Source organism: Crotalus tigris, unplaced genomic scaffold, assembly GCF_016545835.1.
Source record: "Crotalus tigris isolate CLP2741 ecotype Arizona unplaced genomic scaffold, ASM1654583v1 scf7180000019014.348434, whole genome shotgun sequence".
In the NCBI taxonomy this organism is placed as follows: domain Eukaryota; kingdom Metazoa; phylum Chordata; class Lepidosauria; order Squamata; family Viperidae; genus Crotalus; species Crotalus tigris.
Genome location: NW_024097328.1, coordinates 13,520 through 135,844, shown reverse-complemented (window position 1 = coordinate 135,844; position 122,325 = coordinate 13,520). Strand labels below are relative to the sequence as shown.

General features: G+C 43.4%; 2 protein-coding genes across 4 annotated transcripts; one reads left to right on the top strand and one right to left on the bottom strand.

Annotated features, from left to right (window-relative positions):
* The first annotated feature begins 876 nt into the window (after positions 1-876).
* Positions 877-40,276, top strand: GLB1L2 (galactosidase beta 1 like 2). The gene is made up of 19 exons (XM_039358372.1): positions 877-1,046; positions 7,612-7,809; positions 8,856-8,924; positions 11,187-11,282; positions 16,096-16,204; positions 16,674-16,766; positions 18,889-18,970; positions 22,071-22,135; positions 23,965-24,049; positions 26,339-26,476; positions 27,943-28,023; positions 29,091-29,194; positions 30,492-30,638; positions 31,441-31,512; positions 32,588-32,666; positions 33,873-33,960; positions 35,943-36,057; positions 37,555-37,671; positions 38,314-40,276. Exons 1-19 carry the CDS (start codon positions 964-966, stop codon positions 38,398-38,400), a joined length of 1,908 nt encoding a protein of 635 aa, XP_039214306.1. The 5' UTR covers positions 877-963; the 3' UTR covers positions 38,401-40,276.
* A 4,436-nt stretch (positions 40,277-44,712) lies between these two features.
* On the bottom strand, positions 44,713-90,569 carry B3GAT1 (beta-1,3-glucuronyltransferase 1). Of its 3 annotated transcripts, none has more exons than XM_039358375.1 (7): positions 90,093-90,569; positions 62,307-62,452; positions 62,058-62,204; positions 56,577-57,085; positions 49,791-50,087; positions 45,923-46,043; positions 44,713-45,154 (listed from the first exon to the last, which is right to left on the bottom strand). In XM_039358375.1, exons 3-6 carry the CDS (start codon positions 62,167-62,169, stop codon positions 45,957-45,959), a joined length of 1,005 nt encoding a protein of 334 aa, XP_039214309.1. In that variant the 5' UTR covers positions 62,170-62,204; positions 62,307-62,452; positions 90,093-90,569; the 3' UTR covers positions 44,713-45,154; positions 45,923-45,956. The 3 variants fall into 3 exon arrangements, with proteins under 3 accessions (XP_039214309.1, XP_039214308.1, XP_039214307.1); XM_039358374.1 differs by having other exon boundaries at positions 62,324-62,452; XM_039358373.1 differs by having other exon boundaries at positions 62,058-62,452.
* Between the last annotated feature and the right edge of the window lie 31,756 nt (positions 90,570-122,325).

Genomic DNA, 122,325 nt, shown 5'->3' with positions numbered 1-122,325 from the left:
CTGGACTGTACAAAAATCTTTTTTTGTGTGTATACCGTAGGTATACCGAATGCGTAGTATGTATGTATAATTGGGTTTTTCCGTATGAATAATTGCTTTTTTAAAGGAATATAAACACTGTCACAAACGAAAATCAATACGAAGTAAAAAGAGCAGGCAAGGAAAGCAAAGAAAAGGGCAAGAAGGAAGTAAATGACAAGGGAAAGAAGATGATTTATGCGCCTGATGACTGGATCGGAAGGATTAAGAGATCTGATGATACGATTAGGGAGATGCGGTGCAATCGGCATGACGGTTAGAACCGTAACCGCCGTCATGAAAATGTGGAGCCAATTCTTGGTATTTCCCCCCCCCTCCTTTTCCATGCCTTTCACGTCTTCGGGATCAGCCGCAGAACCATCTGCGGCTCCAACACGTGTCTGGGCAGGACACGCTTCTCCGGGCCCGCGTTGGCTGCGTTCACACGTTAGCCTTCCTATGGTTTCAACTCTCTTAGTTTTTCTTGGGGGGTGAAATCATTGCGTGTGAATGCAGGCGACGGGCTTACGAGTCGGGGTCAAGGGAGGGCTGCGCAAACCCGGGAAATGTTTTTTCAGATTCCAAGCCAAACCGACCCAGCTTTGAAGGAAGGGCAGCCTCCAACCCGCAGGGACGCCCCTTCGGGGACTTTCAGCGCCACGCAAGAGAGCTCCTGAGCATGTAAGGAGCGCTCCGCCGGGCCACAGGTGAGCCGGCGGGGCGGGGCGCCGGAGCGACGGCCGCGACGGCCAATGGGCGCGAGGGGCCGGGTGCCGCCCCGCGCGGCGGAGCGCCCGCCTCCCCCGCCGTTGACCAATGGCAGCGCGGCGCCGCGGCCGCCCTCCTCCAATGGGAGGCGCCTCCGCCCGTAACCGGGCGCCCGTGCGTGGGAGCCGGAGCGGCGGCCGGGCTGGACGGGCCGGGTCTATCCGGGCGCCCTCGGCCATGTGGAGCTGCGCGGGGCGCCGCCGTCGCCGGCTGCTGGCGGGCCTTCTGGTGCTGCTGCTGGCCGCCGTCGCCGTCCGCAGGTGAGGCAAGAGGGGGCGGGGCCGGGACGCCCCGCCCCCAGGCCGCGCTCCGGCCCCGCCCCCTCGGGGGACCCCTCTCCTCCTCCGGCCGCTGCCAAGCCCATCATCCCAAGGGTTCCCCTACCCATCATCCGCGCACCGGGGCTCCTTCCCTCCCTCTCTCCTCCTTCCCGGCAGCTGCTTTTCCCCTCCTCCCTCTTCTCCTGTGTCCCCTCCCCGCCACGGATGCAGCCCCCATCATCCCCAGCCGCCCCTTGGCCGACCTGCCAACCGCGAAACCCATCATCCACAGCCGGCGGGGCGGGGCAAGAAGATAGGCGGGGGGAGGGGAAGAAAGAACAATCCCCTGCCTCCCCCCATCCCACTCCCACCCCATCCCCTTAGGAGAGCCTCCCCCAGCCCCCTCCCCAGTTGCAAAGGGGACCTTCCATCTCCAACAGCATCTGCTCGGACTTTGCAGGAACATAAACTTACACCCTTACACACACACACACACACACACACACAGGCGCACAGCTATGCTTTATTAAAGCAGACTTCTCCCCACCTTCCAAAAAATGTTGTTTTTCTTCTCTGCAAGCAGCTTTCAAGCTTCCCTTTGCACCCCATCCCACCCACAGTGAGGTGGGCACATCTGCCTGTTGCAAACTTGGCATGGACTTTGGGACGATGCCAGCAGGGTCCAGGTTGAGATACCAGGAGAGGATGTCGGAAAGAGAGTGCACGCTCCGATCCATCCTGGGTCATCTGGCTATTTTGGGTAGACACCCCCCCCTCTTTCCTTGCACCTGCCGTTTTACAGAAAGACCCACAGATCTGCTGGGTAAGCCTGCAGGCCGCCTTGGCCAATGAGGACTTAGTGCCTTAATTGCAGCCCATGTGCGATTTGTTTTCTGTTGACCTTCAGTTGCAAGGGAGATGCGTTTATCAGCACAAATAAGGGATGGTTGCATCGCAGGAGAAATTGGACAAGTTAGTGCACCGCATGCCTCTTTCAGAGGTCTTATTATTAATAGCAATAATAGATTTTCATCCTGTCTTTATTCATTGATTAGATCTTAATCCTTCCTGTATTACTTTATAGGTAACTCAAAGCTGCAAAAGTTCCTCATACTCCTCCTTCCTCTTATTTTTCCCACAAAACAACCCTGTGAGGAAGGTTAGGCTGAGAGAGAGTGATTGGTCCAAAGTCACCCAGCTGGCATTCATATCTATGGCGGAACTAGCATTCACCACCTCCTGGTGATTGGCCCAAAGTCACCCAGCCTACTTTCATGCCTAAGACAGCACTTGAACTCATAACCTCCTGGTTTCTAAACTATAGCATCTTCACCGAACTGGCTTTCATGCAGAAAACCTAACACTAATACACTTGCCTCCTGTTTTCCCCACAACAACAGCCATGTGAGGTAGGCTGAGATGAGAAAGAATGACTGGCTAAAGTTGGTATGTGCATTTCCCCTGCTTCTTCGTGTCTATTGGATGGGCAGCGCTGCATGCTTCCTCTCCTGCTTACTTAGATAAATCTGGTGTTTGTTTCTAAATCAGTTCATGCAATTTGCTGAGAATGAAAACAAAATTCTCATATTGCTTGCAAACGAAAGAAAGCCACAGCCTTCTGGGAATTAACGCCATGGTAGTTTTCTGCTGGTAAAAGAAAGACGCTGGTGAATCTGAACGCGTGTTCTTCTCTGGTGTTTGTACTGTAGCAACATTCATACCAGTCTCATCTTACTAATAGTACACAAATACACAAGGCGCGCCAGGTAATTTTACACCATCCTGTTGATTTCAGATGACAGTCCTGCTACAACATATAATATTGCCAGATTCTCTGCAGCAGCACTCTTAAATTCATCAGAGGATGGCTTCTGGCTTAGGCTTGGGGGCCCAACAGTATACACTAGATTTCAGCGTGCATCTGGTTTGCTGTATTAGGGCACTCTGAAACTTAATACCAATAGTTTTCCGCTTGCTAACTTTTTATGCTCTTTTCTCAGTTGTTAAAGCATGTATTCAATTTGTGCATCTTTTATACCTTATAGCTTTTTATAACTCATTTAAATTCACCGTTTTTATATCCTTTATGCGGGCTTCCTTTTAAGGCTGTATCCTATTCCCTTACGACAGTCTCTATGGCTATAATAAAAATTGATTTGCTTTGATAAAGGGAAAAGTGATCCAGTCCATTCCTTTGCTTGCAAGTTGTTAAATAAAAGACCATTTTTGAAGATTGCCACTCTGAGGATTTCTTTCAAGCTCTATAAGGTCTAATACAATTTTTTTGTCGAGCTGAACAGAGATGTGTATATTTTAAATTGTGTTTTAATCACTTCCTTCTCCGTGGTCAAATAGGGAGAGAGAAACAGGGCATCCATCATGAAGTGCCAATCAAAGGCTGCCTTCCTGGTAGAGTAATTCTTAATTGGTTGTCATAATCAGTTTCATACCTAGTTAACGTTTCTTTCATGTTGAGCCTTCCATGTTGGACTATTTGTGTTTCCTGTGGGTTTTCTAAAAAAATGTACTAGAAACACAAAAAATAGTCTGGTGTATTGTGACCATAAACAAAAAAATTATTAGTATGAAAATAATTTCATCTCTCAGTTCATGACAGACACATGCAAAATATTCCCATCAAATGTCCAGTAGTTGATCAGACCCTTAGTGGGGGGTAAATGCATCCGTTTAGGTGAATATAAAAGCTATAAAGCTGTATATTCTTCATAACTTTATTATTACAAAGAATAGATAACTACAAAGAATAGATGGATTTTAAACTATAGAAAACCAACCTTCATTCTCTTAATAATTTGGGATCACAACTACACTCATCCCTTGCTGTTAACCTGCAGGCTAGGATTGATGGGAATTGGAGTCTTAACAGATTGGCCATCTGCTACCCTGTTATGACCCAGATTGGTACATCCTGATGAATCGGATTTTGCTCCTAGTTCCTTTCTCTTCTAGCGATATGTGCACTAGACAATTTAAGTCCTGCACCTATAAGAAAGCCCTTTTTTAAATTCTTTCTACTCTTCTGAGGTTGCCTTCCAACCTACTTGTGTTTCTGCTTGCTGGTGTACCCTCTTCCTAGGATGAATGCCCTTCCAAAGTCATGGCCCTATTTAGCTGCCTCCCTCTGTTAAAGCTGGATAACAAGTAAAGCTTGAGGTCAATGGGGCAAGTGGTTTGAGAAGCCCTCTTATTGGAATGTATTTTGAGTTAATCTCTCCTAGGATTGAATTAAACATTAAGGTCATGTTAGGCCCTTGGCAGGAGTGACTTCTGCAAAACAGGAGATTGCATGTAGTCCTCAATTTACGGCCACAATGGAGCCCAAAAATTCTCTTGCTAAGTGAGACGTTTGTTAAGTGACTTTGGCCTCATTTTGTTGCCTCGGCTCAGCTGTTCAGGGAATCACCGCAGTTGTTCAGTTAGTGACACGGTTTTTAAGTGAATCTGGTCTTCCCCCATTAACTTTGCTTGACAAAGGTTGCAAAAGGGGACCATCACATGACCCCAGGACACTGCGACCGTCATAAATATGAGTCAGTTGCCAAGGGACTCCATTTTGACTGCATGACCCTAGGGATGCTGCAACGGTCATAAGTCTGAAAAACGGTCATAAGTCATTTTTTTCCAGTGCCGTTGTAACTTTGAACGGACACTAAGTGAACCGTCGTAAGCCGAGGACTGTCTGTACAGTGCTTAGGATTGGATTTGGAAGAGGCGCTTTCAGAAGTGCTTTTGGGCAGATTTAGCATTAATCTGATACTGGTTAAAGCAGACAAATATTTTTCCCAGAATGGAAATTCAGAGAGATTTACACACATATGTTGTTCTATTTGATTTGGCTACTGTTTTATGTACACACCCGGGCAATATTCATTAATGTGTAAAAAAGAAAAAAAAACACCCAAAACTAAACCCTGATGAACACTGTCGATTTATAGTATATTTTTTAAAGATGTGATGTATGGTTTTTTTCTTTTTCTTTCCTAGCTTGCTTAGAGAGCTGGGTTACTTCTAAGAAAGATGTTCTCATTAGATTAAGCAGAGCAAATGATGCAAATTAAATTTGGAGGAAGATCAAAGATGACTGTGGGGGCAAAAAAAAAAAAAAGCGATGTCTACAAATTGACATTTTTGGGCAGCCGGTGGGGGCGTGGGCGTGGGTGTGGGTGTGTTGCCTTTCATTTGGAAAAGCTGAAATTGGGAACACTGACACTCGTAGGGGAAGCCCTTGTGTCTGTGTGTCTGTGTCTGCCATGCTGAATCAGTTAGTCCCTAGGGGAGAATTTTCCTGGCCGTTCTTCAAATAAAGAAAGGATGGCAGAGAGCAAGGCCATGTCAAGCTGGCTATGATTTAAAAGACTTTAAATAAGCAGGCAAATAAGAAATCCATTCCTCGCCTATCATCAAGAGTAATGGGCGAAGGAAGACATACTGCTGACGCTGTAAATCAGTTTTGTGTTGGACTTAATAGAAGCAGGTGTGACCTTGGTGCTTACAGGTGAAAGAGATGAATCTATACCTATTAAGTTCTCTGAGAGATGATAGACCTCTGTCAGTCATCCCATATCTTGCCTGTTCTAACCTGTCTAGGATATCTCAAAATTTCAAAGCTGGATCTTGTTAACTACACTATGTTTCTGCTTCGGGGCAGCGCAATGGTGAATAGAATGTGCAGGATGTGTGTATATAATGTTATGTTCTTATTTGTGGTTTTTACTTGTGTGTCATGTGCACTGTGGACAGCATTTAATTGCGTTGTGAGTTAGCCAGTGACAATAAAGATAACGATTCTATTCTATTCTATTCTATTCTATTCTATTCTATTCTATTCTATTCTATTCTATTCTATTCTATTCTATTCTATTCCCATCGTCATCCCCATATATTCTATTCTATTCTATTCTATTCTATTCTATTCTATTCTATTCTATTCCTATTCTATTCTATTCTATTCTATTCTATTCTATTCTTATTCCATATTCTATTCTATTCTATTCTATTCTATTCTATTCTATTCTATTCTATTCTATTCTATTCCCATCGTCATCCCCATCTATTCTATTCTATTCTATTCTATTCTATTCAGCGTTTTGCAGTGCCTGGGAATCCTACAGATCTTGAAAGATAGAAAGTCCTGTACAAATACTGTGAATTATTAGGTTGGCCTGCTGGCTCAAAATTTGCTTGGAGCAGGTAAGCCTCAATGCCAAGAACATTGGCCTTCACGGTGGACTAAATGTTGGCTAAAAAAAGGAGGTGTCTTGAATAAAAATAGTTCCCTTCTAGTTCATCCATGCAAAGTGTTTTGTTGGTTAAGGAAACAGGGCATGGCAGAATTCCGGATTCTCTGTGCCCCTTTATATTTGCTTCTTGCTTGACGACACAGCTGGGTGCTGCCAGAATGGCGTTGCAGACTGGAACATTTTAAACATTTGTGTCTGAAAACAGGCTCTGCATCGGCACACCTGCAGGGACCCATTCTTTTGCAGCGTCCCATTTTCCGCCGTCTGTTCAGTTACCTTTTTCAGGGTTTTCAAATCTGGGTTGAAGATTTCCTCCTGAAGCTGTGGTTCTCTCCCCCCCCCCCTCGCCCCGAGATCCAAAATAAAGCAGGCAGCATTCAAATTGATGAAGTAAAGGAGAATTTCCAAAGTTAAATCATGGGTGCTGAAGGGAAATAGAAAAGATTCTTCCTTTGGAAGGATAAACTTGAAGAAGGGCAAAGAAAGGCAGAAAGAGAGAGGTTACAAAATCCTGCCCTGTGAAATGGGTTAAATAGAGGAGAGAAGAGGCAAAATAGGCATAAAAGCTGGGTGGATGGGTGACTTTGGGCCGATCACCAGGAGACTGGGAGTTCTAGTTCCACCTTATGCACGAAAGCTGTCTGAGTAACTCTGGGCCGATCACCAGGCGACTGGGAGTTCTAGCTCCACCTTATGCATGAAAGCTGTCTGAGTAGCTTTGGGCCGATCACCAGGAGACTTGGAGTTCTAGTTCCACCTTATGCATGAAAGCTGTCTGAGTAGCTTTGGGCCAATCACCAGGAGACTTGGAGTTCTAGTTCCACCTTATGCATGAAAGCTGTCTGAGTAGCTTTGGGCCGATCACCAGGAGACTTGGAGTTCTAGTTCCACCTTATGCATGAAAGCTGTCTGAGTAGCTTTGGGCCAATCACCAGGAGACTGGGAGTTCTAGTTCCACTTTATGCATGAAAGCTGTCTGAGTAACTTTGGGCCGATCACCAGGAAACTGGGAGTTTTAGTTCCACCTTATGCATGAAAGCTGTCTGAGTAGCTTTGGGCCGATCACCAGGAGACTGGGAGTTCTAGTCCCGCCCTAGGCATGAAACCGGCTTTCATGCCTAAGGCGGGACTACAACTTACAGTCTCCTGTTGATTGGCCCAAAGTCATCCAGTTGGCTTTCATGACTAAGGTGGAACTAGAACTCACGGTCTCCCACTTTCTAGCCTGGTGCATTAACCACTGGATTAAGCTGACTCTCTAGCTGGCTTTGCTACTGTTATCCTTTTCCTTCCTTCCTGTTCAGGTTCAGCACGACGAACATAATTCCCATGCGGTTCTGGGGCCGGGTGCTGGGCTTGCAGGCAAAGCACTCCCAGTTCCTGCTGGAGGAGAAGCCCTTTCGCATCCTCGGCGGCTCAGTGCACTATTTCCGCATCCCCCGAGAATATTGGAAAGACCGCTTGGTCAAGATGAAGGCCTGTGGCCTGAACACCCTCACAACGTAAGGCTTGTCTCTTTCGCGGCTCCCTCAGCTTGGCCTCCTTGCTGACTCCATTGGAATATAGGTAGTCCTTGACTTAGGACTTGTGGCTTAGTGGCCATTCAAAGTTTATTTATTTATTTATTTAGTTTATTTTAATAAAATTTATATGCCGCCCAATCCCTAGGGACTCAGGGCAGCGTACAAAATTAAAACAATAAATATAACAATAAAAATAAGTGCATTCATACAGCATGTCCCAATCGTATCCCGGCCCCCCCGGGGACATCAACCCCAGGCCTGCTGGAACAGGAGAGTTTTAATGGCTTTCTTAAAGGCCGGCAAGGTGGGAATAGTTCGAATCTCGGGGGGGAGTTGATTCCACCACATCGGAGCCACCACAGAAAAGGCTCTTCCCCGAGGGCCCGCCAGCCGACATTGTCTGGCCGACGGGACCTGAAAGAGGCCCAATCTGTGGGACCTCACCGGTCTCTGGGAACTATGCGGCAGTATGCGGTCCTGTAAGTAACCTGATCCTAAGCCATGAAGGGCTTTAAAGGTGATAACCAACACCTTGAATTGCATCCGGAGACCCACAGGAAGCCAGTGCAGCTCGCGGAGGATAGGTGACACGTGGGTGTACCTTGGCGCGCCCACAATCGCTCTCGCGGCTGCATTCTGAACCAACTGCAGCCTCCGAATGCTCTTCAAGGGTATTCAAAGTTCTGACATACATGGGGTGTACTTTACAACCCAGGTTTGGTAGTTTTGATGGTTGGGGGAATCCCACAGTCACGTGACCACACATCGGGCACTTAGCAACCAGGTTGCGTTTACAGCTGTTTGCCGCATCCTGCAATCCGACAAGCACGTTTTAGCACATTTTTTGCCCAAACCTAGCATTTATTTCTGGTTTTCGCCCAAAGCCATACCCAGAGCAAACCATTGGTTCCCTTAAGAAGCCCAGCATTTCCTTAATGGCCATGGGGGTATGCTTAACAAAGTCGTAAAATTGGGTGTGTCGTGTGCCTTCCTTTGGGAGATATTTATTCACTGCCCTGTTCCAGGTATGTCCCTTGGAACCTTCATGAGGCCATCAGAGGAAGATTTGACTTCAGCGGAGACTTGGATCTGCAGTACGTATCTATCAGGAGATCTGCCTTTTCTTTAGGAAAGAAATCCCAGCAACGTAAAAATCTGTTTTCTTTCTTCTGATATAATAATAATAATAGTAGTAGTAAAGTTGGAAGGGACCTTGGAGGTCATCTAGTCCAACCCCCTGCTCAGGCAGGAAACCCTACACCATTTCGGACAAATGGCTGTCCAGTCTCTTCTTAAAAACTTCCAGTGTTGGAGCATTTACTGCTTATGGAGGCAGGCTGTTCCACTGATTAATTGTTCTCACTGTCAGGAAGTTTCTCCTTAGTTATAGGTTGCTTCTCTCCTTGATTAGTTTCCACCCATTGCTTCTTGTCCTGCCTTCAGGTGCTTTGGAAAATAGCTTAATTCCCTCTTCTTTATGGCAGCCCTGAGATATTGGAATACTGCTATCATGTCCCCCCTTGTCCTTCTCTTCGTTAAACTAGACATACCCAATTCTAGCAACCGTTCCTTATATGTTTTAGCCTCCAGTCCCCTAATCATCTTTGTTGCTCTTATCTGTACTCTTTATAGAGTCTCAACATCTTTTTTACATCGTGGTGACCAAAACTGGATGCAGTATTCCAAGTGTGGCCTTACCAAGGCATTGAAGAGTGGTATTAATACTTCACGTGATCTTGATTCTATCCCTCTGTTAATGCAGCCTAGCACTGTGTTAGCCTTTTTGGCAGCTGCAGCACACTGCTGGCTCATATTTAAGTGATTGTCTACTAGGACTCCGAGGTCCCTCTCACAGTTACTACTGTTGAGCATGGTGCCACCTACGCTGTATTTGTGCATATCAAAATTGCCTCTGCTGAACTTCTCATTCCTATACAGTACTGCAAAAAAGAGGGATGCTTTATATGAGCAAAAGCGTGAGGAGATGGTTTGAGTCGGAAATCAGATATACAGGAGGTTCTTGTGCTGTGGATTATAATAAAAAATGATCAGGGGACGGGCATTATGTACACTGTTTTGAGATGTATAAATAAAAGTAATATTTCAATAAAATCTCTATACGGCCATCAGCATAAGATCCTGATGGAGAGAGAGAGAGAGGATGACATTTGAGCCATGATAGCTATAACTTTGGCAAACTCTGCAAAACCTTCGACAGAACTTAGCTGGTGGGAAAATTCATTTCACATGAACTTGATTCTATAGCAATGGCCATAGCATTTAGACTTATATACCGCTTCACAGTGCTTTACAGCCCTCTCTAAGCAGTTTACAGAATCAGCCTATTTCCTCCAACAATCTGGGTCCGCATTTTACCAACCTCGGACAGGTGGAAGGCTGAGTGAATCTTGAGCCTATAGGAATCGAACTGCTGACAGCCGGCAGTCAGCAGAAATAGCCTGCAGTACTGCATTCTAACCACTGTGCCACCATGGCTCTATTCCCCTATTAATGCAACCTAGGATTACATTGGCATTTTTGGTGGCTGCAGCACACTATTGGCTCATATTTAAGTGATTGTCCACTAGGATTCCAAGATCCCTCTAGCAGTTAGTATTTACTCACATTTCATCTAATACAGTGGTTCTCAACCTTTTTAATGCCGCGACCCCCAACCGGTCGTAAGTCGAGGACTACTCAACCGGTCGTAAGTCGAGGACTATTCAACTGGTGCAGCACCGTTTGCAGAATGGGACTTTTGGCGGGCTCAGCAGGGCAGAGATAGCCTGGACAATTCCTATTGGCTTTTGAAAGGCAATAGAATTAGACTCTATTCAAGAGAGTCTATTCTATTGGCTTTCAAAAGCCAATAGAATAAAAGGGAGTAGCACAGCTAAGGAAAAGGGGGGGGGGAAATGGCGGACTGCGTTGTTGGTGACCCCCGTGAAATGGTCGTTCGATCCCAAATGGTTGAGAACCACTGATCTAATATATACCTGGCTCCTTTTTAATAATCCCACCATTCTGTAACTAGGTCTTTAGATAAAGTTGGTTTTTGAGCCCTGGTGGTGCAGGAGTTAGAATGCAGCAATGCTGGCTAACTCTGCCGACTGCAACAGTTTGATCCTGACTGGCTCAGGGTTGACTCAGCCTTCCATCCTTCCGAGGTCGGTAAAATGAGGACCCGGATTGTTGGGAAGCAATAGGCTGACTCTATGAACTGCTTAGAGAGGGCTGTCAAGCACAATGAAGCGGTATATAAGTCTAATTGTGATTGCTATTTTGAGCTTCCTTTGCTAAATTAGAGAGTGCTCTGCCTTTGCAGTGGTTTTGCCATTTCCCATTTGCTTCTCTAGGGCTTTTCTTAGGATAGCAGAAGAAGTAGGACTATGGGTGATTCTGCGCCCCGGACCGTATATCTGCTCCGAGTGGGATCTTGGTGGTCTACCCAGGTAAGTCTGAATGATTTTGACTTCTGGTTAAAATGTTACTCCTTAATGTGTGTCTGCAGCTTTCATAAGTCTACTTCTGAGGACAGAAATCTGATATTTAGAGCATAAATAGAACGGAGACGCTGGGACAGATGCAGCAGGGTAGAATGTAAGAGTCCAGGCAAACTGAGTCCTTTGCAATGGACCTTGTTTATCAAATATTATTTTATTTTAAATGTTCTACGTATCAGTAGGCTGTTTCTTCTGAAATGAAATGTATCCGGTCTGCATTGCTAATTTTGCTGTGTGTACCTTCTGATCCTTGCTTGTAATAAAGAATTAATTTGGTTTCATGATAGTAGCAAACCTTCTGCTTGGCATATTCCAAGGAACTGTCCTTCCAAATGATATTTATTTCGACTCAGAGCAGTGTTCCCCCATCCTTTCGCCTTCCTGACATTTTTAGATGTTGCAGTTTTAAAATATAAGTTGCGACTCCTAAACTGGAGAAGCCTGCCTTAAAAAGTTGTCCTGCAGCTTAAAGTTCTGTATTCCAGTGTCAGCCTTGTCCTTCTGTTTATTTCTTCCCCATTACAAGCTTAGCAAAGTGTTATATGCTCCCTCTTCTTTGTGAGAGCCACTAGATACTTAAAAAGTAGCCAATGGGCATATATATGTCTACGGAGGTTCTCAATCATCCAGGTGATGGTTGTCCCAAAGTTTTGGATTTTTTTCTGTGAAAACGTTCTGCTTCTCATTCCAGAACTGAAGAAGCCTCTTGAATGAGAAGCGAAACGTTTTCAGAGGAAAAAAAAAACATCAAGAAAATCCAGTTGCCTTTTGGAAAAAAGCAATTTTGGGATAGCCAACGGTCGCAACCTTTTAACCCAGCTGGGTTAAAAGACATTTCTTCTGCCTGGGGATTAGGGACCGCGAGGCTTTGAAACTGCTTCTGTTTTTCTGCCCCTCCCTCCCCAGGAATCCGTGCAAATGATGATAAGGAACGCCTCTTTGCTTCACCGGAGTCAGAAAATAGCTCTGAAGTCCTCCGGCGACACCCACTGCCTGCTCTTTTGGGTCGGAAGTTCAGGCCAAATTCCCCACAGAAACATTTCTCAAACAAATAGGGGGGAAAAAAAACCCAGCCATCTTTTAGAATGCAAGTTCCCTGTTTCTGGGTTGAAATTGTTAGAGAAGGTGTGTCAGCGAAGCCTGGCCTTCTGTTAAAGTTCTCCCCATCACACTTTGAAGCCGTGCACAAGCGACATTTCTACCCTGCAGTCCTGAGACTTAAAAGCAGGGTGGGAAGAGGGCCTGACGAATAGAGAAGGACAAGCTATCTTGGGAATTAGGAGCCCTGTCGTCAGAGCCAGGCAGATGGAGTAGGAAGAGGGGAGAAGGGAACAATAGGCCAGCTTTATGCAGGGTGACAGGGATGAGGACTCTGCCCGATGCCAGAGTGTTTTTCTTGCCACCCAGAATAAAAGCACCATTTGTTCCTTCTGCGTTCAATTATTCAGCCTAAAAGCATTTTCTGCCCTCCTTCCATTCACTCCCTCCCTCCACGCATATTTCACATAAAAGCAGTGGATAACGTTTTCAAGAGAATGACCCAGGCATCCATAACTGTGGAGAGCACAAGTAGGACATGTTGGTTTATTCTAGGCACGAAAAGCAGTGATTGCATCTAAGTATCTTGATTTCCAGCCTCCAGAGCCGACAGGGCAAGTGGAACATTAGTGGCTCAAGGTGGAACTGTGGGGTCCTGGGTGCTCTCTGAGCTAGGTTGTTTTCTTGCAGACGTTTCATGACCCAACTAGGCAACATCATCAGTGCTAGAAGGGAGTGGGGTTTGCTCTTTGTTAATATAGTAGTGGCTTGGAGAGATGGTTGTTTTCCTGTTAGTTCCTTGATTGGTCTGTCAAAACACCCCCCTCACCAGCAATTAACACCCAGATAACAAGAGGTTAACACCAGTGTTGATGACAGACCAACAATCAAGCAGGAAACAAAAGCCCAATCAAGGCAGCCCAGACTAAAAATCAAACAAAAAAACAACAGCCTAACCCAGGGGTAGGCAACCTTGGCTCTTTTATGACTCGTGGACTTCAACTCCCAGAATTCCTGAGCCAGCATGGCTCAGCTTGGAAACCTCTCCCTTTCCCCTCAGCATGGCTGGCTCAGGAATTCTGAGAGTTGAAGTCCACGAGTCATAAAAGAGCCAAGGTTGCCTACCCCTGGCCTAACCCAACAGCCACCAAGATCACTCCCAACAACAGTGACAGGGCAAGCCCCCCCCCTTCTAGCACTGATGATATTACCTTAGTTGGGTCATGTAAGATCTGCCAGAAGGCCACCAAGGAACTCCACACCAGCTCCACAAAGAGCACCAGAAACTCCACAAATGGGGTAAACTCTGGATTGGACTTGGCTGAGGAACTCAGCTGTAGAAAGAAAGGAAGGTGACCCTGAGCTTTCGGTCTGGATCCGGCTATAGGCAGCATGGACGTGCCAGGACTGTTCTAGGTCAGCACCTGCCACTTACAATCTCAATGAAGACAAGGGTTGCCAGTTCCAATTTTGGACTCTCCACAAACCTTTCTATGTATAATTTGCTAAATGACCCCCAAGGAAGCTTTCTCAGTTTATTGGCCCTCCACTGCCTTTGGTTACCATCTTGATGTGAGTTATATTCTAGAACAGGAGTGTCCAACCTTGGCAACTTGAAGACGTGGAGTTCAACCCACCGAATTCCCCAGTCAGCTCTGCTGCCAAATGTTGGGCACCCTCGCTCTAGATTAGAACATCCAGGGGTATCCGTTAGCTTCTCCGCTTATTCTGAATATGATAGACCAGTGATGGCGAACCTTTTAGAGACCGAGTGCCCAAACTGCAACCCAAAACCCACTTATGCATTGTCGAGTGCTGGGTGGGTGTGGCCCATTGGGTGGGCATGGCTGCGATGGTAACGGCAGACTGGGTGGGACTAAAAAGTTCAATCAATCAATTCCAACTTTGCAAGAACTTTTTTTTTCCCGCGAGAAGTTGAAATTGACTGATTGAACCTTTTTTTTTTTTTTTTTTTGCACATGGCGGAGGCCTAAAGCGGAAAGGTTTTATAAAACCCAGCTGAAGGCCTAGGACTGGGGCGACGATGCGTGTGCCCACAGAGAGGGCTCCGAGTGCCACCTCTGGCCCCCGTGCCATAGGTTCGCCACCACTGTGATAGACGAACGCTCAACTCCGTAAAAGCCAAGTTTGATAGAAGGAGGCTTTGTTCTTTGACTGTGACCATCAACCTACAGATGACATTTCTGTGGGGATTCTCAGTCACCCAGGTCATGGCTGTCTCAAAGGTGCTTTTTCAGGAGGCAACTGGACTTCCTTGTTTTTCTTTGAAAACGTTTCGCTTCTCATCCGTGAAGATTCTTCAGCTCACGCTTCCATTCCCCACCGTCCAGTCAGAGCCGAAGGAGCATCTTGGATGAGAAGCAAAACGTCTTCAAAGAAAAACAAGAAAGTTTAGTTGCCTCCTGAAAAAGCACCTTTGGGACTACAGATGATGTGTTGCACTGTACAACATTTCACAGAAACTGCCCTTAGACTGGGAATTTAACCTGTGTGGGATGATTTGGCCTGCATTTTTGGCTGTTTCTCCAGATACCTCCATCTTCCTTTCTAGTTACTGGAACGAATGGCTGACTTCCTTAGCTGTGTTACTTTTTTATTTTCCTTCATTGGTTTTATTTCTTCCCTCTGGGGATAACCTGTTGATGCCAGACCCTAAAGCAATACTCTCGTTGAGTCCATCGTCATCTCTGAAAATCCTTCCTAGTTACCGGATCCCAAGGGGATGCTCGACACTCACCTGTCCTACTTATTTGTTTTTTTTTTCCACTTGTCTTTGCCCCCAGAGATTGGATGTCTAGAGAATCTTAGCTCAAAGAGAGTTTTTCCCTCTTAACCTTCCCCATCTTCTCTCTCTTCACTTTTCAGTGAGCTGACTCTGAGTTGGTTTTCTATAATTCCATGCCGTTGCATATTTTAAATGTTTTCAGATATTTAAACCTGCAATTTAAGGCTGATTTAGAAAGGATGAAAAAAAACATGCCTTGCATGCTAAGGCAAACTTACCCAATTTGAACTTGTATTCAAGGCCAATGCAGTCTTATGCAAAAAATATCTCCCCCTTTTAAATTCAGAAATCATGAAATGTGTATAGATATTAAGAAAAAGTGCACATGGTCATTTCTGTGGGAAAAATGTCAACGTGAAATTATATTGCATTAGGAAGAGTTTAGAAAATGCATAGGTAAAGTGAGTAGAAAAAATATTATATTACGCCTATTAGAACTATCCAAGGTTTTCCCTCCCCTTTTCTTTCTTTCTTTCTTTCTTTCTTTCTTTCTTTCTTTCTTTCTTTCTTTCTTTCTTTCTTTCTTTCTTTCTTTCTTTCTTTCTTCCCTCCCTCCCTCCCTCCCTCCCTCTTTCTTTCTTTCTTTCTTTCTTTCTTTCTTTCTTTCTTTCTTTCTTTCTTTCTTTCTTCTTTCTCCATTCTAAACAGGTGCAACATAATCATTTTTAGCCACTTTTCCTAAGATGTGTGTATGTCTGTGTGCGCGTGCTCGCATATGTATTAATATTTTAAAAAACTTCTTTAAGCATTTAAAAACAATTTAAAACCAAGCTGAATATCCAGTCTGCCCCAGCCCATTTCTTTCAAGCCCGCTTAAGAATGGGGGGGGGGGGAAGCAAAAACTGCCAGGGGTCATGAGGGTTTTTTTATTTCATCTTCTCCTATTTTAATCAATGATCTGATCATCCTCCTTCCTAGCTGGTTGCTTCAGGATCCTGAAATGCAGCTGAGGACAACCTATAAGGGTTTTACTGAGGCTGTAGATTCTTACTTTGACCACCTGATGCCCCAAGTGGTCCATCTTCAGGTAAATAACATCACCCCCTTTGTTTACTTATTCCTGGGGTTTCTTTCTTTCTTTTTTTTAAATCACACAATCTTTATCGCACCAGAATTGAAAACCAGGTAGAGGCTATCCTGTCCACACGCCCCAGATTAATTTTCTAGACCTTACAGGGATGCTATTGAATGTTCAAAGGTATCTTGCAATTGGAAAGGTCAGTGGTAGGGAGAGGATAGAGCAGATACTTTTGATTTGCAACATCTCTGCCTGCTGAAAGCATCCTTGACAGAGGGAACCTTTGGTTTCCCATTTTTCGTGTTCTGGTGAGGTTCAGAGGTTTTTCTAAGTCACTTTTAAAGTGGAACTTCAGAGCAAGCCATGGAGAGACAAGGCAAAACTGTACAGAGTCCTTCTCCATTAATCTTCCCAAATAAAGTAATTAGATCCGCCAGCTGCTCCCTATCTGCTTATGTTCTCCTGCTTCTCTTCCTAGTACAAAAATGGAGGGCCAATTATAGCCATGCAGGTGGAGAACGAATACGGCTCGTACGCCCAGGACCAAAATTACATGGCCTACATAAAGCAGGTAAAGTTATCCATCTCCTTTGAAGTTAAAAAGAAATGCTGCTGATACACATCACATAAAAGCAAAACAAGTACACACCTACACACACACACACACACACACACACACACACACACACACGAGTTGAAACATCCAAGAGTTGATCTGATTGATCCCATGAAACTGGAGTGATATTTGTTAAATTCCTTAAACTTAACATGCTGTCCGTCTCATTATCCACCGCCTCTTGCTAACAAACAAAAGAGTAATATAGTAATATGAAAGTTACAGGGAAGGAGAAGCTGGTTAAATAGTAGGATGGTTTTATTTTGTACCTTTTAATTTATTATTTTTTAAATGTGTTGGCTGCCCATCTCCAAAGTTCCTAATAGTTCTAGGAAGACATGTGAAGGTTAGACATCCATCCATCCATCCATCCATCCATCCATTCAGTGGGGCCGCTTTAATTCGGATTCTTGCATGGAACAAGGGTGGAACTCCACGGTTCCTTCCCACTCTAGAACACAGGGATCTCTCCTTAAAAAGATTCCTGAGCTTTCTTGCAAACACAAAGAGATCTCCGGGCCTTGAGCCATTTGGAACCGGGCTGCTGGCGTGTCAGGCGGGCTTGCCACTCACATGAACGAGGCGGCACGCTCACAGATGCTTGCCTGCCACTTGTGGGAAACAATCCCTCTTTCCCCCCCCCCCTCACCTGCCGGTCCACAAAGCTGAAAAGTTTCTGAAGCAAATAGCTTGAGACTCATAAAATGAACCTTTGGCACTGTAGCAAAAGACGTAGCGCTTGCTCCTTTGTTGTAGATTACTTTGCGAACCAAACCGAAGCTGCTTTGTAAAACCCGGTAATCTGGAGAGGCCGGCTAATTTGATTAAGGTTCTCCTTCTGCCATCTCATCCAGCAGAGGACTTTGCAGGTCACCGCCTGTGTCCTGGGCAGGCAGGCAGGCAGGTGCTGAGAGAGGATCAGTTTAAAGCTTGGGAAATTCCACTCACGGTGGGCCCTCGTCCCTTATCTGGAGGAAACGTCGGTGCAGAGGCATTAATGCCAGGGTTACCTGGCTGGATTTACAACAGCGACTGTTCAAAGTTACAACGGCACTGAAAAAGGTGGCCTACTGCCAGTCCTCTCTCTCTTGTGACAGTCGTTAAGCGGGTCACTATGTGACCGCACCTGATTTTAGCGCCTTTTTGGCCCTGGTTGATAAGTGAATACTAAGGTCGTTAAGCAGACTCATTGTTCTCAATGAGATGGGGGAGGGGTTGCCTGAAATCGAAAATAAACGCAGTTTCCAGCAAAACATTTTAAATCTTGGCCATGTGACCACAAGACACTGCAAACCACCATAAGGTGGCCAAATGCCAAGAGGCCTGAAATTTGTGGTCATATGACCGCAGAGAGGAGAGTGGCATTGTCAGAAGTTTGAATCCTAGGTTGCAAGTAGTTTTTTTTTTTTTTAGTGTGTGGGGGGGTGGCTGTAATAACTTTGAATGGTTACTGAAGGACCATTCGTAATTCGAGGACTACCTGTTCCATGTTTCTTTTCTAGTTGTTCAAGTTGGGCTATCAAAGTCTTGGCCATTGCAATATACAGATGTGTCTTTGCAGCCGCCCTGTGGTGGCCTGACGTTTTGCAACCCAGATCTGTAATCCTGGTTTATATTTGTGATCCAATAAAAAGGATGCACAGAAGGCAATTTGTAACGATTGGGCAGGAAATCCCGAGGCCTCTGCATGGATCAAGGCTAGCATCAGAAATGCCTTGATGAACAGCAGGGGTTTTCCAGCTTCTCTTGGTCCTCGTAACATCTGGGTCAGAATGTCTGTGAGGATTCTCAAACATCCAGGTCCTGGTTGTCCCACAGGTGTTTTTTCAAAAGGCAGCTAGCTGGCCTCTTCCTTGGTTTAACTTCAGTTAGAACTGAAGAAGCTTTTTGGATGAGAAACAAAACAAAACCACGAAAGGCCAGTTGCCTTTTGGAGAAGCACTTTTGGGAGATCTGGGTCAGAATCACACTGGTCCCGGAAAGAGTAACTCCCTTCAAACCATGGTTTGTTCCTGATCCCGGCTTCTTCTGGGATATCAGCTCTAAACTTCAGCATGCTGATTTTTCTTTCTCGCAGGCCTTGTTAAGCAGGAATGTGGTGGAATTATTGATGACCTCGGATAATAAAGATGGCCTGAATGCTGGCACCGTAGAAGGAGGTAACTTGGGTTATTCTGGAGCAAAGTTGTGACTGAGATTAAAAAAAAAATACGTGGTACGGTATCACCTATCTGCTACGATTTTACAAAAATTGTAAAAAAAAAAAATGTAAATTTGGGGGTTTTTGTGTTTAAATACATGTGAGTAACCAGCAGTGCTATAAAGTATTTGCATGCCATAGAAAGCTTTTGAAATTATTCTTCTATTTAAGGCTCAGAATATGTGTACAGGTAATCCTGGAATTGCAACTATTCGTCTAAGCCAGGGGTGTCATCCGGAAGCCGCGCCCACCCCATTGCCGGCAATGGCAAAACCATCCCGATGCGTTGCGTAATGTCACATGACATCGCGAGTTTGACATTTCTGGTCTAAGCAAACATTCAAAGTTTCAACAGCATTGAAAAAACAGACCTACCGCCAGTTGATTAAAAATACGATTTAGAATTTTACTATCTTTGTTTCTCCCCTCCCCCCCCCATTTTACTTTGCCAATAAAGCCTCTAATCCTACTGGAAGTAGAATAAATTTGTGAGGCTAATGAGAAAGAATTTGGATATATAATGCTTAAAATTGCTAGACTTGCCTGCATGGTTTCTGACACCCAATTGTTATGTCCAATTTTCCTTACTCTATGCCGACTGCACGCAAAGGATGAGTGCATAAATTATACGGCCGGCTTCCAGAATGGGTTTGTGTGTGCGTCTTTGCCTACTAATTTATTAAAACTTATTTTCATTCCATTAGTATGCTCCAGGCAAGTAACCCAATCAGATATGCAGAAAGAGCTTCACTAAATCTAATCAAAATGATAAGATGAACTTCATGATGACACATCGCAATGCTCTGGTACAAAATTAAGGATTTGGCCCTCTCTGCAATTAACAGAGAGATGGCCAAACCAGAGGCCAGAATGAATAAATGAATGAATGAATAAATAATGAAAAAATAAATGGGAACTAGGTATGTCTAATCTAACGAAGAGAAGGACCAGGGATGACTTGGTAACTGTCTTCCAATATTTGAGGGTCTGCACAGGGAAGAGGGGGGGGGGTCAACTTATTCTCCAAAGCACCTGAGGGCAGGACAAGAAGTAACGGATGGAGACTTATCAAAGAGACATCCAGTCTAAAACTAAAAGGAGAAATTTCCTGACAATGAGAACAATTAGTCCATGGAACGGCTTGTCTCCAAAAGTTGTGGGTTCTCCATCCTTGGAGGTTTTCAAGAAGAGACTGGACAGCCATTTGTCCAGAGTGGTATAGAACGTCCTGCTTGAGCAGGGGGTTGGACTAGAAGACCTCCAAGGTCCCTTCCAGCTCTTTAACTCTGTAAATAAATCTGTCCTGGGTTTTCTTTCCAAGGCTTAGTACAAATCATGTCGTTTTCTTGCATCATTCTTTTGCCCAATCTAACGTGGAGATTCTCTTTGCTTGCTTCAAAGCAGAGCCACTTGCAAGGCCCACATTAATAAACCGTGAGCGTTCAGGGCTGCTTCCTGTTGCCTTTGCCCTTTTGAAACGCAAGTCCTGAGCAGGCTGCCCATTTGAGCTATGGCATCCCACTTAAATTGATTTCTCTTTCTCTAAGTTGCAGCTATCCCCGTCTGGTCCATGTGGGGTCGCTCTCTCCCTTCTAATAGTAGGGACAATTGGGGGGGGGAGGGAGAAAGAGCTTTGAGCCTTGTTCTGTGTTTTTGCACGAATGTGTTGACTTGCCTGCGAGCGCTTGCTCGCTCTTCTCTCATTCATCCCCTGGCTGGGAGTTGTGTATTTCCCGGCGGGCTTGTGTGCCTCGGCCCCAGCCCCTGCTTCAGATGTCACAACAATCTGCTCATTAGAGTCAACATGTCAAGTAATCAGGAATGCGGAATAACTAGGGCCCTGAGTGATGCAACGCTGACAGCCTCGGAAGAGGTGGCCCTGAGAATGCACAAAAGGGTGAATAAAAGGCAGGCTGGGGGAAAAAAAAGGAGAAGAAAGGAAGAGTGGTCTGTTGTTGTGGCTTGTTGCCCGCAAGAGAAAATGTCATCCTGGCTAGTTTAGGTGCAGTTCTGTCACTCTCTCTCTGCCTGTCCTGTTGAATTTTGCACCCTGGATTTTACATCTGTGCCGTGTGAGGTCTTGGTTTTGGAAAGAACTAAGCCACTAGTCCTTCTGGCCTAAAGTATGTTGTGTGTTGCAATTGTGCCTGTCTTGAATAGACATTACAGGTAATCCTTGACTTATAATATTTCATTTAGGGACCGTTCAAAGCAGGGGTCTTCAAACTTGGCAACTTTAAGACTTGTGGACTTCAACTCCCAGAATTCCTCAGCCAGCCCTGAGGGGCTTCTTGTCCTGCCTTCAGTGCTTTGAAGAATAGCTTGACTCCCTCTTCTTTGGGGCAGCCCCTGAGATATTGGAACACTGCTATCATGTCATCCCTGGTCCTTCTCTTTGCTTAAGAACCATGGCCAAAAAGGTCATACGATTGGGCATGACACCCTTAACAACTGCCTTACTCAGCCACAGAAATACTGGTCCCAGTTATACTGATGTCAGAATCCAATTATATTTCATCTTTAGTTATCAACTATAGAAAACCCCATTTCTGCCTTCCCTGGATTCTGCCATATGGTGAAGGGAAGGGGGTGAACAAAGGGGCTTTATGGCCCTCACTTCCTTCAATACACTTCAAAGAAACTGAATGTGGATAGCACCAAAAGGCCTAATCATAACAAAGGGGGCTATTACCTTTCATGTAGTTTTCTCTGAAGTCTCCAGCCAGCCAGCAGTAAGGAAAAGGGGGTGGGAGTGTAATGCCTGAGACTGTCGCTGGAAGAATGGGGTGATTGGGTGGGGCTGCTGGGGAACCCCTTAAAACCTCGAATGGGAGAGCTTGGACCCCAAGTCCTGTCTAGAACGCCTGCAACCATTTTCTCTTAATAAAGGATGCCTGTTGGAAGAATTATTCCAAGAGTTCTGTCTTCTTAAGATGCAAAATGGGGTGGGTCCTTACATATACTCCATAAGTCAAGGATTACCTGTGGATTAACTGCTGTTGGTTGTAGCCTAGTTGAAATCTTTTCTTTTTCTGCCCATTTTCCCTCTTTCTCAATAGCTTTGGCCACTATCAACTTTCAGAAGATGGAGCCGGGACTTCTGTCCTCCCTCAACAAACTGCAGGTAAGGAGACGGCTTCCCAAGGTCAGACATTTTAACTTCTAATGCTCTTGTTGTGTGTTTTATGGTCTGAAAATAAGGAGGGCGCCAACTGCAAAAAAAAAGCCAAGTTTTCTGATTCCTGGAACTGTATTAATCACTGCCTTCCAAGCGTAAATCCTTCCCCGGTTTCCTTGGGGTACATTTCCCGCAGCCCAAAATAAAAACGGTCATCAGAGAGCCATAATTGGTCGCTGCTCAATTGTGCCCCAAAGAATTTATATCCAGACAGAGTTGGCTTTCGGGAAATAGATTTACTTTATGTGCTGGGGGAGGGCTGTCTTCATCCTTCTTGTCAGCCATCAGTAAATAACCCGCTGAGCAGCTCATTGATTCCTCTGCTGGTCCAGGATCGGGATGTGAAGAACGTCATTTCCATTTTCATTGAAACCCATCCTCGTGTTCTGTGTTCATTTGATTTTTAAAAAATGCATTTGTTCTCTGATCTTCACCCAGGAGGTCTTTCAAAGTGGCTTATATCTCAATAAAACGAGATAGTTCTTGGCCTATAGGCTCGAATTCTAAAAGATACAGCATTCAAGGAAAAAGAGACGGGAAAGAACAGAGAAAAAATGAAAATTCAAGGATGAGTATTATGGGTATTATGGCTCAGGAGACTAAATTCTAGTCCCGCCGTAGGCATGGAAGCTGGCTGGGTGACTTTGAGCCAAGCACCAGGAGATGGTGAGTTCTAGTCCCGCTTTAGGCATGAAAGCCGACTAGGTGGGCCAATTAGCAGGAGACTGTGAATTCTAGTCCTACTTAGGCATGAAAGCAGACTGGGTGACTTTAGGCCAATTACCAGGAGACTGTGAGTTCTAGTCCCGCCTTAGGCATGAAAGCCGACAGAGAGACTTTGGGCCAATTACCAGGAGACTGTGAGTTCTAGTCCCGCCTTAGGCATGAAAGCCGACAGAGAGACTTTGGGCCAATTACCAGGAGACTGTGAGTTCTAGTCCTGCCTTAGGCATGAAAGCCATCTGGGTGACTTTGGACCTATCACCAGGAGACTGTGAGTTCTAGTCCCGCTTTAGGCATGAAAGCCGACTAGGTGGGCCAATTAGCAGGAGACTGTGAATTCTAGTCCTACTTAGGCATGAAAGCAGACTGGGTGACTTTAGGCCAATTACCAGGAGACTGTGAGTTCTAGTCCCGCCTTAGGCATGAAAGCCGACAGAGAGACTTTGGGCCAATTACCAGGAGACTGTGAGTTCTAGTCCCGCCTTAGGCATGAAAGCCGACAGAGAGACTTTGGGCCAGTCACCAGGAGACTGTGAGTTCTAGTCCCGCCTTAGGTATGAAAGCCAACTGGGTGACTTTGGGCCAGTCACCAGGAGACTGTGAGTTCTAGTTCTGCCTTAGGCATGAAAGCCGACTGGGTGACATTGGGCCAAGAAGCAGAAGACTGTGAGTTCTAGTCCCACTTTAGGCATGAAAGCCGACTGGGTGACTTTGGGCCAATTACCAGGAGACTGTGAGTTCTAGTTCTGCCTTAGGCTTGAAAGCCGACTAGGTGACTTTGGGCCAATCACCAGGAGACTGTGAGTTCTAGCTCTGCCTTAGGCATGAAAGCCGACTAAGTGGGCCAATTACCAGTAGACTATAACTTCTAGTCCTGCCTTAGGCATGAAAGCCAACAAGTGAGCCAATTACAGTAGACTTTGAGTTCTAGTCCCGCCTTAGGCATGAAAGCCGACTGGGTGACTTTGGGCCAATCATGGGGAGACCATGGTTTGACAGCTGCCTAGGCTACCCAAGAGAGGACTTCAAAAGGTGGGTTTGCCCTTTTTCAGCGCGACATGCCAACGATGGTGATGGAGTACTGGACTGGTTGGTTTGACAGTTGGGGAGGACCTCACAACGTGTTTGACGCGGATGGTAAGTTCTTGGCTGGTGCAATTCCTTTCCCACCTGCTTCAAAGCAGAGGCGAAGAACAAGCTGTTCAAACTTTACTAACTTCGAACAGGCTGTTCTTTGCCGCTGCTTGGAATGTTTACACTTCCATTTTCTGAGATCACCAGCCGCTCAGAGTCCGGGTGGCAAATAAATTTGATAAATAAATAAATACATTTTGATAGCAGCGCCTCAGTTGCGGACTTCTGCTCTTAACGGTGAATCTGATTTGGCTTTCACGCGCCCAGGGGAAGGGAAAAAAAAACCCTCTACATTTATTTTTAATGTTTTGAAGCTTTTAATTCCTCCTCAGGTTTTATGACTCCTTTAAATATAGCCCGTTGCCCCTTTATGGTGCAGCAATTTCAGCTGGTTTAATTCAAGCTGTCAAAAGAGACCTTGAGCTTCCAGCCCTGAAAAATGGATGGCAGAACAAAAACTCAACAACATCATTTTAATTTTCAATGCGAAGATATAAACCGTTCTTCTCCGCTCCCCAAGAAGAATCACCTGGGGTTTTTTTTCTCTCTCCTTTGGCTGTGGGAGTTGTAATCACTGAACGAGAATAAAAGTACAAAGTACAAAGAAAAGTAGAAGATATTCAATGAGAGTTATTTTCAAGCATTTATTTTTGAATTCAGTGTTGGGGCTAACTGACTTTGGCTTATGATTAAAAGGACGCAATGTAGTTTTATATATATATATATATATATATATATATATATATATATATATATATATATATATATATATATATATATATATATGGGTACAGGTGACTGGACGATCTGTGCTTATCACAAAAATAGCCAAAAGTCATAGGAAATCAGTAACTATCCTGGGAAAACATCCATAGTTTTAGTGGTGGTAGTTAGAGGCCTACAGGGAGAGGCTGTTCCAGAGGGTGGGTGTAAACGTGGCAAAGCAAAGTCCCATTTTTAACATTCTTTGCAAGGTCAACTCCTGGAAGGATTGCTTGCTGATTCTGCTTCAAAAGGATGTAAACACTTAACACAATTCCACATACTGGAATTGGCTGTAGAGACCCATGTTCATAAGCCCAGTTTAGCATGTGGGTTGATTGAGTGATTTGGGAACAGCTTACCCCCAGAAATCATGGGCGTTCCATCACTGGAGATTTTTAAGAAGAGACTGGACAGTCACTTGTCTGAAATGGTATAGGATCTCCTGCTGGAGCAGGGGGCTGGACTAGAAGACCTCTAAGGTCCCTTCAAGTTCTGTTCTATTCTATTCCATTCTATTCCATTCCATTCCATTCCATATTCTATTCTATTCTATTCTGTAATTTCTATTCTGTAATTTGTATTCTGTTCTGTTCTGTTCTGTTCTGTGTATGGGATTGCTCATCCACAGCCTAACTCATATCACAGGGTTCTTGTCTATGGGGATTCTCAGTCATCCAGGATATGGTTGTCCCAAAGCTGCTTTTTCCCAAAGGCAGCTGGACTTTCTTACTTTGTTTTTTTCTTTGAAAAATAATCAAATCCTTCCATTTCCCACCAGTCAGTTAGAACCGAAGAAACTTCTTGCATGAGAAGCAAAACGTTTTCAGAGAAAAAAACCCAAGAAACCCAGGGATCTTGTAGTAAGCTTGCTCATTGTGGTCTTAAGTCGTCACAGTCATGAAGCAGCCCCAAAGGTGCTTTTTCAAGAGGCAACTGGATTTCCTTGTTTGTTTTTTGAAGACGTTTCACTTCTCATTCCAGAAGCTTCTTCAGCTCTGAAAACGTCTTCAAGGAAAAACCAAGAAAGTCCAGCTGCCTCTTGATAAAGCACCTTTGGGACAACCATGATCTGGATGACTGAGAATCTCCATAGTCAGTCATAAAGCAGGTCATTACCCGGCTATCCTGGTTTTAGGATTTGTTTTTGTAGTCATTGTTGAGCAAATCACCCGGGTTGGTTAAAAGAATCCGTAACTCTTCAGCAAATCCATTGTTTGCGACGTGGCATTTTTGCCAAAAACCGGAAGTAAACAGCAAGCTTTCAGCAAAAATGTCGTAAATCACAGTCATGGTGACAGGACACTGCAAATGACTATAAATGCCAGTTACATGACCACAGGTGAGGGATCCGCCCCTCAGAACTTTAGAACTGGGCCGTAAGTATCTTTAGAGGAGGTCTTCACAGCTATGAACAGTTGCTGAGTGACCGTCGTAAGTCGAGGACTTCTTGCATAAAGTCAAACTGCAATAGTAGCAAGATTAACATCCGGTGCCATGCGACACTCGAAGCTTTGTTTGTCTCTGCAGAGATGCTGGAGAGGGTTGAAGACGTTCTCCGATTAGGAGCATCCATCAATCTCTACATGTTCCACGGAGGGACCAATTTTGGATTCATGAATGGTGCTCTACATTCTGACATCTACAAGGCAACCATCACCAGCTACGGTAAGGTTCCATTGGCTGGCTTGCAAGGGATGCTGGGAGGTTCAAAGCTGAAAAGTTCCACTTAGTTCCCAATTAGGAAAGCGCCTAGAATGGAACAATCTCACTTTGGAAGAAGGAGGAGCTTTCCTGAAGTGACGGTCATTTAGCCAAGTGACAGGTGTCACTGGTATCTTGTTCGAATGAATGTCAGAAATGCGATGGGGAACAGTTTCAAATCTTCAACAAGCCCTGACGCTTGTAGAGTTGGAAGAAAGCAAATAAGATGATTAAAGGCCTAGAGATTAAAACATATGAAGAACAGTTGCAGGATTTGGGTTTGGCTAGTCTAGAGAAAAGAAGGACTGGGGGGGGGGGAACATGATCGCAGTCTTCCAGTATTTGAGAGGTTGCCACAAAGAGGAGGGGGTCATTTATTTTCCAAAGCACCAGAAGACAAGACGGATGGAAACTCATCAAGGCGAGAAGCAACCTGGAATTAAGGAGAAATTTCCTAACAGTGAGGACAATTAACCTGTGGAACAGCTTGCCTCCAGAAGTTGTGGGTGCTCCATCACTGGAGGTTTTTAGGAAGAGACTGGACTGCCACCTGTATCAAATTGTATAGGGTCTCCTGCTTGAGCAGAGATTGGACTAGAACACCTCCAAAGTCCCTTCCAGCTCTTTTCTGATCAAATAAAATTGCTACAATGTCCTACCTGCGTTTGTACAGTGAATTTAAGAGTGGGCTAAAAATCAGATGATGGGTATGATTGTCTTATAATGTGGCATGAATCAAGCTATCACAATATGCCACAATACAGGACTCTCCAAACCTGGCCACTTTAAGACTTGCTGGCTGACGAATTCTGGGAGTTGAAGTCCACAAGTCTTAAAGTGGCCAAGTTCGAACACCCTTGCCATAATAGGCTTCGTTTTCGCAAGCAAAAGGCCGTTTGGAGAAAACAAAAGTTGTGTTTTGTTAATCAAGTTTAAGATTGAACATGTTATCTGAGCTGTGGCTGGGCTCTTATATCATCTTTTCTCTGGTTACTAAATGAACCCGTTTTTTAAGGGTCTCTTAATTCAAGCTGAACTGATCAACTGGCCCAATGGGAACAGAAAGCCCAAAAGATTAAACCTGGATTAAAACTATCCAAGGAGAATATTTGTAGCTCAGGGTTGATATGAGGGGTGCTTGGTGCTCTCTGAGATGGGTTGTTCTCTTGCAGACATTTCGTTACCCAAACTAGGTAACATCATCAGGGCTAGTGATCAGTGCTAAGGTTAGCCTGTGGTGAGAATGTCAACATTGGGATTGTTCCTAGCCTGGTTAAGAGGGTTTGGTGAATCCAGCCTCTCTCTCTCTCTGTGTGTGTATGTGTATGTTTGTATGTGTTGTTCTTGTAGTGATTTCCTTGACATGCACCTATAAATAAGGTAAACTATTTTTTTTTTTTTGCTACCTGCTCTACTTTTGTTTTTTTCAGATTATGACGCCGTGTTGACTGAGGCTGGAGATTACACCGCCAAGTACTTTAAACTGCGCAAGCTTCTTTCCAGCATGATGGGTAACTGCATGAAAGAAGGGGCGGCTTCCCTGCCCTCTCTAAATGCTGGGGGGGGGGGGGCGGAGGAGTCCAGTTTGAAAAACGGACTCTCCCCCAGTGGGTGTGTTGGGCCCCCCTGCTTGCTTCCAGTGCAGCTTCATTCTGTTGATCAGCCAGTGGGGCTGCTTTCAGCAGAGAGGGGAGAGGATGGAAGGAGCGGGGGGGGGAGTTTTGTTATGAGACTGGCCCTTGGGGGGCTTCCAAGGCGGTGGTGAAGGATGAGTCCTTATAGCCACATCATTGGTGGACTTAAAGCAAATGCTGACTGGAAAGAGGAGAGAGGCAGCGGAGGGGAGGGAAGAAGGAAGGAAGGAAGGAAGGAAGGAAGAGGGAGGGAGGGAATGGAAAGGGGAGGGGAGGGAGGGAGAGAAAGCTTTGTACATCCTCCCTTTTTTCTTCCTTCTTTCCTTCCTTTGATCCTGGAGAAGAGGCTGTTTCAATGCAGTCACCTTTGAGTCGGGCTCCATTCTGGATGAATACATTCCGGAATTTTCTTGGTAGCACAGTAGCTCAGTGTTTTACCATTGCTTTCCTCCAGGGTGTGAAGTTCTTGTTGTTTTTTTTCTTTTTCATTTTAACCAGTTTAGCCAGGAGCCCTAACATTTGCTCGGTTTAGTGTTAACTGGGTCTGACCAGGCTTAGCTTGTGTAGATGAGAGAAAGACCTTCCTTCCCTTCCTTCCTTCCTTCCTTCCTTCCTTCCTTCCTTCCTTCCTTCCTTCCTTCCTTCCTTCCTTCCTTCCTTCCCCTTCCTTCCTTCTTTCTTTCCTTCCTTCCTTCCTTCCTTCCTTCCTTCCTTCCTTCCTTCCTTCCTTCCTTCCTTCCTTCCTCCCTCCCTTTCTTCCTTCCTTCCTGCAGTTCTTAAGTGAGCCTTGCTTAGCAACGTAAACCTTTGGGCTCAATTTCATGTTGTAAGTCAAGGACTCACTGTAAGCTCTTCTCAAGCCCATGGAAGTTGGGAAATTGAGAATTTTTTCCACCAATCCAGTGCTGGAATTCAACCACATTCTCTCTCTACATTTTCCAAAGAGACTCCTCTCCCTCCACCTCCGATAATTTCAAATAAAGCATCTTACGGGGCCATCCTGATGCAGCAGTATATCTCACTGTGGGAATTGTTGTCGGGGATGGAGGTGAGTCATCCTCCAGGGAAGCCTGTGCTCAGCTTGGCTAGATGATGGGACTGGGGACAACAAACCACAAATCACGGCTGGGGTCCTTATTAAAGAACTCGGAATAAATCTCAGCGTTTGGATATCACTGGGCTTTGAAACTGCTGGTGTGAGATGGGTTGATCAAGAGGCACACTTAAAATGGAGTTGCTGTATTTATATGCAGATTTAACGAGGGGCCTGTGGAAGTTAAGTTGCTTGAAAAATCATTTGCAGGGTTAAATATGCATGTTGGAACGAGTCCTCAATCCTGTCCTTCAGGTCTGTTATTTAATGCCTTTTTACAACAAGCAGGACAATTCTACATCCCCGTTAGACGATTTTGTGTGGCGTTTTGGGGGGAAAAAAACCCTTAGCCTAGTTGTCTAAATTTTGCAACATTCAACGTGCCACAAACCCTTTGCTTCTCAGCTGAAGGTTTCGGAAGAAAAAAAAAAATACCGTTTCTTGATTTAGTTCCTGCAAACAAGCACGTGATGCTTTGCTTGGTGCCTTGCAATGTTTGCGTATCTGAGTCGATCGCAGATCTCCAAGTGACGAGGGATTTAAGTCATGTTCTGTGTGTGAGCGGGAAGCCAGACATTAGCCAGGCCTGTGTTAGGATTGGATCTTTGTTGCTTTGAATGAAGTGATCCACGTAGGATCCATGAATGGTTCCACCGGAAGAAGAGGTGTTATGAACACATTCACATGAAACCAAACTCTAAAGGAGAATATTTGTGCCTCAGGGTTGAAATGAGAGGTCTTTGGTGTTCTCTGAGTTTGGTTGTTTTCTTGCAGATGTTTCGTTATGTCATCAGTGCTAGAAGGGAGTGGGGTTTGCAGGGGGAGGAGGAGGAGAGGAGGAGGAGGAGGACGACGACGGTGATGACTGTGGGTTCCTTGGTGTTCTCTGACCTTGGTTACTTTCTCGCAGATGTTCCATTACCCAGTCTAGGTAACCTCATCAGTGCTAGAAAGGACTTGTACGTAAACAGATAGTAAATCCCACTCCCTTCTAGCACTGATGACGTTACCTAGTTGGGGTACTGAAATGTCTACCAGAAAACAGCCAAGCTCAAAAAGCACCAAGGACCCTCCAAGCAAACTCTACCCCTATTTATATTTTTATTCTTTTCTCTCCTTATCGTCACCGTCGTATTAGGTTATTATGGAGCTGTGTCTGTTTCATGAACCCATGAAGGAAAAAAAAACAAAACAACCCACCTTATTTCTTAGCAGTTGCTGTTAGGATCCTGTTCTGGTTTTTCTTCTGCAGATTGTGAAGTCAGAATACCCCATCAACATGGAGAACCTACCAGTCAATAATGGCAATGGACAGGCCTTTGGCTACACCCTTTATGAGACGGTCATCCTTGGCGGAGGAACGCTGTATTCGCGTGACTACATCCGAGACCGAGCAGAGGTGAGGATGGATGTGCGAGATTTATTGCCTTCTTCTGGGAGGGAAAAGCTGGCTAGATCTTAGTTAACTCATAATTTACTCTTGGATCAAGGTGACTTTCGTGGAGTGAACATATTGAAACTCTGGTGACTTTATAATTACCCGTTGCTCTTGTCATTTGGCCCTAATTGCACACACAATTTTCAGTTGAGTTCAGAAGCTTGGTTTTTAGTATGGACTGCCCTGTCTAGACTATGTTCTAAAAGGCTTCCCTTTAACTTGGAGGTCTTCAAACTTGGCCCTTTTATGACTTGTGGACTTCAGCTCCCAGAATTCCTCAGTCAGCCTGGTTGGCTGGCTGAGGAATTCTGTGAGTTGAAATCCACAAGTCATAAAAGGGCCAAGTTTGAAGACCCCTGCTTTAACTATTGATCCACTGAGCTAGGTTTGAATGCCAATTACCTACTGAAGCTTTAAAAATACAGAGAAAGGTTTGCTATTACAATTTACAGAATACCTTTAAAAGTAGAAAATATTTTTTATTTTTGTGGAGCAACTGGGTGGCCATAACCTGCTAATTGTAACTACTGCGGCTGAATAATCCAGGCTTTTTAATTAATTTTCCCTCATTCTATTTGCATCTATAATTTGTTTAAATGATGATAGTAACACGGCTACATCTAGTGCTTGGATCCACAGCTGGAATTCTCCCCAGGTACTTCTGCTCTCTTCATGTTACAATCTCTAAATACTCCTCTAGTTTCCTGATTTTTGTGAAAGTTAAAAGAATCTATTTTTTTGTCTGCTTTTTTTTCTCCTGCAGGTGTTTATTAATACCCGATATATTGGTCACCTTGATTACAACGTACAGGAGCTGTCCATTCCTAACAGGCAGGTGAGCAGTTAGAAAAAGCAGTTGGATTGGCAGGCAAGATTTGTATTTGTTTTAACCTTATTTTACCTTTTTAAGACAAGTTTATCAGAGCCAGTGACCAGCTTTGCTGCCAAGCTTGTTCAGATTAGTAAGCAATCACCTGTGCTAGAATAAAATGTCTGTAGGATCAGTTCTTGAAGGATGCAGGTATAACCTACAATTCACTAGCTCAGATGTCCCTGTCCCAGTTGTAGTCCTCAGCTTACAGCAATTTGTTTAGTGACGGTTCAAAGCTACAGCGGCACTGGAAAATGTAACTTGTGACCGTTTTTCACTATTGCGACCTCTGCAGCATCCCCATGATTGTGTGATTTTTCCCAACATTAAGAAAACCAAAATCATGGCATCCGGCCCTCTTAATTCCTGGCAAATAGATGGGGAAGAAATGGAGGTAGTGACAGATTTTATTTTTCTGGGCTCCACCTCAGATGGGGACTGCAGCCAAGAAATTAAAAGACGCTTGCTCCTGGGGAGGAAAGCTATGGCAAATCTAGACAGCATACTAAAAAGCAGAGACATCACCCTGCAAACAAAAGTGCGTATAGTCCAGGCCATGGTTTTCCCAGTTGCAATGTATGGCTGTGAAAGTTGGACCATAAGAAAGGCTGAGCGCCAAAGAATTGAGGCCTTTGAACTATGGTGCTGGAGAAGACTCCTGCGAGTCCCTTGGACTGCAAGGCGTTCAAACCGGTCAGTCCTAGAAGAGATCCACCCCGACTGCTCTTTAGAAGGCCAGATCCTGAAGTTGAAACTCAAATACTTTGGCCACCTAATGAGAAGGAAGGACTCCCTGGAGAAGGGCCTAATGCTGGGAAAGATGGAGGGCAAGAGAAGAAGGGGATGACAGAGAACGAGGTGGTTGGATGGAGTCACTGAAGCAGTAGGCGTGAGCTTAAATGGACTCCAGAAAATGGTAGAGGACAGGAAGATCTGGAGGAACATTGTCCATGGGGTCGCGATGGGTCGGACGCGACTTCGCAATTAACAACAACAACAAAAAAGATTCGGGTATTTTTTTTTTTCTTATGCCCTGCAGGGATATAGACAGCTGCAAATCTTAGTAGAGAACTGTGGCCGAGTCAACTACGGGCTTAATCTGAACAACCAGCGGAAAGGTAGGCCAGTAATACCGGTTTTCTGTTCTCATGACTTTAAATCCTCAGCGCCATGTTTCAGAAAAATGGAATTTGGCCTGGGGCGTACGCTCCACGCTTTAAAACAAGGGCTTTGAAGTTCTCTGTACCCAGGAAGTTGCACGAATCCTTTCCAGGAGACCTCAGAAAAAAGGTTTTAATAAGTGGGGGGGAAAAAAACCAACCAAACAGGTTACAGAAGAATGGATTTTAAATTCCAGGAAGACATATTCTAGCTGAAGGTGATGAAGAAAAAAAAATATCTGATAATAAGAGCCACCTGGCAGCCGAATCATTGTTGCAGGGACTCTTCCCCCTTCTTGAATTGTTGAAGCAGATGCTAGGAATCTTAAAAATTTGGATTCCTGCAACTTAGCAGGAGAAATTGAACACAGTGGCCCATTCCATCCGTTTCAAGACCAACCACATTAGACTCAACAGCCACGTTGGTCATGGCTGGCTGAAAGAACCAGGACTTTGTTTTGTCCTTTGAAGGTTCATAAAGAACAGAATGAAAGAGTCTGCCAGGATTCCTTCACAGAAAATCCTCTAAGGAAATAATGCCTTAATTAAGCCCCTATTCTGTGTTGTAGAGCGTTGGCAGTTGCTCGTTTCCAAACCCCGTAAAGTGCTTCTCTTTGATTTAGCTGTCATTTTATTTGTCTTCCTTTATTTGTTGATTGGATTGATTTAGAACCTCCCCAACTCCAACTGACTCTGGGCTGATATAAAAATAATGACATAAAAAAACCAATATAAAACCCAAACCAGGATGAGGTCCCGGCACAGCGCACAGACAAAAACAAATCTAGCAAAGCCAAGGAGAAGAAGCACATCTTCTGGACTTTACCGGATGCTTAATTGGGGGGGGAGCCACACAGATTTCTGGGGGGACGAGAGCTCTCCTTCCAGAAAGCAGGTGCCGCGACTTAACGTGTTCATCTGATGCTTCTAAAACGATGCAAAGTAGTCCTTGAGCCCAAAATTGCTGCTGCTAAGTGAGACATTTGTTCAGTGAGTTTTGCCCCATTTTACGCCTGTTTCTCAGCCTTTCTGAACCGGGATTGGGTGGACCCCGATGTCCGTTCGGGGAGGGTGGCGGCCGGCTGTTGGTCTTGGAAGCCGGTCCTGCCTCTCCTTTGAAAGGCGATTCATCAGCTTTGGCGTTCACCCTTGTTTCTCTTGCAGGCTTAATTGGCGACATCGTTTTCAACAAAACCTCCTTGAGGAACTTCAAGATTTACAGCCTTGAAATGAAACCCAGCTTCATGGAAAGGTTCGCTCAGCGAATCTCGCCAACAACAACACACACTCTTCCCACTCCCGCCTCCCACCCACCCACCCCCACTTTTTTGTTATTTGTTTTCCTCTTTCCTTTGTTTATTGGAATTGCACTTGGCTGAGGTCCAAATCCTAGCTAGCAGCTCCACCTGCCAGCAATCTAGCACCTGGCAAAGAATTGGGGTGGTAGCTCCCAAATGTGGAGAGCCGCGCAGTGGCCCTTCTTAGCAGTGGACCTTTTTCAATATAATTTCCCCCTTTCACTCCAACTGGCACCGCCAGTGCTGATAATGGTTTGATAGATAAAACTAGAATAGTCAGGCTAGAAAACAGAAGACTCGTGAGTTCTAGTTCCCACCCCCTCTTCCCCAGACATGAAACGGGTGACTTTGGGCCAGTCACCAGGAGACAGTGAGTTCTAGTTCCTCCTTAACCATGAAAACCAGCTTTGCGACTTTGACTTTGGCCCAATCTCTCACAACAAGGTGGTTGTCGTTGTGGGGGAGATAGGAGGAGGAAGGCACATTAAATATGTTTCCCACTTTGAGTTATTTATTTAAAAAAAACAGTAAAGGCAGGATATAGATAAATAAAAGTTCCCAAATTACTCGAGCTTCGGGATAAACATCAGCACTCCTCTGAAGTAGTCCTCTTGTAGCTGACCATGAACAAGCCAAGTGGGCTTGGGCTGTGTCGTGTTTTGAAACTGTTAGCTGGAGAACCAAATAAGCAGTCTTGTCTTAGTATTGGTGCTCTCTGAGCTTGGTTGTTTTCTTGCACCCGTTTCATTACGCAAACTAGGTAAGATCATCAGTGCTAAAAGGGAGTTGAGTTTGCGAAGCCAGGGAGAAGGAGAAGGAGAGGAGGAGAAGGAGATGGAGGAGTGCTAGTCAAACTAGGTAACATCATCAGTTTAGCACTGATGATGTTACCTAGTTGGGTAATGAAGCGTCTCAAGAAAACCCACCAAGCCCAGAGAGCACCAAGGACCCCTCATATCAACCCTGAGCTACAAATATTCTCCTTCATAGGTCGTTACTGTTTCCTGGTTACAGTACAGGGCTGGCGTAATTTTGGTCTTCCTGTTCTGGGTTCTGGCCCTCCTAAAAGTGGGCAGGGGGGCACTTCAAGGGAGGGAGGCTGGTGGAGGAAGGAAAGGAAGAAAGCACTAGGACTAGAGTACTAGTCGTCTAGAGGCCTCTGGCTTGATAATAGCAATCACAGGGGTAGGCACTTCAAAGCTGTAATAGCTGGGAGGCACCCTTGAGGCCATCAGTTCCAACTCCTGCCGCCTGCAGAAATCCGTATAAATGCTAGCTTGACAAATGGCTCTCCTGTTCTTTCCTTCCTCTCAAAATATCCTTGTACAGTTCAGAGGGGGACTATTTTGATCTAGTTAACAATCCTCAGAAAGGTACAGACCAATTTGGCATTCCCCCCCCCGCCCCCCTGATCCAAACAGTTGAAATTTGTTGCCAGCAGGGATGATGGTTTGAACACCAATTCACAGAACACAACAGATGCAGACGAAGTTCCCAGAATTGTAAAATACCACAATGGCAAAAGTTAGAAGGAGCCACGCGGCAATTAAACACAGCCTCCTGCTTAGTGCAGGGATCTAAAACACACCTGCCAGATGGCTGTCTGAGCTCACCTTGAAGGTGTTCATCAAGAGGAGCCCTTCACCTCTATACGTCACTGGTTACCTTGGTGAATGTTTCTTTAGTAGTTCTGTGGGGTCTTTGGTGCCCTCTGAGCTTGGTTTTCTTACAGATGTTTCATGACCCAACTAGGTAATGTTATCAGCACTAACGATGATACCTAGTTTGGGTAAGGAAACGTCTGCAAGTAAACCACCAAGCTCAGAGAGCCCCATGGTCCCCTCAAGCAAGACTTAGCTACGTCGGGACTGATAGGGGTTGCTGATGGATTTTTCTCCTGGAGATCCCTTTGAGGAATCTTTCCTTTCTCCCCCAGTCTGCGTGGAGCATCTCCTTGGAGTGCCATCCCCGACAGCGCAGTGGGCCCTGCGTTCTTCCGAGGAACACTCCAAATACAGTACATGCCCCAAGATACTTTCCTGAAGCTTGAGGTAAGTACTTTATTACCAGAGCTGTAAAAAGAGATGTACAGATGTAGGATAAACCTCACTCTCAACATTTCTCCCGGAGGTCCTTTAGGATAGAGGCCTACCACCGTTCTGTTGAGCCGCGGACTGTGTCTGATGGTACTGGAGGCCCACAGAGGTTAACTTGCAAGCCTGCTTTATAGAGTTACGCAAATTAGAATATGCGTATGATTGGATAGGTCTGGTAGCCCTTCACGTGTTTGGTGAGGTCAGTGAGAGAATTAGGGCAGAACTATGTGGAGGCGGGGGGACAAGGTATTTCGTGAACCCGGTTTGCTTCTAGAGCAGCATTTCCCCACCTTGGCAAGTTTAAGATGTGTGGACTTCAACTCCCAGAATACCTCAACGGGCTATGCAGCGGAGGTCCACACATCTTAAAAGTTGCCAAGGTTGAGAAAACAGTGTTCTAGGGCAGGGGTCCCCAATCCCCGGTCCGTGGACCGGTACCGGGCTGCGACACGCCATCAACCAGTCCACACAAACAAGCAAAGCCCCATCCGCGGGATGCAGGCAGCACACAAAACCACACACCCTCCGGTCTGCAGAAAAACCTCTCTCCACGGAACCGGTGGAACCAGGCCAGAGATGAGTATAACAGGAACTCATAAAAGTAACTCCCTAGAACAGAGGTCCTCAACCTTTTGGGCACCACGGAACCGGTCCCTGGTGCCCAAAAGGTTGAGGACCTCTGTTCTAGGGAGTTACTTTTATGAGTTCCTGTTATACTCGTCTCTGGCCTGGTTCTCCCAGATTGATCAACTGTCTTAGCCTTCTAACGTTTTGTGGATTGTTTCTCAGTCACTGTGAAGGTCATTAGGGTGGAGACGTCTTTGTGGTGTTTTACTTGCCCAAATCGGCAACTTCTTTTCTCCTGCATGGAGGCAAGAAACAGAAAAACCCTCTGTTTGTAAGGATCCTGGGATTCTTTCAGGTTAGCAGGAACGTTCGTTCATCCTCATCCAACTTCACAAGTTGCAGAATTGACAGGAATATCCGTAGTCGGCTTGCACAAGGACAGTCAGCCCTCTGTGGTCTGGATTTATTTTAGCCTGCTTCTTCTAGGTGAAATTTCCTTAATTGCGCCTCAGTTTGTGTGCCCTATCAGCATTTTGTGGTGGTAAGGCACCGGAAGAGAAAGAAAACAACTGGACGACCAGTTGTATGTTTCCAGTTAGTATTCTTTTCATGCAGCTGAGATTGACCTGCTGTTCTGTTAGATAAAATGCGCTGACAACAGTCTAAAAGGCGAGCTTTGCTCAGAATACTTAATTGTAATGAATATGCATTTGTCTTCTTTTTTTCTTAGTTTTTGCAGCAGGAACTAGAAAAAATATGTTGGCGCTTCTAGCACCGCTGCAGTAGTTTCATGTTTCATCATTGGTTACCTGTAAGGGCACTAGATCCATTGCACAATGTCGACATCTTGATCCACCGTAGTAAGATCCCCTTGTGTGTTTCCAGGGCTGGGAAAAGGGAGTTGTCTTTGTCAATGGCCAGAACCTGGGTCGCTACTGGAAAATTGGTCCTCAGGAAACCCTCTACCTCCCGGGAACCTGGCTCCAACAAGGGTACAACGAAGTGAGTCGCTTGATTTGAACCCTGTTCTCTTTCTTTTCACGTCTCTCAATATACTCAACCAGTTTGGTCTAATGGTGAAGATACCAAGTTTAAAACCAGGAGATTTGGAATTCTAGTCCCACTAGGCGTGAAAGCTGGTTGGATGATTTTGAGCCAATCACCAGGAGATTGGGAGATTTAGTCCCGCTTTAGGCATGAAAACTGGCTGGGTGACCTTGAGCCAATCATTAGGAGGCTGAGTTCTAGTCCTACCTTCGGCATGCAAAGTGGCTGGGTGACTTTGGGCCAATCACCAGGAGACTGGGAGTTCTAGTCCTGCCTTAGGCATGAAAACTGGCTGGGCGACTTTGAGCCCATCACTAGGAGACTGTGAATTTTAGTTCTACTTCAGGTATGAAAGCCAATTGGGTGATTTTGAGCCAGTCACTAGGAGACTGTGACTTCTAGTTTTGCCTTAGGCATGAAAGCCAGTTGGGTGATTTTGGGCCAGTCCCTCTCTCTCTCTCTCTCTCTCTCAGCCCAACCCACCTCACAGGGTTGATGTCACAGGGAAAATGGGAAGAAGGAGTATGTGCAGAATTGCCCCAAAGGAGCTCATTCTTTCATCTGAGCAAGGTTGTTCCTTCTCTTCTCTTTCTCCAGATCATTATATTTGAGGAGCGTCTTGGAGGCCGTATCATCCATTCCACAGATCTGGCCTTCTTGGGAAGGGTTCAGTATGTGACCTGAGCTGTTCCTGATTGTGCCACCCTCTACTGATAGTAATGGTTAAGGTTATGCTTCTTAACTGATTGTGGGAGGTCAAAGAGTCTCAAGGCAGACCTTTCTCCCTCCCATTGTGAAAACTGTGCCCCGTATCCTTATATTTTCTAGTTAAGGGTGGAGTTTGGCCAAAGAAGGCCCACCTGGTGAGTTAATTTAGGAGGTTGACTAAGAGTACTTGAAGACAGATGCCCAGGTAGCTAGGAAGGTCCTCCTAAAGAACTCAACTTCACTACAAGTTCTTGTGTCCTGTAACACTAGATGCTAAGGACCTGACAAAGGAACGAATGTCCGCAAGTCATGGGAGATCTGATGGACTGAAACCGCCAATCTGCAATGGTTTGATCGGGATCCTCCTTTAGGTTGTGGCTGGAAAAGGAATGTCTTTGCATCTCTAGTAGTCCACGTTGGGTTTTTTCTGACAATTGAAGCTGCCAGTCTTAGCTCCCTGATCTGGTTGTTGGGCAGACTGTGGAGGAATGTCATTTTTACCGCTTTGCATTCCTTGGGTCGTTTCAACCCAGATCTTAAAAGGAAGGAACGCCACATTTGGGCATATAAAATGCCAACCACCAATGGGGACATCATGCAGAGACAGTGGAAACTACATTTCAGTGACATGCCATGGATTTTGGGGGGAGGGGCTGGAATTGGGCTTCTTCCAAGCTACATAGAACGCCTGTAACATCTGAAGCCCCTTGCCCCACGCCCCTTGCAATTTTCCCCAGCTGAATCACAGGTTCTTGAGGTCACCAATCGCAAAGGGTGAGTGCTGGGCCAGGGGTGGGTGGGATTGGGATGTATCTTTGCACCAAGACATAGCATGAACTAATCTACTGCTGAATTTTAGGAGCACCCCCTGGAGCCAGGAAGGAGCTCCAACAGAAGCCCCCATGGGTAGAACCCCACCCCCTTCCCAAGACCAGCCCAAAAGAGTGCTGTTTCAGAAAATAAACACGTCCCAGTGAAACCAAAAACCTCTACACAATGCTCCCCAACTAGGTTGAGATTCTGCGCAGTGTGCTTCGGTCCTTCGCAAAAGGTGCCCCACCCTCAGCAAATTGGGACTGCAACTCTTGATATCCCCAGCCACTTTATCTTTCTGGACTGGGTCTCGTAAGGGGCATCGATCCCAGTCTGAACAGAGGCCTCTGCTTCGAAGATAATCCTCAAATTATGACCGCTTGCATTGAGACTCAACTTGGTCACCTCTCTTGCTTCTGAGGGAGGGTCTGGGGGACTGGGGATTCAGCCTGAAGGCGTACTTGAGTGCATTGCTGAATAATTAGTCAATTGGATCTGTTTTAAAAATAACCTTTTTCATGTACTTTTTTTTAAAAAAAGAGAAAAGGCAAATGGATGCATTCCTCAGTAGGATGCCCTCCAGGGCTTTGAGGCACAACCTATCACCCCAGAAGGCCAGTGGATGATGGATCTTATATCCCTATCCTTGTGGGAAGAACCGGTTGGAAGAAGCCACTGTAAGCCATAAACACCCAGTCTCTGTGCACCTTGCTGTCTCTTCCTCCTTCCATCAATCAAAACCTCAGTTTCCCTGATGGAGCTAAGCGTTGTGTAGCCGTGGGCACAATTGGTGTCAGTGTCCTCCTCTAGCCAGCCTGCCATTGGTTGTGTCTTGCAGGCCCAGACCCACACCCAAAATAAGTTTGGCACTTACTTTTCCAGCGATCGTTCAGGCTTATCGTCAGGATGCAGTTGAATTGTGATCCTGGCCCTCTCCTTTACAGGTTAACCCTCCAGCACAGGTATGTCCAACCTTGGCCACATTAAGTGGCTGGTTGGCTGGGGAATTCTGGGAGTTGAAGTCCACAGGTCTTAATGTGGCCAAGGTTGGAGACTCCTGTTCTGGAAGGTTAACCTGTAAAGGGGAGGGCCAGGATCACAATTCAACTGCATCCTGACAATCAGCCTGAACAATTGCTGGAAAAGCAAGCACCAAGTGATGCTGAGGTCTTTCTGGCTGTTCAAAACCATTTTTCATTCTATTTATGAAATTAACTGCATGAAATTGAAAATATAAGAAGGTGCAGCTGTAAAAACAGAAGCCAAAGGGGGGGGAGTTCACCCTTTCTACCTGTTCTGTGCTCTGCAACTCACCAGGCATCCTGATAGCCAAAGGGGGGGGGGAGTTCACCCTTTCTACCTGTTCTGTGCTCTGCAACTCACCAGGCATCCTGATTGAACCTTTGACACATCCTGAGCATATCACTGCCTGCCTTCCACCACATGCTCTGGGAGGAAATTGGGATAAATCATTGCAATTTTCTTTTTGGTCTATGATTTACTGCAGTCTGGCAGAGTTGTAGTCATAAAATGGAGAGAGAGGAAGGGTGAAAGAAAACACACACACACACCATCAGGAAGAATGGCGATTGAAAAAACCATGCTGTGCTGAGAAAACCGAATTTTCTTTTTTTAAAAAATAATAATAATAATGCTTCTCGTTTCCCCTTTAATCAAAGGTTTGGGCTGGTGTTTTGTTTTGAAAGGCGGTGACTATAAATTCTGTATCGTTGGATGTGAATTTTACTCAAATGCTGTTTTCTCTTCCCCCACCGACACTGACCCGGGTTTTGAATTTTTTCATAAAGTCGTCTTAAGGCCTAGTTGGTTTGTTGGTTCCGTTTTTTTCCCCGTGTCTGGTTTGCTAGATATTTGTAATAAAGAGGGAAAAAAAGGAAAAAAAGAAAAAGAAAATCTGTCTCTATTATTATTATCTTATTGGTACCGTGTTTGTTTTCCCTATCGCGAGAGGTCTGCTGTTAGTCCCAAGCATGATTTGAGTCCACCCCGGCTTACGCATCTTAGTCACTCAGGTGAAAGGTTAAAAAATAAGCCTATTTTTTTTGCTGTACAATTTTACATTCCTTTCCAATCAGCTTGAAGATATAGTTGTGCTTTGCATTTTTAAATGTGTATAAAAGGCAGAGGCAGGAGGTTATATGAGCTGCCTTTCTGATCTCCTTTTACTCCAACTCTGATGACGTCGGTAGTTTGGCCTGATGAAAGCTTAGTGACTCTTTTTAACCACAGGCTTGTTTATATTAAACAGTCTGGTTTATTATATCCTGGTGTTCGTTTTTCGTAGATTTTCACGGATATAGGTATGCAGGTCTTGGTGTATTCAGGTCTTTTCCCATGTAAGATTGAGAGTATCTTGGCGATGTTTTGACGAGGTCCCACTCGTCATCTTCAGGCTGGGGTCTTCGGCTTCGTGCTTGTGCAAGCAAAGTGTGATCGGAGCTGCCGTCTCTCTATATATATTGGTGGGAGTGTGTGGAGTGCTGGCTTAGTTGCTGTAGGTGGATTGGTTGGCTGTGTTGGAGTTATTGTTTGTGGATTGTTTGGCTGTTTAGTAACATCCTGAGTAGTTGAGGTGCTGGCTGTGTGCCCATTAGTCTTTTGTGTTGTAATGACCTGGGTAATGGGTTGTGTGATGACATCCTGAGATCTAGTGTAGTGATATACTGAGTTCTGTGTTGCACCATCCTGGGTGGTTGGCTGTGTTGTAACATCCTGAGCTTTACAACACAGCCAACCACCCAGGATGGTGCAACACAGAACTCAGGATATCACTACACTAGATACCTACTGCAACTAAGCCAGCACTCCACACACACCCACCAATATATATAGAGAGACAGTAGCTCCGATCACACTTTGCTCGCATAAGCACAAAGCCGAAGACCCCAGCCTGAAGATGACAAGTGGGACCTCATCGAAACGTCGCCAAGATACTCTCAATCTTACACGGGAAAAGACCCGAATACACCAAGACCTGCATATATGTATATATATATATATATATATATATATATATATATATATATATATATATATATATATACACATACATACATATACACACACACACACACACACACACATACATACATACACATTTTTAGATTGCTAACAAAGAATAAAGGGAGAACTGGGATAGCTATTTCGAGTTTCTTAACTCTCTTCAGCAAGACTTACCCTTCTGAGATATATATGTGTGTGTGTCTGTGTGTATATATATTGTTGTTGTTGTTAATTGCGAAGTCGTGTCCGACCCATCGCGACCCCATGGATAACATTCCTCCAGGTCTTCCTGTCCTCTACCATCTTCTGGAGTCCATTGAAGCTCACGCCTACTTGCTTCAGTGACTCCATCCAGCCATCTCATTCTCTGTCGTCCCCTTCTTCTCTTGCCCTCAATCTTTCCCAGCATTAGGCCCTTCTCCAGTGAGTCCTTCCTTCTCATTAGGTGGCCAAAGTATTTGAGTTTCAACTTCAGGATCTGGCCTTCTAAAGAGCAGTCGGGGTTGATCTCTTCTAGGACTGACCGGTTTGAACGCCTTGCAGTCCAAGGGACTCACAGGAGTCTTCTCCAGCACCAGAGTTCATATATATATATATATGTATATATAAAGGAAAGCTAACAAATAGTGTGTCGGTGATTGAGATGGAAACAAAATAATAATAATCAGGATCCAGTATAGGGAGCCCTCGACTTAACAATTAGTCATTTAGTGACCATTCAAAGTTACAATGGCACTGAAAAAAGTGACTTACGATGGTTTTCACACTTACGACCATCGCAGCATCCCCAGGGTCATGTGATCAAAATTCAGACGCTTGGCAACTGACATGTACTTATGACGGTTGCAAGTGTCCCGGGATCACATGATCCCCTTTTGCGACCTTTGGATGAGCAAAATCAATAGGGGGAAAAGTCTGCAAGAGGCAGAGATGCTGATTTTTCTAAAAACCTCTCCCAGCTTCATGCGTGGCTTTTTTTAAAAATCACACCGAAGGGCGTAATTTGATTTAATTCATTTTTGCGCCGCTGAAGGTTTGACCGTCGTTCCAGAGCAAGACAAAATGCAAAGATGGTTACCATCTTACCAGCAAGCTCATGTATATCCCTCATTATGCAACCCCCAGATCTTTATATCCACATAATTTCAGCGTGTGCCAGGAAGAATAAGTCTTTTTAATTGCCAGGGTGTGTAGCAAGGCACCACGTTCTGTTATTTCCCCCTTTTCTATGCCATCTTTTCTATACATTGCTTTTTGCTCAGGATAAGCTGGGGGGGAAAAAAAACCCTCTTAAATTGTGCCATTAATTTCAAGCCCGCTTTACAATATAAGCAGATAAAGTTTTAAACACACCTTTCTGGATGCAGGATCTTAAGCACAGACAGAGACGCTGTGTGAGCTATTGTACTACCTGCGGGAGTTGTATCTGTGTGTATGTGTTTGTTTGTGTACGCGTGTGCACGCCTCTCTATGAAGGAACAATAAAAACAATAACATCCATTAATACGAAATAATGAATTTTGACACTTCGTTCAGTCTAGGGCAGGGCTTTTCAACCTTTTCACCCATTGTACCACTTTTAGGATATGGCAATATCCGAGTACCACCAGTCGCCTAGCAAAGTGTCAAAAACTTGATGACCCAAAAAAAGAGGAAAAAAGTGACGAAGTACAGGTAGTCCTCGACTTACAACAGTTCGCTTAGTGACTGTTCAAAGTTACAATGGCACTGAAAAAAGTGCCCCCCATGCCACAGCCGAGCAAGACAGCTACCTGCCCACCCGGAGGTGCTCTTCCTCCTGTCCGAGGTTTTCATTGTTGTGAGCATTTCTGTTGAGGATTGGCAGCGGAGGTGTGTTGAGGATGTGTTTGGTTTTTATTATCCCCCCCCCCATCTGCTGGGTGGTTGCAGCAGGTTTTGGTCACTTCACATGACCCTGGGACGCTATGACCGTCATAAATATGAATCAATTGCCAAGCATCTGAATGTAAATCACAAGACCCTGGAGAGGCTGCAACATTCCAGCTGATCGGCGCTTCTTCTGGGCTCAGCAGAAACATCAGGATCAGCACTGAGCTCCAGCTGGAGCCTGGCGCTGATCCTGACACTTCCGCTGAACCCTGACAGCCCTGCAGCTCCAGCCGTCTCTCGCTCAGGCTTGTGCGGTGCTGCCACCGGTTCAGCTCATTCCCCTCCCCGCTACCACTTTTCTAGGATGGTCGCGTACCACCTGCCAGGTGCCAATGTACCACAAGTGGTACCCGTACCACTGGTTGAAAAGCCCTGGTCTAAGGCACTATTTCTCAACCTTGGCAACTTTGAGCTGTGAGAACTTCAACTCCCAGAATTCTGGGAGTTGAAGTCCTCACAGCTCAAAGTTGCCAAGGTTGATAAATAATATGCAAGATAGGTTTTCTTTTTTTAAAGAAAAGTGGACTTCATCTCCCAGAACTCCCCAGCCAGCATGTTTCAGACAGACTGCCCGAGGATGTTTATAGCATGTATCAATTCCCCTTCTAATTCTCCTGTTCTAATATCTAGGGCAGATGATGGAGGAAGCTGACCAATCCATAACCTGGCTTTTGCCCTCTTGCTGATTTTGCATTGCTCTTGTTTCACCAATGGCCTTTGGGGAGTCCCACATTTCTATCGCTCTGCTTTTTATCTGTTGTTGTTTCATTTCATTTTATTGGATCGTTTTCCAGAAGATCAGGCATAAGTGAGCTGTTGTTGTTTTTTAAATACTGATTTATTAATTTATTGATCTCCTTTCCTCCCCCCCCCTCTGCACAAAAACCCAAGCTGTTCTCTGGTATATGGAGCAATTCGGCTGGGTGTTTTCCTCTGGTTGATCAAGGGCCCAGTTTGAGTCTGGAATCGGGGTGGGAACAGACTGCAAATAGAAAAAAAAATGGGCTTCAGTGTCCCACTTGAGCTGCAGTTCGGGAGCAGTAAGTTTACTTTTTTTCCAAAGCAAACCCTCATTTATATCTTAGTTGATGGCCTGCCACAAAGAAGAGGAGGGGGTCAACCTATTCTCCAAAGCACCTGAAGGCAGGACAAGAAGCAACGGATGGAAACTAACCAAAGAGAGAAGCAACCTAGAACTAAGGAGAAATTTCCTGACAGTGAGAACAATTAATTTAATGGAACTACCTGCCTCCAGAAGCGGTGAATGCTCCAACACTGGAAGTTTTTAAGAAGAGACTGGACAGCCATTAGTCTGAAATGGTGTAACATTTCCTGCCTGAGCAGGGGGTTGGATTAGAAGACCTCCAAAGTCCCTTCCAATCATATTCTGTTATCTTATAATGTCTCCAGCCAATGCTACTTGTTAAACGAAGCACATGGCAGCCCCTGGAAGTGGTTCCCCCCTGTCCTGCTGCTGTGTTTAGTACAATGTAGCTTAACGCGACACTGCTAAGTCTGGCGTTCTCCCTCCTCCAGTTGGGATCTTTCTCATTTTAGCATCAGGCTCAACATGAGCTATGCTCAAACCTTCAGAAGAAAGAGGGATGGGTGTTTACTATTTTGAGCAGCTGCCACGAAAGGTGGCTCTGATTCAAATTCTTCCTCTTCAGTCCCACTTGAAGAGGGACCCCCCTGGTAGCAAATGCCAACCTGCCAAGTGTTGTGATTGACTAATGCACCAGAGCTGTACCTGCTCGCATCGCTCCTGGCTTTGCAGCGTGATGTCAGATTTCCACGTTGGGATCTGTGAAGCCTTTCTTTCCCTCGTTCACCAGCACGGGTTTCTCGGTCCTTGTGTGCCAGACGAGAATCTGGATCAAAGAAGAAGCATAGGAGGTCAGTTCCTCAGTCTTCTTACATTCAACTTATGTTACATTATTAAACTAAGGGCGTAGCTAGCTACATTCTCCAAAGACAGATGGGGGATTTCCAGTAGTTAAGACAGATTTGAGAAGAATAAGATGGGGTTGCAGAGACAAAACTAGTGATGGATCTCAAGATGTTCCTCAAGCATGCTTTTTGATCTAACTTCTGCTAACTCCCATCATTTCAAGAGGTGGCCGTGCTGCTGAAGAGTTAGAAAAGTGATCAGGATAGATACGTATGGGTGGATTAATGCATTTCCCTTGAAAAGTACTTAGATATCCTTAGTTTCTTTTCAACATATTACCTGGGTTCATGTTTATTGTGACTATGCATTTCTGCAAACATAGCAATGTAGGCACTTCCTTACTCATTCCTGGTTTGCTTTCATCCTGATAGAAGAGAATATTTGTAGCTCAGAGTTGAATATAAAATGAGACCAAAGCTCTTTCCCCTTCTAGCATTGATGATGATACCTAGTTTGGTAATGAAATGTCTGCAAGAAAACAACCAAGCTCAGAGAGTACCCAGGACTCCACAGTTGCTTTTCATCCAGCCCAGCCTTTTTACTCTTCTCTAGCAGTATTATAAAACAAGTAATTTATTTTTTATTTTTAAAGGAGGGACTCTAAATCAAGCCAAGCAATCCATGATTACTTCCCTTATCTGGAGGGTTCATTGTTGCACTCATCATACTAAGCCATCAGTATGGTGGTAATTTGGAGCAGGATGTGGTGGAAATCCAGAGTATGGCTGTTTGCAAGCCACGGCTTAACAACAATCTTGCTAAAAAGGACAATTAAATGATGCATTGCCTAAAGTAAGATACGAGTCTCAATATGTTTTATTCTTCAGGAGAAATTAAATCAAAGCTCTCTTCATCTCCACTACAGTCATCCGGTCACGAGAAACAAGATCGCCAGGGTAAGAAAAAAAAAAATACAAATAACTACTCTTGTCATCAAGAGACTAGCCAATCTTTCCGGTGGATTCATCAGCCCGACTCAGCCATGCTTCAAACATGGTTTCCAAACGGTGTGATTTGTAACTTGTGAACCCACACAGCAGATGCCTCTCCTAAGCATACTTCTCTCAGCTTCCTGGCTGCTTACAGTGGGGATGTCCAAACTTGGCCACTTTTAAGACTTTGTGGACTTCAACTCCCAGAATCTCCCAGCCAGTCTTGCAGCCCCAGCTGTGAAAAGGCTGAAAAAAAGGACCACACGGAGCAGTGCCCATATCTCTTACACAACCGAAGTACTGGTGGTTTGGCAGATTACACACCAATCTGATTAATCCCTACTGCTATTTTAATTACACTCACACCTACTGATCTCTGGCATCGCACGCTGCCTCTCCAATTATGGGAACCGTCAGAACCATTATCTTAGTTATTAAAACAGAAGGAAGGTAATTGTCAGCTCTCCAACGGACTGTCACGTCTAAATCTGTTTCGGGCTGCCAAAATCAGACACCCTGGCAACCAAGACGATCTCGATTTAAAAAAGAAAAAAGGAAGGGCTGAATCAAAATCATTTAAGGTGGCTGCTCATATCTGTCTCCTTCCTCCCCTCCTGCTCCGCCTCTGTGGGGTTTGATAAATGACTTTGGTGGACATTGACGGATGCACCTGTGAGTAGGGAGGTGGGAGAGACACAAAAGCCATATAGGTCGATTGTATAGGTCAAAAATCAATACAGGAGTGGACGTGCAACAACAGCAGCTGCCAACTAGCAAATTAGTTTAGCAGCTGGAAAAACCTTTTCCAACCCTTTGAAAAACCCAGAACTTCACCACATGTAGTCCTGGCCTTACAACCCCAGTTGTGCCCGACATTCCCGCAGCTAAGCAAGGCCGCGGTTAAATGCGCATCGTGCCCCTTTTGGCCAGCTGTTTATGCCCCCCTTGTTAAGTGCAGAATCGCTGCAGTTGATAAGCGAATCGTGAGGGCATTAAGCCAATCAGGCTTTCCCCCCCCCCCCGTTGACTTTGCTTGTCGGAAGGCGGCTGCGTAGGTTGTAAATGGTCATTCCCATGACCTGGGACTTTGCAACCGTCCTAAATACATGCCGGTTGCCAAGTGGCTGAATTTTGATCACGTGGCCACGGGGACGCTGCAAAGTATGTCGTAAGTATGACAACTGGCCATAAGGTGGGTTTTTTTTTTTCAGTTCTGCCGTAACTTTGGTCCCTCAACGAAACGTCGTAAGTCGAGGACTGCCTGTGCTCCTAGATTAAAGGGCCTTTCCCCCCCGGGGCTCGTTCTTGGTCGCTGTTGCCGAGCAGGTGGATGGCGGAGTCCCCTCAGCCAAACATCTCCGGCACCTTTTTTTTTTTTTTTTTTTTTTTTTTAGCTCTTCCTTGCCAGCATCCTTACCTTGCCACGGGTCTCGTTGCCATGGCAATGAAACAGCACGCTATCGACCCTGTTTCATGTGTAGAGACACGGGTCGGCTTTTGCCTGGTTTGAAGAATCTGTTCTGCTGCCAAAGCATTAAAAAAAAAAAAAAAAAAGCTGGGCTTCTCATTAGCCTCTCAAACAGAGTCCCACTGTTTCTCAATTTTAGGTATTTGAGCTTTGCTTCCCCCCCCCTCCAGTTCTAAGTGGCAATCCAAGGAGTTAATCTTTAAGAGGATTATATGCGCACACCGCTGTAGAAGGGCAGCTGGGTGTCCCGCTTTATGGAGAAGCAAATACCAGCCAAGGAAAAGCTTTGGAAGTTGCGCTCCCCAGGCGCTGAAGCCTAGAGGATCTTTGGCCCTTGAAAAGAAGAATACAACGGATTGTTGAATATTCCTTAGAGCAGTCTTGCTCCACCTTGGCGGCTTTAAGATGGGTGGAGCTTTGCTGGCTGAGGAATTCTGGAAGTCGAAGTCCACCCATCTTAAAGTCACTAAGGCTGAGAAACACGGCCTTAGAGTCCCAAATGACACGGTAAGGAGGCCTCAAAAGATGGAGCCTGATAGTCAGGACATAAATGCAGATGATCTAGTCAAGAGAACTTTAAAATGTAGCTTCCACCAGCTCTGTTTCCAGGGATATTTAATTTAGTGTTTCATCGTGCGATGCGATAAAATAAACCCTTGCCAATTGCTCTTGAATAGAAAGAGCGTTATTTTAAAATCACAATGACAGACCGACCCAAAATTGGTCCCACGTTGGAAAGGCACTCAGGACATTTGGGCAAAATGGAGATGCTCCACCAATCCCTTTGCTTTGGGTCTTGGAAATGCCACGCTTCACTTGGGTGGTCCAGGAGGCTGTGGACAAGCTGAAGAAGCAACCAAACCAAGGTGGTGGCGGCTACTCAGAATCTACTCAGAGCTACAAAGATTCTCACGAATGAAGGTAAGTAGGTGTGTCCCGGAATAATGTTGCAGGATCCAGTCTGTCACCGGCACCAAGGGTTTATTCTTCTAAACTCTTGGGTTCATGCTGGAGCCCATTGGAGAGAAGTTCCCTGAGAGGGGCTTCAGCCTGAAAGGTTGGAAGAATAAGCCTTTGGTCCCGGTGACGAATCCTGCTACGAAGATTCTCTTCTATGGGGACTCAGAATCTGCTTTGCACAAAAGCCCTTCACGTCAAACTTCTTCAGACTGGGTCTGGAAGTTCATGATTCTCCATGGGTGGTCTCCAGAGAAACCCACATCTGTATAAGCCACCCCTCTGCTTGGAATGTCAAAGGCAACCATACCTTAGTGCAATTGGCAGCTTTGGGTTCAAGGTCATGCAAGGTAACCAGCTCCCGGAGCAGGCTGCTCTCTTGATAGCCCCCCTTGACCCCTCGCAGTTTGAAGTAAGCCTGAGGTCGCTGAAGGATTAGCCTGAGGTTGACAGCAAAGCCTGCCATGTCGATCGCAAACGGCCGGTGGGGGTCAAAGACAGTTTTCCATCCATACACCTTCCCGGCAGCGTTGACTTTGGGGGACTCGTACCGCAAGCCTCCCACGAAGGCCACTGGCCAGACAGATACTCTGCGGGTGGTCCGCATCTGGAAAATAAGAGGAGGAGAAAGAGGAGAACCGTGCAGTGATTGAGCATCCCTTGCTTCCATCAATGGAAGAGAATGCCATTATGAGCATGGCTGGGCAACCAAGGAGCATCTCTTTCACGCTGACCTCTCCGACAGCTGAGCTCTTCTCCAAAGTGGTCTTCTCAAGAGGGTTTTAAGTCCCATTAGCCCTAGTCAGCATAATAGTTGGGCTTGTTGGGCTTGCTGGGCACCAGCTGAAGCCACCTTAGATGTGCACACATGCCTTGGATAAGAAGAACCGTCAATACTCTTGAGTTAACGGTCACAGAGTTGGAAGTGGCTTTAGAGGCATCTTGAATGAAAGGCAGGGTGTCAGCCCAACAAATGCATAAATTCCATAAGTCCTTCTACATTCTGTCAGAAGCACTGCAGGAATGGATTGTGGGATCATTCTAACTCCACCAGTTACAATTCTCACCACCAGTACTCCTTGAGTTAGTCCCCATAGTGAAATCGGGAAAGAAGAAGTACTCAGAATTGACTCCTACAAATCTACAAAGGAAGAAAGGATCCAGGGGTCTATAAGAGGGATAATACCCAGCTACTCTAAACCCCTTCAATAAAATATCTCATTTAGGATCGCTGGAGACAGCTAGCTCTTCAGGAGCTCTCTCTCCACAAATGCTTTGCTAGTACTGCATCTTCACTGCTTATCTTCTTTCTCTTCTGCTCTCTTTCATCCTTATTAATGACTACAAGGCAATCCAAAAGAGCTTGTAGTACTTGCCCTCCTGCATAAATATACGCACTCTTTCTAGTCTTACAGGGGCAGAAGGACAGAGTCACAGTCACACTCTAGTAGGCTGGCTTTCATGCTCAGGGCAGGACTAGAACTCCCAGTCTCCTGGTGATTGGCCCAAAGTCACCCAGCCAACTTTTATATCTAAAGACAGAGTAAAGCTCACTGTCTTTTGCTCATTGGCCCAGTCACCCAGCAGGCTTTCAGGCCTAAGAGAGGACTAGAATTCACAGTCTCCTGGTTTCTGGGCCAGCACCTTTTGATGCAGCCCATCAGTGGAAGGAAGGAGAGATGGAGAGAAGTGTAAATTCCTTCTTTTGTCTCTCTAGCAGGCAAGAACTGAAGCCAAGCCCAAACTTTTAAAGATTCAAAATTATAGCCTGTATCAACAGGCTATAATTTTGTATGTATCAACAACATTCTTGTATCAACAACATTCTTGATATTGGATAATGATCATGCTGATGACCACCAGAGCTCTCTGAGTGTATGGCAAAAAAATTTTTTTTTAAAGTAATACTGCATACCTTTTGATTAACAATCATTTGGAAAACCAAATCCAAACTGTAAGCCCAACTCTTTTGCCCTTCATTAGCAGATATCCAAGTATCCTCTTCCTTGTTGGGAAGTTGATATTTTTGGGGAGTTAGCATGCCTACTTGAGCAAATTTACTTGGAGACAGAAGTGTAGAATTAATTATTATAAATACCCCAGAAGGATAATGGACCCCATAATGGCAAGACTATGAGCAGCTGGAGTGGTCCAGATGGGCAATGTCAAGGACACTAATGCCAGCCCTTTAGGCTGGACAATAACCTTCAAATACAGGATGTCCAGAACCTCAATTATCTGTTCTTTGAACAGAAGACACATCTCTATAAAACTGAGGGTTAAGATAGCGAGAGAGAATCCACACACTATTCTTAAAATGTTCAGCCGATGCTGGTGGTGGGACAGGACATGGCGGCACATGGTGAGTTGAGACTCCACCCTCATCTCTGCCAAGGCCAACTGTTGACCCCATCAACAACTAAAGAAGGCATGCAGGATATTCATCCAGGAGCTTGCTGAAGACCATCAAAAAGTGGAGATGATGTCTACTTGTTCTATTGTTGGACCTGACAACAATGAGCTTCTGATCCCGGTGTTGCCACCTGGATAAACTAGCTGCATGTAGAGTAACTCTGGTATGTACATTGACATCTGCATAGAATTCCTGCTCCATCTATCATTCTTAAATCTGACTTTGGGGAACCAAGTGGTAAGAGTGAACGGCCTCTGCCAATAACATTTAAGCTCTGTCAAAGGCAGTTGATAGTGCTAGTAATAGATCAGCCTTTATAGCAATGTCAACAAACTTGAGATTGCCAAGTCCCCTCTGTCCCTAGTGCTGCCTTAAAGAAGACTGGGCAGCATGTTCCTGCTTGCAAATCTTCAGAAAAGCTTCCAGATCCTTCCAGAAATTCCTCCCAAATTACAATTGTCCGTGCGGCAAAAGGGGAACTATTAAATATATAGATAGTCCTCAAGTTACGACTACAGTCGTGGCTGGAATTTTGGTTGCCAAGCACCCAAAGCACCACGTGACCAGACTCCATCATTTTTATTTTTATTTTTACTGTGAATCACACAGTTCTCCTTCCATTCAGTGAATTATATGATTATTCAATGAATCCGAATTTTGTCCGTTGTTTTGTTGGAGGCCGGCTGGGAAATTCCTGTATCACGATCATGTGACCGCAGGACACTGCAACCATTGGTCAGTTGCCAAGAAGCCAACTTGTGATCATGTGACTGAGGGCTGTGGTGCGACAGTTGTAACTTTGAGGTGGGGCCATAATTAACTTTTTTCAGCGCTGTCGTAACTTTGTTAAATGAATGGTCATAAGTGTGGGGCTATCTGTAGAAGGTTAATTGTTTACCCTCCCTTCTACTGTCTTTAATTCAAGTCTGGAAGGCAGACAATCAGCTCCGCTTCAGATCACAGAATCAGCCATGACAATCACCCTGATTTTTGCTTACGCCTTAGAGGATTATTGCTGCAAGAAAAGAATGGAAGGAGAACAGTGGGCCTTGACTTCAGAGAAAAAAGTATGCAAGCCTAAACTTCTAACAAAATATGTAATTTCAACCTAAGTGTGTTTTATTTGCCCTGTCCTCATTTACTGTGGAACATGGCACACCACTCATGTGATGAGAATGGGTGTTAGTTAGGACTGGTCCATGACTGCTTTTCTAAACTAGCCTTTTCTCCACAACCTGAATTTGACCAGCCCTGTGAGATACAGACATCACTGAACTGAATTGACAAAATCCATGACAGATGTGCAAATGCCCTCTATAAAACGTGAAGGTTTCCCTGTCCAGTTGTGTCCAACTCTAGGGGGGCGGTGCTCATCTTCGTTTCTTGGCCGAGTCAGCCAGCGCTGTCCGAAGACACCCATGGTCATGTGACCAGCATGGCTATAAACCAAAGATGCACGGAACATTATGACCTTCCCACAGAAGTGGAACCTACTTATCTACTTGCATTAGCATGCTTTTGAACTGCTGGGTTGGCAGGAGCTGGAGCTAGTGACGGGAACTCAACCCATCGCATGGCGCTTGGGTCCCTAACCTTGGCTGTCAGCTTTCCAGCTGACAAGCTCAGCATCTTTAACCACTGAGCCAACCCCACTGCCCCCTGATGCCCTCTATAAGTGAGTCTTCGAATTGTGACTGTGTGGTTGAAAAATCAACTATCCAACATATAGTGTCAGGGTGCCAAAACAGAGCCTATAATGGAGACTTTGCTGATTTTTTGACTGGGGCAAATGAACCCCAAAATTATATCTGTAATCTAGGCCAGGGGTCACCAACCCCTGGTCCATGGACCAGTATGGGGCCACAGCATGCACAAATAAGCAAAGCCCCATCTGCAGGATGCAGGCAGCACACAAAACCACGCACTCTCCAGTCCGTGGAAAAACCTCTCTCCACAGAACTGATCCCTGGTGCCCAAAAGGTTGGGGACCCCTCATCTAGACATATGTTTATAATATTTTAGATTTTATATTTCGCATCTTGTAGTTTATATCTCTTGCATTTTTATTAACATGGGGTGCGAACGTGCCGTATGATAAATAGTCTTATTTCGAGTCGTTAAACCTGGCCTTGTTTCCTTGCTGATTTCAAATTGATCTTCCTTCTCAGCTCCCTTTCTAGTTTTCAGACTGCTGTTTTGGGCAATTTTTTGGAAAAAAAAAAAAAGAGAGAGAAAAAAACTCAGCCTGGACGCCATGCTTTGACAACAGGCAACATTTCATTTGCCTGCATTTAAATTAATTAACTTTACAGCGTGGTTGAAAATGACTTAATTTATAAAAATCCTAAGGGAAAGGAATGCGTCATGCGCTGCGGTCTATTAAAACCGCTGCACGCTGCTGGTGGTGAATCAGAGTTATTGCTCTTTAATGGCAGTCATATGCAAATAAGCCGTTATTGGCGGGGTGGGTGGGTGTCGTTTTATGTGCCTCCCAGAAGACTTTTTTTTTTTTTTAAAGGGCCGAACAGAAACACAAACTCACATTTAGACAACTTTTAAGGCCATGTTTTAAATTCTGGAATCAACTTCCATTTATAAAGGAACTGTGCACGTTTTTCACATTTATTGGATCACGTCTCACTGGAAGGAAATCTAGGTTTTTAACTCCCATGGATGTTTATAGGTGGGAAACAGAAACATTCAACAAAATCTGATGACATTTGATCAAAAGTTTGTCCACCCCCCTCAAAAAAAAAATCTGAAAAAAGATAAAGGTAGTCCTTGATTTATCACCTGGAATTACAGTCTCCAAGCACCCACGATACAATTTGTCTGCAAGTGTCTTTGTGTGTAAGCCGCTGTGGTAAAGTAAGCCTGGTGAGGCCCATCATAACTAAGGATAGTTGTTAAGAGACTGGTCATTAAGTGAGGACTACTTGTACATCCTAGAAATTGTGCATCAGTTGTGAGAGTTGCATTTTGAAAAACAGTTTAGATCAGGGGAATTCACAATTTGAACGTCTGCATTAAGGAAATGCAGATACCAATGAAGGAAAGCATGGTGATTTGCATTTTTTTTAAAAAAAAATAATAAAAAATCTGTGGACAATTTATAGGAACAGTTTGTCAATTAGGAGAAGATAATAGGGAAAGCATGATATGTAATGAGGCATTCTAGATATAGATAGTTATGAAATTATTATCTATAGAAAAAAACATGTCTGCATGAATTCCATCCGACTGTTGCAGGCAGTTAAATGGCCATAATTTTTAGCATAGCGCTCGGCATATCCTTAGCAGAGATTGAAACCTATTAAAAGATTATTTCAAATCTAGCAGATGGAATACACACCCCTATAAATGACATCTTTTTCTCATTTGCTGCTTTTGCTGCTCAAATTATTTTCTCAAGGCCACCTGTGAGTCCTTCCTAAAAAAAATGATTTCCTTTCTCTCTTTCATTCCCTATGTTATCAACATCTATTTCCAAATCTTCTTGGTTTAAGGTAGCGGTGTCAAACTCAATTTCATTGAGGGCCGCATCAGCATTGCAGTTGCCTTCAGGGGGCCGGGTGGGTGTGACCAGAGTGGGTGTGATCTACTGGGTAGGTGTGGCCAGCTTTACATTGTTTACATCAAGGGTCCTGTGAGGGCCTGGGCAGGAGTGGGATAGATCTGGCAGAAGGGAGTGGGACCAGGGCAAGTGCCAAGGCATGGTCCACTGGAGGAACCTCACTGTTCCTCTCAGGCCATGCGGGGGGTGGGGGTTATGGAGCTAAGACTGAATGCATTTCAGCATAGAGGGCCACCCCAAAATTGTACATTGGCTCCTGACTGGCCTGGGCCAGGGCCGAGGCAGCGGGGGCTGATCCCTCACTGTTTCCAGGATGGCTTCACGGGCCACATGAAACCACTTCATGGACCACATCTGGCCCCTGGGCCTTGTGTTTGACATGTCTGGTTTAAGGGATCAATTTAGGGAAGAAACGTAAGCTTACTTGCCAAGCACATATTTTCTGTGTCCAAAAGGCAGAAGTGCTTCATACCAAGGAAGGTTTGAGAAGCATCTATTGATGAGAAACCAGCCATTGCTGGCTGCCATGGTCATTAAGATCAGAGCAGTAATTGGCCTCCATATCTGCGGGACTTCAGTTTCCAAAAACCCAAGACAAACGTGACAAAGGCCAACAGTATGGTTTGTGAAATAAGACAGCTTCATCCCATCTCATCTCTTCCATCCTTCACCCACCCATCGCCTTTGGCGCAGGAACAGTAAACAGCAATTGTCTCATGGTGAGGGGTCAAAAAGAGAGAGAAGCTATCCTTGTCTCAATCAATCTGCAAGCCTCTTTGGAGCATCTGTCTACATTGGGAAACTGGATTCAATGACCACTGCTCTCACCCGCTATAAATGGACTTTTAAGAATCTCAGAACTTCAGAAGGGAATAGAGGAAGAGGTGATTTCCATAGATTAACGTCAAGCCTTCATCTGTACAAGTAACCTACATAAAACTAAAGACCCAGCACTGAGTGTGGTGTTTTCACTTACCTTCAGTCTCTTCTGCACCATCTCTTAGTGGTGGAGAAGGTCCACCAAGGCTTCCTAACAGAGGGACATGATCCATTGCAGGCCAACATTAGCAACTTAGCCTAGTTGGCTGAGTGGCCCGCAAGCATCTTACCTCCTCAAAAAGTTCCAGACTATAGGTGTTATCATCATCCGCAAAGTAAACAATCCCTGGTTGACTGTTGTTTCTATTAAAAGTCTCCCTCAGCCACCTGAGGGCCAGGTTCCTTTGCATGGTTCCCCGAGGAATCCGGGGGTCCCGCATGTCCCCTCTCAGCTTGTAGTTGCGTGGGGTCTCCACGTTGAGGTGGGTGTAGTTCAGCCCAGTGTCTCTCAAAAGCCGAGTGACCAAAGCAGTCCGACGTTGGGAGTCCTCCACCAAGATCCAGTGCAAGTTTGGGACATGCAAAAACGTATTGGACAACCGTGTCAGCTCCGCCTTTTGGACCGGCCGGCTGTAAGTAGGAGTGACCACATGGATAGTGGGTAAGGCGTCCGACCAAGGAGGTGGGCGGGTGTAGACGTATTCTGTCCTAACCACCTCCACAATGTCACGGTCAGATAAGCAATACTCTTTAGAGTCCGAGCCTTGGGAGAAGTCACGACGGGTGTCCCCACCATCCTCTACGGAAGAGAAGGAACAAGAGAAGAACAATTGAAGCAGCAAATAGGCAAACATCGCCTCTTGGTTAGGAAGGAGGAGTAGAAAGCAAGCTGAAGAGCAGAAGCCATCAGGCGTACAGGATGGAAAGTGGGCAAATAGTATTTGCCATCTTCCACTATGTCCTAAATAAGTCACTGTCAATTTTGCATTTGATAACAAGACTCAAAACAATTTCTAATCCTGAATCTCCTTGGTTCCCTTCATTTCCTTGTATCAACTATCAGTTCTTTGGGATAAGAAAATCTGCCTTCTGACTTTATGGCAAAAGCTGTGGATGGTGATGCCTCTCTATAAATAATTGTCATCATCATCATCATCATCCATAATTTGTATTTGGAGCAAAAAGAATTAACACTGTAGGAGAATAGTACATAAATCAAGTCAAGTGGCTGGGAAAACAGTGATGAAGCTGGATGGAATCAAATGAATAGGGGGTGAAATGGTTACCTGCAAGGATGAAGAACATTTGGTGCAGCCAGTGTGTGTGGACTGCAAGTGTGAGTAATTCAGCCCCAGTTCTGTAAAACTGACAAAGTAATTTCAGGAGAAAGCAGTTTGTGAAATCGCTCTACCCTTATTGTGTTTCATTGATTCATTTCATTGATTCTCCAGCTTGTTTACTTGAAATCCTGAACGTGACTGGGATTGCATCAGATTATATAAGCGTATATTTTATACTTCAACTCTATGTTCTCCTCCAGCTCACATCTTCAACCCACCCCTGAAAAAATACACCGTAAGTTACCTTTGGAGTCTATTTTAAAATAATCACGCTTGGTGTGGATGGGTGCAAAATATAATTATTTCCCCAGAAACTTCATCAGATTGGAGAGCTGCATTTTGAAAGAAGAAAAACAACTTCATCAACACAATTCTTTTCAGCTAACATCCCTTTTGCCCTAGTTGTCTTTTTTTATAAAGAAATAGAAGACTGTTAGTCTTGAACTAAGGATAGCAAATTTGCAATAACGCCTAGGTGAAGAAAGAACTGGGAAAACACAAATGCATCAGAATAGCATTCAGATAGGTAAAGGAGCTTAAAGAACAGTGGCATTAGAACGGTGTGATAGCCTAGAGGTGAAGACTCTCACTTCCCACTTGGAAGGTTGAGAGTTCAATCCTAAGCAGTGGCAGATCTTTCTCTATCTGCTGCAAACTCTGTGTAGGTGTCAGGAATGGCATCCAGCCAGTAAATGCCCAGTTTCATTCAGTTGCCCCAACTCTACCCCGAATCAAGGGATTACAAGATCATAAAAAGAAAAAACACCAATGCTATTTAATGTCCATTTGCTTATGTTGGTCTGCTAGATGAGAAGTGCAACATCTAAAGATTAAAAGCAGCCCTGGGAGTTTATTCCCAAAATAATTAACAATATTTAATACAGGTAGTCTTCAATTTACAACAGTTCATTTAGTGACCGTTCAGGGTTACAGCGTTTAAGGTCACACTTACAACCATTGCAGCATCCCCATGGCCACCCGATCAAAATTTAGACTGCTTGGCAACTGACTCATATTTATGACGGTTGCCGTGTCTTGTGATCATGGGATCCTCTTTTGTGACCTTCTGACCAGCAAAGTCAATGGGGAAGCTGGATTCACTGAACAACTATGTTTCTTAACAACTGCAGTCATTCTCTTAAAAACTGACAAGAAAGGTTGTAAAATGGGGCAAAATACACTTAACAAATGTCTCACTTAGCAAGAGAAATTTTGGGTTCAACCGCGATCGTAAGACAAGGATTATCTGTATGATAGACTGAGGATGTGACAGGGTCTGTGAGAATTGCATTCACACAGCAAACATCCCCAGATTAGATAAACATTTAGTGTGTTCATTCATCTAATGTATTAAAGCTAGTTAGGTTTAATATTTTGGTGGTTCAGCCTATTGTGTATATATAGTCTGATTAGTTTATGAGCCAGAATATTGTAGAAAACTTGTTAATTCCATCAGCAAGTTATGCACAGCCAGGCAATAATCACATTAAGTGTATTTTAGCAATCAAATGTAATTCTAATTAAAGCTAATGAATTGAATGGAAAACTCACTCTGCTCCTTCTTCCTTGTTGTGGTCTATTCTTTAAAAATATTACCTCTGGGTGGACCCAAAAAAAATATATTGGGCATATTTTTTTCAGACTATAAAATTCAAGAAACGGAGTTGTCTTTTCTGTCGGGAAATCTTGGTGACTGCCATTTGACAAGGATCCGATGGAGGGTCAGCTGCAGTCTCTCAAGAAGAGCCCCTCTGTTATTATTATACTTTTCACAATTCTTTAGGGAGACAAAAATAATCCAGAGCTATCAGACACACAACTCAGTTGCACTCACTGAGTATTATTTGGACTCAAAAACATGACCTGTAATGCAAAAGGGATGCCCTGGGGAGCGTTGCCTTTTTTTTTCTACTGTGATCAGAAGCAAGGCATTCATCTCGTCTCTCCCGGCCAACTGATTCCTCTAATCCTCCAACTGCATAAGGAGCTCCTGATCTGCTGCAATAGGAAACCAGCAATTTATAAACCTGCTGCCTGGTGACTGAAAGAATGAAAAATAAAGAAGGCTAAGGAAATAGGTTGGAGTGGAGAGGTTGTCTGCTGGCATCGACATCCAACTGATATGGGTTGGAAAATGGAACGTGCTTCTCTCTATACAAAAAGACCTAGGACAAATGAAAAAGAAAAGTTCTAGTGCCAAGCTTAGAAAGTTTGACTTCTGGACCATGGGCAGTGAGATTACAGATTTTGACTTCAGGGCCATGGAGAACGAGATTACAGATTTTGACTTCAGGACCATGGACAGCGAGATCACAGATTTTAACTTCAGGGCCACGGAGAGTGAGATTAGATTTTGACTTCAGGACCATGAACAGTGAGATTACAGATTTTGACTTCAGGACCATGGACAGCGAGATCACAGATTTTAACTTCAGGGCCACGGAGAGCGAGATTAGATTTTGACTTCAGGACCATGGATAGCAATGTCCTACCGGTAGTCCACAATCTACAGTTGGGACCAGAATTTCCATGGCTAAGCAAGGCAGTTGTTAAGTGAATCATGCCTGTTTTTGCAACCTTTTTGCTAGGGTTGTTAAGCAAATCACTGTATTGAAATGAATGATGCTGCCTTAAGCAAATCCAGCTTTCCCTACTGACTTTGCTTGCAAATGGCGATCGCATGGCCCAGAGACACTGCCACCTTTGTCAGTACACGCCGTTGGCCAAGCATTTGTATTTTGATCACATGACTGTAATTTTTCAAGGAAGAAATGAAAGAATGATAAAATTGGAGCATCCTTGCAGTTGCAAAGAATTAGCTAACATGCGACATGCCCTCAATGAAAGGTTGTTTGTAAAAGACCTGTGTATAAACAAAACTATTCATTTTCAAAGGTCAAAGGTTTTTTTAAAAGCACACAGAGATAATCCATTTTCCTTCCAATGTAAATAACAGAAATGATGAAAAGGTTCATGGGACTCTTTTGATCAGTCACCCTACTAATTTTGATTCAATGTAACCAAGAAAGACCAAGATATAGCTCCTTGGAGTTCCAGGAAAACGGTTTTGCATTTAAATATTATTGATTCCTTGGGGTTTATCAGCCAAGCTTCACCTACTCCTTACAATGTTTTCCATACTGTAAGGAGTGGATTTAAGGCTTTTTTGGGGGGGGGATAACTGCTACCTTCTTCACTCCTTGTATGGTGTACTGGATAAGGAGTTGGCTCAGGAATTGGAAGATACAAGGACAATCCTGTTCTCCTTCATGGAAGGTTATTGAGTAGGTCCTGAGTATCTAAAATTCAGGGCTTAAGGCACCAGAGGAACGAAAGCATTATTTTTGTAATTTGTTGGTTCATATTTATCTAGTAATTGGAAAAAGAACACTAGGCAAGATCTAAACCTGATCCATAAGATAGTAGAGGGGAGAGGTTGTGATGGAGAAGATGTGTATGACCAACGTCATACATGACATTGTAAACCTGTGCTATGCTATGGTTTGTAAAATAAGCTACAATTGGCTGTATTCACACACCTTGCTAAACAAACCATATTCTGCTTAGCACAATGTGTAAACCCAGCCTATCCATAGGCTTGTAAGCAAGAGGACCATATAGGGATACAAGATAGTATGGTGGGGGGGGGTGTCAAGGCACGTTTATCAGCACCAAGCCTTAAAGAATGCCAAGCTTGACTACAGCCTGTTTCAAAGCTTGCAAGGTTGGCCATAATAGGAAACAGAATACTGGATCCCCATTAAGCTGACTCAGAGAAAATAATAACCTTGGGATCTTTATGGAAAGGGATGCTGTATCTTTGAACCCATATTGGGCATTATAAAATGAACAAAGAAATATGTAGCACAATCATTTTATGGGTTTTCATGTTAGATAGCTAGCTGGACACTTTAATAACATCCTATCTCTTCTTCTGGGCAAGGAATCATCTCGGAACACATGAAGAAAATATGAAACCTTCCATGTTGAAGGAGCAAATTGAAATTTATTGTTATTAAACAACTTTAATATTGAAATGCCATTCCAGAAAAAAAAGTTCTTTCTTTGCTAACCTCCATCCTTCTAGGAGATGTGGCCTGGGAAGGTGGCCTTCCATTCAGCTTAATTCTTGAAGAACCATAGCCGAATTCCTACTGAGCTTCTAGAAACTTCAAGATGGATTTTTGTTCCTGGCCAATAAGGAAACTTCAGTATTCAGTGTGGACTTTCCTATGTGTAAACTAAATAAGAAACAAGGTTTCTGTATCTCTAGATGTTTGGGCTTCAGAATCTTGGAAGGAACCTAATGTATAAGAAACTGGTTGATGAAATGAGTATAACAGTGGGAAGGCTGATGATGTGGTGGTGGAGGCGGCGGTGGTGGATGATGGGGCCAATGATGGTCAGAGCTGGCCTGGGCTTTCTCCTCACCCTTATGCACGGCAAGCAGGGGAGCAATGGCGCTCTGATGCCAGACGGTGATAAGCAGTGTCCAGGGAAGCACAATCAGCACAATCGCCAAGATGTCTCGTCGCTTCGGCATCTCCAAGGCTGATGGGACCCACAGCTCCTCATTACCTGACAGTAGAAACCCCAGAGACAGAACAGGAGACCACATGGAGATCAAGGCAAGAAGAAGTCAGAAGGCCGTTAAAAAGCCACGAGGCTCACACGTCTTACCAGTGCTCAAAACCCACCCATTGCACAAGCAGGTTTGCAGAGGCAGCACTTGCCACCAAGGAGAGGCCAAGTTGCCCCCAACAGGGAAGACGCTTCTCTGGGTGACGTCACTGGCCAGGACTTCAGGATCCCTTTCGGAAGGACGCCTGGAAAGCAAAGTGAAAAAGGGGTAGACATCACAGAGATAGAGAGAGAGAGAGATAGAAAGAGAGAGTGCAGTCCTGCAGGCCACTTTAGCTGACTGTGTTCAGCAGGTCAGCGGTTCAAATCTCACCGGCTCAAGGTTGACTCAGCCTTCCATCCTTCCGGGGTAGGTAAAATGAGGACCCAGATTGTTGGGGGCAATGTAAATATATATATATATATAATATATATATATATATATATATATATATATATATATATATATATATATATATATATCTGTTTTGTATTTGTATATAGGTCTTGTTGTTTTTCTCCGCGAAAATTGGAAGTGTCTTGGCAACGTTTCGACGAAGTCACATTCGTCATCTTCAGGCTGGTGTTTTTAGCTTCTTGCTTTGAGCAGCAATGTGTGGTTTTAGCTGTTTCAATGTATATATATATACATTGCTTACTGGTATACACCGCTTAGAGAGTGCTTGCACTTAAAGCAGTATATAAGTCTCATAAATAAATAAATATACAGAGATAGATAGATAGATAGATAGATAGATAGATAGATAGATAGATAGATAGATAGATAGATATAGATATAGATATATAGATATAGATATAACCTTTACTGTCATTTTTTTACTGTGGGCACACTGACACACATTAAAAATGAAATTCTGTTGCCTGCTCTCAAAAGTGTACACATACATAACACACATATAGACATGCTATACGCATTTATATGTATGTACCTACAACTTTACATATAAATACTTATAAATATTAATCACTGTCCGTCTTCAATACATAGCGGAAGGAGGAAACTTGAGAGTTCACAAGGTTGACATTGTATGGAACAAAGCTCTGGCTGAAACTGGATGTTCTGCTTAAGGTTGGATGGGTCCAGTGTCCATCCCACATTTGCACCGCAGAGAAGAGGAACAGAATCACAGCGTCGGAAGGGGACCTTGGAGGTCTTCCAGCCCAACTCCTTGCTCGAGCAGGAGACCCTATACCAGTGGTGGCCAACCTGTGGGCACCCACACACGCCGTCACCCCAGCCCCACCTGCCCCCGTGGCCCCGTCCTCACCAGCAGCCCTCCTGGAGGAGAGTCACCCTGGGAGCTGCCCACGTGGAGCAGTGCAGCCAAGGACATGGCAGCTGGGCAGCAGGGACAAGACTCCGCCCTTGTGCCCATTGCATGCAGATGATGCTGCGGGGCGCGGGCGGAGGGCGTGACCACCATGGTACTGCAGGGCCGCCTGGGCAATCTGCTGCAGCGGACTGTGGAGGCAGTAGGTGACCCTGTGGGTGGGAGGGGGGTGGGCAGGGCGCGGAGCAGAGCAGGAGGGCAGGGCAGTTTTTGGGCACTCGGTGTCTAAAAGGTTCTCCATCACTGCCCATTTCAGACAAATGGCTGCTCTGTCTCTACTTAAAAGCCTCCAGTGATGGAGCACACGTCTGTTCTGTTAGATTTCCACCAGAAGAAATCTTAAGATTGTCTCCAGATTGCCTGAGATCTCTTTTCCACTGTTTGTCCTGCCAAACGAAGTCCAAGGCTGGGAGTAGATTAAGCTGACATACAGGTTTAGCTCAGATTCTAATGGGAACCCAGACAAGATTTAAGCAGGCTGTATTTTATCAAGGGGTTATCTTGGCAAGCGGTGTAGATCACATCAGTGCCAATGTGGAGTGGATAATTTACAGACCAGGGATGGAAGTTGGGCTGAATCATGGGTAGACAAAGAAAGAGACTTCGACAGGCTGATTTAAGCACTGCAGTGCAGGCAACGAGGGGCCATGTTTGTGTTTGTGTGTTCAGGTGTGTGCACACATGCATGGGCATGCAGAAGGACAGTGTCATCATTCAGAGGCCAGGAAATCATAGAAATGTTCCTTTTCTGGTTAATTCATGGAGACATCCATGGGGTTTTCCTGGCAATAATATCTAAGTGGTTTGCTTTAGTTCTTCTGGGATTCATTTCTCTTTACTTGGATTTGGGGATCTGTAAAATCCGACACTGCCCACTAGTCTCCATTGAAATAGTCCTTTTCTTAAATCAAGGATAGTCTGGTTTGTTTGTTTTTTTATTTTGTCCTTCAGAAGAATGAGATACTTATTTTAGAGCTGGCCTGAAGGTGTCTTGCAAAGTTCTTTATTGAACTGATAAGCCGAGAAATTTGGTGAATGGCTTTGCTAACTTTCTCCAGGAGAAAGAAGGGCCTGCTCTGAGCAAGGACAGGGTTCTTTTGATTGAAGAAGAAGCCCCAACCCATCTTAAAAGGGCCGAGGTGCTTTTGAAGCTATCTCACCTCGTCGCCTGCACCAAATTTCCTGGCAGGAAGTCTCACATACGGATTTTGTACAAATAAATATTTCCTTCCGGCAGGTTTAAATCTCCTACTAACCCATTTCATGGAAGGTGTCTAATACTAGTATTATCTTTGTCTTGTTTATTTATCCAATTTCTACACCATCTCTCCCCCCTAAGCAATTATGGGAGGGAAACGAAAACTTCTTCCTGTCTATCTTTTCGTAAAGGGGTAAATTAACATTATAGGAAAGGAGCTAAAGATTTTCAGTTAGATGAAACACAGTTTGGAAAAAGTTGTGTGTGTGTGTGTGTGTGTGTGTGTGTGAGAGAGAGAGAGAGAGAGAGAGAAAGAGAAAAATGGAAAAAGAGCAACAGAGAGAGAGAGAAACAGAGAGAAATGGAGAGAAAAACAGGAAAAAAACAGAGGGGGGAAACAGAGAGAGAGAACAACAGAAACAGATAGAGAAATGGAGAAACTGTGAGAGAGAGAAAGAGAGAAAGAGGGGGGGGGGAACAGAGAGAGAGAGATAGATAGAAAGAGAGATAAAAGAGAAGAACAGGCAAACCCCCACCCAATAAAAATAGCAATAAAGCTCATTCTCATTAATTACTCTGTAAGCCATTACTGCCTTAAAAAAACCCATAACTTTAATGGAGGCTATTATAAAATATAGCAGCAAAACTGTGAAACTAATTACAGTGCCGTCATTATAGAGAAGCAAATGGGTGGGGGGGGGATACCCAATCAACTCCCTCCCTCCCCAGAAATCATGTTTCTGTCTGGCTAAAAATTCTGTTCTCGCCCAGGAAGGAAGTTTGCCGTCCACCCTTCAGGTCTTCTGGGACTCCTCCATCGCTGCTCTTCTATCTAATGAATGCCCCTCCCTCCTTCCAAATCCAACTTAGAGGGTATTTTCTCCTCCTCTCCCCCTCCACCTTCATAGCACTCGGTCTGCCTTCCTGCAAAATCAAGTGGTAGATGACTAAAGTGGTTGAAGAGGCAGCAGGAGGAGAGCTGTGCTTATTAGTTAGTTTAGTTTCTATCCCACCTTTATTTATTTATTTTTTAAAAAAACAACTCAAAGTGGCAAACATACCTAATATCCTTTCTGGTTTTCCCCACAACAACGATCCTGTGAGGTGGGCTGGGATGAGAGAGAGAAGGACTGGCTCAAAGTCACCCATGCCTAAAGCAGGACTAGAACTCACTATCTCCTGGTGATTGGCCCAAAGTTACCCAATCGGCTTTCGTGGCTAAGGCGGAACTGGAACTCACTGTCTTGTACACACAATTCCCTGCAAGTAGAAAACTAGCAGGACAAGCAAAGAACTAAGCTTAGAGCATTTTGACCCCAGATCCTGGATTCCTATTTTATTCCTTGGCTGGAGCACCATTCCAAAAGGCCGTTTCCTCCCTACAATCCGCCGTCCTCCATTTCTATTTCATTCTGTTCAAAAGTATGGATTTCACGTGCAGCCTCTGCTAAATGGCTCCCATAAGCATGAGTTATTGAATAAACTATAACTGGCTAGATTCATAAAAATGCGCTAACCAAGAACCGTGATTTAAAACCCACGATGACTTGCTAAGCCCAAACAAATCACTCAGTGGGTTAGGATAGAGTCTGTCCATAGTTTTAGCCTCCGGCTTGCATAGAAAGGCTAAGAATAGCTAAAAGAGATGGAAACCCTATGGTTCAACTCCGGCCCTCCTAATTTCTACTTAATTCAGCATCCAAGTGGGCTGTCGGAGGTGGGAAGAACGTCAGGAAAGGTAGAAAAAAACCCCGACACCCCAAATCCTTCACTCCTTTTTTTAAGTATTCATTCTGCAATCCTGACCACCATCTTAATTTTTTTTTTTTAATATTCTCCCAATGACCCTAATAGGAGGGACTAGTGAGAGCTACATGGGTTCCTAGTCTCTGGCAAGCTGCCATTTTTAACTTTCCCACAATTCCCCAAAGTAATGCTTTGTAGGACACTGTGCTGCATGGTGAGGTATCATAAAAGCTTAGTTTTTATTCTGGGCTACAGCTCCGGGGCTTTGTCCGCTTCATCCATTATCTGTAAAGTCTCGCTGTTTTTGTGATTTTATTATCATCCTACCTTTTTATTATTTTTTTTATAAAAAAAAACCCCTCAAAGTGGTAAACATATCTAATACTCCTTCTTCCTCCTGTTTTCCCCATAACAGCAACCATATGAGGTGAGTTGGCCCAAAGTCACCCAGCTGGCTTTCATGCTTAAGATGAGACTAGAACTCCCAGTCGCCTGGTGATTGGCCCAAAGTCACCCAACCGGCTTTCATGCCTAAGGCCAGGGGTCTTCAAACTTGGCCCTTTTATGACTTGTGGACCAACTCCCAGAATTCCTCAGCCAGGCATGTTGGCTGAGGAATTCTGGGAGTTGAAGTCCACAAGTCATAAAAGGGCCAAGTTTGAAGACCTCTGCCTAAGGCAGAACTAGAACTCACCATCTCCTGGTGATTGGCTCAAAGTCATCCAGCTGGCTTTCATACCTAAGGCAGGATTAGAACTCGCAGCCCCTGAGTTTTTTTTTTTTTTCCCCTATGGAGAATCCTCCCTACAGTATAGAAGAGGATCTTTACCTCATCTGAGTGCCTTTACATTCTCCTGCATGCGGAGTACTATTCCCAGCTGTCGAGATTTATTTTTAATTATGGAAACTTCACAAATGCGCTGGCGGGGGGGGGGGAACCTGCACAATTTATCTTGGTGTCTTTTAAATGTTTATTAATAACTCCAGGTAATAATAAATGTAAGTTTACTTAATGCAAAAACAAGGAGCGAGTGTCAAGCTGAGACTGCATTGACTTGCCTACATTTTGCTACCTGTAACTCGGAGAAGCAGCTAAGAAGGGTTCAAGCAACTATTTGGCTGCCTGAGTCTGTGATTTGTTCTGCATGTTAACCTTAAATCATTGTTAGGTTTAGCTATGCTTTATTGAATGAACTATCACTCAATGGATTTGTGCATTGCTCTAGGCCAGTGGTTCTCAACCTGTGGGTCGGGACCCCATTTGGGGTTGAACGACCATTTCACGGGGGTCACCAAACCACGCAGTCCGCCATTTTTTTCCCCCTTTTCCTTAGCTGTGCTACTCCCTTTTATTCTATTGGCTTTTGAAAGCCAATAGAAATGACTCTCTTGAATAGAGTCCCATTCTGCACACGGTGCTGCACCAGTTGAGTAGTCCTCGACTTACGACCGGTTGAGTAGTCCTCGACTTACGACCGGTTGGGGGTCGTGGCATTAAAAAGGTTGAGAACCACTGCTCTAGGCCAAAATGCCAATCTGAATGTATAGCCTGTTTAGGTTCGTGGAACTGATTTGTAATAAGACATCTAGATTGATTCATATGTTATTGTTTTTATTTATATTTATATTCTGTCTTTTTTATTTTTATAAATAATTTAGGAAGGCAAACATATACCTAACACTGTTTCCTCCTGTTTGCCCCCACAACAGCCCTTTCAGGTGGACTGGGCTGAGAGAGAGTGGCTGGCCCAAAGTCACCCAGCCATCTTTCATGCCTAAGGCAGGACTAGAACTCACTGTCTCCTGGGGATTGGCCCAAAGTCACCCAGCTGGCTCCTTCCATGCCTAAGGCGGGACTAGAATTCACCATCTCCTAGTTTCTAATCTGGTGCCTTAAGCACTAGACCAAACTGGCATATTTTGTGCTAAGTCATGGATTGGTTTCAGCCATGATTTGTTGAGCTAATTACAGTGTCCCAATTCATACCTAATGCTAAGCCTCAAACCATATTTTATATACCGAAATAATTAGCTTCACACAACAAATTAGCCCAAGAGCAAGCGACTTGCATTTTGGCTTGGTGAAAACGTAGTTGATTACCATATGTTTCTGATAATTTTCAGTTATATGCTTCTCTTAGGCTGTTTGGGGGGGTGGGGAAGAAAGAGTTTTTGTTTTATTTTAAGAAAACATAGCAACGGAATATTTTCTTAAAAACCCTTCAGCCAGTTCCAGTAACTGGCAGAACTCCATTTCCCGAGAAGTGCCAATCAGTATTTCTAATAGGGTGGCTACTGATTTAATGCAATCTGGATTCCTCAGGGCAGACCAGGAGCTGGAGAAAATTGGAAAAGGAAATGAAGTTGCCGTGACTTAAGCTTTAGAAGAGCCTGCAAATTCCAGTTCCGAAATTAAAATAAATAAATAAGTAAATAAAAATAACATAACGTAGGGCGATGTTCCCAGAATATTGCCGAGGGAGCTGATGGCGCGTTGAAAGTCTAAAAAGAGAACTGCCAGAAATAATAATTAGAAGTTCTTTTTAATTCCGTGATTTGACATTTCCCTTAATAACTCAGAGAAGGGGAAGGAGAAAAGGCAGGGATATTTTGGACGTGCCTCATTCTGTCCACTCAGCTGACCAATTGCTTAGAAAGCAAAGAGGGCTTGTGATTAACCTTTCTTTAGCCATTAGGCTTCATTTCACACAAAACCAGGGCAGCAACAGCCTGGGAGGAATGAAGCTAAATGACATCTAGTTTGGGTTTTGTTCTTGGGGACAGGAGTGGTGAGGAGAGCATATCATCCCCTCTTTATTTTCCAATTGCTTCACTTGACAGGAGTTTCCCATAATTGCCTTGAGGAGTTCAGTGACCCACAAGGTTAGGACACTGGGCTGATGAGTGGCAGGCTTGTGTTCGAGACCCAGTTGCTGCCGCAGGACAGGGTGAGCTCCCGTCACTTGCTCCTGCTGACCCAGCAGTTAGAAAGTGGGCAACTGCAAGTAGATAAATGAGTACCCGAAGGAGCATTTGAGGACATGGAAGGAGCCCCCATCTGGGCATCCCCCAGGCAACGGTGATACCTTTCAGCCCAAAAGCGCTTTGGTGTTCTCAACATGACTGCAGCTCATAATTGCCTGTATATATCTATTTAGAAGCGTTTAGAAAGTTTATCAGCATTTTGATTCTAATAGTAGGTCACCCATCATGCCTTCTCCAGCAGCCATTTTGTCAGCAGACACCTCTTTGGGGCAACCATGGTATCATGGTGTCCACCACAGTCTTCAGTTGTGTCCACCAGATCAAAATAACTGGGATTCTTGGTGCTCTCTGAGCTCGGTTGTATTTCTTGCAGACGTTTCATCACCCAACTAGGTAACATCATCAGTGTTAGAATGGAGTGGGGTCTCTTGCTCTCCTCACCATTCAACAGAGATAATAAAAAAAACCTAGAAAACAAACAAAAAGATTGAAACACTCCCTCACCAGCAATCAATACCTAGTTAAGCAGAGATTAACACCAGGATTAATACCAGACCAACATTCAAGCAGTAAACAATGACCCAATAAGGAACTATCCAGACAAAAACAACATTCTCACCAACACTGACAGGGCAAGCCATTTATATATAAACAGAGAACAAACCTCAATCTCTTCTAGCACTGAAGATGGGTAATGAAACATTTGCAAGAAACAACCAAATTCAAAGAGCATCAGTGATCCCACAATTCAACCCTGAGCTACAAATACTTCTTCTATTAGGACCAAAATAAACTGGGATTAAACCCTTTTGACTGCAGTGGGACTTACATCTAGGTAAAGCATCTGTAAGTTACAAATTTAGTGCTGAGCAGAGTTTTAACTGAATTGTGTGTCTTAGACCTCTGGTCCAGTCTAAATCAACCCATGCTTTTTTTCTAAATCCTGGTCAGGGATCACAACCAGTCCTTCATGTTGCAGCTCTCTACAACAGTTGTGTCTTTTCCAGGTTGTATATTTTCTCTCCACAAATGCAGCACACATACAAAAAAATGTGCTTGTTCTTGTGGTCTTTGAAACCAGAGAGTTTCCCAGCCCTGTTATTTGCACTGAATTTCACTAAAATTAATTAAAAAGCTCAGATATGATTCACGTCCCCATGGAGTCACTGGAGATTTGCCATCTCTATTTTAAATTAATTTTTACATAAACCTATTTTGAGTGTAATGACCACAGAACGCCTTCAGCTTCCTTCTAACCTGCATCGGCTTGAGCTGTTCCCTTTTAAGCGTTCAGCCCTTTCAGAGAATTTGAACAAAGAAATCTGTTGGTTTTGTGAAATTGCTAAGCAGATCCAAATTGGCTTATATTATCACTGTAAATGTAAATTTCCTCTGTTTGATAAGCTCTCTGCTGGTGTTGAACAACTGGCCTGTAATTGGAATTTGCAGATTTCGCCGAGTAACTTTGGAAACCACCAAAATTAATATCGGTTGTCAAGTATTTGAGAACATGGCAGGCTCTAGTTGTTAATTGTACCCTGACATAATGAACGATGAAAGTAAATTGCTTATTCATAAAGCAAAGACTTTCCAACTGGGAGCACTGTGAGCATGGCACTCCGCAGGCGGTCGATATCTTCATTTCTACATTTGATTTGTTAAACAGAAGGAAGGTGCAATTTTTTAAAAGAGGGCTTGGACCAGGTTTTCCCTCTGATATGATAGAAAGAGGAGAAGGGAAAATGTGATGCCATCCGTACTTGAAGCAGGAAGGGGGGATCCCAGAAGAAAATGGCTCAGTAATTGATTGAGTTTCATACTCATCCATCCAGATCAAATACAGGCAGTCCTTGACTTAAGCACAGTTCATTTAGTGACAGTTGAAAATTACAACAGCACTGAAAAAAGCGATTCATGACCATTTTTCACACTTATGACCGTGGCAGCATCCCCATGGTCACGTGATCTAAATTCAGAGCCTTGGCAACTGACTCATATTTATGACGGTCACGGTGTCCCGGGGTCATCTGATCCCTTTTTGCTACCTTCCAGCAAGCAAAGCCAGATTCACTTAAGAAATTACTAATTTAATAGCTGTGGTGATTCACTGAACAACTGAGGCAAGCAAGGTCGTAACCTGGGACAAAACTCACTTAACCAATGTCTCCCTTAGCAACAGAAAACTGAGGCTCAGCTGCGGTTGTACGTCAAGGGCTCTTCCCCCTGCCTGTAAAATCAAAGGACCTTAACGGAGGCGGAGAACCGCTCACTGACGAAGCGGAGAAACGATCTGCTTTGTATGTGTGCTGAACAACACAATCACAGCAGAGAGCCAGCCAGTGGCAATGCACACCGGCTCCTGAAGGTGGCCCAGAGCATGCACGACATGAACCCTCGCAGCGAGCTGCCAATGACCGTGGAGGATTTGTAGCTGTTGTTCCTGTTGGTTTGGGTTGCAGTAAGAATACGGTAATCATGCAGTAATTACAGCACATCTCAAATCAACCCAGCAAATTTTATCGCTATTATTACAGCCGTCACTACCGTTCTGGCACTGAAAGGAAACGGGTCATTACATAAGTGGGGGGGGGGGAGAGAGAGAGAATCTGCAGAAGGATTGCCAGTTTGCCCTCCACTCCTGATCTGTTGAGCTACATCTTCCATGTTGGCTGCGTTTATTATGGGGTGGGGAGGGGGTTTCAAAACATTGGAAGGGCACCAGGTTTAGAACAAAGCATCCCCTCTCATTTTTGGTTACCCAAATATAACTTACTTTGAAATAATAAACAATAGAGACATTTTGAACACTGACGGGAAATTAAAATTTAAAAAAGCGAAAACAGGATACTGATTGAACATATGGATATTAGGCGCAAATGCAATTAAGATATGTTTCGGTTAGAAAAGTAACCCAAAACTGACATTATTGATATTATGAGAAAAATGTAACAAAGATGTTGGTATTCAACTGCATATTTACTAATAACAACAAGAATTGCATTTGCCTAGTGTGGGAAAACAGGCACTATCGGAAGAAGAGAAGAAACATATGATGGTGCAATAATGGATCTAGACTGAAGAAGTTACTATAGACCACTGGATTACTAATGGACCCAGACAACACGTTGTCTATGAAGTACTTGATTGTAAAACTAGAAAATTAATAAAATATCAGCCCCTCAAAGTAAATTTTCCCCAATTTTGTTTGGTTGGATCCATCTCTATTGGAAAGCAACTGTCCCAGTTGAAAGAAAGGCTCGTGTAGAGTCACTACGTAAACACAAGTCTGACAATTCCTGAACGCCTCTGAGCCTTCTCTAATGTTTCCCAGGGAGAAACTGCCAATCTGGGGAGATTCCTGCATTCGACTCCTCCTTAGGAGTTCACAGATTACAAGTAATCCTCAATGTACAGCCATTTGTTTAGGGATCACTTGAAATTACAACAGCACTGGAAAAAGTAACTGATGACCATTTTTCTCACACATGACTGTTGTACAACCCCCTTGATCACGGGATCAAACTTCAGACACTTGGCAATTGGTTTGTATTTATGATGCTTGCAGTGCCTCGGGATCCCGGGATCCCCTTTTGCTGCCTTCTGACAAGCAAAGTCAATGGGGAAACCAGATTCTTTTAACTATTATCTTACTAACTTAACGACTGCAGTGATTCTCTTAAAAACAATGGCCAGGAAGGTTGTTAATAGCAATAGTACTTAGAATTAGAGGACTTTACAGCCCTCTCTAAGCAGTTTAGAGAGTCAGCATATATTGCCCCCAACAATCGGGGTCCTCATTTTACCAACCTTGGAAGGAGGAAAGGCTGAATCAACCTTGAGCCGGTCAGGATTGAACTGCTGGCAGTGAGCAAAAATTAGCCTGCAATACTGCGTTTTAACCACTGCCCCAATGGGGCAAAACTTATGGTTAGGAAAAAAAATGAGAACTACTTATATATCATAGATGCAGACAGTAGAGCCCTCAGCCTGGCAAGATTTTGTCTGTAGGGCTGAAACAATAAAGAACTCAGCTTAGAAGAAGCACTACGTGTCTTTTGGGTTAGAGCCTGACAGGTACATCCTAAAACCAGCTTCAGGAGCTGTGATGACAAAGTGGTTAGAATGCAGCATTGGAGGCTAACTCTGCCGATTGCCAGCAGTTCGATCCTGACCTGTTTAGGATTGATTCAACTTTCCATCCTTCTGAGATCAGTAAAATGAGGACCAAGATGGTTGGGGGCAATATGCCAACTCTAAACTGCTTAGAGAGGGCTGTAAAGCACTATGAAGCAGTATATAAGTCTAAGTGATATTGCTATCCTTCCTTCCCTCCCATAGTGGCACAGTGGTTAGAAGGCAGTATTGCAGGCTGACTCTGCACACTGCCAGAAGTTCGATCCTGACCGGCTCAAGGTTGACTCAGCCTTCCATCCTTCTGAGGACGGTAAAACGAGGACCCAGATGATTGGGGGCAATATGCCAACTCTAAACTGCTTAGAGAGGGCTGTAAAGCACTGTGAAGTGGTATATAAGTCTAAGTGCTATTGCTATTGCTTCACATTGGAACTAATGACCCAGAGTGACGGTGAGCAACTTTTCCTTCAAAGTTTTCAAACCCATGCAGGAGAGTCATCTGTCACAGCTGCCTGTGTCAGGTTTCCTGCCCTGGGAAGCTACTTGGATTCCTTAACCTTCAGCAGCCCTGCCCAACCCTCGTTCCATTATCTCATCTCTGGAGAGAAAGTGAAATATTGTTTTCTGCTTGGTAAAGGCACTTAACCAACTCTTTTAAGGAATAACAAGACATCATTATTTCAGACAGGTACATGAGCACCATACTTGCCACCCCCCTTCATCTTTCCAGTAATTGCACAGCAAGCATTAAGTGCTTTAATTTTATTTTTTTCAAAAGTGGATTGCCTCAGAAGCATTGCAACCTGAAGGTATTTATTCTTAGCTGCAAATGCACCCATTTTACGGCTGTGAAATGATAATCAGGAATGTTTCCTGGATTCTTTCTTCTTCTGGGTCTGCTAATCCTGACAGACAAGTTTGTGAAAGTACGAGTGAGGCCATAACACCAAAGATTAATTCTAGAAATATGCTTTTGAGGGAACAGACTGTGGTTTTCTACATGCACCATCGGGGCATTTTTGCTTAGAGCAGACTTTTGAATCTAGGGCAGAAGCATAGAACAAACATTTGAAGGGTTTCATTGGACAGCAATGGTTTTTAGTCTACGCAAAATGAGATGGGAGTTGTGGGCATCCCAACCATTGAATGTATTCATTGAAAACACACTAGAGATTTATAAGCCAAGCTGTGTCTAAGGACGTAAGAGCTATCCTCAGCACTACAAGATACTATTGGTTTTAGGCTGTCAAGTCCTGATGTGCCTTTCCACATATCTACAAATCCATCATACCCTGGACATAAACTAGTTCAACTTCTTCCCTCAAGACGATGCTATAGGACATTGCACGCCAGAACAACTAGACACAAGGCGAGTTTTTTTCCCTGTGCTATCACTCTGCTAAACAACTAATTCCCACAACTCTGTCAAACTACCTAGTAAAGTTGTATTACTATTCTTCTTCTCATCTTTCCTTTTACCTATTTCCTTATCTTATGACTCTAACTTTGTTGCTTGTATCTTACAATTTATATTAATTGTTTTATTTAGTATCCTAGTATGATTTATCATGTTTGCTTATTTAGTATCCTATGACTGTCACCATGTGTTGTATCTTATGATTTATGATGAATGCATTTTTTATGATGGTTATGATCATGATTTATCACTTGTGGCCTGTATGTACACTGAGAGCTTATGCTCCAGAGACAAATTCCTTGTGTGTCCAATCACACTTGGCCAATAAAGAATTCTATTATAATCTATTCTATTAAATCATGTCTTTCTTATTGTCCCACCAGTGTTCCAAACCTTCAATTATCCAGCCAAACATTATCTTTAAACTGTAGTACTGTCCTAAGAATGGTCAACTGAGCCCATAACCTGAAGAAAGTTAACTAATTTCACAGTCCAATGAACACATATCAGGTCTTATAAAAGCCAGACATGACAAATACTTTAAGTAGAAATACAATCTTTCTTCCATCCCTGTCTATCTGCTCTTCAGCCTACTTGAGACATCTTGCCCGCATTTCCAGCCCATTCAACCTCTCAGCTGTGACTTAAGCACTGTGTGTGTGTGTGTGTGTGTGTTTAATATGGAGACCCTAAGAGCAGCCTGACCCTGGGCAAAGTTGGCAAGCAGTTGGTCTGCAGAAGCTTTCGAGTCTTCCTCTTAAGAAAAGTAACCTCAAGATATTGACAGAACAAAAGAAGGTCCTGAAGACCCCCCCCCCCTTTAGTGGGGAAATTGAGCACCTCCTTAATTCAGGTACTTAGGACAGAGCTGACTCTGTCAAACGTTTTTGTACATTTGCATAAATCAAGGATCCTTTCAACTTCCACCATCAGTTAATAATTGCCGCACAGGGTGTCTCGTTCTATTAGGTGTTGTCATGAGAATAAGGTGGTGAGACAAGAAAGGGATTGATGAGCGAAGTGTGAGCTGAGAACACCATAGGAAGCAGAGATGAGAAATAATGTTGGCAGGGTTATTAAAAGATAAATTGTTGAGGTTAAATGGGTTGAAGGCTTGGGAATGTTGCAACAAATCCAGGCTCAGCCAAGGCTCTGTGGTTGTCAGCTCAGACCAGAGGAAGGATGTAACAACAGGGCAAGAAACAAAACCTATGACTCTTGTGAGAAATCAAGGACCTTTCCATCACAGATGAATAATATCCAGATCTTTCTTAAGCTAATGTATGTTGGCTGAGTTTATAAGCACACTAAAACTGGGTTACTGAATTAATCCACGTCCTGAATTTGCAAAGTACATTGCATCAGAAACTAACGTTGGGTTGATACACACACAGACACACAATTAAACAAGCTTAACATTGACCAAGCATGTTGAGTGAATGAAGCTTCCAGTTTTGCAACTGATCTAGTTAAGCATGGGTTATGAATTTAGGTTTTGTACAAAAAATAGTGACAGAACCTGGGGTTGGGGTTAAAAGGGGGATCAGCCTAAAAGCCCTACATATCCGCAAGCCAACTAAGTACAACTTCCTTTGAATTCCATTGACCCTTATCTAACTCCAGGCATGTGCTAACCATTAGTTGAGTAGATTCCTAGGCATAAATCTTTAGCAATAAACCAGTTTAATTGGATCTTCACATGGGAACCTGATCATTCATGACTGATAGGATGGTTTGCTTTGGCTGAAAATGGTTTTCCAGGCCTTCCACGACAGATTTTCTCAGCTTCACTCCTTAGAATGTAAGACTCATAAAAACTAAACTTAAGGGATTTTGAAGCAGGTTTGAATAAAAGATTATCATTCGCCTTCAGAAAAGGGTGGGTTTATCAGATGCTCAGTTCAAGCCATCATGAATGCCCAAATGTTTTGAAATTTCAAGACAAGGCAGCACTTCCTGAATTAAAATGGATCCATTTTGCATTTTAATGAATGCTAATCTATTTTGCAATCCCCAAGTTCAAAGTATGAAAAAAGGGTAATACAATTTACAAATAAACTAAACATTTTGAGGTTCACAGTTCTCCCAGTTTTGTAGTGCAGTTCTTCCATTAATTTGGGCATAGAAAAATATATCCATTAGGGAAATGTTACATAAAAAAACATAACTTGGGGAAAATTGCATTAAAAGGAGCTTTGTAGTGTAGAATTTTGCTTGTACAAATGTGTAAATGCCTGTGAGTTTTCATTTGAATTTTCAAAAGAAACTTTTGCTACAGATGCAGAAATGGAACAATGTAAAGCTATAATAGAAACAATTGAACATCAGAGGAATGGGAAAAATATGGATTTATCCATCTCTGTGATAGAGAGGCATATGAAATTGATCGTGGTGTTGGGAAGTGAGAAAGCTTTCCAAATAACTTTTGTTTCTGCACAAACAGAATAGAATAGGGATGGACGGGACCTTTGAGGTCTTCTAGTCCAATCCCTGCTCAAGCAGGAGACCCTATACCATTCCAGACAAATGGTTGCCCAGTCTTTTCTTTAAAATCTCCAATGATAAAGCACATACAACTTCTGGTGGCAAGCTGTTCCACTGGTTAATTGTTCTAATTGTCAGGAAGTTTCTCCTTAGCGCTAGATTGCTTCTTTCCTTGATTAGTTTCCATCCGTTACTTCTTGTCCTGCCTTCAGGCGCTGTGGAGAATAGCTTGACCCCCCTCTTCTTTGTGGCAGCCCCTCAAATACTGGAATATTGCTATCATGTCACCCGTATTCTTTTCTCTAGACTAGCCAAACCCAAATCCTGCAACCGCTTTTCATATATTATGGCTGTCTTCCCACAATTTATTTGATGGATCAATGACGGATCTGTTTTCTGAGTCTGCATAATGTACTGAAGTAAGGATTAATTGATAGCTTGGACCAAGCTATTCTTAGCCAAGTTTAGCACGTAGCATCTCTACAGTAAATCTTTAACTTGGCAAAAAGTGTTATTGTAAAAAAAAAAAAAAAATCAGTTGCTGTTTTCTTTTGGGTGGATCCCAAAATCCTGCTATTCTTTTTGCTGATGAGTTGGTGGCATTCCCTTTACTTAGGTTCCAATATTAATGGCTCATTTTACAGCTCCGTTGTGATGATGGATGTGAATTAATAACCCCGCAAATCTCAACCTTATCATCTACTTAATGTGCCTGAATAATAGTTTGCCTGAAGCCTTGGCTGGTTGCTCACAAGCTCCCCAAAATCCTGTATTACTTTTGGTTTGGCTTAGCTGCAGCTCTTCACATTGTCTTACTTTGGGAAAGGAAGAAGAAAGATGAGAGGTCACAAAAGAACAAAATTCATACAGCTGCATGTAGGCACTGCAGGAAAGCTGGGAAGCTATCAGCGGGAAAAGGCCAGGCATGCTGATGTTTGATGTGCAGTCATGTGAGGATCTCTCTGTGGGGCTGGAACATTCACTCAGGAAAAGCTCTCCGAGTGCAAATCCAGAGTCGGAATGTGTTTGGATTCGTCTTTGTGCCCTAGCCAAATTTGACGGCAGTGACAAAAATGTGCTCGGCTCTGCTCCATACAAAATGGAAAGGAGCAAGGAAATAGAAGCAGGATTCCCCTTTGTGCTGAAGAGAGAAAACCCTGGTCAATTTCACCCCAGTTTTTCCCCCCTCTGGCTACTGAGCTGCAAGGCTGTGAAACTAGCACTCCCCTTCTAGGACCTCTGGCATAAAGGATGTGAGAAGGACTTCCCTGGAGCTAGGAGTCAAAAAAGAAAGGAGAAGGAGGAGGGGGGGAAGAGGAGGAGGAGGAGGAGGAGAAGAGGAGGAGGAGGAGGAGGGAGGAAGAGGATGAGGAGGAGAAGAAGAAGAAGAAGAAGAAGAGGAGGAGGAGGAGGAAGAAGAGAAGGAGGAGGAGAAGAAGAGGAGGAGAAGAAGGAGGAGGAGAATAAGAATAATAAGATGAAGAAGAAGAGGAGGAGAAGGAGGAGGAGGAGGAGGAGAAGAAGAAGAAGAAGAAGAAGAAGAGGAGGAGGAGGAGGAGAAGAAGAAGAAGAGAAGGAGGAGAAGAAGGAGGAGGAGGAGGAAGAGGAGGAGAAGAAGAAGAAGAAGAGGAGGAGGAAGAGGAGGAGAAGAAGAAGATGAAGACGAAGAAGAAGAGGAGGAGGAGAAGAAGAAAAAGAAGAAGAAGAGGAGAAGGAGGAGGAGGAAGAGGAGGAGAAGAAGAAAAGGAGGAGGAAGAGGAGGAGAAGAAGGAGGAGGGGGAGGAAGAGGAGGAGGAGGAGAAGAAGAAGGGGGAGGAGGAGGAAGAGGAGAAGGAGAAGAAGACAAAGAAGAAAAAGAGGAAGAGGAGGAGGAGGAGGAGAAGAAGAAGAAAAAGAAGAAGAAGAGGAGGAGGAGGAGAAGAAGGAGGAGGAAGAGGAGGAGGAATAGGAGGAGAAGAAGAAGGAGGAGGAGGAGGAGGAGGAGAAGAAGAAGGAGAAGAAGAAGAAGAAGAAGAAGAAGAAGAAGAAGAAGAAGAAGAAGAAGAAGAAGAAGAAGAAGAAGAAGAAGAAGAAGAAGAAGAAGAAGAAGAAGAAGAAGAAGAAGAAGAAGAAGAAGAAGAAGAAGAAGAAGAAGAAAAGCAGTGAAGTGCTTATCAGGAAACTAGCATGTTCCTATGTCTTAGCCCTTTGGAGAATGTCAGTAAGAAGTTTAACTTTGCATACTCAAAATACAAGTTGTGTGTTTCTTCTACTCGCCTTCGTAAGCCATAATTTTAACTTTCATGGCTTTGTGGGTTGTTTTTTTGTCAAAACAGAGAAAAATCGCCCTCTTCTTCATTGTGTAAAGATTGCTGGTTTGAGCCAAAGATGGTACAAAAATCCACAGACGCCCCTAACATTCCATTCTCCCTCCCAAGAACAAGTTCTTTCTTCTATAACGTGAAGGAGAGGCAGCTGCCAACCTCACTTTCTCTCCTGGTGTCACTTACAGTTTCTATAGACTTCTCTTCCCCTTTGGGGTTTTCTGGAGACAAGCTTATGCCGGGAAGAGGACACCGAGGAAATCAGGAATTTCAGCTCCAGTGCTTGAGCATCAGCCTGATATTTTTAGCCCAGCCCTGGGCGAAACCACCTGGAGCCTGAGCAGCCATCACATCCGGTATTCCAGTGAAAAGCTGAAGAGAGTTAAGCGTGTATATTTTAACAGAGAGCTTAGCCTTTGCAAATACACCTTTCTCTGCAAAGATGCTTGACCTATAATGGAGAAAGTTCCCCAATTAAAAACCTGAAGCTGTGAATTCTATTTTAACACTGCCAGAGGCCAAGACTATTAAACATTTACAGAGACCATCCGTTACAGCCAAGGCTTAACATCCTCCTTCTACCTGGCACAATTTGGTAGCAAGGAAAATGAACAAAATCCCAAAAGCGGCCCGGTTGAAGAAGAAATGTAAATGCTCGGGGTCTAATCCTCACGTCAGAAGACATGATTCTGACCAGCCTCATGTCCATCTATAAGAGTGTCTCCCAAACTTGTCAACTTTAAAATGTATGGACTTCAAGAGCCGAGGTGGCGCAGCAGTTAGAGTGCAGTACTGCAGGCCACTTTAGCTGACTGCGTTCAGCAGGTCAGCGGTTCAAATCTCACCGGCTCAAGGTTGACTCAGCCTTCCCTCCTTCCGGGGCAGGTAAAATGAGGACCCAGATTGTTGGGGGCAATGTAAATATATATATACATTGCTTACTGGTGTACACCGCTTAGAGAGTGCTTGCACTTAAAGCGGTATATAAGTCTCATAAATAAATAAACTCCCAGAATTCCCCATGCTGGCTGGATAATTCTGGGAGTTGAAGTCCACACAGCTTAAAGTTGACAAGTTTGGGAGATACTGCTCTATAGCGTGATTCAGACTGTTTCCAAACATGAAATCTCATTCCCTTCTTCACCTTTTAGTTCTGCAAGGTAATCCAGGGAGAAGTTTCAACAGGAATACTAACTGTATTTGTATTATAAGGTTACATTAACAGAATCCTGCAAGTATTCCTCCTTTCTTTTCCTCTTATTCACTTGAAAACTAAACTCTGAATGTTTCTCACACCTCTTTTCCTTCTTTGGGCTGAGATATGTTTCCACACTGGTTGTCCATCCAGGAGCTCTTCTTTTGGTCTCCCAAGGTCTTTCCCAGAGACCATTACAGTGGCGACCAAAATTGTGGAAAATTTTGGGAAAAGTGTATTTTTGAGGTTTGATGGCTAATAACACCACTTTTTTTGGAGTAGTACCACAACATTATATATCAGTAGAAAGATAATTTAATCAAGAATGTAACGGAACAAAGTTTGTTCAATTATCTGTATTCTATGAAAAGGTATAGCCAAATAACCAGAAAAAAGTTATTGCTTAGGTTAATATCAGGTAGCTTTCCTTCATCTGATTGTAGCCAATGAGCATGAGGGTTTGGAGAGCCAATCAGATGTCATCTTGTTTTAGCAATGAGCCAATCAGATCACAGGAGGATTCAGTTACTGATGTCCTGTATTGAAGCTGAGAGGAGGACATTTGTCAGTGTGTTATGGGATCACTATCAAGTTAGTTGGGGTTTTTTTTGTGTGTGTTCTTTCATTTAGTGAGCTTGTAAAACGTAATAAAATTAAAGTAATGGTGCAAAGAGTTGACTGGTTGCCCAGAAAGCAATGTAAAACAGTATTATTAAGTGAACAAGGCTACAGTTATAAAGAAATTAGAAGAAAAATTGGTGGAAACTTAACCAAAGATGGCATTTCTACTGTACACTTTTCCCAAAAGGTTTCCACAATTTTGGCCACTACTATACATTAGAACACCACATAAGATACATACAGGATCTTTAAGCACCTTAAAGGTGTGGCAAGCTTGAACTGAATTGTGTCAGGAGCAGAGAAACAGGACCATAGGTGAGGTTGCAGTTATGAAAATTAACTGCTAAAGTCTATGCACAAGAAACTAGCCAATTAAAGTTCAGTAGTAAATTGGCACCAGATAAAGGTCAACAAAATTCAAGAGTGGTTAGACTTGGATTGTTTATAACAATTCTAGGCTACTGACTTGCTTAACTCTTCCCCCCAGCTTTGCCTGCTCTTCTTCTGCATCTATTGGCCTTTCAGTGCTTCTCCAAATAAGCAACAACTCATGTCCACCTGGACAAAAAAAACCACACCAAACCTTGGAATTAATATTGTGTTTGGGTACATTTTATTGCTTTGGTTGGAGAAGCAATATTTGAACTTTCCAGCTCAGAGCTGTCACCTTTTCTTTTGCAATCAAAGAAAAACATCGCCCTGGCCATTGTGCCAATTGCACAAACGGGTCTTGAATTACAAATGTGGAGCACTGCACGGGTTTACAAGATGTTTTGTTGCCCTGCATTCAATTACAAGGGGGACTCTCATGTTTTTCTGTATGTTTTCATGGATCGTTAAATGGACAACTGCAGGCAGGCACGTCAACTAAATTCCCGTTGCTTCACCTGACAAGCGGAGGAGAAGAAAGACTTCACTCTCTGAGATTATCAACCTGGACGGCAAACAACAGCCAGTCAGAATTGCTAATCCTCTCACAGATATATCAAATGAATTATTAAATTAATCATGCACGCGTAAGAGACTTTTATTAATGACGTCTGGAAATACCTGCCTATACTGCAAATGGATTGTGAGGACGGGAGAGAAATTTCCAGAATAGGGAAAGCTTATCCAAACTGGCTATCACTCTAGGAATGGAATGTAGACAAGGAAAGGTCATCCTTATGCTATCTTTGCCTTCAATTCCTACACCTCTGGATGGGAGGGGAGCAACCAGGTTGGTGCAGGGGTTAAGGCATTGGGCTAGAAACCAGGAGATGGTGAGTTCTAGTCTTGCCTTAGGCATGAAAGATGGCTGGGTGACTTTGGGCCAGTCACGAGGAGACAGTGAGTTCTACTCTTGCCTTAGGCATGAAAGTCAGCTGGGACAAGTGGAGCGAGAAAAATATGCACATAGCTTTTTTGGTTTTTTTTTTTTTTTCATATTTACAACTCCAGGTGGAAAAAAATGCTATAAATTAATTTAACCATCTCCTTTCTTGCATGTAGCTAGCAAATCACAGCCCAGTTTCTACATATTATATTCTTATGACTGAAAAAAACACCCCTAGAATTAAAACTACTCACTGGAAAAGGGCCTAATGCTGGGAAAGATTGAGGGCAATAGAAGAAGGGGACGACAGAGAATGAGATGGCTGGATGGAGTCACTGAAGCAGTAGGTGTGAACTTAAATGGACTCCAGAAGATGGTAGAGGACAGGAAGACCTGGAGGAACGTTGTCCATGGGGTCGCGATGGGTCGGACACGACTTCGCAATTAACAACAAAGAATTAAAACTAAATCACCTCCCAAAATGAGAGCTGAACAACGCCACCTGAGTCCATCATTTGACTTTCTTGACTGTGCATGAAATGCTTGGAGGAAGCTATCAGAGATACACAAACAAAAGCCAGGCCATTTTGATTTCAGAGTTCACGCAACCCCCTTTCTCAATGTACAAATTTGGCTGATGAATGGGCCCTGAAATATTACACAATGCACTTATAACCCTTCGCTTGACCTACACAGTCTTGCTGAAGCCCCTTCAAGGATAGGGATCTGCCCTTGACCAGGAAGATATCTAAAAAGACAGAAGCCAGATACAAAATCCTAGTAGCCCAGCCTTTTCTATCTTGGACCTTCCAAAAATGTTTGGATTGCATTTGCTAGAATTCCCAGCCAGCATTCTCTGGCTAATCCATACTTTCTTTCCTTTAGAGCCTCAGTTTTAATTGGCTGGAGATAGAAGGTACATTCTCCCTATATTTGGACTCTTTTCTAGGGAGGGAAAAAAACCACACTTGACTTTTGAGGGGTGTGTGGCAGGTCCCCCTCCTCAAAACCAAGTGGGGCGAGGATGAAACCGAACGGGTGTTGAATTCCCTTTTTGGTTTAATCAAACCAAAGTACATGGATTAAACTAATCCCTCCCTGTGTCCTTCATAATGTCGCCTTTCTCTCTTTTGAAATATAGCGTTCAGCAGGGGCTTTGGGGAAAGATCTGAGGAACACGTCAAAATTTGGAGGCCGTCTCCGTGTTTTCATCCTTGCTTTGCAGGAGCTCGTGTATGTGAGTTGTGCATGCATCTCCTGGAAGATTGATGATGCAACTCCAGCTGGCATTAAAGTCCAAAGTTGTGAGATTCTATTTTCAGTTGCCTGCTGCTTCTGATTTTTTCCAAGATCCTTTCCCTCGGTGACCTGAAATAACCCAAAGCCTCCCGCCTGGTTCCAAGCATCCAGGGAAATCCATGCTAGCTTTTTCCAGGTGCCCAGTCATTGGATATCGACAGCCCATGCAAATTGCATTATCAGATCTATCACTCAGGAAGACTTGGGAGAGTGGCCAATTTTCAACGGAACATCTGCTACAGCTTGCGTTGTTTTGGAATCCTTTTCATTCCGTGACAAATGTTGGGTTTGCTTTAAAGAAAGGCAGTCCCTTGGCTAACCACACTAGTCACCTGTGTTTGCATCTGACAATCAGAGAGGAGATTTGATAGACATCTGACTCCCTCCTTTCTGTGTGCAAGATTGGGAAATTTAGGCGGTTTATTGACCACTGAGGGAGAAAGGCATACAGTCTGTTGCCAACAAAACCTGTGCATTTGTGGGCTTCTTCCCAGTGCAGGTGTATGTAGAATATTAATTAGGTTGTGCTAGAAGAAAAGCAAGAGGGGAGAGTGATCTCCCCTATGGAGTCTGATATAAGAACTAATAGGAAATGCAAAATACCAAAATCCCCTGTAAGAAATGAAAAGCTCAGGAATCTCCAGCCCTGATTTGTAGAATTTTGATGGGTGGTGTTGACTGGCTTTTGAGGATTGTTCTACTCATGTCAAGATGTTAACATGGAATCCCCACTGGTTGTTTGAAGTTAACCAGTCCGAGAGAGAGAGAGAGAGAGAGAGAGAGAGAGAGAGAGAGAGAGAGAGAGAGAGAGAGAGAGAGAGAGAGAGAGAGAGAGAGCACCATCTCACCCTGTTCTAGGGATTGTGAAGCTAGGTTTTCTATCAGCAACTACCTTTCCTTGTGACCATGAAGACTTTAGTTGATAATAGGAGCGTCCAACCTTAGCAACTTTAAGACCTGTAGACTTCAGCTCCCAGAATTCCCCAGCCAGCCAGTGAGCCCCTGGTTTATGGTGTAGAGAGATGAATATTTAGCTGATTCTCAGAGTAGACTCTTCACCCCTTTCCTATCGGCTTAAGGAGACAGATGTGATTCTTATCCATTTAGAATTAATCGCTCTTCTGCTCTACGCCAGGTTACGGTTCATTTCCTTGAAACTCAATTGAAGGCAGAGTTGAAGCAATTCCGGGCTTCTGGATGGAAAGACACAAATCACAGAACAGAAAGGCAAACAGGATCCTGGAACAGAAGTCTTGACTCTTCCCTCCGCTCCAAAATCCTGTTCCTCTTTCTTCTACTTTCTGGAGGAAAATGTCAGCAATCAAAACATATGGCAGCGTCCCTAAACAGTTGAGCTCTCCTAAGAGTTGATTTTCTTTAACTCTGTAAGACGCTGCTGGACCTGAACAATATTAAATTGGGTGGGATTACCGATTGGTTTAAAAGATGTTAAAGGAGATGGAATAAATTAGGGAAGATCGATTGGTTAACCAGGCTAATTGCAGAGGCAGTCTCCCATACAATAGCAGTGAGGAGGACGGTCTCTGTCTTAATCTAGCTGAGAATCTCTGGATCAGCTTTGGCAAACTGTTGGAATCCTTCAAGCTGTCATGGTCTATAAATCCTAGCATAGATCTAGTGGATGTGACCTTGAGAGAAACTTTGGTTAATGTTTGTTTGTGTGCATATGTCTGTCTGTCTTTCTTTCTCTCTCTTTCTCTCTTTCTCTCTTTCTCTCTTTCTCTCTTTCTCTCTGTCTGTCTGTCTGTCTGTCATAATGAGATAGCTACTGTCAGCAATGCAATAAACATGAATTTGGGTAAATACCGGAAGACACTGGAAGACGGAGTGGGGGGCTGGTGTGCTATGGTCCATAGGATTGCAAAGAATCGGACATGACTTAGCAATTGAACAACAACAAAAGTGAAGTTTAGGTCAGCTCCTTTTTCAAAACAACAAAAAAACCCTTGCATTTTGCCTGGATGGCTTCACTATGATTACCATCCTCTAGTTAAAACAATAGTTTTTTTTTCTCTCTGCATGAATTGAAATGGTAAATTAATTCTATAGGTTTAAGTGCTTGTGGATCTTCAAATGACCAGATTCCTGTTCCTCAAAAGGAAGCTGATTTGCTTGAGCTCTTGACCAACCACTCAACTGTTCCACAAGGCTGAGCTTGTTCTCAGCTAAACGAAGATGGTTATCTGAGATGTTAGGTTTGCAGGCACCATTAAATAATGACAAATCAACATTTTTCTTTACAGGGTTGTGGGAAATTTTCAGTGTTTCAAGATCTGGGAACCAACAGATCACCTGCTGGGTTCAGCCTTCTAGAAATTTCTTTGGGGCTGCCACCCAAAGAAAGAGCTGTTGTTTTTTTATATGTTAGCTGCTGAAGATTAATATGAAAATCATCAAAGTCCGTCCATTGTTTAAACCTCTTTTCATTTTACAAAACAGGTTATCTTCCTTTTTTTTTTTTCAAATTCCCTGTGGTGTGAAAAATCCCATGTGGAAAGCTATTATCTTTCCCTCAGAATTCTACAGAATTTTCCAAGTTAAGATTCTATAACCTTGTGTGGTGATTTTTTTGCGACTTACATAGTATCCGCAACCACTCTAAGATAAGTTGTTAATTCCATCTTTTTAAGAAAGGATTACTTCCCTCAGAATCTCGATATAGTTCATCCTAAATGGGAACTGGCCTGTTCAGCTTGATTTTCTATCAAATCTCATGACAATCTCGGTCCTTTTTAAGTTTTGTTGATAGAAGCTGAATTTTATGACATGTATTCCCTCCCAAACAATCCACAATGAACCTTCAGAGTTGTTACACAAAAGATGGAGGAGGAGGTGTGGGTCAGGTGGCAGAAATTACATAAAGCAGGATAAATTTCAGATCAAAGAAGTCCAGCTGGGGGACTGAACCATGGCAAAGAACAAACTACGGCTATCTTGCTGTATTATACAATCTCATATATTAACCTTGACTCTAGCAGGCTCCTTATCCCAAAGTCCTCGCTTTCTCATCCAAGATAGCTACAGGCCATGAGGGTTGAACATCAAGATATATAAAATCCAACTCATCTGAAGGAACTAAGCTTGCAGGGGAAAACTGCTGGATCTCAAGTTCCATCAGCAAAACCCAGTCACACTAAGCCATGACCAACAGACCGTTGAAGCACCAAGGCTGGTGTTTCATAGCTGCTTCCCAAATGGTTTCATCCTCAAAAAGTAGTAGGAACAATCCCAACCCAAAAGTTAGTGGCTGAGACTATGTACTAGAGATCACAGACTGATTGATCTGCCCCAATTGCCAGAAACCTTTGGAAAACTTCTTGGTTATGTGGACAGGCTGGAAGCGTTTAATTAGACGTATTCCTATTTTTAGGAGATGCTGTAATTTGGCCGTGGTCCAAAGCATGCAGCCATTGTGAGAGTTCCACTAGCACACCCACGCTCAACTAGTCTGCCTTCCGCCATTCCTTTTCAAGCATTTATCCCCCCCCCCTTTGCAATTCAGAAATACTGTCCCCCCAAAGCACCCGCAATGCTATCCATCAGAAGGATTGCATAGCCGTTGCCTTTGCTTGCATTTTGAAATCTTGACAATCAGAGTCACACTCCATTGGTTTGTTCCAGGGATTTTGAACTTGGGCAGTGATACTGTAGCCCAAAATACATATGTGTCATTGATTGAGTCCACATTTAAGAACATAGATTTATGTTTGAAAATACCCCAAACACAAAGTTGGGGATGTCTGATGCTTCTCTCTAGATGTCGGGCCTGGAAAGACCAAATGATTTTTTTGCAAGATTTGTGGCTTCCAGATACTTATATGCCCTCTGTACCATTTAGGACCTTCACCTTCAGCTCATTTATCTACATCATTGCTGGTCTCCAGAAATTGATGTTTTTCATTGTCTTGACTGTGAGCAACCAAGATTTCATCTAATGAACACTTTGGACAATGAACAAGCCTCTCTGTTACTCTTCTTGTCCGAGCCAGTCCAATAAAAGACAGTAACACTTATTGATTTTATATCTACCAGTCTTTATAAAGCAATGTGATTAAGATGTTACTTATTGGATGGATTCGATTCTGAGAAAAATGAAGCTTCTCCTTCTTTCAAAGAAAAGGAAACGTTAAGGATGGAATCAGAACTTAGGCTATCTAACTCAAGGTGGTCTTCCTTACTTGAGTTCCAATCAATTTCTTCTCTCTCTCTCTCTCTCTCTCTCTCTCTCTCTCTCTCTCTCTCTCTCTCTCTGTGTGTGTGTGTGTGTGTGTGTGTGTGTGTTAGGGCTCCCTCTGAAAATGCCAAAGATTGAACTGGCATCCTTTGGCATGAACAGCCCCAAACATGTGCTAAAATCCTAATCCTACCAAATTCCATTTCAGCCCAGATGTCCACGTATAATTTCACTGCATTTCCCCTGACCAGATTATCCAAATGATATGGGAGTTCTTCCAAAAGCACATTTAGTGCCTTGGATTTGGCTGTTTTGATATCTTCCCATGACTGACAGCTTAGAAAAGTGCAAGTAAATAGGGATCCAGAGGCAAATGTCTCTCCAGGGTGGATACTGTCAGTTGGGGATTGGTTCCCCCAAGATGATAGTCTCAGCTGTGGCATCTCCTGGACTGAAAAATTAAATTTTTTATTCCTCCAGAAGTCAAGGGGTTGAGTTTTCCTGCCCAACACATGAATGCACACATAGAGGAACTTAGCTATTCCATTGGTTTGAGAGACCTCAGACACATCGGCTGACTACGGGACCTGGATGGCTAAAGCTTCATGAATAAATGAGACTTATCATTCATTCATTTGGCTCGGAATCAAATGCTCCCCATTAATCTTTCTGGTCAAGTTCTCCTCTCTTTCTGAGACCCAGATTCCAGGAGAAAACCAATCCCTGATAGAGACTCAACCATAAAAGTATTATTTGCGGCAGGAGAAAGAGGTCCCTTCCCAAACCTTCCCAACCCCCCCCCAAAAAAATAAGACTTTTTGCCTCCCATTCTTCCACTCTCCTCTTTCTGAAGATATTAGCTTCCCCTTTAAATTGGTCCAGAAGTTGGTGAGAGAACAGGAAGAAAGTGGCAAGACCAAGAAGAGAAATGCATGAAGGAAATCTTCCTTCACCTCCCACTCCCAAGGGACAAACCCAAGTGGGGGGGGGAAACCAACCCCTCTCTTCCTTTCTCCCTTGCCATGGAGAATTCCATGCCTGTATTGACGTGGGTTTGTGTGTGCCGCGCGGGTGCGTGGCGGGGTGGGGTGTCAAGAAGGCTGCAGTGCTTTGTCCGAGGCACGTCTGTAACGGTTGTCCACCACGAAACCATTCGGGGCGGGAGGGGGGGCAGAGAAGGAAGACTAGCAACGTGGTGTGGTCAAAGGGAAAGAACACCCAAGTCGAAGGGAGAGAAAAAGGGTGGAGAAAGGTGGTGGGGGGGATATTCGGTCTGGCTACAAAGGGGCCAGCCAGGGAAAGGCTTTCAACTCAACAATGAAGACCCCGTGGACTTCATCCCCACCTTCCCTAGCAACTCCTCAATAGCTCCGAGAGCTCAACAGCAGCGCCCCAAAGCCTTTTGCCCTCTCCCCCCCCCCCAAGAATCCACCGCATCTTTTCAACCTAAGACCAGCCTATTCTCTGCTCCTGCCTCTCTCTCCCCCACAGAGACTGATTCCCGGAGCATAAAGGATCTGTGTCTAGTTCTGCAAAAGAAATAAGGGGGGGGGGGAGAAGAGGGTTGTGGGGAGGGGGGAGAGGAGGGAAAGAGAGAGGTACCTTATACGGGGAGCTTGAATCGCCTTCTCTCTTCATCGCAGCCGTGCCTATTCATCCTTTAATCCTTGAAAACAGAGGCACGATTCAAAACATCGCCTTGCACGAGGTGCTTCCAAACTGCTGCTTCCCATTGCTTGCTTGCCTTATTTATTTATTTTTATTTTTTTCGGAAGGGGGGGGGAAGGAAAAAAAATAAATATATCCAAGCAATCTCCCCTCCGTTTCCCTTTCGCCCTCCGAGCAACGATCAAGAGGGGGGGGTTATTAAAATAAATATATCGCGGCACCGCCGTTGCTCTCCTCTTTCTGCGCGCTTCGCTGTCTTCTTGCAAAGACCCTGGGCTTGGCGCTGACTTGCCTCGGAAGGGGAGAGGGGGAAAAAAAATAAAAATAAGAGCGGCTTCGAAGAGAAGCGAAAGAAGGAAGGAACGAGGAAGAGAACCCGGAGGAGAGGAAGAGAGATTGAACGAGGAAGGGAGGGCGGGAGGGCAGTGGGAGGGAGCGGGAAAAGAGGCAGAGTCTAGCTTCACATTTGTGTCTGATGGGCTTCGCTCTCCTTAAGCCCTGCTGCCCCCACCCCCCTTGGAGAGTAAGAGGAGGACTCCTCCCGATGCTGATAATGGCCTGTACCAATTTATTGCTCTTAAGCAGGGGGGGCACTTCTCCTAGCGAAGGGAAGACCAACCATGCCAGCCTCCCTGAGGACCCCTCGCCAAATTGGTTTCTGCTGCCCAATTTGTCATAGCATCTCCCGCTGACCTTAATGCCGCTGGCGTCGGCAGGAGATGCTAACACCCAAATCCCTACGAACAAGTACAGCAGTGGCAACTAGGCACAAGAGAGGAAGGGTGTGTGTGTGTGGGGGGGAACCCCTGGGCTTGGGAACAGAAGGAAGCATGAGGTTGGAGGCCAGCTTGGAAAATTCCCCTAGCTAGCAAAGTTCATGGCTGGCAAATCCTCTAGTCTAGCTGTCATGGTTGAAGCTTCAGACGTCAACTCGTTAGAAGCTCTTTAGAAGCATTTGAACTTCCATTCTTGATTTTTAGCCAGAGGTCATCATACTCCTGGCAGAAATCCTGCCTAATGTTTGCTCCTGTTCTTGCACTGGGCCTGATCACTCCATTCCATAGCAAGGATGGGTTAGTTAGTACAATTATTAAGGGCTAAGGCATTCAAACCAGTCAGTCCTAGAAGAGATCAACCCTGACTGCTCTTTAGAAGGCCAGATCCTGAAGTTGAAACTCAAATACTTTGGCCACCTAATGAGAAGGAAGGACTCACTGGAGAAGGGCCTAATGCTGGGAAAGATTGAGGGCAATAGAAGAAGGGGACGACAGAGAATGAGATGGCTGGATGGAGTCACTGAAGCAGTAGGTGTGAACTTAAATGGACTCCAGAAGATGGTAGAGGACAGGAAGACCTGGAGGAACGTTGTCCATGGGGTCGCAATGGGTCGGACACGACTTCGCAATTAACAACAACAACAAAGGCGACCATATCTGGGCTGTAAAGGTCCAGATGGCCACTAGATGGCAGCAATGAGATGGGGAAACCCAACCCTCTTCTTCCACTGGGTAATCACGATTGGGTAAGGATTGTTAGAAGTTCATAGATAATACCCTTGAGGACTTTTTTCAAACTTTCAACTCCGCTTTGTAAAAGGATGGTCTTTTTTCTTAATGCTGATCCCCCATGTCAATGGTGACATTGACAACTATTCCAGAACAACGTCTTCCTGTTTGTGGTGGAGAGGACAATAATTTGTTGGTTTTGAGTCCACCTATTTTGCCTTCCATACTCGAATCTGGGAACCAGAAGATGGAGCTGAAGAGTAGCTTTAGAAGTGGTGAAAGTGGAGCACAAGTTAGGGAAGAGGTTTATGGAGATTCTCCAAGTTGTAGGACCGTGGAAAGAAAAGAGGAAGAGGATCCACAGAGCTGTCCCAAGCAGTGGAGGGTTTTAAGAGCAGAGAGTTGGCTTGTGCTACTGGCCATCTGCTTTGGGTTTGAGCACTTGACTTTAACATGCAATGCATCTACAGTATTTCTGTGTTTTCCATCTACAGAGCATGGCCTTGTTACAAAATGGGGTGCAGATGCCATGCAAGATTCTCTCCAAAACTAAGTCTGGGTCAACAAGAGCAAATTCCAACGAGAAAATGGAGTCAAGATAGACATATTCTGTAGGGAGGTAAAACCAGAGCTCTAGGTAGCTTCTTGACTTCAGATATGTTCCAGAAGGTCCTCTGCTCTAAAAAGTGAAGAGAAGCATCCACAACACCTCTTTTTCTGTCCTGCACATATCCCTTTATCACTCCATTACCATTAGTCCCTTTGCCCAGAAAACACAAGATTAAAATATGTTTTTTTCTTTATAAACTCCTGTTGACCTTATCTGGCCCAGATGGATGGAGGTGGTGTGATGTGATTGAGGCTATCACACAAATGTATCTCCCCAAACATGACAAATGGACCCACCAGAAATATAGCAAGTGGTCTTCAAACCTTTGGACCATTTAGTCTAGATTGATCTTTTCTGGGGGTCCTGGGTATAGCTCCACGGGAGCTACTTCTATGTGCAAAACGTGTTCTGATTTGATAGTTTTGTTTTGTTTTTTCCTTCTGACATTCCAATTTTTGGCATGAACAACCTCGTTATTCTCCCACTTGATTAGTATAACATGCCAGTCGAGAAAACGACATACCTGTTGGTTACACAATTTTTTTTTTTTTGCTATAGCACACCACAGACTAAGATATCTTTTTTTTCTTTTGTTTGTGGGTTTTATTTGGTGAGTCTTTCTTGGCGCTGAAATAAAATCCTACTGAGGACACTTTATAAAGGCGTGTGATTTACTGCTCACCAGGAGACATTAGTCCCCAAACAATCTCCATCCTGGCCTTTAGCCAAGGTAGTGATCAGAGAGAAGCAATGGCTGTGGATGACGTGTCCAGCGGTTACTGAATCACTCCGGCTGGCTTTCCGTGACTTAGTCAACTCCTTGTTTGCAAACGTTTGCCAGAATTTGTTCAGGTAGCCATAGATCATTAGCCCCAAATGGATAAAGGTAACTGTGAGCCGGTAGCCTTCCATGCATAATAAATGCATTAAGTAGTTTAGCCGGAATCAATGTTTGTCCTGAGGCCACGCTCAAAGATTTTTGAGCTACAGTCTTGTTGATGGACCAAGGCAACCAATCTTATTTTAGGGGGAAAAAAGGGGGAAGATTGATTATCCAGGTTGTAATAGATAGATAGCAAAGCTGTGTTCGAATTTGCTATGTGGTTTCTCTGGAGTTTTCTTTTTCTGTGAAACAGACTGCAGATGTTGGCAGAGAGATATAATAGCCTGCCTAGATTAGTTGATCCTTTGACCTACCTCCGCTGGCCTCTTCTTACAGACCTATGGGATGTGGGTTGTTTTTTTGTGTGTATGTGCAGATCTCCACCTGTGATTCAATCAGCAGATACAAAAATGAATGGATCAGGCAGTAACGAAAAGTCATAGGCTTGATTTGGAAAAGGAGAACACTCTGCCCAAGGTCTTCCCCCTATCAGCAGGTGTGACAAGAGGGTGGCAAAAGTAGGAAGAGCTTACCCTCAAAGCAAGGATAACAACAATAATCCTAATGTCATCTGCACACTGGGTGCCATCCCCCAAAATCTTGGATGGCACTTAGAAAATCTGCGCATTGACAACATTTCTCTCTGTCCACTATAAAAGACCACATTGTTTGGATCCACGCATAGACTACAGTGATACATTGCAACATCCTAGGCTCTTGGGAAGAACTTGATTGGAACGAAGGCCAACACCAGTTAAAGAATTGGCAGCTGTGATTTCACATTGCTGTGTGGATAACAACAACAACAATAACAACAACATCTGATCTATCCCAGGTCCATGAGAAGAACTTGACTGGTGGATAAAAATGCCAGATCCATAGCAGTGAATATCTGTAGCTCAGGTGTAGGATGAGAGTGGAAGTTTGTTCTCCAAACTTGTGAGTTGGTTTCTGAAAGTCTCATTACTAGGCTAGGTAACATCTTCAGTGGACTTTAGGGGATCCCCTAAACTCCACTGAAGATGTTACCTAGCCTGATAATGCAATGTTCGGAAACCAATGCACCAGCTCGGAGAATGAACCTCCACTCTCATGTCAAATCCAGTCGAAACATCTGACTTGATTGGGTGACCATCATAAATTGATACACTGCCCAACATCCAAGACACTTTGCAATCTCCTGAGCTTCCAGAGGATTATAAAAACTTACCTGTTCTAGAAGGTCAGACAGGACCAGCAACATACCTCTTCTGCTGGACAGGTAGATGTCCTCAGAAAGAAGTGGTCCCTCAGATGACCTGGCTCCATGTTGTGGCAGGCTGTTATAACCAGCACTTTGTATTGGACCTGGGAGCACATGGGAAACCAACGCAGCTCATGGAGCATAGGTGTTATTTGTGCCCTCTTAGGAGCACGTACAAGTGCCATGCCACATTTTGCATCAATTGCAGCTACACGGGCAGCCACATTAGAATAGTCCATAGAGGAGGTGTTAAGGGCATGAAAAACTGTGAGTAGAGCCTCCCATTGATTGTAGCAAATGATTGATTGTCGCATCGATTGTAGCTATGGCTTTTGAACACTACTTAAAGTGGCCTTGAGCGGAGCAGATCACGAATACCTAAATATATGTTTTTAACAAAATTCGATTAAGAACTATAGAGGATTAAAAAAAGAACAACTCACCCAAGCTCTTCAGTTTTTGCCAGTTCTACACTGGACTGTTTATTTACTGTTGCTTCTCATCAGAGACTAAATCCTGAAAACGTGCTGACATTCCTTGACATTCAGAAGTCCAGGAAGAGTCAATTAGCTGCAGAGAGCAGACTATGGTTTAACGTTAGGGAGAGTTGGGATAGGAGAACCTTCTAAATTCTGATCTTTAGCTCTCCCCTCCCAAATAGAAAATGAACAAGCCGCTTCCCAGTTCTTCCTTCAATATCTCCACATCCTCAGAAGGTTTCCTGCATCTCTCTGAAAAACGATCTTAGTACCTTTACACATAAAACATTTCCCTTAAGCTGCACCTCTGCAACTGATGTTAAGGCAAGCAACTTTCCCCATAACCCCAACAATTCCCAGTAGTTAATAGTAAGACAACTTATATGCAATAATGAGAGATTAAATCCTCTTACACTTGGTTTACAATTTTTTTTCCCACACCATTATTCAAGGAATAATGGTGCCCAGTTTTATAACTTGAATTCTGGAACAGGCTTGTAGAGAGCTGCAATCTGCTGTGGGAAAAAGGTAAAAATTAAACAAAACAAAGCAAAAACAAAACAAAAATCACCAAACATATGGGAGGGTCTATAGATTTTCCAAATCACCTGTGCTCTAATTTAATATGAATAACAATTAGTTTACTCTTATCAGTTAATTGTGCCCCATGTGGATTCAGCAGCTCAGCAGTTCCTTAGCAAACACCTTTGTCTGTTCAGTCTTTAATTACGCTAAGCTCTCTATTTTTTGCTTTGACAACAAAGTTGCTATAAAAACAAGCCAAAATGGCTTTTTCTTTTTTTCTGTTTTCCAGGCAGAATGATGGCAGAATTTGGCTGATATTGGGTGATGCTGGGCCTGTTGCACCAGGAATGGCTGCTTACTATGTGACACACCAAAGTGCCCATCAAATAAGAGCACTTTGATGATCTGTGTGCATTTATGGAAGAAGGAAGGAAAGAAGGTAGGTAGGAAGGAAGATGTGTAAGAGGAAGGGAAGGAAGGAAGGAAAGAAAGAAAGAAAGAAGATGTGAAAGAGAAAGGGAAGGAAGGAAGGAAGGAAGGAAGGAAGGAAGGAAGGAAGGAAGGAAGGAAGGAAGGAAGGAAGGAAGGAAGGAAGGGAATGGGGAAGAGAGGGAGGCAGTCAGGAAGGGAGGGAGGGAGGGAGAAAGAGTATGATTCCATATTTTGGGAGATCTGCCCTTTATTTGATATCACACACCATACTTTTTATGGCCTTCAGATATTAAAAAAACAGAACTAAAATGCAGTACCCATCATATTTGTCCTCTTCCTATTCCCTTAATCTGCTCACAGTTCCATGTTTTGTATTTTCTCTGGGGGAAAAAAACCCTACTATAATGATATAAAGCAAATCCTGGATTCAGTCCAGACTTGACTTTTAGCCAGCAAAGGTAGTTCCTGTGAGACTGAAATCTAGAACAAGGATAGGAAACTTAGGACCCTCCAGATGTTTTCAGCATCCTTCCTATTGGCTTTGCTTCCTAGGGATGTTAAAAATGCCACGGCATGCATTTGCTGATTATGAACTGTATCTCTGAGAAAGTGTCTCGTGAGCTTTATTCATGCATTTATTTTTCTGAAATGCCAAATAATCTTAGCAATCATCAATGTTATCTTAATATGCAGGCTGCATCAGCAGCCTGGCTATTTTGCTGCTATTTTTACTACCCTCTTCAAATCTCTCCTCTCTCCCAGGTTGTGGACTATGCAGACAAGCACATCTGTCATACTTTGGACCTCCCTAAGCTAGAAATATTTCCATGGTTTGTTTCAGCCCTGGCACAGACACTGCACCAATGTGAGAAGCTGAAGAGTCCACTTCCCTCTGTTTTGATAAGATTGCAAAGTCTTGGCAAAACAGAGTCCCCCAGCTACAAGCTGGGTTTCAAAAGCCAACTCAAAGAAGAATCTGCTGAGCAACAGATAAAAGTGTTTGGTGTTAAAAAAGTTTCAGACTTGCAGGATTCAATCCAAAAGCAGGAGAATTCCAGAAGAAGGATCAGGAGCAAGTTTTCCCAGGCTAATGTGCCCAGAAATCTAGAAGGGCAGGTTGTGTGATAGCAAATGTGCTCCAGATATGGTCCATTGGCAAGTCACCTCTCTGCAAATCTGCACATTCCTGTCCATGGGGTTCTTGGTGCTCTCTGAGTTTGGTTGTTTTCTTGCAGATGTTTTTTTACGTGACTAGATAATATCATCAGTGCTAGCATCTATCCTAGCACTGATGATGTTACCTGGTTGGATAATGAAACATCTGCAAGCCAACAGCCAAGATCAGAGAGCACCAAAGACCCCACAGTTGTTGTCCTCCTCCTCCACTACCACCACCACCACCTCCTCCTCCTCCTCTTTTCTGCAAAACTCATTCCCTTGTAGGACTGATGATATGATCTTGTTGGGTAATGAAATGTCTGGAAGAAAATAACTAAGAACCCTTCTCTTCTTCTTCTTCTTCTTCTTCTTCTTCTTCTTCTTCTTCTTCTTCTTCTTCTTCTTCTTCTTCTTCTTCTTCTTCTTCTTCTTCTTCTTCTTCTTCTTCCTCCTCCTCCTCCTCCTCCTCCTCTCCACAAACCCCATTCTTTTCTAGCCTTGATGATATTACCCAACAATCTAGCCCTGATTGTTGATTACCCAACCATCCAGAGAGCACCAAGGATCCCACAGTTCAATTGAGGGGGTAAGATATTTTGGTGAAGAGGTTGCATCTGTGCTTGAAATGGAACTTGGGGAGTTATTTTCCCCAAAGTGACAAAATATGAAAAAATAAAAATGGTAATCACTGCACCTTACTGAGATTTAAAATTACAATTCAGAGGCAATCTTTGGAGAAGTTGTGAGATTGCAAGACCAGATTTTTGTATTTGCTTCAAGTTTGTCAGAAACAGGATGGCTACCTTGCTATTAGCTTTGTTTTTCTACCATGCAAATGTCCCATTTATCTTCTTCTTCTTCTTTCTTCTTCTTCTTCTTCTTCTTCTTCTTCTTCTTCTTCTTCTTCTTCTTCTTCTTCTTCTTCTTCTTCTTCTTCTTCTTCTTCTTCTTCTTCTTCTTCTTCTTCTTCTTCTTCTTCTTCTTTGCTTCCAGGTTTATGCTACCAATTGTTTATTCTCCTAACAACTATGTAAATCTGCAGCTGCTTTTGTGCACATTTTCTATGCATTTATTCCCCAATTTACATACTTTTCTTTACAATTTATGTGACAGTCCCAATACAGCACATATTTTGGTTATGCAGCTACCATCGGCATAGGCTTTTCTCTAATGACTTTCCTAATTCTTGCTGTGTTTAAACGCAATTCCGCTTTAATATGCTTTTCTTTTCTTTTTTCTTTTTTCTTTTTAAGGCAGCTTTCCAAAATATATGCTGAATTTTACATAACCTTCCTAAAGGCATGCTGGCTTTTTTATGAATGCTTCCAGCTCGAAGACAAAAGACTGCAGCAAATTTATCCGTGTCTTATTGGAACCCATTTTGGGGAAAGCATACACATTTTGATATAAAATAAATCTGTTGCAAGCTTCTTACCACCATTTCTAAAGTCAATCCCTTGATTGTAATAAACAGTCTGTTTTTTTAAAAAAAAATCTGGAGAATATATGGAAAGAAAAGTTTGTCCCCACAATTTACAGCATCTCTGGGACAAGAGTTTGCCAATCATAAAATTCATTAGTAGACTTACCGAATCTGGATTTGAAGATTCCAGAGAACAAAGAGAACAATAGTTGGAAGCAAAGAGAGAGAGAAACACCTTAAGCCCATTTTTATGTTTTTTCCAGTCTCAGAATTGTAGGAAGCTTGATTTCTGTAGGTATCAGAAGATAACCATGGATATTATTAACCAGACCAGTTTAAAAATATCCCAGTGAATTATAGCATATGTCTTCCACTTTGCCTTTATGACTATCCGCCTCTTCTTGACCTAACTCAACATTTCTTCCACATTGTTTGTATGTTTTAGCTTTTTGTAAAGTTCTGGATTAACAAGCCAGTCTTTGGTGCCAAGGCCACCATTGTGGTTTTGGCCCACTGCACACCATGTTCCTTTTTGATTATGTGCTATGAAGTCATTTGGGACTCCTAGTAACCACTTAGATATATGTTCTCTTTGAGGATTTGTCTCTAAGTTGGTCTTTCAGGTCTTCCAATGGTATGTTCATCACTGCTGTAATTGAGGTTGCATTTGACCACATCAAAATCTGACTTCAGCTCTGCAGTAGAACTTGATGCCTTTGGTCTTGCAAGCCGAAATTGAAAGGACAAAACTAAACTTCATTCCTCCGTAATGTTTCATGATGGATTCATTCAGGGAGTCCTGGGAACTGTATGTTGTTAAACAGATTATTTTGGTTTTGCCCTCCATTTTCAAAATTGACTGTCTCTGGGAAGAAAGCAATTTTTGGACCATTGTATGTATCTCACCAGCCCCCCCCCCCCAAAAGGGCATTCGTATATTGTCAGATCCCCAGCTACATTCTTTTTTTTTTTTTTAGTGCAGGCTTGGGTTGCTGTTTCATTTTCGCTATTTCCAACCAGTGGTTTCTCTTTGGAACCCCTGAAGTGCTGATTGATGGCAACACTACTGCTTGCCAGAATTAATCTTTGACAACCCTGTGCTTCAGCTTACAAATCCTCACTCTTGGATTTTAACTGCCAATCTTTAGCCTTCTCGCCTTCTCAAGGACCACTTTTGCTCTGCAGATCTTAAGGATGCTCATATTCTAAATGCCTTTCCTATTTTGCAATAGTGTCAGCTGGAAATGGGGGAGGTGGGAGGGATAAAATCAGTAGACTGAGTAGAGGAAAAAGAGACTTAAGGGAACCTGAATGTTGCAACAAAAAGTTAGGATAGTATATACAGGTAGTCCTTGAGTTACAACCGTAATGGAGTTTGGCCATTATGGTCGTTAAGTTATAATGGTTGTAAAACGGTCAGTCATGTAACTGTCTCAATTTTATGACTTTTTTGTCATGCATGTTAAGCAAACATGGTGATTGTAAAAGTGAATAACTCTGCTCCAATAATCTTTCAGTGTTCTTCTCCAGGTTTGTGGGCAGAGAAATTGGATTGATGCATTCTCTGCATTTCTTCAGAAGGAGGAGAAAATCTTAATTAGTTATTCAACCACATGGTAGTCTTCAAATGATTCCTTTGGGTTTGAGTGGACGTGTGAGAAGCCATGGAGGCTACAGAATGGCCAAAGGGAAGATTGGGCCTTGAAAGGCAGTCTAGACCGGTGTTTCCCAACCTCGACGCCTTTAAGATGTGTGGACTTCAACTCCCAGAATTCTGGGAATTGAAGTCCACGCATCTTAAAGTTGTCAAGGTTGGGAATCATTTAGTCTAGATAGCAAATCACTTCAGTCTAAGCTGAACTTAAAAACTTCCATTCTATATTTGACAAGAAACATGATATATAAATAACAGAGGTGTTGATTGCAGTTCTGTGCTTTTTTTTTTTAAAAAAAAAAATTCCACTGAATTTTCCACCTAAAATTCCTTGCCAATTAATTCTGCCTCCAATTTTTGGCATAGCTAACTTGAGAAGAACTTTCTGAACTTTCCTGGATTATTAAGATATTTTTTTTCCTCCAGAATGTTTCTTTCTTTCTTTTTCTTCTTGCTTAGCTGGTTTGGTCTACTCTCACCACTTGGGGACTCCTCTTCAATTCCTAAAAACATTTTAAAATGACACATTTCATTCAGGGAAAACAGTTCGGGCAGAGGCCTGTTTTGAGATATGGAAGAGTTATTCTCACCAAAGAGTGATTTCTAATGATGGAAAATCTTAAATGATTAGGACCAAAGAAAGAGATTAGGTCTACTAAGCTCTGTTTATTATTGCTTTTGGTTCCTTTCTTCTCTGGCATGTCCATCCATTATAGGGCGCGTATAATTATAGACAATATTTGGATTTGAGAGCAGCATAGCTTGCTATCCAAATGCTTTGTTACATGAGATTGCTGATACATTCAAATATTACCATATGTTTGAATACCATTATGGCAGTGGGAATATTCTTACTACTTATAAAGAAAAAGAAAAGTCAAAAGTGGTTTTGACAAACAGTGAGTGATCTTTCATGGACTAAAAAGTAGGGATATATTGTACACAGACACACAGGGACTATAATGCATCTCCCATAAACTTGAAATAGCTTACTTAAAAACTGTAATCTCTCTCTCTTCTCCATCTAGCTATCATCTCTATATCTCTGTAGAAAGAAAAATCTTCATCAGGGTCCAGTCCAAGCTGGGAATAAATAAAGTGGAGACTGCTTTAGAAAGAAGGTTGTAGTTTATTGAAGAGGAGAGCCAGACAGAAAGATGGCTCTGGGAAAGCTGACCACATGTACCTGGGAGTGGTGGGTTTTTACACTTCTGGGGCTTTTGAGGTTGTTTCCTGTTCCTGTTTGAGGCTTTGTATTTCCTGTGTCATGTACTTTGACCTGAGTCTGAGTGTGACCCTTTGGTATTGGTGGGTTAATCCTATTATGTCCCCAAAGGTCATGAGTTTGGGTGGGGTATATCGATTATAGGTGTTTTTGTCTTCCTAATCTCAGAGTCTAGGTTCCTGGCCCCAACCTTCCTGAATGGATTATTACATCTGCATTTCTAAAAGCTGGTTTCTGCTGAATTTTCTGGCTGGGGGAAGGGAGAAGTTTCTGCCTTTTAAAGATCTTCTCTATTATTCCTTTTGGAGAAATATATTCTGCCTTTTTAATATTTCCCAAAAAATGTCTTCCTCTGGATTCTTCCCACATATCTATCCAATCTCTATCTTCTATCATTTCTCTCTCTCTCTCTCTCTCTCTCTCTCTCTCTCTCTCTCTCTCTCTCTCTCTCTCTCTCTTTCTCTCTCTCTCTCCTGATACATATAGAATAAATAACTTTCAAAATGACTTACCTAATTCAGGGAGTAGAAACAATGCAAATTAGCATTGCAAAGGGACAGAAATGCCTGCTTAAACTTTTTTTTATTGGTTCTTCTTAACATTTAAAGTAGACTAAACTGGATGAAAAATGACTCCAAACAGAGGACTGTCAATCAAGAAATGGGCCAGGGGAAACTGGATTGTAACATTACAGATTGCAGATGATTGAATGTGCTAAACCTCCCTGCACACTGATGTTTAGAGAAGAATAACACTTCCCTCTATGTGACCATTTCTTGATTTTTTTTCCTGAGGTGTCCTGAAATTGTTGTTGTTGTTTGCATGGTGCTTTATCACCCGTTAATTTTTGCTCCTTCTGTGTTTATTACTTTGTCATATTTTGTTGCTTTTATTAATTTTTATGGAATCTTAATGCGCTTTTAATGCCGTTTTTATGACACTAAATTAACTGTTTTTCTAGCAGGCTGTCAGACATATTGGGTGGAATTTTCTCTTTCTGAGGTGCAGCAGAAAAATCTTTATAATGTAATCAGAATGTTTCAAAAACTTTGTCGGTACACCATTATTCTACCCACCATTGTTCTTTGACTCGCCTTCCATTAATCAATTGGGATAGTCTGAAAACAATTTTATCTTCATTATTGCAGTGAGGATAAATTAGGGTTAAACTTTGATCTTAACCCAGTGCAATATCTCCCGCTTGGCACTCCGCAGGCTTTGGATTTTCAAAACAAGCTGAGTGGTACAATAGCACTTTGGATCAAGGTTCTGCACTGCCAATATATTTCACACTAATGCAAATGAAAATGTGTGTGACAGAAGAATTTGCTTGTCCCGAGATCTTTGAAAACAACAGCAACAAAATCAATTCATAAGTAATGGAATAATAACTTACTTACTTCCCTCCCTCTTCCTTTCCTCCTTTCCTCCCTCCCTCAAATTGACGATTGACAGTTTACACAAAACATACATGTAAAACAATAGACCTCTAGGAAAAGAAAGGTTCCCACTGAATTACCCATCAACATCTAAATGTCTGCTCAAATACATCAGTCTTCATCGGCCTCCAGAAGGCTAATGAAGAGGATTTCAGACACACCTCTGGAGGCAAAGCATCCCATAATATGGAGGGCACAACAGAAAAGGATAAATTGCAGGAAGAAAAGATTTCAAGGTGTGGACGTCTCCAAGGAAAGTGCTGACCAATGTTACAATGACGGAGGGAGCAGACCCGTTTGGAAATGGCATTAAATTCTCAGGTTTGTTGTTTTTTCAACCTTGGTTTGTCTCTGCATAGCAGAAGCCCAAACAAAGAGGATATTTAACCCCCCTGAGCTTCAATCCTATTCATCTTCTGCCAAGAATTGTATTTAGTGCTGTAAGAAGTTGTCGTAGATTCAGGCTTAACTTTTTGAAAACATTTGCCCTGCACTTTTAACACTTAGCTGGATGGCACCGAGTGGATCAAGATAAAGCAGTACTGAAGATAGCCAGTGGGACTCATACAGTCTGAGAATTAGAAAGGATTTCAGAAGTCTTGCACATGTAATTTCAGGAATTTGACCCTAAGAGCAGTTCTGGCTAACAGCCAACCATCATTGCAGAAAAATTGCTCATGAAGAGAATTCTCCAATCTCTGTGTCCATCTGTTCAGTGATCAAAGAATAAAATCATCAGCCAGCACCTCCCACTGTTTTGTGAAATAGAAGGAGGAGGAGGAAAGAAGAAGAAGAAGAAGAAGAAGAAGAAGAAGAAGAAGAAGAAGAAGAAGAAGAAGAAGAAGAAGAAGAAGAAGAAGAAGAGGAGGAGGAGGAGGAGGAGGAGGAGGAGGAGGAGGAGGAGGAGGAGGAGGAGGAGGAAGAGGAAGAAGAATAGAGTTAGAAGGAACCTTGGAGGTCTACTAGTCCAACCCCCTGCTCAAGCAAGAAACATTATACCATTTTGTCCAAGCTGTTCTTAAAAACCTCCAGTGATGGAGCACCCATGGAGGCAAGCCGTTCCACTGATTAATACTTCTCATTGTCAGGAAATTTCTCCTTAGTTTTAGATTGGTTCACTCCTTGATTAACTTCCATCCATTACTTCTTGTCCTGCTACCTACTCTTTCTTGTCTGGTGTGCCCTTTTGGAAATTTTTGGACTGAGAATACCTGTTTTCCACTGCTTACATAAAATATTTCAAACTCTTGTCTGCAATGCACCAGATATACAGATTAACCTCAAGGTGAACACACAAAGAAATGAAAAAGAAAACAGAAGGAAAAAAAAAGTCAGTAACACAAAAGAGGAGAAACATTTTTTTTTTCAGACCGCTGACATATCATAACTGATTTACACCAATACATTTGGGGCAGAAGAGTAGGCTCATGTGTATTATTAACTTTGGTAGGTCTATGTATGAGTTTAAAATTAAGTAGCGAAAGCAAGGAAACTTCATTCTCCATTTTCAAATAGTGAGATAATAATCTTCTAGAGCTGCAGCGCTGAAATCTATTGCTGGATGGAGAATTCCTATTTTAGAAGTAGTTTTTCCAAAGCTCCAACACATTTTATACAGCGTGGCCCATTTCACGCTGATCAAAAAATAAAATATATTTATAAAAATAAAAAATTCTAGGGCCGACCGTAAATTTAATTTTATTTCAGGAAAAAGAATGAAAGAAGAGGAAAATAAAACGACTGTGTCAATTATAATTCATAGACTCTCATTCTGCAGACTGGTGGTCATTTCAAGCTTTCTATATTTTAATCTTTTGCTCTGAAAAGCAGAAAACTCATATCCTGGGTAACGGAGGCTTTACCCCAAGGATAGTAAGATCCCGAGGATGTAGTACATATGTTTGCTTGGACGATGGAGGCTTAAATGTTTTTAAGCCCAGGATGAGTCAGTAACTTCCTAGTATATAAAAGGACATTATCTCAAATACATAAAGATATTCTCTCTCTCTCTCTCTCTCTCTCTCTCTCTTTTCTTAATAATTATTCTGACCCTTGCCAATAATGGGAATATATTTCTTAGGCTGGAATGTAAAAAAAATATATCATAGGCATTGAAAAATCGCAATATTCTAAAAGTAGGATGCTTAGTATGTTTAAATCAAATGCATAGTTAAACAATGAATGAATGAAAGAAAATGCCATTGTCTTTGTACATTTTGGTAGTTAGATTTTTTTAAAAAAACAAAAAAAGTAAAGGAGTCCCTGCAGATTTTACTCGGCTAGTCATTGCCAACTATAGGGATGTGTCCAGTGTCCATATTCAGCCCAGAATGGACTTCTGGAAGTGGCATCCACACAGAGAACCGGTTGTTCCCATATTTGAATCCCACCACTGGGTATGTCTCATCTGTGTTTCAAGGCCAGCATTGTCCGAAGACTATTCTGCAGTCATGTGGCCAACATGACATTATGGAGCGTGGGACCCTCCCACTGAAGCGGTACCTATTTACCTACTCACATTTGGATGCTTTCGAGCTCCCAGGTTGGCAGGAATTGGGGTGAGGACAGGAGCTCACCCCGCCACGTGACGCTCGGGTTTCAAAACTGGCCCACTGGCCTTCCGGCCAATAAGCCCAGTGTCTTAACCAATGAACAACTACGCTGCCTGTCTGGTAGTTAGGAGCTGACTTTAAAAAAAAAAAAAGACAGAAATGAACAGGTTGCATTTGGAAACGGGTGTGAAATTCATTCAGTTTGCATCTTAATGAAAGCACGCTTAATTCTGTACTTTGGAACCAATGCACAGACATGACACGCTTGTCCTTTGAAAATGTGCCTGTCTTTGAATTTAGCAAACAAGGAATGTATATCGCAATGGGTACACTGGGAAAACGAACAACAACAAAAAATGTAATGCTGAAAACAAAATGTCAGCTATATTGTGTAGGATGAATTCTGGGCCAAATGCATACATTAGAGAAACTGCTATGCAAAAATGAGAACGGTGGGACGAATGCCCGTAAAGAGAACACACACATTTTTCATGGGGATGTTTTAGAAATCGCTCTGAATGTAACATGGAAAGGAGATCAACAAGACCTGGAAAAGGAGAATCTAAGCAAAATCAGAATTGACATGTTAGTTTATCTCTACTTTGCAAACTGACAGCCTTACTCTTTACTTCTGTTCAAGTAAGTTGATGTATTCATGCCTTGATCTGTTTTAGCAGATTGCATCACATTGCTACCATGGAAATCTACAGCACATTGCATTTAAAACCCTGTTACCTATGAAAACTCACACCGTCAAAAATTCCTGAGAGACTGTGGGCACAACTGTGATCCAACCGGCTTTTAATTGAAGCAGTTAGCGGAGTGTTGGTGATAGGTTTCAGGATACCTATATTTTCACATTTTATAGTTTAAAAAAGGGGCATGCAACTTGAGCCCCCAAATCCTTGGGCAACTGTATTCAAACCTTGTCACATTCTAAAAGAAAAATATTACTTAAGGAGACTTTTGAAACACTTAGGGAGTAGTCCTATTCATTGCCTTGAAGAGAATAAGATTTAATTAAATTTACCTGGGCATTAAACTTAGACCAAATTTAGCTTTATCCTGACCCTGTTACAGCATAGCTCCCAAGATGACAGTCACAAACCACAAAAATCTGCAATTTTCTTACTTTAAGCTACTCCTTTAGGCTTTTAAGTGCAAACTAGGAGGAGCTGTGAAAACACACAACTGTTGAAACCTGATGTCATGGTTCTGACAGATGTTACTCTTCAAAGAACTTTGAGGCATTGTTTACCTTAAAGAATCTTTATTCAAATAATATGGCATCCGCACGTACATGGTCGAAGCCAAAATCTGAATTCCCCTCCCCTAAACACATAGTATCAAAGCACAATTCCCTCCTCCAATTAACAGTCATAAATCAGATTCTCCAATTAGTTTGAAATGCAAACCTTCCCTCCAGTTCTATAACCCGGCTATTTCTTATCATCTCTTATTTCAAACAACCTTGAATACTCTACTGCGATGTTGTTATATCTAACTAATCCCCATACACATTCTCCCCCCTCCCCCAGCATCATCTAATTCTAACTCTAAAAGTAACACACAGGTTAAAGAGAAAATGGCTGCATCTTCATATATTGTCAAAGCAAGACCATCCGATGTTAGCAGCATCAGATGGTCTTGATCTGTATAGGACCTAGGCCTTTGGTTTTTAGAGATTTATTTCCTGTTAGGGTCATCGCTGAAAGCAGTGGAACTTTTTATAATACTGTAGCCCTGAACACCTCTGAGCTCCAGGCGCTGAAGCCAAGGAAAGTTGGAATTATTTTTTAAAAAAACTAAAAATAAGAGAGCACTTTTATAGTCACCTCCCTGTTCGTCAGCTCAAATTACTTAATGAGGAGCAGTTAGCATCTCAGAGACTAGGAAAGAAAGCTCACAATTAACCAGACAGGGAAATTATTTCATGAAATATGCATATGGTGTTTCTCCTGAAAAAGCATTTCTCTCCCCATTCCCCCTCTTTAAAACCCAACTGTTCAAAAGAACAAGAGCACTTCGGTATTAATCATCAATTTCTCCCCAGCCCTAAACCAATATTTGGGAAGCATTCCACAAGGAGGAACGAAATAGGACAGGATCTTGGAGAGACCCTGACTTGTAAATTTATGTTTTGTATGTGAATTTTTCCTCTGGGATAAATTATATTTTCTTTGGTTGGGAAGGAGCTGAGTAATCGACTCAAGGGTGGCGTTCTGGGTTTGGCTTGGAACTTGGTGCTCTGAAAACCTCAATTGCTCTGTCCTCAATTTGGAGGACAAAGAAAATTTAGGAAAAATAAATGATGGGAGCATGACACAGTTTTAAAAATCGAAGGGGCCAGTAATCATTTGTGCTAGAGTTGCTAATATTTGAACTAGCTCCTGCAGCTGTGTCTTGAATGACCCAAGCAATGTTCACAGAATGACCTTATCTAATTTTCAGATTCTGAACAGGATTTTTCCATTTTCCTTTCAAATAGAGTCGTATCTTGTTTGTAGGCTCAAAGGATTAAAAATATGTTTCCTCTGTCATATGGAAATATTGGTAGCCTTCAAAGGCTATTGGACAATTCTCCTCCTTAATTAAACACTTTAAAGAACGATGTAGAAGAAGGTAAAAAAAGATACCTGAAACAAATAAAAGAGCAGGACAGAGATAGCAGAATGCAGTTAAGCAAACGGAAGGTCTAACTTGTCATAATTATATGTTTTCAATGTTCATTTGTTACCAAATTGCGAAATAAATCCTATCATTTTATTTGAAGACATTGAGAACCCCTGTTCACTCAAGAGATGTCACTGAGTAGGACTATAAGCTGCAATAAATTAGGTCAGTACTAGAAATCTAATTTTCCATAAAATTGAGTTATAGAATCTAAATGTAGTAAAGCCCACGTTTTGGGTCTGGAACAAATCTGTGTATTAAATTATAGTCCAGAAATGATTTCCAATTAGAATGGAGTTCTGCAATAGATTTACTTTTAGATATGAAGTTGTTCTGAACAATAAAGCAAATACCTATAAATAGGTTAGCCATTCTTCTAAGGAAGAAATCAGAGACTTTGCAGTAAAAAGCATACAAATGATCTGTTTCTCTCTCTCTTTCCTAAATAAATAAATATCCTAAGCTTTTTTTATGTCTGTCCAAGATCAGTCCATCCATCCATCCATCCTTCCATCCATCCATCCATCCAGTCACTATATCCAAAAATCAGTCAGTCAGTCAGTCAGTCAGTCTGCCTGCCTGCCTGCCCGCCCGCCCGCCCACCCACCTACCCACCCATCTATCTATCTATCTATCTATCTATCTATCTATCTATCTATCTATCTATCTATCTATCTATCTATCTATCTATCTATCTATAGCTACACAACTTAGAATAAATTCTGGGTGGCATAAAATTAAAACTATGTTTATCATTTTTATATCTTTGTTGTCTGCCACCCAGCGTAACTTTTTTTGTGAGATGGGCAGCTATATAAATTACTTAAACATCAAACAGGGCAACATGAAATAGAGCCAGACATCAGGAGGAACAACTTAACAAGGCAGAGACTATACATCAAATGGGTGCAGCCCTGATTTATCTCAGAGCTTGAGGGAAAATCCAAGTTTTTAAAGATGATCTAAAGATTTGCAAGGTCTGGGTAGTCAGAACCTCTAGGGGGATGTTATTCCAGAGAGAAGGTGCCATGTTAGAGATATATAATCCTGCCTGGAAAGAATATCATAGAAAAGAACCAATTGTATCTTGCTATATTCCAATAAAGATCACCCATCAGTTGCTCAGAAAAACATGGACGCCCTCTGAGCAGCTGCTGCTTTGTGTAGGTTAGGAGAGTTCTTTCCTTTTGCACACTCTATGTGTAATTAATTTGGTGCTTGATGGTGGGGACCATGTTCATGTCATAGTTTTATTGCCTATTAAGAGTTTGGCTCCTTCTCAGTACTGCATTCTTGGGATTATGTGGATCTAATCTATCACTTTGTTCCAGAAAGTTGTTCAAACAGGTGGAGGGAGGCATGCCAACAACCTCAGAGGCATACATCAACGGTCCTTCTTATGAGGAACCGAAATTGGCCATTACAGAGTCTGTGTGCACAAGTTTTCATTTTGGAAGAGAAAAAAGGAAGGAAGGAAGGAAGGAAGGAAGGAAGGAAGGAAGGAAGGAAGGAAGGAAGGAAGGAAGGAAGGAAGGAAGGAAGGAAGATGAGAAAGAAGGGAAGGGAAGGAGGGAGAGGGGAAGGAAAGGAAGGAAGAGGAAGGGAAGGAGGGAGAGGGTGGGAGGGAGGGAGGAAGGGAGGGAGGAAGGAAGGAAGGAAGGAAGGAAGGAAGGAAAGGAAGATGAGAAAGAAGGGAAGGGAAGGAGGGAGAGAGGAAGGAAGGAAGGAAGGAAAGGGAAGGAGGGAAGGAGGGAGAGAGGGAGGGAGGGAGGGAGGAAGGAAGGAAGGAAGGAAGGAAGATGAGAAAGAAGGGAAGGGAAGGAGGGAGAGAGGAAGGAAGGAAGGAAGGAAAGGGAAGGAGGGAAGGAGGGAGAGAGGGAGGGAGGGAGGAAGGAAGGAAGGAAGGAAGGAAGGAAGGAAGGAAGGAAGGAAGGAAGGAAGGAAGGAAGGAAGGAAGGAAACCCAGCTAAATGATGATGAGTTTTCCTCTTCCTTTAACTGAATTCCATAAACTTGGTCTGTCTAAAATTGTGGTGGGTCCAAAGAACTGAGGGCTTGGGCTGTCGAGAAAGATATTAAGGACACTCACACATTTCTGCTTACATGCAGTGTGTGCATGAAATGTTCCTTGCATAAGAGTCTAGAAATTAGAAGGAATTTGCCCTGGGGACAGTCGGAATTGACAGCAACAACAACAACAACAACAACAACAACAATAATAATAATAATAATGTTGGAAGGGACCTGAAAACCTCATATTATTAGGTCTCATAACTGCTGTATTCTGATATATAAGAAGGTGTGGAACCTAGAGGCTGGTGGGAAGAAGCTCTTGTAACTTCTTCTTCAGTTTTCATGCAGGGATGCTGTGCTTCCCAGAAGCGCTGTTTACAAGATCTGGTTAAGGATTTCAAGGGCGAGAGAGAAAACAGTGATTATAAGCCACTGACACTCTCTTCACAAAAAGTCCAGCTTCTCTCTGTGAATCGGATGGCTTCTTGCATTAGGAGAACCAGATGCCTTTAATGATCACCTAGCAAGATTATTGCCTAGCGTGTGTGCATGCATACAATCTTTACCTCTATGATTTCAGCTTTTAAGAGGATATAACAAGGGTATATAACGGGGTGAACAGGATTATCATTTTTCTCCTACAATAATTGCAGAGAGAAGCAGTCAGAGGGGAGGACAAGAGGATTAAAAGCTTCCGTGAAATGTCTCGGGAAAAGAAAGCAGAAGCAAAGACAGAAATGCCTCCAGAGTTATCTCCACCAAGGAGTTCAATAATTGCCATATGTTCTAATCCACTCCTGGCATGTCCTGAAGCAATAGATGTTCTCAAAATCTGAATGAGAAGCATGAGTCTCTAAACCCACTAATATTCAGACTGGCCCTGGATTTATTAAAGGCTCCTAGGATTATTTTTTTTTTGAAAGCAGTAACATGGATAAGACATAGCCACAAATAAACCAGAATGGGCAAGTGATGAAGATGTTCTCCAGGACCTGAAAAAAACCCAGAGATCCCAGTGGATATTGAATCGATCCTGCAAAAGGTTGTAGGGTTGAGAGTTTCAGCACCCCTAATTTTGTTTAATTCTAAGGATTTCAGTCTTCTGCAAATAGGAAGCAACTGCTACATGAAATAGGACATGCTGGGATGGGGGAGAAAACCTACGATTCTCCTATGAGTCCTCATCCTATGAACGTAATGACTTCCAAACCTGTTTTTATGAAATGCCCTGTCTCTACTACACTGTTTGGTGCCATCTTTTTCTTTGGTTCCTAAACTTTTGCTTTGTTTTCTCCTAAACACTATAGAGAACTAAAGAAATCAAGAAGGCAGTTATAAAGAAACCCAGAAAGGGGTTATCAGTATATGTACCAATAGAAGAGAATATCTGTAGCTCAGGGTTGGAGAGTGGGGTCCTTCGTACTCTCTGAGTTTGCTTGTTTCCTTGCAGAGGCTTCATTAGGCAACATCATTAGTGCTAGAAGAGAGTGGGGTCTTCTCTCTGTATATATACAGAGATGAGGTTATCTAGTAGGGTAATGAAACATCTGCAAGAAGATGACCAAGCTCAGAGACCACCAAAGACTCCATGATGTTGAAGGAAAAGTCTTCATCACTGTTCAGTCCAAGCCGGGAATAAACAACATGGCGACTGCTTTAGAAAGAAGGTTGTAGTTTATTGAAGAGGACAGCCAGACAGAAAGATGCCTCTGGAAGAAAAAAGAGAGAGCACATGTAGGGGGTGGGTTTTTATACCCTCTGGAGCTCGAGGTTGATTCCTGTTCCTGTTTGAGCTTTGTATTTCCTCTGCCATGTACCTTTGACCTGAGTCTGAGTGTGTCCCTTTGGCATCTGTGGGTTAATCCTATTATGTGCTGTCTTAGAGTTTGGGTGGGGTATATAGATTTTAGGTGTCTTTGTCTTCTTAATCTTCTAGCTTCAACCTTCCAGAATTATTTACATCTGCATTTCTACAGAACTGGTTTCTGCTTGGGAGAGGGAGACTTGGGGCTATAAAGAAAAACTGGGCATGCTTTTCTGCCTCTTTAATATTTCCTTCTCTGGGGGGGGGGGGCTGACTTCCCACAATGGTTGTAACTTGTGTTCTGAAGGCAGAAGTTTGCAAACAAATGTTAAAAGCTGTTTTTTTTTAAAAAAATAGGGAGATCTATTCCAGAGACTAAAAAACTGGCATTAAATAAATGCCTATGCAAATTGCATGCCTGTGTTGTCTGTCTTCGGAAGGTTAGTGGTGAAACAGATTCAAAAAGTAGCTTTCCCATGGGAGGGGGTAAGACTGCTACACTAGGGACAGCAATGGGGCAGGTTGGTCTCCGTTCAGGAGCTGCACAAGATGATCCCAATCTAAATTGTTGACTTTGGTTCTATCATCTTTTCTCAGCTGCTCCCCTCCCCCATCTATTAACATGGTGACACCAAGGCAGAGAGACAAGGATGGGAAGGTGCCAAATGAATTGGACGAGATAATAAGCAATTAGTCGGCTGAAGAAGGTTAATAACTGTAATCTTGTAAAAACTCCTCTAGGGGTTCTACTACTATTTATGGAGTGACTAATATGGATCCCTTTCTTAAATTAGTTTGCACACTAATAATTTAGACATTTCTCTAGCCTTCCTCCCCTCCTTCCCAATCCACCTGAATTTATTTTCTACAAATGAGAGCAGAGACGGTGTCTTGGGCAATAGGCCATCTGCCTGTTCGTTAATATTTGAATAAAAGCGACGTTCTTCAACCTGTTATGCTGGTAGCATCATTACAACTCTAGAAATTATCTGGAAATGCATGTGTCAGGATTCACATCACAGGCAGGAACGAATTATGTAGAAAGACTCAGAAGATATCCAAGGACTTCAGATAAATATTTATCGAAGAAAAATAGAAGTTATAAACAAAGCATTCCAGCAATTGCTATATATCTGTCAGGCTCACAAAACCAAGAAAGAGACATAGAATTCTGAGCAGTTTCCTTTATTGTTCATCACCTACAGACAGATAGAAATCTTGCCAGACTAAAGCAACTATTTGCATCGCTAAAAATACACATTAAGAATTGCTTGGGAGGAGCCTTCTTAACTCTCTTTCTCCCAGCCAAGCTATTTAAGTTTCTCTGTCTCTTAGTCCTCTGGAATGCAGCTCCTCCCTTCTGGGAATCCAGACTACATTCTACCACATTATCAAAATAATAACAGACTGTCAGAGATGGAAGGGACCTTGGAGGTCTTGTAGGCCAGGGGTTGGCAACCAGCGGCTCCGGAGCTGCATGTGGCTTTCATCCCTCTGCTGTGGCTCCCCGTCACTCAAAATATGCATCACAACGCGCTGGCATGAGATTTATTGTGCTATTTGACCCCCGGTAGGCCAATCATGGATAAATCTAAGAAAAGTTTCAGAAGAAAACAGAACGTTTAATGGTACATGGGCAGATTCATTTGTAACACACTATAGTTTTTTTATACATAGCATAAAGGTAAAAAATGATATATGTAGTGTTATCTTCATTTTAGATGTCAAAAGGGTTTTGTGGCTCCCGGTGCTTTCTTTTCTGTAGGGAAATGGGTCCAAATGGGTCTTTGGGTGTTTAAGGTTGCCAACCCCTGTTCTAGACCAACCCCTTGCTCAAGCAGGAAACTCTGTACCATTTCAGATAAATGGTTGTCCAATCTCTTTTTAAAAACCTCCATTTTTGGAGCACCCACAACCTCTGAAGGCAAGTCATTCCACTAATTAATTGGTCTTACAGTCAGGAAATTTCTCCTTAATTCTTAATCCTGCCTGGTAATGTTTTCTTGCATTTTGTTCCCTTCCTTCCTTAGTCCCTCTTTTTGAGTGTGCTGAATTGTTTCCAACTCTTTTTGGCTTTTGCAATGGTATGGCATGCCATCATACAAGTCATCCTTGACTTAAATGACCATAATTGAGCAATATGTATGCTAAGTGAGACATTTGTTAAGTGAGTTTTGCTCCACGTTACGAGTTTTCTTGCCACTGTTGTTAAGTGAATCATTGCAGTTGTTAAGTTAGTAACCCGGTTGTTAAGTGAATCTGGCTTCCCCCATTGACTGTGGTTGTCAGAAGGTCACAAAAAGGGGATCGTGTGATCTGGGGACACGGCAAACCGTCGTAAATATGAACCTAGCTGCCAAGCATCCAAATCTTGATCACGTGACCATAAGGATGCTGCAGTGGTCATAAGTGTGAACATTGGTCCTAGTTCACTTTTTTCAGTGATGTTGCAACTTCAAACGGTCACTAAATGAACTGTTGTAAGTCGAGGACTCACCTGTGTTGTTTTTCACCGATCATATGAATTTCTCTCTTTTTGGAAATGGAGGCCTACTCCTTGGAAATCACCATGCCGGCTGGGGAATTGTGGGGGGTTGAAGTCCACCCATCTTCAAGTTGCCATGGTTGAGAAACACTGAATTAGAAGACAATTTCCCTTCTCTCCTTCCATCAGCCGATCTAAATTCCCCGTTTGGCTTATCAGCTTGAAAGATGCAAGTCAGGTTCCCTTGAAAAACTTCTGGTTGAGCATTACCATAGCGTGTCATCCATTACACATGTATTTTGCTGGGGCTGACTGAAAATGACATTTATGGCCCTATCATGAGAATGGATTTTGCTGCCCATTAAAATGATCTACAGGTAAACACTCCATTCATTTTTAATCTCCAGCACTTTTGGCTCCGGAAGATGCTCCTGTCAATTGCTTGCCTATTAGTGGGACTATCCAGCAGGAAGGCTGAGCTGATGAATAATATGGGAAAGCAGCAATTAAGGAGATTGCAGTACAAATAAAGAAAGAATTAAACTCAAGCGCTTGCTGACCTTGGGTCAACTCCAAAGATTTGCCATTTTTTAGAAGGTCATCCTTGGCCTTTCAAGATAGATTTCTTCCTAGATAGATTATTTTAAAAAAATGATATGCAGTTGCTAGTCTGATGAATGATGAATCACTGCTTCTCAGAAAGAGGCACACAAGAACCGGTCGTTCCCTGTTGTTCAGACTATTAGGTTATCAAAGGCATTATGTTTTGTCAATGGAGCTCATGATGACTTTGTTTATAGTGTTCAGAAAAACACTGCAACCTAAGAATATAAGGAAAGTTATTCTGACTTATTTAGTGTCGCAGATCAATAAAGCGCAACATAGAGAACCAACCTCCAAATCTTGAAAAAATTAAAGAGAAGAAGGTATCATCTGGTTTCTTCAAGACACCCAGGTATTGCTAGAAATATGGCAATGTTTGTAGAGATTTTCCATGTTAGGCCTTGCTTTAGTAAGTAAGAGAGATGAGCTTGATGGAGATAATGTGAGCTGTTACCTATAATCATATTAATAATGCAGTACTTGAAGACAGCAGCAGAATAGAAGAGAAAGAACTGGAGAAGAGAACAAAATACAACGACCTGCAAATAGAAGTAGAATGACTGTGGCAAAAAAAAGCAAAGATAGTACCAATAGCGATAGGCACTTTGGGTGCAATTCCAAGACATCTGGATCAGTGGTGGAATTCAAATACCTGAACAACCAGTTCTCTTATTCAATGCAGGCCTGGTCCTCCAAGGCCTAGAACGGACTTCCAGAAGTAGCATCATGCAAAATTTAGCTACTGGTTCAACTGAACCAGTGTGAACTGGCTGAATTCCACCACTGATCTGGATGTACCATTGGCATTGACAAAATCACCATCAGTCAATTGCAAATGGCGGCTTTACTGAGAAGAGCTTACATCCTGCGACAATACCTTTAACAACATCAGCTATCCCAGGTCCTTGGGAAGGAATTCATAGGTGGATAACAATGCCAAATGCAGTCTAAACATCTCGCTGGCCATATGACCAACCGTAATAATTTATAACGTTTACATGCTGCCCAACGCCCAGTGACTCCAAGTGATATAATAAATTGTTAAAAACATTTAAAAGTAACAATACAAAACACAAAAAAACAACACAAAAAAAGTTAAGACAAATTCTGTCTCACATTTCTGTGGCCATTCTGCTCTAGAACTTAAAACCCTTAGCCAATGGTGGTTGTCATGACATCAGAGTATTCCATCCAATCAGGGTAAACAGATTTATTTTGTTATAGGTAACTGAGTATCTCATTTGTTCTTCCTACATTTATGATTACACTCAATTCAGAAAAAAGACAGAAAATCCTTCAAAGATAATAAAGAACACAACAAAACGAAATAAGGCTAGGCATGAATAAATAAATGATTGTGCGTTCATAAGTCTCTCTCTCTCTCTCTCTCTCTGAATGTGAGTGTGAATAGACTAATTTTAACAAAATAGAGGAAGATGTTTTGAAGACGTTAATAAATGTGAAAGGTTTCTTTGTCTACAGTCATCACCTGTGTAATGAATGCTGATGAGAAACTAGAGAGAAGCTAAATTGAACCCTTACTTAAGAAATTTTGTTTTGCAAATATGTGATTGAAATTTATCTGCACAGGGAGAAAATTATGAGTTTTCTTATGCTAGGTATTCTTTTCTTTTAATGGAGCATCAGCATATTGCTTGGTTCTCAAGCTGAGCAGGGTCCAGTGAAGACTGAAGCAAGGCTGAGAAGAATGAAGTCTGGGCTCCATTTTTCCAAAGTAGCCCACTTCCATCCTGCCTCCCATTCCATTCCAGGAGATGAATTGAGAGTGGCCATTTCTGGATCATTAATTGCAAATGGCAGTACTTATGCAGCATGGAAACGACTTTGCCAAACCACTTTAATTAGGGGAAGATGTTGGGTCATGCTCTCTACGGGGACTGCTGTGCGTGACTTGGGAGAACTTCAATCTCTCCCTTGGCAGCTTTGTTCCCGAATGTTCCTCATTGCAAGACAACAACAACATCATGAACAACAACAACATCTTGGCATCATTCTCGTTGTGCTTAGGAGAAAGTAATCAAAAGGGGCACCGAACGCAGCTCGTTAATGACAGAATATGTACATTGGGTTCATGAGCCAATTGGGGAAAAAATAGCGCATCAGTTTAAGGATGTTTAGCAGAAGTGAGTTTAGGGCAGCGGTAGGCAACCTTGGCTCTTTTATGACTCGTGGACTTCAACTCCCAGAATTCCTGAGCCAGCCTGGCTCAGCTTGGAAACCTCTCCCTTTTCCCTCAGCGTGGCTGGCTCAGGAATTCTGGGAGTTGAAGTCCACGATTCATAAAAGAGCCAAGATTGCTTATCCCTGGTTTAGGGAGTGTAGGATGATTCATCATGACCACATGACTGTGCCCACCACACCAGTTCTTCCAGCCCAGCTGACCCACCACAGGCCCTCATCCATTGCTGGCCGTCCACCAGTGATATACCACTGCCACTACTACTCTGCTGCTTCCCAATTGTGGATGATGCACCCAGACACAAATCTTCATGGCCGATTCCCCCCTCGGGATGTTTAAATGCAGCTCTGGCACACTTCTGACAGAAGCCAGCAGCATTCAAATGGCGGGGAGGGGAATGGGAAGATGCTGTCCTTGTAACTGGAGCTGGTTCTCTCTTCTCCCCCCACTCCTCGGATGCTAGTAGTCAAGGAACCGATGTCAATGCTGCAGATATTGTATATTCTTGGTTCTTGATCTGGGACTCCACTCTCTCAGTTTCATCCAAGTCCTTGCAAATGACAGTGAAGGCGCCCACACGCTCCCCGTAGAGGCCCACGTTCTCGACGTACGACTGGGAGACTACAATGTTAATGCCTTGCTCAATGAAGTGACGGACGGCCCATGCATCTCGGTTTATATCCCCGCTGGCAAAACCTTGATAGGCCATGTCAAAGAAGGTGAAGAGATTCCTTTTCTTCACGGCTGCCGTTCTATAAATGCCTGGAAGTTCTTTGAAATGTTTCAGTAGCCGGAACCATAACAACCGAGATGGACGCCCCATTTTGGAGATGGGGCTGCCTTCCTACCGACCCCACCCCACCTCGCTTTTAACCTGCTCTTGATTTAGAACCAGAGCGCCCCCCCTTTTTTTGTCCCCTCCCCTGCCCTCTTCTCAAAAGCATTTTTCTTTCTTTTTCTTCTTCTCCTACCAGGGCAGTGTTAAAAGATGATGGAGGTCTATGGATCTCCCTCCTGGTGCCTTTGCTGTTTCTTTACAGACTGATGTGTTTAGTTTTGCACGCTTGCTCGTCTTGGGAAGTTTTGCTGGGCTGGGGGGAACCCTTTGGTGGGGAGGGCAAGTGGGAGAAAGTGTATCTGCTCTTTGCTGGGACGGAGAACCTCATCCTCCTATTTTCAAGGCAGCTTTCAAGATTGTCCCCCTTCTCCTGCAAAAGTGCAAGAACTTCACAGTGCCAAGAAAAACAAGTGCAAGAGATATTTGGAGTGTGCACAATAAAAGATGGGACCAGATTGTTTTGTCTAGCAAATCAAGCTGTTTTGCATGTTTTCTACCCCCTTGGTCATCTGTTCCAAGTTATTTTCTAGGTGTTCTATCTACAAGCAAGCCATAAACTGATGTCCAGAGCCTGAAGGAAGGTTTTATTGGGTTTATCAGATTGTGAGATCTTTTTTATGCAGCACCACAGGAAGTATGAAGTTAACATGGAAATATACATAGATATATGTAACATTTCATCATGTACAGGAACATGCTTAGCTTCCAGATGTTGCTGGATTACAACTTCTAGCAGAGCCCTGCAGCATATCCATTGGCAAGCAGTACTGAAGTCTATAGTGGTGCAACATCCAGAAGATCACAGATTTTCCATTGCAACTTTATTGTAACACACAACATAGAAAGCAGCTAATTTTTATCAGTCAAGAACTGGGTTAGCCCAACAAAAGGAATCAGCCAAATACCTTCAGCTTGGGGTGCTTTGTGAAAGTAGGCCATATTGATAATTTATAATTCATTGTCATTCAAGAACAGAAAATATGGCCAGTTCCATAAACCACATTTAAACAATGAATGAACACATCTAAGACAGTCATTTATTATTTCGCACTTTTGGACAAGCACATCCTTTGAAAACATTTAACTGTGGGGGGTGAGGTGGAGAGAAGAATCCTTATAATAGAGAAAGAAGGAAACAATTTCAAGTTTTGGTCATTTTTTTTCACTTTTTGGGGGGGAGGCTAAGATACCATGTATCAAAAAAATCCTCCTTTTCTAACATTTAAGCACAATTCTTAGAAAGCAAAGTAAAGCAAATCAGTACTGGAATTTTTTTTTTCTTAAAAAGAAACCAGAAAAAATAACAAATTCAATTTTTGCACAAGAAAATAAAATCAAGGGCTGCTTGGCAAGATTGTAACATGGTGGGGGAGATGCAAGCAAAACACAAAAACACAGAAAAAAGGAGCTTGAATTTTAGGTGGCAAAGCTGGCTAATGGGACCTGTAGTTCAAAGCATCTCCTATACTGTACGTTTACATGTGTATGTATGATATATGATCATAATTTATTAAACTTTCAGATTTTCTTTAAACAATGAGTATTTTGAGGGGGTGCAGCCTGTTCAACTTCTTGCTCTCTATTGCAAGAAGGGATGATCCCTATCAACACCCTCACCCCCGGAGGCGGCTGATGGGACTTGTTATCCAAAGCATCCCTAGTATAAGCCCAAGTCTCCCTCTGATCTCTCGTTTCTCAAAGCACCTCTGCAAAGATAGCAGAGATAATTTAAAAACTGGATCTTTGCAAGGGGGCGGGGGGCTAAAGCTACCCCGGCCTCTCATGCAAAAGGGGCAATCTCTAGCTGGCTGGCTGGCAGATGGGATGTGTAATCCAAAGGGTCCGCGGGCGGGGCGAAGGGTCCACAGGTGCGGCGAACTCTGAAGAAGGCATTGCACGCTCACACCCGCGTGCACAGACCGCGCCCCTGCTGCCAATCGCCCTCGCCTGTGCGGCCGCGGCACACCTGGCCGTGATAAGCCGCCTCGCACTGCTTCCTGCCGTCTCCATGGCAACCCTGGCCGGGCGGAGATGGCACAGCTGCAATGTGTGATTTTCCCGCCTCGCGCTTTCGGACCGCCGCCCGGTTCCTCTCCACACCCACCTCGGCTGTGATTGGCTGCTTTGGGAAGCCGTCCTTCGGATTGGCTGAGCGGCTTTCTCCCTCCCGCCTCCGAAGGGTGGCGACAGTTTAAAAAGCCGGCGGGCTCCGCAGGCTGAGGTAAAACAGTGGCGCGCTGCATAAGTAGTAGACGCCGCTGTAGCTGCCGCGTCTCTCGCTCCTCGAAAGACGCTGCTGCGGGGCGTGGGAGATTGAAAAAAAAAAAATTCTCTCCCAAGTGCGCCTAGCAGCCGAAGACCGCAACGCCTCTTGGCTTCTGAGGTAATTCTAGCTGAGACTCTGAGAAGTTGTGGGATGCGAAGGGGAGATGAATAATAGCCTCGGGGAGTAAGGATAGCACCTGTACTAACTTTAACCGAGGCGTATATTCTTAGGAGTAAAACGTCAGTGGTGGCTGAGGTAAAGTCTCAACGGGCGTCTTAATTAAAGGACTCCCAATACCACAGCTCGCTTTTGGTGAGTTATTTCAGTCCCATGAAGTGGTTTTTCTCGGGCAATAAGGCAAACTTCTAGGTCCTGAATAGTTTTAGCCAAGACTCAAGTTTTTAGGAGTAAAATTTTGGTGGAATCTGAGGTAATCTCAGGACCAAACCTTTTGAGCAGGAGTTAAAATTAACTTGGGAATAAAGCTGAGGCAATTTTAGCCATGTGCAGTTAAAAAGGGCTAAACTTCCACAGGTGAATAAGTGTTAGTTAAACTCAAAATGGGTTCAGTTGGGGGGGGGGGAGAGCTGACCTTTCTTGAATAAAGTCAACTAGTGAGGCAATTTTAGACTGCCTTCCTGTTCCTGGAGAGTAAGAGAAACTTCTGGGGCTGGAGACCATATCTTTGGGAACAGTAAAAACCTGTGGTCTGAGGGTATTCTCAAGGGCCCAGCATTTTGATTTATTATATCTTCTTTCACTCTTAAGATAAAGCACATAAAGGCCCATCCATAAAATTGCTGAACTGGTTTTCTAGTCTTTGAACAACAGGTGGACATTTGGTGATGTTGATTTTTTTTTATTTCAGAGGAACTCACTGTGTGGCATCATTGAAAACTGAAGACATCAAAGGTAAGTCAGTTTAATTATACACACATTTAGCCAAGAAGCCTGACAGGTGCTGCTGGCAACATTCTCCATGCCTACACAGCGTGGAGATGGGGGTCATGCCCCTACATTGGAGGTTGTTCAATCCCTGAGCTTCCAGTCTCTCACACCCAGACTGAATGAGCGTGGGAGTCAGCCGCTCCCATTCTCATTCAATCCCTGCATACACCCACACCCTGGGAGACTCACATTGGATGACCTCTCTGGGGCTCCACTGGGTGCCCCTTTCAGTCCCCGAGCGAGCAGTGAGGGCGAATCAGCCTGGAGGACTCAAGAGCACACAGCTACAAGGCTCCTCCAGGACCTGAGTACCCTCACTACTCCGACTGGAAGGGAGTCCTTTTGGATGACCTCCTCCCTCCATTGTACCAGTCAGACTTCTTAGCACCAAAAGTAAACGTGCACCACATACACAATAAAGGAGAAGATTTGTGGCACTCGCTGCGTGGCATCAATCAAGACTGAAGACATCAGGGGTAAGTCAGTTTCATTATCTATACACACACACACACATACCACATGTGGCATTCGCTGAGTGACATCAATCAAGACTGAAGAAATCAGGGGTAAGTCAGTTTCATTAACTATACACACTACATTTAGCCAAGAAGCCTGACAGATACTGTTGACAACATGTGGTTTATTTCTACAAAAACCTTTGGGCCTTGCTAAACTTACCCTAAGGCTTGCTTTAGCGAAGATTTGGAAAAAAGCCCAAAAACAAATGAGAAGGCCCCACAAATATTCTCCATACCCACACAGTGTGGAGATGGGGGTCATGCCCCTACATTGGAGGTTGTTCAATCCCTGAGCTTCCAGTCTCTCACACACAGACTGAATGAGTGTGGGAGTCAGCCTCTCCCTGTCTCATTCAGTCACTGCACACACCTACACCCTGGGAGACTCACACTGGATGACCTCTCTGGGGCTCCACTGGGTGCCCCTTTCAGTCCCCGAGCGAGCAGTGAAGGCGAATCAGCCTGGAGGACTCAAGAGCACACAGCTACAAGGCTCCTCCAGGACCTGAGTACCCTCATTACTCCGAATGAAAGGGAGTCCTTTTGGAAGACCTCCTCCCTCCATCGTTGCCAAGTACAGTAACAGTCAGACTTCTTAGCACCAAACGTAAATGTGATGCATTTTAATATGATGCCATACATAGTAAGGGAAGCTAATAGATTTTATACGTTCCTTGCCTACTGTAATTTT

Bases quoted from the DNA above. Each gene is read 5' to 3' on its own strand.
- GLB1L2 (XM_039358372.1), top strand. From the start codon at position 964: ATGTGGAGCTGCGCGGGGCGCCGCCGTCGCCGGCTGCTGGCGGGCCTT. The intron at 24,050-26,338 runs GTAAGTTCTTGG...TTGTCTCTGCAG, and splicing joins CAACGTGTTTGACGCGGATG to AGATGCTGGAGAGGGTTGAA. The intron at 36,058-37,554 runs GTAAGTACTTTA...GTGTGTTTCCAG, and splicing joins ATACTTTCCTGAAGCTTGAG to GGCTGGGAAAAGGGAGTTGT.
- B3GAT1 (XM_039358373.1), bottom strand. From the start codon at position 62,244: ATGTGGTCTCCTGTTCTGTCTCTGGGGTTTCTACTGTCAGGTAATGAG. The intron at 57,086-62,057 runs GTGAGGAGAAAG...TCTCTTCCGTAG, and splicing joins CCTGCTTGCCGTGCATAAGG to AGGATGGTGGGGACACCCGT. The intron at 46,044-49,790 runs GTATGGTTGCCT...TCTTTGATCCAG, and splicing joins AAGCTGCCAATTGCACTAAG to ATTCTCGTCTGGCACACAAG.